Source organism: Diadema antillarum, unplaced genomic scaffold (assembly GCF_040938485.1).
Source record: "Diadema antillarum isolate AM-2024a unplaced genomic scaffold, OU_Dant_1.0 scf00000071, whole genome shotgun sequence".
In the NCBI taxonomy this organism is placed as follows: Eukaryota; Metazoa; Echinodermata; class Echinoidea; order Diadematoida; family Diadematidae; genus Diadema; species Diadema antillarum.
In genome coordinates, this window is record NW_027270960.1 from 10,425,934 (window position 1) to 10,570,112 (window position 144,179).

The following is a 144,179-nucleotide window of genomic DNA, read 5'->3' on the forward strand; positions in this document are numbered from 1 at the left end:
CATAACACGTGGATGTTAATGAGTCTGCAAATTAGCAGGCTTGCACTGTGAAGGTCAATGAAGAGAGATAGATAGACAGGCAGACAAACAGACAGACAGACAGACAGACAGGCAGATAGATAGATAGATAGATAGGGTGGGTTAGAGAGAGAGAGGCAGACGGAGACATACTATATGCATACCAACTGATATAGGTATGATTTATAATATAAGATTTTACGAGTGCATTTTTTGTTGCCGATTTACTAGTCCTATGAACGTTACAATGATTTATCCCTCCTGAAAACACCTAAACTACAAATCTTCACCACTGAGTTAAAGAGTCAAGTCCCTTCATCTTGTAACATACTCTTCTCATTCTGTCATGTTCTAATACTGTTGGATGGAACCTAAATGACAGTGGCTACACTTGCCTTATACACGTACATACGAAATTTGCAACGTTGCCGCCCAAACTGACAATAGAAATGCCATGTGACACAAAATCAAATGAAGCGATAATCCAAACGTGGCAATATACTTGTACAACCCAATAGATTCAAATGTGTAGATAAGACTGACATATGGGGGTTCGGTTTGGTTTTAAATCACATTTGTTTTATTAGTTCGCTCTATAACTTGCAATATCTCAGGAATTTCGCACATAAAACGGGTCGGCATAATTACAAGTTTTGAAAAAGCATAATTGCAATAAGCATGATAAGGGTGATCCTCTTCAAAGGGCTCTTTATAATACACCTGCACGATCGTACATCATTCACAAGAGATACTTCAGTGGCCATCAAACTTGAATATATGTTTTCTTCCTTTCTTTTTAATGAATATATGACATTATTACTCCCTTAAATATTAATATCTGGAAGAGAGCAAATGTCAATGTAACCTAATCTAAAGCTCACAATGGTAAAAAACTTTTCAGAAAGTTTTTAGCAGTGCTAAATGTTCAACGCAATTTCGACTTTCAGGGACAAATGCATTAGAAGACATAATTATAGCATCCCTATGCGTGTATTATGACTTGATATCTGCACAGTGACTTTATACTTCAGGACATGATTTACAACCTCCCTTATCATTGTACACATTGCTATTGTCGCCTTATCGTGTCTTTCACTTCGTACGACTGTTTGTTCGTGGTTAACATCACATTAATCGTTCCGCGTTAATGTCAGCATGTGTAAATACAGATTACATTATCAAGTACATTGGTTACGATAAGGATGTTGCACGTGCCAAGTAGTGTGTGCTAGGTGACTCCAGATAAAAATGATTTCCCGCGTGTTTGAGAATGGGTAAGAAAAAGCTCAAATTATTGAAGGGTAGTTTGCGAATACTTACAAGTAATGCGACCGATACGGCTGTTACCAATGTGTTGGGGCATCATTTTACTGTCATAATTTGACAATTACATTTCAGTGGTCACAACTTCCTTACTAATCGTCTGTGTTAAGTTCAGGTTTTCAGATTCTTGCATGTTCTCTATATTCGCCTCCTTCAACTTTGTTATTGGGAGCAAATTCTGTGTTATGGTCAAAAGCACCATACTCTGTTTACTTTGTCATTTTCTGCTGAGAATATAGCAAGCCTAATGGGCATACAAATCCGATCATGAAAATCACTGAAAACACCAACTCAGAAGAAATCATTCAAATTCATCATTTTTTTTTCCGTCGAGATGTTTTCATTGCAACTGATTGACAAATTGCCCTACATCGACGTAAATAAGAATGAATTTGAATTCATTCATTCATTCATTCATTCTATTTAACCACGGTACTAACATCAGCCACGGCTGATCACGCAGTACCCGCTGCATGCTAAAGGATTAGAACCAACGCTTGCTGTCGGGCGGAAGTTCGGTGGTATAGTGGACGCCTGTCCGGTGATCAGGAGGTCGTAGGTTCGAATCATGCTCGAGTATGTACGCCCATGATTTGTTATCATGGCTACTACTAAAACAACGATCAATTCAATGCTTATTTACGTCAGAAGAAATCATTAAAAAAAACCACCAACTCATTTACACAGAATCCGATCTAAAACCTAATGGTCTAAACTTTTGCGTTTACCACGAACTTTCTTCATTACTAGTGACGCCTCGTTTATATACAATGACAATGTAATTCAGTGATAGTGCGATAAATTAAAGCGACCTTTTTTCGTCGATGAGTATCTTCACTTCAGATATGGAAAAAAATGTGTTGAGGAGTTCAGCGGATACTGATGTCTACATTGCCTCTTGGTAACAAATTGGATTCAAAGCCAGTTGTAATAACGACTTCCATTAGCCATTTGCTGTTGTATAATAAAGGAATGAAATGGCACGAAACGTTACATTATAACATGAAATGTATGCGATTTCAACAACGCGAGCCAAACATCGTTCATTTCAGGGACGCCGTCTTAATATAAACACGAGAAATTCAGTTGGAAGCATTTTTACACGCTCCAGTTGCTTTCTGTGAACTTTTCTGGTTGTAGTCTGTTAGCCAATAGCCATAATATATTTCCGCTAAATTTGGACTTCAATTGCCTTTATGCATTGCTTGTCCGTGTGCATACCATGTCAAATGTCATATTCACTCGGTAATTTAATAATGTAACTGCCATGTCTTCCACCATTTATGATTTTATTATGGTAACCACAGACTGCTATATGTGAATTTCTTTCATATTCAGTGTGATGTCTATTTCTTGGATGGAATTTCCTTTTTTGATTTACTTGTTGAATTTCTCACCCTAACATTTATCACCAGTATGTGTGTTGTCATTCTTCTGGAATTGCTTGAGCTATCTTGTGAAATAAGTTAGGAATTCTAAGGCAGTTTTGTAGTCTTTATCAATGTTTTCCGTGAACTGAAAAAAAAAATGATGAAACGATGTGAAAATGGAAGCAAACCAAGTGACATGAATACATGCATCTTGTGCATCTCTTACCGTGTCTCCTAAAAAAAAATTAAAAAAAAACTCTCATTGTCGACGTGAGTATAGAAACAGTGAGGGATGAAATAACATTAGGACTTTCGACTCTTCAGAATTCAATGAATCATACTTTTTCATACATGTATCCTCATATTTTTTGTCACAGATTTACAGCTATGTGATAAAGCAGTTGTTTATTTTCTTGATATACATTATGTACAAGTATTTCATAAGTGTTCTTTCTTTGATATCTTACTGTTTTACAGGGGCATGACGTCATTCCTTCGAAAGAAACAACGTGATCAAATTCCATCTCTTCGTTCATCCTCGATTGAAAACTAATCGGACTAGATAGACACCAATGACCCAGTCGACATCCTGATCATCGAGGACGACGCAGGCTCTCGTCGAAGTCTCAATTTTCTGTTTTCCATTTCGTTCTGACCCGCCCTCCTTGGTGAGGTGAATAAACAATCAGAAGCATGGATATCCAGTGACCAAATATAAAACAATCAAGGCACCCAGTGTAGTTATACACCCAACCCAAACCTGTGATGGTTACCAAGGAAACCTCATGTGACATGCTTGCTATACCTCGCTATTCTCGCGTTCTTATGTGATTACGAATCGTCTGCGCAAAAACCATCTGATCGATTGTTCCATCAAGGAAATTAATTAATTCAAACTCTCTGGGCTAGAGATTAAATATTACATTATAACCCCCATTATCTGATTAAAGAAGCGAAAGTGTGGGATGTTGTTAGCAACATGGCTGCCTAGTAGTCTACACTTTGAGCTGGAACTTTCTGTCATCTGCGTCGAAAACATTCCTCTGTGTCTTGTTGCGTGGTCGATGGTGCGTGTCCTGGGAACAATAGCTACCTGCTTGGCGGTGACCTTTGCGCGCTCGGAGGGCTGTCCAACACACGATCCGCTAACGACGTGAATGGATGTGGCTGTATAGTGGCTCGATGATTCAACAAGTACATTCCATTCGGAACAGTGCCGAAAGCAAGTTCTTTCGATTCTTCATCATCATCATTATCAGTTCTCCTTCCACGTGATAGACGTCTAGAATGATTTCTTGGACGTGACCGTATCCCACCAGAATGTGATAACCCGAAAACTTATTACTTACAGACAAAATGAAATATCAATTTTCGATTCAAATATCACGTTATAGTTCAGTGATCACTTTGACCGATTTGAATGCATTGAGAATCATTCTCTAAGTCACCATGGAGAGAAAAAAGCCGGCGTCAACGTCCCGAACTCAGTCGCTGGGCAACAGCATCACGATGAAGAACCAGCAGAAGCGATCGCTCCATATCGTGTGGAAGAGCCTCGACCAGGAGAGGGAGCATTTCCTCAAACTCATGTCTCTCAACGAGAAGTTCCTCCGATCTCGCCAGGAAAAGCGCGAGGAGCGCATGTCGCACTTGAAGTCGCACCTGACGATGCCCCAGATCGTCGAGATCGAGAAGAACGAGAGGAGGAGTCGGACGAGGCAGCAAACGCAGAGCTGCGATGTCCAGGTCATCTACAGAGAGTCCGCCAGTGAGGATGATGATGATGATGATGACGAGGACGATGACGGTGATGAGGACAGTAGTCGTCCTAGCTCCCTCTCTATCGAGTCCTCGATAAACGGGGTGGAGAGGTCGACATCGTTCTATGGTCATAACCGCTCTCGCAATTCTGCCGGAACTGAAACCGAGAAACATCGATCCAGTCCCCCGATGAAACAGGTTAACATGGGAGCAGAGCCGGAGAGAAACTCTCGAAGCGCACCAAAGTCAAGAATAAATTGGAGTGATAGGGCACCTGGTCTGAGTCTCAGCAAAACGTATCCATTAGCGAAAGATGAAATGAAACAAAATGGTGATATGTTCGTATCTAGGATTTCGAGTGGTAACACTGGATCAGAGCGGAAAAGGACGTTATCCAGAACGTCGAAATCCGTTTCTGGTGGTGATCATCGTCATCGGTCGTCTTCTTCTTTGTCGATGCGCTCGTCATTTTCTTGCCATGAGGAACGTAAGCAAGAAGCAATGCGCAGTCGATCGCATAGTGTGGATATCCAGTCTTTCTCACCGAACTCGACCACCAACACCACGTCATCGAAAGGCAGCAATGATAACGTCTTTCACGACGCCATTGACGCGCTGAAGCGAGAGAAGACTCGAGTCGATCTGCGCAGGATGATGGTTGTTGAAAACGACATGCATTTCTTGCATCTTCAACGCCGCAAAGAAGCGCTGCTCCGTGACATTGGCGAGATGGTGAAGCGCGATCGCGAACTCGCCCAGAAACAACTCCTCTTTCCCGCAGTGACTGAGTCCACGAGTGTGTCTTTGAACACCATGTCGCAGGAGGAGCTAATCGAGACCGTCTCCAAAGGCACAGCTGACTTACCCGAGCTCCGCAAGGAGATCCGACGTCGGAAAATGGAGCGCATGGGAGAACGAATGAGGAAGGCGATACCGAAAGATGAGCTTCAGAGGCTGGAAGGTGAGACGGATGACGAGTACTCCACACGCCTGGAAAAATGGCGGCGAGACATCAAGAAAGTCCGATACTTGAGACGTGTGTCAAGCAAGAACGACTTCACTGACGTAGTCACGCTGGCAATGGAGCAGCAGAAAAACAACCGAATATGGACGCAAAGCCTTAGGAACAATCTATTCTAGCATAATGTATTCATGTTTCGTACAAGACTTTATATTAAACACTGTATTGATAACCGCCAGGCCATAATTTCCTGTATTAATAAACCAATATCTCACGGAATGTTGCATATCTCATCAAGATAGTATCGAAAAAAAGAGTAATTTGCGCCCCAGTATCATTGCTCCACAGACCGCAGCTCTCTATATAAAAGAAAATAAAATCCCTTCTTTACTTTGAATGGCTGTTTAATTTTCACCCTAAACCTCCAAAAGTACTTCAAGACAAACAACCAGTATGCAATGACTTTACATATGATTAATCTTACAGCATTGAAGATAATACTATACAAAGAATATCTTTAGTGAAAGAGCAATTAGCCAAATTATGATATCGCAAGATTATCAACTACATGTAGTCTAGTACATAATGCTATACTTGATATCATGCCTGTTGAATGTCGGTGGTTTTATAATCATATTCACACCTCTAATCAAAATTTAGTTTCCTATGTCGTGATGTTTACCCCAAAATCTACTCGAACCAACTTTAAAAGCGGCGAAAGTGATAACATGTATTTCACTGGAATGATTTAAACTTTCGATTTCATCTTTCCGAGGTCCAGCCAGTACGCGCTGATGGTAACTCTTTAGCAACAGGGAATTGTAGATTTAGTTCCTTTTGAAATGAAGCTTACATAAATATTTCTGTACAGTTGAAACACCCTGCATCTATGGTCAGTGACAAGCAAAACTTATGTCGTTGTTGATGTTGCTATTGCTGTTGCTGTTGCTGTTGCTGTTGCTGTTGCTGTTGCTGTTGCTGTTGCTGTTGCTGTTGCTGTTTTTCTGGAATATCATTATTCTTTCAAACGAATCCCATTAATTTACCCAATATTCATTCGGTCAATAGGCACTGATAATTGAATGTCACTTTGTCAAGTTTACTTGACACTGGGACATATCACTATGCACTATAGAATGGACACAGATTTGAAAGTAGTGACGGTATATACTCATGTCTCCAAAGTCTGTTGTTATTTTTGCAACTGCTGCTGTGTTTCACTGTCATGGTAGTCATTTTTTTAATTGTTATTGTGGTTGGGTTGAGTATTCCAATCATTATAGATATCCGAAGCAGACATACAGTAGCCATGTTTCTGTGGTCATCGTTGTGTTGTTTTCCATTCCATTCAATTAATTTATTTCATTCTCATTCTTTTCCAACAAAACATAATACAAAGTAAATCAGGAATTCTATTATAAACATGTATACATTACAAAGTACGACAAATAAACGATAGTCAACAAAGTGAACAAACTATTATGCATACATATCGGAAAATACTAAGTTATGTTTAGAGGGGGAAAAGAGAACTGAGAGGTCCACTAAAAAGCAATGCTTGTAGATTGTGGACCACTCAAAAATTTCTTCAAAAATACTTACTGTAATTACAAATACATAACACAAAAATAATTAAGAGAGTTTTTACCGAGATTACACAAGATATAGGCATTAAAATCGTTGATCGTTTTTCTTTGGTATTTTGCTTAATGATGTCCCCTCGTGAAATGCAACGATACAGTCACTGAGCTTTGTAGTTCTGACAAAAAAAAATACTATGTGTATTGTAAGGATCTCCCATTCTAAGTTTAGTACAATTGAGAAATTCAAATAGCATGGCATTGGAACAATCGATTCCTGTTGGAGAAGCGAATTCATAGATAAATGCCAAAGGCAGTTTAATTCATAGCTAAATGCCAAAGGCAGTTCCATTAAAACTCCGCAACGTCGAAAATAATCGCTAGCCTGCGTGAACAATGGGACCCAAATAGGAAGGCCTATAACTAAACAAAGATGTTTTCTTGTTGATTTGGAGGTTCTGTGAAGAGCGCCATCAGGTGTACGTGCTGGGGTATTTTTTGTTTTTGTTTTTGTTTTTGTTTTTGTTTTTGTTTTAACAAGTTCGTTATGACTATTGACAAAATACATGCCAGAAGAGTTACAGGTGCATGGAAAATATGTGTTTACGTCAGATACGACAGCAGTAGGACATATTTCTCTTCCTAACCACAACATGCACCTGATATAAGTTTACGATGAAGTACAGGATCAAAAACTATTACAGCGATTTTTTACATGCATTGAGACCCAATTCCTTCTGGATTCCTCGCATGATTATAGTAATTGCGTTATATATGAAATGCAAGTATTTTCCAAGGCATACTTTACAATTAGCTATCAAATTGTATATCTTTTCTGATGTGTGCTATCTTTTTGATACTAGATATAACCCTGAGGACTTTTTTTTACCCAGAGAAAATGGCTCGTGCTCATCAACTTTTGCCGTCGTTATTTCAGTCGTTAGCATGAAACCTCCCTGCATGAAATGAGTCTTTACACAATTAACATTATGATCATGGCTAATTCTGTTTGATGAACCAAGGCTTTGTTCTGTGCATGGAAATAATAGGTCCCTTCTCGTTCTTCCAAGTCCCCCCAAATTTGCTAGCATGAGAAAAATGAAGATTCATTTGCCTTCCTCCTTCGTAACAATGTGAAATCTATGCAAACTTGTAATTGAAAGCTTAGGACTTTTTTTTCAGGTGCCAAAAGGAAGTTTGTTTGCACGTTTCGTTTGAAGTTCACTTAGTGATCATGGATCTTACGTAAGCAAATGTTTACCGGTGAAATCCTCGTTTTAAGCCAAAGTTTCTGGTTAGATTCCATTATTCTGTTTGGAAAACTCGTCAAATCGATTAGGAATGGATGTTCCTATGCGTTTGATTATTGTGATTTCAAAGTTGTAAAATGTTTGCTAGGTTTACATATTGTGGACTCGCTATCAATCGTTGAAATAAAAGCTTGAATAAGTGCACATTATAGGGAACTTATTCATTTCCCATGAATTTAAGCTGAAATGAATATTGGCAAAGAATCTCTTTGCTTTCGTTATAAACATAATATTACTGGTTGGATTATAAGCGTTTCAATAGTGTCCGACTTCGAAGTATATAAAGATATATGCAGATTATGATGATATTTGATTTTGCTATGATAATATGCAATACATGATAATCTTATCGCATTCAGAGAAGTGTAAAAGTATAATGAGTAGATTGAATCATCTGCCTATTGACCGATTCGGGTTCGTTGAGGGCAGCAGACATTTTACGGCACAGGGCGCAGCCATGGTGTGTATCAGCCGACCCCCCCCCCCCCCCCTGCTCTCCCCCACCCCGGGGCAACATGTTTATCACGCACTTGTAACAAAGGTTCGCGCACTAAGCAAGCATTCGCGCACTCAGTACGAGACGCCCATTGGCTAAAGCAGTTTTTCATTCTGCGCGCGTGCTAATGTAGGGAGAGGGGTGGGGGAGTGCGGAGGGGGGGGGGGGGGGTCTGCTGATACACCCAGTATGGCTGCGCCTATGCTAAAAATACACATAGCGCGTCACAGAATCGGTCAATATCTTTCTGATGACTTTGTCGCAAATTTGTGATTTTTGTTTATGCGATTGAGAATTATAAGCATATATGCTTGAAATAAAATCACACATCCTGGAAAACCCCCTATTTGATTTTTGACTGTTGCGATGTTTGTGACGTATGAATCAACATGTCTATGAAGATGAGGTGATATGAAATTTCGCTTAACCTGCTCACTCTTTTCTGATGCTCTGAAAATATCAATATATAAGTAATTTGACCATAGATATTGCCGTTGATGGTGAATTTACTTTCGGATAGGACCTATTATGACTGTGCTACATTTGCATACACGATGTTACACATCTTTTGTTATCAATTGAAATTCATGTTATACTTTCTGTAACAAGCATTACAATGACCAACAAATACAATACTCAAAATAAAGAAAAACAAACAAATCTTCCTGACTATTAAAAGAACGATGAGTCGGCGAAAAGACATTCAACCTCAGCTGAGAGTCTCATTTGTACTTGATAAGGGAGGGAAGGATATTGATAGAATCATTGATATATTGATTTGTATCAGGCTCAAATCGGTTGATTAAAAGATAATCACTTCATCAATTTGATAGTTTGATGGATTTTCAATGAAGACTGAAAATCAATCAACTGACCGACTAACTAATATTGATTCATACAATGATAAAAGCAAGTGGACACAATACAATCGGCCCAGTAAAACTGAGATTTCACAGTAAACACTGAAGACAATTCTATGTTTCCTCCTTAGTAGTCCTAATTCTATCATAGTAGTCAATTCCAATCAATTACATGAAATATATCGAAGGTAAAACTGTATTCTATAATTCGCAGACAAATAGCTGTAAAAACATCCTTAGAGTTTCTTAATACAGATGTACATTATAATTATGTACTATGATATTTTTAAAATACGTGTCTACGACGACGCCACACTTCCCATTCCCAGTAATACCAAGGAGCTTCAAACACATCAAGCTCCTTGGTAATGTTATACAATTGGACTTACAGCTGAACGACGAGACATTTCTCGATTGTAGCAGAGCACAGAGAGCACGGTAGCGCCCTCTCTAGTTATCTGCTGGGTCATGCAAATTGGACATACACTGAGACTACCAACGGATACTAGGTAACTTGTTGAGAGTAGCGATTTCATCGTAGCTCCTTTTTAGTCAAGAGATATCAAACTGTAAAGCCACAAGGATAAACCAAGGAGGTTCGAGAGATGGAGTTACAACTGACTATAATTATTCAATCAGCTGTCAGTTTTCTATGGATGGACAAAAGAATTCCACAGGTGCATTTGTGCCTTTGATGTTCGATGCTTGAAGCCGCCATCTTTCTGAGCAATCTAAAGATTCATTTTTAACGCTAACATAATGTCGGGTATATGCTGCTCGTTTGTATATCAAATGCAATGAAATTTCAACTTATGATAAAGCATATAAAACAAAAGTCAATTCCGTTCGAAAATACGTGCAAAAGTGTAAATCTGAGCTGTATTTTGTGAAAGTGTTTGAAATTTTACCCTCATGGAAAGCCGGTTTTATCACTTTTCTCCTTATTTCCGCCAAATGAATCTAATATGGTATCATCTTCACGTATAGTTCTTTATAAATTAATATGTCAGATTAGTGTACAGACACGTACAGTCGAGTAATTTTGAAATCTATTTCAGCAATAGGCCCTATTTGAGCAATTTCTATTTGCGCATCCCCGTGCCTTTACCATTGTCTACCGCCCACCGTTTGTAAGTATAGGGATAGCGAAAAGTAATTACCACCACAAAGACATATATATTATCTTCCTTGGAAAGTGGCTGGTGATTATGCAATGAGATACGAGTCAATTGTCTTCCCATCTGAGCGGCAGATCCAGTTTGACACATACTTCAAATATTTTTGAGTGGCGGCTTCGAGCAAAGTGAATAAGACTGTTGTGACTCCATTTCTCGAACCTCCTTGGACAAACCAAGCACTGATATTCCAAGAAACCTCAATCTAAGGTGTTAAAAGTAAACATGTTCAGCTGTAGGCCTGTTTTCTATTTTCACAGTCTGAGTTTCCTTCGCCCAGTGTCTGTGGTTTTTTTTTTTGTTTGTTTGTTTGTTTGTTTGTTTGTTTGTTTGTTTTTACTTTTGGGAGTGTGTCATTGTTGGTGGGTTTGCTCTTTTGATTATTATTCTCTGTCTAAATTTATCCTCCTTACCTGCTCAAAAGGACAAAAACAAAGACATAGACACAAATGCAGAACGATAAGGAAGACGTTAATGATACTCAAAACAATGCTTTAAAAAACCCAGAAGAACGATCAAACTGTAATGATGCTATCATAATCAATGTTATCGTCAGTTGCAATATATCATTACATGTACCACAGCAGCAATAACAACTCTTACCTTTACTGCTACCAAAATCACTAGGAGTGTTTGCATGAAAGATAATATTCTATTATCATTATGATTTGATTTATCAAGAATTTAGTCAAATTCTGTTTACAACTTTGATGCTGAGTTTCATTGTGAGTCAGAATTTCAGCCCTACAACTACAAAAACAAATAGTAGATGTACCTAACGGTGAATAAGCATCGTGGACTACGGTTTTGAAAAGTTCAAAAGCTTGCATGACGCGAATGATGGTCACACTGCGTTTTGCCGCCACTAGACGCTGCGCGTCGGTGGATGTAACAAAAGGATCGCAGGACCGGTGAATGTAAGAAAAACGCCATCTTCGGCAGCATCTATAATATTCCCGAACGAAGCATACGATAGGAGGAATATGGAAGACGAAAGAGTAGATACCAAAGGAATGCAAGATTGCCCCGGTTTACCGGCAGGCTGGAAGAGAGAAGAAGTCATAAGAAAATCAGGGTTATCAGCTGGGAAAACTGATGTCTACTATTACAGGTAATCTGTTCGTGGTTTTTCGTTAAATACGATACGTTCTCATGCGGTAGTAAAATGCTTACGCGAACGTGCGGTAATGCATTGTTTGGTCCCACCTGTCTATATCGATGTAGGGTAATGTTTTCATATTTGTAACTCTCTTTGTGACTGTAACGTTTTGATACTTCAGAAGATAAGCCCTTGTTAGCTCTCAATGATCGCTATACTATGATGAGTTCAAATGTCTTAAAGGAGTACCATGAATTAATTTATGGTAGAATTAAGCAAAATTTTATAATAAAGTTGGCGTGGGTGTAACTTTCTGCAGATGCCGTAGTAAAAGCAACTCAAGTTTGTGTTAATTTGGTTTAATAAAATACATTAAAGTTTAACTGTTACCAGGTACTAGTGTTAGTGTTAGCAAATATCCCAAAGTTAGACATAGAAATAGAAATCTACTGAGCTCCGTAGTGTAGACATCTAATCTAGATCTAGCTTTAGTAACTCCTTCAGGACATTGAGCGCTTATGCAGTTTTGTGCTCCCTTTATTACCTCCGCCAAGGGAGGAGGTTATGTTTTCGTTACCGTTGGTTTGTTGGTTTGTTCGTTAGTTTGTCCGTGTGCACAATAATTCAAAAGTAGTCAACAGATTTGGATGGAACTTGCAGGAGAGGTTAAGAATGACACAAGTAATAAACGATTAACTTTTGATAGTTAAGGCCAAGTAAAAAAAGAAACCAGTTTCTCGTCCTCGCGCGCATCAATTTTGGCCGCCGCATCGATTTTTTTACTATTTACTATTTTCAAAATGGCGCTGAAAATACCAAGAAATTCATAATTCTCGTCCCAGCCCGCTCCCCGCCCGCATCGATTTTCAGTTGCCGCATCGACTTTTTTGATATTTACTATTTTTTCGGCCGCCGAAAAAAAAAAGATTGACAATTCACCTACCAATCGTGACGTCTCATTTCTAATTTTTACGCCTTGCGTCCTCTACTTAGCTGTAGACTGTAGTACAGCTGTAGCTTCTGTGTGTAGTGCGTATGTAATAACGCATGCATTTCACACTGCGAGCTCGGCCGATCGGCAAGAAGGAATGACCCACAAAGCAGTCGAACTGCACTGTAGTTGGATGGGCGGCGCGGCGGGCCGGCCTACTGGGCTGTGATGTACAGCGCACTCGGTACGTCGTGAACGCGATAGCGGCAACATTTTTGCGAACAATCGCTGTTATTCCACGCATATTTCGCGCGTTGTTCGTATTTTTCCCCGTTTCTGATATTTTAAGCGGATGAATTGTACTGTACAAATGCTTGTGAGGATTGTACGGTATCGAGTTTGTATACATTTTCATGTCATTGTGACTATGTGTATGTGTGTGCAGTGTCGGAAGGTACGGTGCCAGCAGGGAGGTCCACACCTCCCTGGTGCCAGTGCAGTGGCCGTGCCGCACCGTATATCGGCAAAGTGTGCGTGTTTTGTAGCTGTCCAGGGTCCCCATCCCCTGGTCTGTCACGGCGATACATTCTATTTTGCAGAGAAAATGAATGCGCTTTTCCAGCAAATGTAGAATTATTAAATGGGTGTATCTACAAAATAAATAACTTTTCCACGGATTCTGGTTTGTCTCGTATTTCTGCGGGATACTTTTCTTCACGATGTAAATTTACGGACACAGCCGTGAGTGGTATCATCTGTAGTGTGTACTGTTATACAATCATTCATCATCCAAATAATGAGTGATTATTTTTTAGAACATGAAGAAACATCTTTAAACGTTTAATGCTAGAATGCCATATCAGTATCATTTTGACATCCATCTGCAATTGTACAAGCCAGTTTCCAGTTGAATGTGCTACAATTGTACTGTGAAGAACTGCAGATATACATACCAGCTGTGTGGACACAAAAAGTCACAAACACCAATAAATAAAGCTAGTGTTTTGAATATCATGGAATTTATTTCAGTCGTACATTTGTTGAAAGACATGTTTTATACCTGTTTCAATTAGTAGCACAATACATCAGAATTGCAAGTACACTGGTATCAGAAAAGCCATTACAACACTAAATACCAGTATTAAGATGGTCATTTTCCCTTGACATCTGTAGTGGAAAGAAAAAGCAAATGTATTTCTGCATGCATGAAGTTTCATTTCAAGTATGGCACATATATCTATTTGTTTGAAAATGCACAGAGTGCAGGCAAGACGTACATTTGGGACCTGGTCTCATAACACAGCTACCAGAGTGATGTTTCATTTCATAAATTGAATATAGGAAATTGTAAAGCCCTCTCTCGTTACCTTTCTCAGAATTACCGGACGAGAAACACATATTACTTTCATTTTGACGATCCTTGAAAAAATAGTAAGATATCAAATAGTAAGGACCTCCCTCATCGCCTTGCTCAAAAAACCCGGACGAGAAACTACTTTCTTTTTTTACTTGGCCTAAGTGATCCAAGAATTTTGGGGGAATTTATGAAGGATTTTGGTATTTGGCAGGTAGGGTCAATGAACTTGGGAGTTCAGGCTGCGCGTATTTGAGGTTTGCATGTGCGCACTAAAGTGCGTGCTCTAGTTTCTGCTAGGGCGAGGCGCGCCATGCAGCTGAGGGTTTATGACGTAACAAAGGCTTCTATATTGGAAAATTGGGCAACTTTCAGCACACAATGCTGCAGTATAAGTACGTATGGGTTTGAAATCACTGATATCTCTATGGAAGAACAAGATCAGTGGTGGAAATGAGCTGCATGCTTGGCGGAGGTCTGCGCTCTCAGAGTGCTTTTCTAGTTTTCATATTATCTCATAAAATTTATATTGACTGTGACAAGCCAAATACAAAGCAAAACAAACCTGCACCAAGGTTTGACCTTCCTTGCCAAAATTCAACCACACACAAAGCATACATTTTACACGTTGCCAGCGGTCAAATTTTGGACGGTGCTATGGTCAAATTATGGGGGGCTTGCTTAGTTAGAGCATTATACATCAATGCTGAATCCCCTTTTTCACCTTTTTGGGCTTCCTGGTTTCAAAAGAAAAGTATTTTGGCCAGAAAGGTGCAAAAGCTGAAGAAACTGTTGACTCATAGACAGAAAGAGTTTACAAGTAATATGTAGCAAAGGCTGCACCGCACCGTGGCAGATGGAGGCCAACCAATTTTAGCTATCACAGTGGCAATGAGAAAAAAAAAAGAAACCACAAAAAGCCACCACATACCTTGGTAAACCTGGCACTGCAATTGCAAACTTTATCTAATATCTTACCATATCCCGTCAGTGTATGCTGAGAGAGAGTGAATTTTCCAATGCACAGCTCATTGCGAGCACAAAACAGAAGTGTTCTTGAGTTATCTGGTTGCCATTTTTCTGCCAAAATACCTCATAAAAGGGAGCCCAATAAGGTAAAAAAGAAAAAAAAAAAGAGAGGAGTAAAAAATAGATCGAGTAGCATGTACATTGGGTTAAAGGCATAATTTACCATTTGCAGATTAAACAAGAACCCAGAATTTGTGCTTTAATATAGTTCTGAAATGTGAATTAGGGATAGAGATAACCACTGTAAAAAGTTGAATCTATACACACGTAGGTAAAATCAATGTTAAATATTGTTAAATATACAAAAGGTGAACAATAGTTATAAGAAAAATGTTTCCAGACTAAACCGTCTATAGTTAAGGTTTATTGAGAAATATATATACATATATCTCCATATAGTTTTATCGGCTTTATCGTGAAAATTTTATGTGATAGGATGTCTTGTGGTACAACAGACGTACACATATTATGCATTATATGTCATATCTTGATTTTTTTTTTTTTTTTATCACTGTTCCCAAAGATAAACAGGACGTTTGAGGTTAAGATTTGCTGCGGCATCAAGTACATGTATGACAACGCTGGAGAAGTACACTGTATGAAATTGCATTTAACATAGTGCCCCATGAAAGTGCATTCAGGGCCTTCGGGGGGGGGGGGGGGGGGGGGAGGAATCATGGTCAATGGTTTGTCTGAGCCAATTGTTAAAACAGCTGATGATCTGATTCTGTTAATACTGCCCACGTATACCCTTTATGGGTTATTGCCAGGTAGTTCAGTGTCATTTGTTTAGCCATAACTGCGGTGTCCTGTTTTATAACAAGGCAAGGGAGTCTTCAGAAGAGAAAACTGCTGAAGAAAAAAAAACAGATGGCGAATAACAGTGGTACAAATAACACAAAGCAAAACTTTTCCCTGCATATTTTCAGTGCCATAATTGTTTTTATTATTGTTATTATTACTATTATCATTACCATCATCATCCTCATTATTATCATCATTCAGATTTGCTTGTTTTGTGGTTTGTTTTGTTTATTAGCATTTTGCCTCGTATGTAAATGCCACGTGATTATCACTAACATAATTTCCCCACAGCCCATGTGGGAAGAAGATACGCAGCAAGCCTCAACTGGCAAGGTTCATAGGAGATGCCATTGACCTGAGCTCCTTCGACTTCCGCACGGGAAAGCTGCTCTCGTCCGGGGTGAGGAAGAGCAAGAGGCTAAAGAACATCCACTTTGACTACAGCCGAGGCACCAAGCACGATGCCAGCCTCGTGCTCCCTATCAGACAGACGGCCTCCATTTTCAAGCAGCCCGTCACGCTCAAGACCAACCATCTCAAGAACCGGACCAAGGCTGACCCCAAGCAAGACACGAAGGAAACCCCCAAACAGGTATGAGGGGATAGATGTATGACAAGGATTACACAGGAGTTGGAGTCTAGGTGTTGAAAAAATAATAATGATAATTAAAAAAAAGACACAGATTCACAGCCTGTCAAAATGAGTAGTATAGGTGGTACAGCAATGCTTGATAGTAGATTGTGATTGTGTACATGAAAACCTCTATGTCACATCAGATCAGACCTTAGAGTACAAGTGCGCACCATGCATGTGTTGATTTTAATAGATAAATTAAGATCAGGCAAAAGAGAAAGGTTAATACTTAACATGATAAGAGGAAGTTCTGGAAATTTTAAAGTTTAATAAGAAGTTTGATAAGTTGTTACCAAAGAGTGATACTGATTGCAACCAGACATCCAAATGAAAGTGAAATTATAATTTCTTTAGTCAATAATTTAGCAACTACACCGTACTTCTCTGTTTCCTCTCAAAGTCATTGTTTCTTGATTGCAACAAAAGTATGATGATGTGATGGGCAGCTGTACAAGTTATTCATATCATGTCAAAAACAAAGAAATTTTAGGGAGCATGTAAATTATTTTTATACTGGTCAATGTGAGGTTTGTGAGGTGGTGACAACATCAACATCTCCAAATCTTATTCATGGTTGAGATGAGTATCACTGTTTTAGGGGGAAAAAATGTGAAACTTCAGCATTGTATAACATCACTTAAGTTGGGTGTGATTTTCATGAGACCATTACCATTCCGTTCATCTGATTTTACTCGGTGTAGTAAAGTCAACCTGCCCCTGAGAGGAGTTGGGTTTTGTGTAGTAGAGTCATATCCACTTGATACAAAAGAGGAAAGATGGTACACATAATACTATGCATATTAAATTCACAGGAGAGTTGGCCATGTCATCAAAGCTAAAGACATGTGTTTGATCGTGTGTCAATGACGTAATGACAACATTTTCCATAGACCCAATTATACTTATTGAAAGGAGAAAATAGTGGGGAAAAAAAGAAAAAGTGCTGATAGCCCCCCAAAATAGATAACTCTTTTCCCTCTCCTTCCCCTGAAATACAAAATAGTGCCATTATGCTCAGAGGTAAGCAGTGTATTTTTCTGCTATTCTGCAATGAAAAGTTGGCATGGCTAGTTTTATTACTCTCCTCTTTGAACCCCTGAGTGATCTCAACATAATTGATGTATTCCATTGTGATCGCATTTATAGTTATGACAGTGATGTAAAAGGATGAGCCAGCGTTTGCCCTGTGTAGAAAATGTGCTTCAAACACATCTCAGAGTAGATAATGTGCCACAGTGACACTCGAGTATGAATTTCATATTTTCTCTTTAGAAAAGAAGCATGACACAAAAAGCATGTCATGATGAGGTTATACTTAAGGTCGAGTGTGACTGCTATTTTCCACTCAAAATTGGCAAAGTCATTCATCCTTGCGTGTCCCTATCTGACAACTCATTCAACTTTATCCGAGTTTAGAAGTGCAGATTCAGTTATGACTACAAGAGAACAAGTGAGAGAGACAGGCTGTTGATCATTTTAATTTTGGTGTTTTCTGTTTCCTTCTTCCTGACTGCAGCTATTCTGGGAGAAAAGGTTACAAGGCCTGAATGCCTGCGACATGACCAAAGAGATCCTGAAATCCATGGAGCTACCAGATGGATTAATAAGTATGTTGGGTGGTATGTATGTATCTATGTGTGCTCGTGTACAATCAGCTGCTTAATGTCGCAAAATTCTCTGCCTATAATGCCCATCATACCTGCTAGCTTGATAAAGCAATGATAAAGGATCTCCGATCACAGTAATCTTGGATGGTCCATTCTAGACTAGTCCAAGTTTCATTGAGAAATCACATCTATCTTCCATTTTTTTTTTTTTTTTTAGTGTGTGTGTATGTTTTTTTTTTAAATTGAAGTGGTTTATTGTTAAAAAGGTACACAGTATAACATAGCAGTCACCAGTCTAAATTGCTGTATATACTTTACAATGATTCAAAATTACACTGAATTACACACTGAAAATTCTTAGGTATAAATACAAAACATTTGATAGATATGGACTTAAAGGGATCGTATAGTTTTGGTTGAGACCTAATTTCAGGTTTCTAACATTTTTTGTGAGATAATGAGAAACCTCTTATGAAATATGAAAGAGCATGTAATTCCATGAGGAATTCAACGTTTATTTGATGAAAATTGGTTTTGAAATGGCTTAGATATCCAAAACAGAGCGCTCTAACAAAGTGTGGGACCCACATTTTATTACGGTTGCTTAGTTTTACTTTGTTTTCGATGTTTCAGTCATTCCAAACCCGATTTTCATCAAATGAATTTTGAATTTCTCTTAAAATGGTATGCTCTGTACTATTTCATAAGTGTTTTCTTGGTATCTCACAAAAAGTTAAAAGCCAAATTCTCATCTCCACCAATACTGTACCATCCCTTTAACTGTATGTACAAGCTAAAATTTAATTAATATGTAAAAACATTAAGATGTACAAAAAAATGAAACATGAATCAAATTTCTGACTTCCTTTTGATGGTTTACAACAGCAAAAAAGAACATTCATTCTCATTGTTATATGGATCAAAAGTTTAAAAAAAAAATCTTGTTAACTTCATCCTGATACTTCCTATTCTGCATTAGTTGTGTAAAAACAAAGAAATATCAGATAACATGAGAATGCTTCAAGGGAGAGTGGGTTAATAGAAAATGGAAGTGTGAGAGGAGTAGACAGAAGAGAGAAGTTGGAAAGAATAGAAAAATGATTGACAGATATAGGAGTAATGAATGAAAGCACAAGAAGACAAAAAGAGGGATAAAAAATGAAAAATGACCTGAAATCAGTCTGTTCCATGGTCCTTGTTGTGGCTAAATATACGATGTCCTCTCTTGTACAAAATGCCTTCCAGCCAGAATTTCTACCAACCTGCTGTTGGCTCCTGTTTGGCTATAAACACCTGTTGTTTTTCACTTTAACACCTGTTCATTGCTCTGAAATTTCATACCCACATAGCAGTGCCAATTCCTTTTAGTTGCCATAGATATTCATCTTTCCAAAAAAAGAAAGGGTAAAGTGCTGCCAGGAGATACAATTCCTCATGATGGAGCTCTTGTTGTCAATGAGATGTATACAAGGTCATAGGTCGCAGCAAAGTTGTAATATCACCGGGAGCAGACAGATCCATTTATGTGACCGTGCACCACAAAACGAACAAAAAGTCGCACACAGTGATCTTGTGTGAGGACTGAAAATAGGTGAAATGGGTCAACTTATCCAATCTTGAGTTTTTCATATTTTCTGAAAGAGCAAGTCTTTATGTATATTGTATTAAAGTTTGGGATCATAAAACAAAAAGGAACTTGTGTTTTCAGCAGTTTTTCTCGAAAACTTTTTGGTGGAATAGTGTGATTAGTTGTTTCTCATAGAACCCTCTTCCCATTTCTCAAAACCCTGTCCAATCACTTCACTTTCAACCCCAATAACTTTGGAGAGAATAAAACAATTGCATTGAAAGTTGGTATTAATCATGTACAGAATGTGCTAATAAAGTATGCTCAATTTCAGCTTAATTGATAATCCCTTCTTTGTTGTTGCTCCTGTGGTCAACAATTCATCCCACAGCTAGCATAGCTTGGTAAAGATTAAGCGCTTGAATGCACCCTGTACTTCAGAGCCTGTTTTTTCAGTTCACACTTTTCAGAGTGTGTCCTTTCTTTCCAATATCTAGATAGGTTAGAAGAGTCCATTTAAATTGAGTTATATATCATGTTAAAGCTTAGAATCTGCTCTTTTAGAGTCTACTCTTAACTAAAAATCCATTTCTGGCAACTTTTTGCTTGTTTTGTGATGCAGGGTCACATATGCAGTGGACACTGCCTGTGAATGATGTGCAGACTAAAAATGGTGTGATTGTATAGGGCTTGACATAATTCCTTTATTATAAAAAAAAAAATCTTAATTGTGCAAGTTGATATCAAAACAACTGCTACATGTGGAGCGATTTGAAATTTGGTTTTGAAGGTGTTTGCAGGGAATATTGGATGTGCACTCACTCCAAAATGATGTTACACTGGATAGATTTCTCTGTTGCACCGGAATTGCTTTCTTCACATTTCTTCTAAAAGTGATGGCAGTTATGCATGTGTCTGTCATAAATGCATTAAATACATGTATATACTCACAGAAACTGAATAGCAGTTCCTAAATGGGACCCAAAGACATGATAATAGGACCTTCAGACTGGTAAGGAGAAGTTTTGTGTTTTACTTCTAACTTTATCTTACATCAATGGACATTAGTTGGACATGGCAAGGAATTATGGGAATGCACAGGAATGGACAAGGAATTATCCCTGTAAGGTTACTTCAAAGTAGTGTGTGTCTGGGACTACTTTGAAATTTTTGTACAATGAAAGTTATTAATGTCAAACCAATATCAGCACTTCTTCCCAACTTTCACGGAGTACTTGATCCCCAGAGGCCATTTGTAAAGTTATCACAAATGTCAGCGGGACCTCAGCTTGTTAGTGAAAGTATGGTAACTCACATGAGGCGTATCAGTATACATGTACAACCAATCAAGTGGTACAAAGACATTTGACCATTCGATAGCAGGACTTTTGAAACCAAATTAAAAAATCTGTACAGCTATACTGTGCACCTGCGAGGTTCATGAGAAAGTATGCCTAGTGTGTTTTGTGAAGAGTAGCAAAGTTTGAACATAATTAACAAAGTGATTTGGAATGGTGTTGTATCGATGGCAGAAAGATAAATGAAGAAAATATCCCCTTCCATGGTAGAGAAACCACATTGTTCCTAAGAAGAAAAATGAATCTTATTTGGACATTTAGGTAAAGGGTGGGGGAAGTTGAATATTGCACCTGTCTTATCGAAGATGCAGGTATAAAGTATACCTAATAGACTTCAAAGTCTGAGATACCTTTGTCTGCTTGATCATGTTTTCAACTGAAATAAGACTTTCCGTTTCACTGATTTAAAGACTGACAATCGCGAATATTTCTTGCACAGCCATACTTGTCCACACTTAGTAGGACACGGAGTTTGCATCCGTACAAAGCCAGTGGGGTACAACAATTAATTTACCGTCAGTTTCCGAGTGCCCAAACCTGATGTGAAGCTTACTCGGTTGGATCACAAACATTGTACAAGTACATCTTGAGTGCTTGTCTCATAATTCCCAAAACAAATAGTATACAGCTTATACGCAGCACACACACAGCAGAAGAATCGTGCTTGACTGGAGTTGATCATTACAGCTTTGAAGCGTACACTTTATTGCATATTTGCTGACAGCAATTTTATTCTAGCAGGTCTACCTTAGTTGTATTTTTTTAATGTACCGTAGTGGGCAGCGAACCAAGATCGATTGAATCTAAGAACCAGTATCTGACAACCAACTCCCTTTGAATTCAGATCCATAGGGGATGGGCTTAAACCTACTTCCTCTACCCCTTTCTCGCTCTCTTTCCAACCTATCTACCCATCTCTGTTTTGCAACTTCATGTTTTCACTCTTCTTTTTCCACTTTCTCCTTCATTTCTTATTTTACTTGTGTGTAGACTAATGTTATTAAAGATGCTCAGTGTTTATAACATTTTTGTATGGAATATTTAGAAGTATGCATATTTTAATTTAGATTTTTTTTTTCTCAAAATTCCTCCTTGAGTCATTAAAGGTAATGCTATTGTCTGTTTATGATGAGAGATTTTGGCATTGTTTTGGATGCTATTTCAATATGCTCCTAAATTCAGACAATTTTCCATTTTTTTTTCTTTTCCTTTAATAGCAGCATGAGAAACCTAAGGAGTTATCATTCCCCTTTTATTGTTGTTGAAGTGAATACCAAAATATGAATAATTAAGTTTGTTAGAAGGTTTAAGCATTTATGTCATAGTTTTGAAATAATTGTAATGTATATGACTATATCTATCAACTTTATGTTTATACATTATTTGGTGGTTTTTATTGTTTTTGTTTTTTCTGGGATTGTTTGCAGGTGTCGGGCCAGGCCTTACCAAGGACAGTTTAATCCAGAGTCTTGCATCAAGCCTACACCTGAGTTCACAGCCAATTCTCGGCCAGACTGGATCCCAGGTGAGTCCATATCAGCATCAGATTTCAGGAGGCGTATCTCTCGACAGCTGAGCGGAATTCTTTGCCTCTGTGATAACAGCATCCGTAATTAATCAGGATGGTGTGGGTGCGTGGAAGTGTGTCGATTCTATTCAGTTCCCAGGAAAATGATGTACACCTGTTGTTAACAAGTGATTCTCACTTGTTTTTACCAGTCAAACAGAGAAACACAACATCAGCTATTAAAGTGTATACATCATCTAGCAGAAATATATCAGATATTCTGATCCTTTTGAATAGAATTGTTTCAATTAATGCTAAAATTATGATTTCTCATCTTGGTTTACCCTTAAAGGGATTGTATAGTTTGGGTGAGACCTAATTTCAGGTTTCTAACATTCTTTGGTGAGATAACGAGAAACCTCTTATGAAATATGAAAGAGCATGTGATTCACCGTTTATTTGATGGAAATTGGTTTGGAAATGGCTGAGATATCCAAATCAGAGTGATCCTTCAAAAAAGGTGGGACCCTTCTTTTATTACTGTCTCTGTTTTATTTTGTTTTTGGATGTCTCAGCCATTCCAAAACCGATTTTCATCAAATAAACTTTGAATTCCTCTTAGAATGATAATTATGCTCTGTACTATTTTATGAGTGATTTCTTGTCATCTAGCAAAAAGTTAAAAGCCCAATCCTCATCTCCACAAATATTATACCATCCCTTTAAAGTGACTATGTTCTCAGTTGTAACATGCCAAGCTGTTTCAAGAACATTCTGTTACCCCTTCTCCCCCCCCCCCAAAAAAAAGAAGAAAAAAAAAATCCCACAACAACAACAACAACAAAAAGACCGTCATGCAGTTGAACAACCCACTCAAGCACAACACGGTCTTAGTCCCTCTCAGAAAACCATGATGATACCACCGGGCTGGGGGGGTGGGGGTGGGGGGTGTAATCCCTTGTTAGTGGCAGCTAGTTTTAAAGGCATTTTTTACCTTTTGGAGCAGTGATTTTAAAAATGTTTGAGTTCGGAAGTAGTGCTTTGCAAATGGTGTGGTCTTCTACACCTTGCTCAATATCCCATGGATGGATGGATTGTTTTGTTGAAATTTTGGAATTCATGTGTGAATGTTGATGGACAAATGTACATTGGGGCAATCTTTAAATTCATCGCCCCTCCTTAGATACGCAGCACTTAGTCGCAAGGTCTTGTGCACAAGTTTCAAGCTTGGTAGGTTTGCACTTTAGAACACTTTCTGATTGTGTATGAAAATAGTGAGGCCACCTTCCCTCATCTGGTTTCCAGGCTGCTACTTTGCAATCCCCAATAGAATGCAATGAAATGACATGCAGTATGATTAATTTATTTACCAAACAAAAGCATTGTTGAAAGAAATTGTGATTATTCAGAGGGGTGAAGTTTCAGGTGTGAGTTTCTTCAATTTGTCACACCTGACTAACATTCTTAACAAACATAATACAAATCACAAAATAGCCAAAGGAAAAAGAAAACCAGTCACATTGGGCAACTCAGATGGTACAGTGCATGTAGAACATGCCACAATCATGCAATTCCCAGCCCCAGAGGATGTGGGACACCAAGGCGGACTTTATACTGTAAACACCATATATTTAGCGAGTCTAAATTTTCGCTAATCGGGACTTTCCGACGATTTCGCGAGTGGTTAAATTCGCGATCGTGGCGTACTGAACTGAATGGAGAAATTGGCATACCAATTGGTAATACTTCACATTCATATCGAGATCAAAGTCAATTTTTTCGCGTTTCTTTAATTTTGTGAATAGCACCCGACTCGCAAAATTCGCGACAATAAAAACCTCGCGAAATATTCAGCGTATACAGTAGTCTAAATGTGCGAGGATGTGTGATGTGACCCGCATCGACCCGCTGGACAGGGTCACATGGAAGGTGGGTGTTAGACATTCTAGCTCCTTGCTGCCTACCGCAGAAGCTGGGACACCCGCAGCAGAAAACTATAATCGGGATAAAGTCAAGTCAAGTCGAGCAAAAGCAAGCAGGCTAGTCAAGGCCAGTCCTTTCACAATGCAAATCATAATACGAATTTCACTATTCTGAAGCACATTGGTAATATTTGCTGAAGTAGTGTGTCAACATTTACATGTATTTATGTGAATTGTTCAAATGTCATTCTCGTAGAGGATTTTTTGTAACGATTTGCGGAAAGTGTTATGTGAGTTTGTATCTATCAGATCATTAGGGAATCCTTTCCAAATTATACCATCCGCATATCACATTTATTGTTTTAATACCAATTTCAGTGAAAGTCTAAAGAGACCAGTGCACCAAGATGTACCATAGGCTTGTGCCATAACCAACCTTCAGTCTGTCAAACCTACTAGAATACAAAAATGGACTGCTTTGGGGGGACATTGTTGATGATTACTGCCCTGCCTGCGGGATGTCAACTCCATGCCGTGACACATGGAGCTTGCTCTTAGAGTCGTAGCATAGAGTTGAGATCCGGAGGGCCACTGTTCTCAACATTGCCCCAAACAAAAGCAGTCTACAAACCACGTACATCTGTTTTATAAACCAAATAGAATTAAATAAGATTTTACTCATGATATCAGTTGCCCTAACCAGTTCACACATCAGGTGCTGCCATAGGCATTTCCATTGCAATTGTAGTTAACAAGTGTCACCTCTTGTACTGAGGAAGCTAAGCATTTACAGTACATACATAAATGCACCACCTCCATACTATGTACATGCTAAAAGAGGACTGTATAGTACTATGGGGCATTTTGGTGCTATGAGGCTACAGGCAATTATTAAATGCCTCCAATTTCAACTAATCAGAATCAAGGACTCGTCATATGAGGCACGGGTATATGACAGACATTTATTGCAAATGCACGCAGGAGAATACCCAACAAAGAATACCCACAGACACACAAACGTGATCTTCATTTCTATTTCTTCCTGGACCATGATGGCTCCTGTACAACATGTGTCGATATTAGAAAGTCTTGTAGGGAACAGGTTAACTCACTGGTATCAGAAATATTCCCTGGATGTATACAGATTGCCCCACAAGAACCAAGATTTATGAAGATGGGGTGCTGGATGACAATGCTGTCATTTCAATTAAAGGACAAGTCCACCTTCATATACATAAGGATTGAGAGAATGCAGCAATATTAGTAGAACACATCAGTGAAAGTTTGAGGAAAATTGGACAATCCGTTCAAAAGTTACAAATATTTTAAGTATCTGCGCAGTCACTGCTGGAAGAGAAGACTACTACAGTATATGATGTCACATGCGTACAACTATATAAGGAAAATAAAAAGAGAATTTCACAAAACTTTACTTTTTGAATAAAGTGCACAGTTCTTCGACTTGCTACTGACGTATTTTAAGGGTAATATTTTTCCCCCTGCCTTCTGAAAGAGAGAAGTTGAGTGTCTTTTGTTATGGGAGGAAAATGGAAATATGTTGAATTTTCTTTATTCTTTCTTTATATCGTTGTCCTCATGTGACATCACAAACTGTAGTAGTCTTTTCATCCAGCCATGATTGAGCAGAAACTTAAAAAATTCATAACTTTTTAACGGATTGTCCAATTTTGCTCAAACTCTCATTGATGTGTTCTACTAATATTGCTGCATTCACTCAACCCCCATGTCTATGAAGGTGAACTTGTCCTTTAACATAATTTTGACAAATGTTTGGCTTTTTGGTCAAACTGTCCCAGATTTGTTGCTTTGATTGAAATATTTTCCTTCTGAGCAATTGTCTGGGTGAAATTAATTTCTCCCTTTTGATGTACTTGCCCTCATTTGCTACATCACCTTATTTAGTGACAACTCAGTTGATAGATAATTTATGTCACACCATTATATTCTCTGCGTCATTATCAATCGCTTGAAAATTCTTGTAGATTCTCAGTCACATGTGACTGAAAAGAGTAAGCATTCCAAGAGTATGATATCAAATCTGAGATACTACATTTTTCTTCACTTCATTTCCTCACCACAGCAATGTTGTTTTGTGCCAAAAGTTTACAGTTACATCTTCAGTGATAATTCTGTGGGAATTTGTAGGGTGTGCCAATGTATGTAGGCTAGTTTCTGCAGAGTCTGGATTTTGTAAGTTCATAGCAAGAATGTGACACAGCTATACTTCACAGGCAAGTATCCAAATGATCCATAACAAGCCATAATGCAGGTGTCTCTCTGTACCCAGTGCACATTTTAGGGCTTTTTACACTTGCAAATTTTTGCTTAGTCCTGTACCAACGGTTGGTACCGAACTTTCCTTTAATAGCCCACTTTCTGTTTACACTTGCTTTTGCGAAAGTGGACTAGCCCCACCGATAATCCCGTACTATCTGGCCCTGCAAAATAGTAGGGTTAGCACCGCAATTGCGGTGCCAAGCAAACGAGTGTAAACAGAATGAAAAAATAATCAGGGGCTAAGCGACGGAGACGAAGTCCGACCCCCACTGACCAATCAGAAACAAGGTAATCAAGTGCTGCCGGTGCGTGCGTGTACTTGTACAGTGCACAGCGTAATCATGAATATTCATGTGGTTTGGAAAGTACGGGGCTAAGAAATACGAGTGTAAAAAGGTCAGTTTTCTCCTTAGCCCAGGACAAGATCTTAGTACGGGATTTATTGGCGAGAGTAAAAAGCTGAAAAAATTGGTACGGGACTAACGATAGTCCTGGGTCAGAGAAAGTACGGGGTTAAGAAACACAAGTGTAAAATGGGCTTTTAGAAGCTTGGGCTGTTATGATGAAAGGTCATGGCTTAATGGATAAGACCACATACTACAAATGTATCATGCACAAGATCCCTGGTTCAAGTCCCTGGTTCAAGTCCCTGGGCTGCAGCCATTGTATCCCAAGGCTAGGCACTCTATCCTCACTACCTAGTCCTTCAGCAGGTACTTAGAGCTGTCGGTTGCGTGCTTACTTGCCGTTTTGTGTATACATACAGTGTATTATTTTGTGCTGTAAATATGGGACCCTGTGGAAGGGTAGTCATATTTCGCAAATATCGCTGAATGGGCAATCCCCCGTTTCTTCATACTGCACTGATGTGTATTTTTCGTGCAGACTGTATATATTTAATCTGAAGACAGAAATTGAATGACAACAACAGCAAGCATTCCTCAATGGTCATGTTAAGCAAATCCAGTTCAGCAAGAGTCCACATACATGTAGATGTGACATTTCTTGAGAATATTATGAAAGTGTCAATGTCTTTTTTATGTGTGTCTTTTCTCTTATCATAGTAAATGCATATCCAGTATATGAACAATAATAATAATGAAACAAAAATAGGAAGCATGAAAACATGTTTAAGCAGTAAAGTAGGAGCACAGAGTATATTGGATGAGGCTCTTCATTCATGAATAGGTGATTTGTGGATCTGTTTCCTACCCTTTGGAGGACAGTTTTTGCCAGGAAGTTTTAATGTTCAAGTCCCTCATGTCTCAAGTGTACAGAGTAGGAACCAAGCAATGCTGCAGGGTAATAGTAATCAGGCCTCTTCTAAAGAGCAGTGGTAATACTGAAGAGGCTACTATGAGTAAAAGGACCATAACAACCTCTTCTTCTTATCTGTTTCCTCTCCTCTCTCCCTCCCCCTCATCCTTCTCTCTTCTAATCATCTTCTTTTTACAAAGAAAAAAATACCTGGATTGTAAAGATTTAGGCTGAATTCAAAATTTACTCAGACTATATTTATTTATGATGAAAATGTTCATCATAGGGTGGAAGAAATGTATGGTTTTCTTGAAAGATTGTGTCAGGAGAAAGAGCTAGAGCTAAGCAAACTCTGTAATAATATAATCGAATCGTTCACAAGAGAGCCACCACACTCCTGTCACTCTCTTGCCTTAAATTTTTGGGGAATAGCGCCATCTCTTGTCCAAGTCTGTTTATTCTTTTTCTTCCTCCTTCTCCATGGGGAGGGTCAGCCAGCTTGGAAAGGCAGGTTTAAGTACAAGAATGATTGAACATATTATAGGGTACGCTGTGAAATTTGAGATGGCTATTACCAGGTTTCTGGACAGTGCCTGACAATAACAATTCCTCAGAGTTTGGAAAGGGCAAGGACTTCGTTCTTTCTTTCTTTCTTTAAAATATTTTGTAGAGACCTTGATATGGAAAGTACTGATCATTAAGTGCCACTTTTGTGTTGATTCCCCTTGCAAGTCTGATTGTCTTATTCTTTATACTGAACGCTTCCCAATTTAACTATCCATATCTTATATTTTTGTCTTGCTGAATGTGTATGAAATAACCATTATCTCTCGGCCAATCCTCAAGATGTCCTTTAATGGTGAAGGGGAAAAATATTTGTCATGCAGAAGCTATCTGTCAAATAGGATATATTCAATTCAGCTTCTACTTGCCTCTGGTGAATTTATCGTGCCCGGTGGTTAATATCATTTGTTATTGTTGTTCATAAAGGAGTATATGAGTTCTAGTCCTAACCTTGTTATATTGGATGTTCCCTAGCCAGACACTTGATTAATGCAATTGCAATCCTCCTGTAGCTACGATTAGTAACCAGACTATGATTGGTAATTGCATTCAATTTAAAGGGCCCCCATGCCATTGTGACCACCTCACAGTTCATTGGCTAATGCCTAGTTGTTGCCATGGTTACAGTCATTATTATAATTTTTTTGCAGTTGTTGTAGAGTGCTTTTATTAAATGGGGCCCCATTAGAGTTGTGTGTAGTAAAAATTGTACAGCTATATGCTATACATATTTGGCCAGAGACAAATGAAAGCTTAAATAATTATTTTTATCCATTTCCATACTTGCTACATGCCTGTAGTCATGTATGTTTCCAACCATCTCAGCCATTTGTGCTTGTTATTGCTTGCTTTCAATAAACTGCCATCACATACAGTCCAGGGAATTACTTTTAGGCTGGATAGAGTCCATTGATATTAAAATAAAATCAAGTAATATAAAAACAATAGGAAATATATCATCTTTTGAAGTGTAGGCGACTGCAGAACTTATTTTGTTTGCCCATTGTATCTCATGAAAATAATCATTGTATCAAGTTCAATGCCACTGTGACATTTGATGTGTTTTGATTTTGTCATGTTGTTATTTCAGACATGATTGCTTTGGTTTCCTCTCATCTAGAATGTATTTACATTGTATGTGCATTCCCCCCCCCCCCCCCTCGCTGCCCTTTTCACTATCAATAAATCATGTAGAAAGCTACACATACTCTGTTCACCACGGTGGGTTTGTAACGTAACAAGATTCAAAGAGTAAGCCAAGGTCGCGTACATGTATAGTAACTAAATTTTAATGATTTGATGTAGATTTGATGTACTCCAATAGCTGTTGGTTCTCTATGAACTGCTCCTATCTTGCAGTTTTGAAATCCCAATTTAAAAATAACCAAAGCTACATGTATGAATTTTTCTGTGGGCCTTTTCTGGCCTTCTCTGAATTTTAATCCTATAAGTCTATTTAGTATTTACTTTTCCTTGTTTTTGTTGTTGCTTTTTTTTTGGAGTGGTGATGCAAAAAGTTGCAAATAGACACACAGAGAAATAAACAAACAAACAAACAAACCCAGTGCCCGCAAAGAGTATTCTCCTTGCTTAATAGAGTAGAATAAGTATGTTAGCAACCAACATACAGATTGTATTCAGGCTTCACAAGCCCCACCCTTATCATCAAATGTGGGCCTTTGAATTTGTGTGGGAAGCAAGTAGTTTCACAGTTTCATGGCTTCAGATGAGTGTTTTGCCAAATGCACTTTCCTCCAATTGCTGAGGAGTCATGACTCTGGAATGTTACTCCGGAAAAGGGATAGTTTACATTTGGTGCTGAATTGAAGGAATAAAAAGAGAGCTGTCTGGATGTGTGGGAAAGGGGAAGGAGAGATCATAGGGACAAGAAAAGAAAAAAAGTAAGAGTAGGATGATGATGATGATGATGTTGATGAGAGAGAAGAGCCAGAAATTCTACCAGCGGTAGACACCATGAGGGCACAGAGGGGTGAGAGTGGGGGACGAAATCAGGAACAAGATGGAGCAGAGAACAGTTGCGTTCACACTACAGTGTTACTAAACTTAAAGATTAGCTCAGAGTTTCAATCTGTGATGATTGGCTTGTAATTTAGCCCCGTGCAGACACAATCTCAAGATGAGTTTGTGATTAGAACCACAAGACGTGTCAGGGTATGCGCTCTATCCACGAACTGCGGGGGGTTCCACACTTGTAGTTTAGTGTCACGTAGACACAGTAATCAACATATTCGAAAGTTAGCATGACCTCTGTGTGAACCCTGTTCCCCCTCAGCTTCTGGGTCAACTGCCAGTGCATGTTGGACGCTTCTCATGTGTATCATCGCACATTATCGCATTTAATGGCTTGCGCCATGTGTATGTATTTCTTCCGGTTCTATGGTTTAATCATTGAGTGGGACTCTCCCTTGAAAATTCAGTCTTTTAAATTAGATGTCGTAATTTAAACCTACAAGCTAATCACTGAAGTTTTAAACATCCAAGATTATGAATGTCGTGTGAACATGACTAAAGAGAGGAAGGGAGGGGAGAGAAAGAGAGAGGGTGAGATTCCCTGTTATTACAGCTGGAATTTTTTGCACATTTCCGCAGACAAGCCCTTATAATAAACACAACTATGAGGACTCCACACAAATTGGATTCCTATGTGAGGTGACAGTATAGATACAGATAGAGAAAGAGAGAGAGAGGGAGAAAAGGAGAACATGGTAAGCTACCCTGATGAAGTAGCAACGTACAGTACACTCTGTAAGAGGGGAGAGATAGATGAGATGGAGACTGGGCCAGACAGACCCAGACTTAGTCTTTTTCAGAGACCCTTCTAATGTTTGCAGGTAAAGTGAGGGAAGCCAAGCATTAAAGACTCGGTAGTGTTGGAATTCACTGAGTGGGAAGCTTGGTCCAGTTCAGATGTATTTGAGAATCCCCGCAATGAATTACACTTGTTGTATGTACAGCGTTATCACTGATCTCTTACAGGTGTATGTACGTACACACAATGCCAAATAATCTTGACTGAGGTTGACCGTTACCTGATGAGCACAGATTACACTTCGTTACACATATTTGCTGGTACGTGCCTGACAGGCCCAATTCACCGTTTAGAATATACCCTGGTGAGCAGCGAATGAAGACCGAAATTTAGTCAAGACCACCCATGCTTTACCACTCTGCCAGGTCTTTAAGCTAAAGCATTTTGGCATTCAAATCTTTTAAGATAATGCAAATTTGTGATGATTATTCATGAGCCACAAGAAAGCCTAAACCAGCACACCGCATTCTGTAGACAATTCAGTCATTGCTTCGACCAGCAGAACTACTAAATTTTCCTATTGGCCTTCAGTGCAAAACGTATAAGCCCTACACCATGCATGAGTTTCTTTGAACAGACCTGCATTGATTGCTTTTGTTTGATAACGGCTAACAACCCCCAACAACAAAAATTTGGTACGTCAAGGGCATAAATTGAGGAATCTGGAATGAATTTCAAATACCTTCTTACTTGGGATTCCCTCTCACTATTTCAAATACCTTCTTACTTGGGATTCCCTCTCACTAATATCTGTTTCATGTGTAGCAAATTGCACCCAAGATCTTCCGGGAACTTGCGGGAGATGCTGTAGCATGGAAGGCATCGCGGGTAACTCGCGGGAAAAATGCCGGGTGACTGTTCAGAAATCTTACCCTGGAACTGTCCCTGGTAATCGTAGGGGTGTCCCCTGTAGTCCCAGATGATGCTGTAACATGAAAGGCATTAAGGGTTAAGGATGAAAAGCGAAGGTCAGTATATCACCGACGTCTTGAAGGCCATAATTTGTGAATGTGCCATAACGTGTACTTGCACTGTAGAAGAGTGGGTTAAAAGAAATTCAACCGGGAGCACATTCACCTGTATGAAAGAAATTTCTCGCAGGTGTTCCCTGTTTGATTCCCTGATGAATCTCTCAGGCGATCACCGGAGTGACTAGCATGAAAGGGGTATAAAGGCTTGACCCTGTCTCTCGTGATATGATCCTGTCCAAACTTCTTGTGCAACTACTTACAGCGAGAGGGTCTTTGATGAAGACTAGCCCAGACAGAAACCAGGGGGAAGACTCGGAAGATATGTGGAAGCTGGGATGAGAGACACATGCACAGACAGACTGATAGACATGCAGCCCAGATGATAGACAGAAAATGTGCTTCGCGACACCATTTCCTGTCGTAACCGTCTTCTCTTGGGTTACGGAGAAGTGGAAGGAGCCCCTTGTATAAAACTTAAAGACCACATTCAGCATTTTGTACTTTCTAGTACATGTTCTGCCTTCAGAAACCAGACGAAAATGTATTGCAGCATTCATCCTTTTTCTTCTTCATTTTTTTAAAGGCCTTGTACAATAATGAAAATGTTTAAAGGTGTAGGCCTATAGTTTAAGGATATTTTGCCAAGATAAGTAAGACTCTTCATTTAGGGCTGATTATATTTGCTTAATGGGCTACTTTGTGAAAGGAATGAGTCTGTTTGGGGGTTTGGAAATTGTTTTGAGGGAACTGGACTGAATTCGTCCAGAATTGTTAGAAATAATGGATAGTGCAACAAAAGTGTTTAACTGAATGGAGGTTTGAGAGTTGAACATTTCTCTGCTGGGTTAATTTGATATTTAGGGGTATATGGCATTTGTAATTTTTCAGCAAATGAGTAATGTTCATTCTTATGAAGGTATAATTTTCAGTATTTCTTTAGGGGTTTATTTCGTGAGCAGTTCTGGGCAAGACGAATGCTGTGGTAGTTTTCAGTCGTACTGCTGTCCCACTTTCATATTAGCTCTTGAAAAAAAAAAATGACTCTGGTGTTCAATTTAACCCTTGGCAGTCAATTTGTCATTAGATAGTCCTGAAAAAGAAAAACAGGTATTAGATTTCAAATGAAGTTTCTAACCTCGTTGCTCAGAATATCTCATGAAATTATGGCCTTCATTTGTAAATTTTTTGTATGTGTGTATGAGATAGATTGTTATTTGTTCAAGACTTTTTTTTAGCAAATGGCTGCTAACTTTCATTGAAATGTGGCTTCATGTGTGTAGGATTGTTTACGAATATTTCCAGAGACATCGCTCTGAAAAGATAAAATGTGTGTTGCAATGCTTCGCTCACATTGAATTAAGGGGGGGGGGGGGGGTTCAGGAGAATCATTTGTCATTTCATCTTAATTAGAGTGGACAGTTAGATTACGCTTTTTTTATTGAAACCGCAGTCGCCTGTCGCAATGTGTATTACGGGCAATAAAGCTGGAATCGAAGCCAGGCACAATCATGGTGTCGAAATCATGCCTCGGGCGCCGCTTCTGCTTGCGCGAGGCAGATGCTTTCATTCGATGAGCATTTATGAAAAGTAACCATGTTTATTTGCACACTAGCTGTTGTAGAAGTAGTAGATATTGAAGAAGTATGTAGTCCCTGTAGTGGCATTTGGAGTCGGAGCATTAGTTTGACAGATGAGCGATAGTGGTGGTGGTGGTAGTAGTAGTTGTAGTAGTAGTAGTATTAGTAGTACTAGTAGTAGTAGATAGTAGTAGTGGTAGTAGTAGTAGTATTAGTAGTACTAGTAGTAGTATAGTAGTAGTAAAAGGAAGTGGTAGCAGTAGTAGTAGTAGTAGTAGTAGCAGTTGTAGTACGTAGTATTAGTGGTAGTAGTAGTACTGTAAAAGTGGACATTTTCATGGTGTTGAAATTTTCGCGCATTTCATGCAACCAGAAACTAGCGCGAAAATAAAAGCATGCGAATATTTTTTGCTTGCCATAGGTTTTAGTAGTTGATATTTTCATTCCGCGGAATTAAAAACATGCGAAACTCTTCTTACCACGCCGAGCGCGAAAAATTAATCGCGCGAAAATATCCACTTTTATAGTAATAGTAGTAGAAGTAGTAGTAGCAGAAGTAGTCATGTATGCCTTACATGTATGCTTAAGTACTTTCATGTACATATTAATTTCATACATGTGTGTGGCAGTATTGGTAATGCAGAAATTTTGCGAGGAGTCAAGATGCGCGATAGTAAATTGCACGTGAAATTTAACTTGTGTACGCAAGGCATTGAATGCCAGTGGCATTCATCGCAAGTTTTATGCAACAACAAAAAAAAGTTGTCGTCAGCTCCAATTCATGAAAGTTTCATGTCACAAATGTTTTTGGTTTCACAGTATTCAAGGACCGTGGCATACCACATTACACAGTAAAGTGAATATAAACTCGTTTCCAGATGTACGGTTTAGGTTGGATGAGACACACAACCATTTCCTGGGTGTGTGGGGGAGAGAGGAAAGGGGGGGGGGTGGTTGAAACTGTTGCTCTCAGTAGACCTGGGTTTACTGTTGACTTATAAACATGATTGCATTGCATCTCTGTTTACTGCATCGGGCAAGCTAACCCGGACGATCGATCCCGCCCAATTGTCACTGCACCGCTCTGGAGGCACAAGGCCCTCATACACAGATAGCGCTCGCTGTCTTGTTTGCCCTGAGCCTGCATTCCAAATGCGGCTGCCGCGATGCAGACATCCCCTATCTGAAGGAGGAGGGGGTTGTCATCAGCTAGGCGTTATGGAGCAGTGTACATCCCTGCTCCATGTCCGTGGCTTAGTGCTGGTTTTTAGAAAGAGTAGTAGGCAAATGACAGCAGTGCATCGTCAAATTCACCTTGCACGGCACAGAGTATCAAAGAATCTTGCATGTAGACCGATTTGGTTTGGGTGCTGATTTTTATGGTCATTTCTAACTGGGGGCTTCAAGTATGCCTAGCAAAGGATGATGTATGCACTGACATAGCAGTGCACCTGGCTCATTGCATTTATAACCAATTGAAAATGTTTTAAATTTTCTTTGGAAGCCCCCAGTTATACATTTGTAGCTGCCATTAGTCATAGTGCTCTAAAGTTGGATTCATCTAAGTAGAGAAATTGTGAATCTTCTTAACAGAATAGGAATGTACAGGGAGGGAGAGAGAGAAAAAGAGAGAGAAAATGACAAAACAATATTAGGGGATGTAGCTAAAAGAAGGTTAAAAAAATCTTATTAAAAATGAAGCGTTTCCTGCCTTTAAAGTGAACAAATTATGCGTTATGTCCAAGCAGGGACGTGAGAGGCTCACCTCCCTGGTCCGAGGTAGGGTAGGATATTAGATAGACGGATGAATAAAGAGAGGAATATGATGTATATATAATACATGTGCTTCCGGCTCCCGAGTGGTATTAATTGAGACAATTGAGATATAGTGTGATATTTACTGATGTGCCTCACTACATTGTTTGCACTGTGTGCGGATGGGCCTCCTGTCTCCCATGCATTTAAAATGAGCTTCTCTATGCATGTATACATGTGTGCTATTGTATAGGCCATATACCTGTGATAAAGATACACCTGCAACCTGTTCGAAAACACTCATGCATAATTTACAAACTGGATGGTCTGCATCACATGTAAGTAATGCACAATCGTTGACAGAGCCTAGAATAGTGTTTGTTACGATGCCTATGACTGCTTTTCTCACATCAAATGACCTCATCAACATTATTTTCTATGCCTATGTCATTATTATCATAATTTCTGAGCGTGTTATTTTAATCATCATTGATTTTATTACTTGTGGATAAGTTGGTAGAAGTAGTAGTAGTAGTAGCAGCATTGGTGTTATTACATGTGGATAAGGTGGTGGTGGTGGTAGTAGTAGTAGTAGTAGTAGTAGTAGTAGTAGTAGTAGTAGTAGTAGTAGTAGTAGTAACAGTGGTGTTACTTAGCTACTACTACTTCCTGTGACAACTATACTTTTAGTTTTATTAGAAGTTGTGGGAATAGTATAATTCCTGATATGATTTAGTAACATCCTCATTACTACCATTCTGGTTTTTGTTTATTTGGGGACATTTTGCTTAGTTTAATCAGAATTGGGATTATCATTTGAATTACAGGAGGAATGTCTTGCAATGCACTGAGTTATAAGATAAATATTACAAGGGCACAGGTGCCCTCAGAAAAGAAAAGGTGGATTTGAAAATTTAAGTCACTTGATTTGCTTGTATTCTGCCCCACCTGATGAAAAGCTCCACTATCAAAGTAATTTGATGAATCATAATGAAATTATAGAATTTGAGAGACTTGTGCAAAGGAAGAAGACGAGATAGACAAACAGAAAGAATACATGTGTTTGTGTGTGTGTGTGTGTGTGTGTGTGTGTGTGTGTGTGTGTGTGTTAAATGAAGTGAAATAAGCCTTCAGAAGCTTCAGTTGAATGGTTCAAATTAAACAAAAAGTGCGTATATCATTGTCCTGCTTCATGGCTAAAACAAGCATAAATGCCAATGTGAAATGCGGAGATTAAATTCTTGATGAACGTTTCCTGTGTGCGCTTTTACGTTCTACGTTTGTCCAGTTCACGCATCGCAAGGTGTAATTTTGGTTGAGAATGTGAAGATGGATGCGTTGGACAAAAGATGTCATTTCCCAAAGTGTTTTTGGATTAACGTATGGATGATGATGCTTGGGCCCACAAAGTGGCACAGCCCTCTCCAGGGCTTCGCTGGTGTTACACACCCAATACTGGAAGGGTATTAACGCTGACTGGATTTAGAGCCAATCGTATCCCAGCGATCACTGAAAGTGTCATGGCCAATGGCAGCCCTCGATAATTACAGCGCAGAGAGCAGTGAACTGTGCTGTGATCGCGTAGTTTTTCGACTCCAGACAAAGTAATTGCAGATGTTTACCGAGACGCCCGCTCCATATATATTGATTCATTTCTCATTGTCCAGTCGGCTGCAAGGCTCCCCTTATTTGTTAGAGTGTCTCTCTCTCTCTTTCCATCGGCCAACATTTTTCGTACCGTGCATTTCTCATGTGGTCGTCGAGAAATGCAATTACTCTAGACCATCCTATGGAGGGAAAAGCTAACTGCCATGGTGCCGCCTCGTAATCGGTTCCTCAATGCTCTGTGGTTGTTTCACCATCGACTGACTATGTTTTCAACATATCATTGGCTACTTTAATGTTATCTCATTTTGTCGATGGTAGAATCTCATGTACATTCTCAATTCGGTATCATTTCATGTTTCAACAGAGTCTGTTCGTCTTGACTCTTTGAAGTTATAATTTGAGAAAATTTAGCCTTAGAAATTGTAGAAAATTTGATTTCAAAAAAAGAAATTATATTGATTTATTTTCCTTTTTAAGTGTCTAGCTGCAGCAGTCTTCGTTTATAGAAATATGTAAATGCACTCACTCCAAAAAAGGGAAAAGAAAAAGATCAGTAAGATACAATATGCACTTGTAGAATCCTTTCTTGTTTTGAACGCTCAGTTTGCCCCCGAAATAGTCATTACTTAAAATTTTGCAAAGAACTGTGACTTTCTCCTTTGCTTGTATAATATATTAGGGTGTTTATCCACAAAGACGGGAAGTACAAGTCAATTTAGGAATACACAGATTACTACAGAGAATGTTATATATTACCGTCTGGTGTATTACATTTAAAGATTCAAGTATAGCTTTTTTTTTCAATCTTTGCTTTCAAATGCATATAATGTAACCTTCTCTTCATCTGACTTTATGTCTTTTCTCCCTGCTTGGAATATTGTCTTTGTCTAGTTTTTACTCCTCACAAGCTTGAGTCAGCCGTCCACTATTGTCCTCTTTCTCTGACGGCCATATGTCCCCTTCTTCCAGCTTCTCGCAATCTGGGAAGCCATGCGTAATTTTCCTAATAGCATGCCTTATAAGGTGTGACGTGATCGAATCGCGCGATCGTCCCCATGACTCATGCTCCGTCACCTCATGTATACCGTCGTCGGTCGGCGCTGCACTATTTGCCCGGCAAAAAAATACACACGCGCCGCTCCCCCGGCCTGTGTCTATTTTTGTCCTCCGCTCCCCTCTTATTTTCCCCAAGCACCACCGATGCGAGCTCCGAGAAATGCCAGCCCCTTTATTTGCCTTGTATGCATCAATGAATGAGTGTTTTACATTACTATCTTCTTTTCCTTCTCCTCTCTTTCCCTCTCCTTGCCTCCTCATTCTCTCTCTCTCCATCTCTCCCACGCTCTCTCAATCTCTCCATCTCAATCTCTTCTCCTTTCTATCTTTCCCATTGCTTGATGGCGAGGGGGGGGGGATTCTGGCGTAATTACTTTGTGCACACACACTTCTGGTACTATGTGCCTCGACTCGCACAGCGAATCCGCTCGCTTGGGCAGACGCATAAATATGGCGTGCCTGGGAAAATTGATGCAATCATCTGATGGTTTGACAAGATGTCTTTGTTCCCGCTGGCTGACTCCCCATTTCCAATTCACTTTGTTTGTTTTGATTTTTATCGTGACTGACTGAAAGCCGTATTCATCAAGGTGAAAGGTGCGAAATATTATTGGGATGGAGATTTGGTGTCTTAGTGGGTAATATCATCGCTTTGTGCAAAGCAAGATCAGATTTCATGTGTGGTACACAGAGGACGCTGCTTTGCATACAAGTTTTTATCTGTGGCTGCAATAGTGTCTCATGAGTGGACACATTTCTAGGCAATCAAATATTAAAATGATTATATTCATGTACATATATATATATATATATATATATATATACTCACACATACACACACTCAATTTCATAGGGACTGGGCCTGTCTGTGTCTGCAGGTTAGATATGTGTCTATATATATATATATATATATATATATATATATATATATACTTACACACACACTCTCAATTTCATAGGGACTGGGCCTGTCTGTGTCTGCAGGTTAGATATGCGTCTTTGGACCGAATGTTAGTCCCAAATGAAAGGCCAAACGTATTTCATAAGACCATTGATCATATATGCACCCACACCCAACTTTGTGTAGATACAATACATATCACATATACTTGCACAATGCATTGAAACTATATTTTGATGCATTTATATGTGATTCCCAGATATACAAGTTATGTGCCTATATATTACATTGGAAGCATTGATACATTGTGTGAATGGGCCACAGTTGGCAGAACACACATGCACACACACACAAGCTCTCTACAATCAAAGAGGATGACAACCACTGAGTTAAGAGCGGCACTTGTGCGTGCCAAATTTTCATCTCTGTTGCTCCTTCTCGGCGCGAATTTCAAATGGGATGGAAATTTGAATTGGTTCAGGCATGATTTCATTCCTGAGTGACAGCCACTGGAAGTGGTTGTCCCCCATGTCACCCGAGAGAAAGAGGTCGATTGCTTTCCGCGCTCTCACGTGTTGCAAGACCCTCTTGGAGAACAGCCACAAGTCCTCTGCAACAACTGGCTGGAGTTATGGCGTGAGCCCCGGCACCCTTTAACCCTCCTGACACCGTCCCCTCAAAGCAGCCACTGTCCCTGCCTGCAGACTGATTTCAGGTGGTGGTAAGAGAGTTAAGTGTCCATCAGAGCCTGGATACTTCATGATAGTGTGAATGGGTTGGGCAGATTGACAGGTAAGGAGAAAGAGGGAGTGAACAATTCATTGCAAGAATGAACACAGAAATATTGAGAGGGGTTGATAAAGAAAAAGATATACATAAGCATGGTTTCATGTCTTAATGTCTACACTGATTTTACATAAAATAGAGAAGGAATAGGAGTCAGGTTAAAAGCCATTTTGCTACATTCATAGTCTTGAATGCTGTAAAGTATACTTTAAATGAGAAAAAAAATGAAACATCATTATAAAATATAAAGGAAGAGTTAGAGAAAGAGAGTTGAGTTGCATTACATTCAGATGGATGGGCAGATGTAGCCAAGCATAAAAGGAAGGAAAGATAGTTAAGGGTTTTAGGAATAATAACGGGAAAAAGCTTGAATAGTCAATGAGAGAGAGAGAGGGGGGGGGGAGGAAAGAAAGACAGAAAGAGAGAGAAACTCTGAGACAGATGGAGAGGAGGGCTTAGAAAGGTGATAGCGCCTTTGAGTGACTGTACACAAGTGTGGCAGTAAGCGCACATATTAGTCATCCAGCTGGCCACGCCCACTTTTTCTTCCAGTAATTGACAGCTCCAGCATCACGCATTGATCACTTACCAAGAGATGCTAAGTGCACCGATGTATGGATCTGCACAAAGAAAGAGTGTATCTGAAATGAAAAAAATGGGAAAGATGGAGATGTATGGAGGGGGGGGGGGGAAGAAAGATATGCGGAGTGTTGAAGTGAAATTTCGTTAGCTGTTATGAAGGGATGAATGGAGCATTGTTCAAGTTGTACAGTTGAAGAAAAAATATGAGTTCTCTGCTCTTAAAAATGTGAAATTGACTAGTAGAAGCAGTTTACCCAATGCCTTGCTTCTGCTAGTAAAACTTGCAGAGTACCTTTATGAATTTCCAGCAATTCTCTAGTTTCATCATTATTTTTATGCTTTTTTTTTCCATTCATTTGACTACGTAGACTTTTATGCAAGATTATGGCAACAAGAGTGTCTTTATTCCTGCGTGCAAGATTGTCTGTCAAATAGAAGAGAAAATGCTTTGATCTGAACTACTTTTGACTGATACACAAACAAACTCAGCAAATGTACTTGAGCAAAGAAATCTATGTGCACCACCCAATGCGTGTGGGAGGAGAAGCCAAACAAAAGATGTGGATAATAATGCAGTTATCCATGCAAAACTATCACATAACCTTGATAAAGTTGCAGCCATTTCTCTCTCCATCTCTCCTCCTCTCTCTCTCTCTCTCTCTCTCTCTCTCTCTCTCTTTGTCAATCTTTCACTCATACTATCTCTCCCCCTTTCTCTTTCTATCAATGATTTCTCTCTCTCATGCATATGCTGGATCTGTTTCTCTCCCTCTCTTGTCTCTTTCTCTCCCACTCTCTCTCCCTCTCTCTCTCTCTCTCTCTTTCTATCCCTTTTACTGCCTATATGTCTCCCTCTCTCTATACATCTATATATCCCTCTATTAACATCTATATATCCCTCTCTGTATATCACCTCACCCCTTGTTGTCAGTCCTCTTTCTAACTTTCTCTCTCTCCATCTCTCCCCATCTCTCTCCATCTCTCCCCATCTCTCTCCATCTCTCACACTCTTGCTGTCTTTGTATCTCCCATTTCTTGGGAACAGTATGTGTTTTATTCATGCATTGTGCTGACTTATTATTTTTCTGTACCTATCTATAAAAACCATACTTATATATATGCAGGGAGAGTGGCACAATAATCTCACATCTTATGAAGATGTTAACATACCAGTATACTCCTTTTCTGTTATATTGTCAAAAATCTGACTTTTCTGGTCACATTTTTTGTGTGTTTTCACATTGTGTCATCTTCTGCATTAGAAGGATTGAATTTTAATACAGTCCTTTTCCCTTCTCTTTTTCTTCATCTTCGTTCTTTCTCTGTCCATTGTCCATTGCATGACATGTTTGCAAGTGATCACTAGTTGGTAGGAGGGAATTAATTGTTATATGAAGTTGGAAATAAAGCTCCTCTGTATTTCAAATGATTCACATTTTGATAATGATGATGTTCAATCAATCTCTTTGTCGTATATCTGTATGATTTTATTTGTCAGATATTGTTGAAAATGTATTTGCTTTATATACGTGTATGGGGAAGAAGTGCACGTAAAATCAAAGTCACACCTCATGAGTGGATGAAGAGGTAGCTTTATGGTGTAGAAATGTAATCGTCTGTAATATAGGGGTTGCACACTGCCTGATGCAGGTCTCTTCCACTCTTTTCCTGGTAAGATGCATGAGAAGTCAGACGGATAATACACCTTGCTGCCTTACTGTGATAAACACCTGTCAGCATCAGACTCTGGGTTATGTGAGACTTGTTGTTTATTGCAGATTACACTCTATTCCAGGAGTCCACGATTCTCCCCTGTAACCTAATTACATTTCATGGGCTGCCTGGATAATTGGGTGGCCTTGATTCCGGGTGTGCTGGTGTGTTGCCAGAAACTCCAGGGTTGTTGAAAGTACCTTTGAGGCATTCCGCAGACTATTTGTGCTTGCCTTGGCAAGACGGTCTATTTTAGGTCCTCACCGCAAGAGAAGGAAGTTTAGTAATTATTCACACCTCTGCAGAAGAACCCATAGCTCAAGCAGTCCGATACTTCAGGCGAGGTAGATCTTATCTGCATAGAAGGTTTTCTTCATACGGCACACATCCTTTTGGCATGGGATTTCCGTGTTTAGTACATTTTTGTGCTATTCACTAATTGCAGAAAATGCATATTACAGAGGGCATTAGATCGAATATTCCACAGGTTAGTAACTTTGGAACAGTCGGAGTATATGAGGTGAAGCCGTGTGTGTTTAGGACTGTTCAAAAGTGATGAAAAGTGGATGATTTTACCTATGCTGGACCAAGTAATGTGCATTATTTGTTTTATATAAAGGTGACATTATTTAAAAGTTTGTGGCAGCCATTTTTGCAAGATTCCCAGGCCAGCACCAGTTCTGAGCTAGCTGAACCGCATGCACAAATAATCTCAATGCATTGTAATAGACTGGAAATGCAACTAAGCACAGACGAGCAATCGTTAGTTCCGGTCATTAATATGCTAATGCGCGGTAAAAAGTAAAGTTGGCCCTTGAGGCAAAATAAGAGGCTGGTCATGTGATAGCTCTCAGCCAATCATTTGACAAAGGAGCCATATCACCATTTTATAACATCCTCAGCGTATGAGACAGGAAGGCGGAACCCATTTGAGAATTGAGTGTATTAACTCCACTATTACCATTGACAACCTGCATGTACATTATGATATGGTATTTTAAGACGGTGGTACTGAGTGGGGTTAAGCTTTGTATACTTTTACACTGTAAACTGGATCTTCAAAAAGGGGAGGGAGGTTGTTGCAGAGGAGGGGGATCTGAGTGGGAATTCTCGCTGTGCCTGTAGCTAGTAACAGGACCGCTCTGCCGGCTTCCACCGCGATGCTGGGATCCTCACAGACAATCCCTTGTAGCCAGCCGCACACACCTTTTCAGCTCAATAATTCATGCTGTCAGGAGAGATAAAGAGGTAGAAACGATTGTGGGGGGGGGGGGGGGAGGGGGGAGAAAGAGAAGGAGGGGGGAATGGGACTGTGATTCTTTGTTTGCAGTCCGACCTGTTCAACAGATCCTGGGCGAGATTGACCCAGGAGGAGAGCGTCTGATGACAACCCTCTGCATTATTCATGCGAGATGGGGAACGGACGGAAACCGGAGGAGACGCGTGAGCAAGGTAAAAACCCAGCGTGATTCATATACCGGGAAACGTGAGCCCCTTTATCACACAGGTGGCCACACCGTCGGCATGAATAATGGATGAGATGTAAAAGAGATGTTAGGACGGGAAGCGGGGGATTTAATGGAAGATGTTAGGCAGAAATCCAGGGAAATACGGTTTGATGAATGTCTACAAGGAGACAAAGAAAGAGAGAGAGAGAAAGAGAAAAGTACTGGTGACAAAGGGGGGGGGGGCGGGGGGGGGGGGGGGGGGGGACATGGAAGTGATAAGGAACTTAGAGTTAATGAAGCTGGAACAACGGTGAAATTTGTCCCCGTACCTACATTCAGGTCAATCATGTTACCTGCTCTAATCTTTAAAGGTAGTGTTTGACGCAGGATAAGTGGAAGAAAACAACATTGATTTCCGAGATTCATGCATAGAATATGATGGCAGGTCCATGTGTTGTAAAGTCGTTCACCTTCTCACGTATTGGTTGTTTACCAGAAAGGACAAATCTAAGGCTGTTTTTACACTGGTCGAGAAATGTAAATGTTGCAAAGCTAGATTACAATTACCATCACACATTAAGATTAGAATTATCGTCCATACATACTACCCAGGGAGGCTTCGTGGGTTCTGCAGTTTTGAATATCAGAGCAAGAAGAAGAGGTGTGGCTTCTTTCCTAGTCCCAGTAATCGCTCTTGGAAGCATTGGAAGGGCATGTTTTTTTTCTGCAGAAGTGATTGAAAGGTCACAATAAGCTCCGCCCCATAAACACAATAAGGAGATAAATCCGTACATTTGACTGAGTTCATTCTGTAATTCTGGAGAGTTGTGATTAGAAAACTCCTCCGGATCGTCATTTGAATCCCGATTGAAATTACGATTCAAATCACCCTCCACAATTCCAGTTAGCATTTATACAGATGGCCAAAATGGGTCATTTGAATTATAATGCTAGTGATGTATCAGAACCGTGATTTAAATTAACGCCCTCTCCGTATCTGTGAAAACAGCTTAAGATCTGTCATTGTGTATTAGTACCAGAAGCCAATCTTCTCGGGTGCTGTCTCATTCTATCATAATATCTTTATTATTCATTATTGGTATTTCATAAGAGAGAATGAAAACTCAATTTCATTTGATCCTTATTTTGATAAGGAACTACTGTTTAATTTGGTTTCAGAATTATCAAAAACTCCGAAATAATTGCTCAATTTATAACTGATCTGTAGGTGGGTAGTATATTTTATAGGATTAAAGTTATGTTCCTGTCAGGAATTGCAAATTCTTCTTGTTGCTTTTTCTGCTGAAATTGTCTTAATTGCATTTGCTATCTTTTGAATAAATGCCTTCATTGAAATAATTTAATATTGAACTTATATTTCCGTTCTAATTTACTGTGCTGATAAAGTCTGCGTAATCTCTAAAACTTGTAATGTCTTTGAAATCGGAAAGGTGTCAAAGCAAGCCCAGTGGAAAGGTTCTATTAAAGTCCAGTCCAGAGAGAATAAGAGATAGATGGAGAATAGATAGATAGATAGATGGATAGATAGACAGATAGATAGATGGATAGCTAGATGGATAGATAGATGGATAGATAGATAGATAGATAGATGGATAGATAGATGGATAGATAGATAGATAGATAGATGGATAGATAGATAGATAGATAGATGGATAGATAGATAGATAGATAGATAGATAGATAGATAAAGATAAATAGATAGATAGATAGATAAATAGATAGATAGATAGATAGATAAATAGATAGATAGATAGATAGATAGATAGATAGATGGAGGGAGAGAAAGGGCAAACAAGATCCAGGGAGGTTGGAGAGAGAGAGAGAAAAAAGAGAGAGAGATGAGAGTTTTAGGTCAGAACAGTAATGCCCCAGAATTATTTGGTTCCCCAAAGGGATACTTTTAACATGTAAGCCGTAATATCTCTCTGAGCAAGGCTGACCAAATTTTCAGAATAAATGCGGGCAACAACTCGGTAGTTTGCTAGAGGGAATACTTCACGGTTTGTCATCGCGGATTATCCCAGTTAGCAGTGTATCAACACTGCAGCCAGAGTCTCTACATTCAAGCTGAAAAGAAAAGAAAAAAAAACGATTGAAATGGAAATTATGGAAACTATGGAAATATTCCGAGGGAGGAAAGCAGAGAATATGCTTCAGTGACAAAGACTTGCACAAACCATTGTATGAGTCAAAACAATGAAACATTTGTTCAAAAACTCACCTTGAAGATAGAGGGTACTTTGATATCTGTATGCCCTATCATATTCTGCAAGTTTCGAGCAAAATATAAAAAAATGATACGAAATCTCTGCTACTTTACATTAATTCCATTTACTTTTTAATATGTTTCATAACCATAATGACATCCATTGTCTTCTTCTGCCAACATCATTGTGCAACTGTAATTCTGTTGTTTTGTTCTGCGAATTAGCCCCCCTCCCCCTAAAAAAAAGGAGAAAAGTTGTTGGAGGACTTGGACTTCCTTTCCGTTCAGTGTTAGTTACTGTATACGCCGAATTTTTCGTGAGGTATATATTTTCGTGAATTTCGCGAGTCAGGTGCTATTCACGAATTAAAAACATGCGAAAATATTGACTCAGATCGCCGATGTGAATGTGACATACGCGTGTACTCCTCTCACTCCATGATCGCGAATTTTACGACTCGCGATATCGTCGGGAATTCCCGATTCGCAAAAATTTAGACTCGCGAAATATATGGCCTATACAGCAGTCAACTTTTGTTAGTACAGTAAAATTAGTGGACAGAGAAGAAAATCTACAATGTATACATTGACCATAGTGGCCAATGGTAAGATTGTAATAGCATTGCCTGACACAGAATGTTGCTCCCCCCCCCCCCCCCACCAAAAAAAAATAAAACAAAACAAAACCAAACCAAACAACAAAAAGAGTTTGGAAAGTTAGGTCCATACTGTAAAACCAGAAATGTTCGTGTGCATTTTAATTTTGCAAATTTTGCAAAAGCCAAGATTCACACAATTAAAAAGCACGCAAAAGTTCTTGTCTAGACTGTGTGCATTGGATGCCAGTGGCAATTCGCGAAAATTTCATGCTGCAAAAAAATCTTGCTTTATAGTAACCACTGAGTTTTTTTTTTCTGTCTCTTTCCTTGGAGGGATGAAAGAGCAGATGAAGAAGATGATTGGGGGGAGGGGGGGAATCAGAGAGGTGGGTGTCCCACACTGGTATTAAAAAAACAACACTATTTTTGAAGATATGAGAGGTGTATTACTACTTCATGCAACCCCCCAGGCCATGAGTTCACAAATATGGCAGATCCAGGATCTAGGAAACCATTGCTTCCATTCTTTGTCCCTACCATTGATGGATGTTACCAGAGTTTTAAGATTTTATCCTCACCTCCACCTCTTCTGGCATCTGTCAAATATATTGTTGTTATAACTTTTCCCAATCTTTCTCCACAAAGCAAATAATCTAAGCCTCCAGTGAAGAGGGCAATCCCCCCTGTTTTTCTTCTGTCTTTTTTTAAGACCCTTTGGAGTCCACACCTCAAACTCGTCCAAGCACCCGCCATGAGAGTCACTCACCTCCAATGTCATGGTCGCCGGTCTAGAAAGGCGCATGATATGCCAGTTTTTTAAATGAAGCGTAGCGCCTGGCTCCTCTCTTTAATTGGCACTAGTCTTTGTGCAAGCTGATTGCCCAGGTCTTTAAGATGCAGTGCTTTCTTTTACAGGCATTGCCTAACTTTCTAAATATTTAAAGAATATAACCACATTTATGAATGAAGATAATACCCATCTCAGGATTTTATACACACACACATATATATATTATGCCAAAGTAAGCTGAAATTTGTCTCATATGAGTAGAAAAGGTTTGTTAATTGCCAAGGTTTTTAGTGCTTTCATGGCAATTTCATTGCTGTATGATAGGCCTTTTGGATCAGGCAAATGATTTCAACTTGATTTCACTGTACTCTCATCCATTTCAGTATTGATTGGTTAATGTATTAAAAATGAAGAATTAAATCAATTAGATTAAATTTGATTAGTAGAATGAAATCTAGAAAGGTCTTTTTCTGATCAAGATACAATCTACATACATACATTGCATGTATGGGCTCGTGCTTAGCGGCTTTGAGTCATATTAATTTTCTGTCCATAGGAATGTGTGTGAAATATGATTTATTGGCACAGAAAGGGTTAACATAGGGAAAGGAAAGTGAAATCCTCACTCCTTTGGGAACTGTCAGGGAAGTTGAAGGAGCAAAAGTGTTGATCCAAAACAGGTTGAGGTCAGTGTACCTGGACACTGATTAAGTTTTTTTGTTGTTGCAGTTGTTTTTGTTTTTGTTTTTGTTTTTGTTTTTGTTTTTTTTGGGGGGGGGGGTTATCAAACCACCTATGTGGAGTGGGATATTTTTGTAATACCCATTGAGAAATCACATATTACCGTTTGTAACTGTGAAACTTGACATCATTTTAGGTATGTGGGACTAAATTTGATGCAAAGTGTCTTGCATTCAGGTCACAGTGGAGAAGGTTCTTTCTTCATGAACAGCACTAGTAGAAAAACAAAATGGTTGTTAGTCTGCAGAAAGGAGAGAATGGATTCCTGAGCTTGGTGTCGTCCCTATTAGCAGACAAAAACAGCAGTGATATACAGTTTCTGTAGCACTTACTTAAAAATGCATTGGAGCATTGTTCCAGATCATGCAGTTTCTGACTAAGTTTTAGTTTTATTCTGTGCCTCATTTAACCTGATTTTCCAATTACTCTGTTCCTGCTAAACACTTTCATAGATCATACCAAGTATAGAGTTTAGATAGCAGAGCAATATTTACCAACAGCCTCTCAGAAACTGAACCTTTTATAACACAGTCAATTTAGGATTCTGGTAGTAAAAACCATGAAACCAAGAGTCTGAATCAACTGAGTATCAACAATGATAAGAATGTTCACCACTGGTCATGAACACACCAAAAGATTTCAATACATTCAATAACATGATATGAGTCCAGGAGGATGCATTTGTGAATGAATGCTTTCAGAATCATTTGATCAAAAGTTTTTGTCTCACAGCTGTCAAATTCTTCCAAATCTCGAGTTCTCTGAATGCTTTCTACCCTGCCCCCTCTCGTCTAAACTGGATGTGACCTTTAATAGGAAGAAAGTGTCAATGGCAATAGATGGTAGGGGCTGGTCTTGCTGTGCCCATGTGGGAAGCAGTCGCTAATCTCGCACCAAGCCGAGTGCAGCGAGCTGGGGCGGTCGGACGGGCACAAATGAAGTCAGCTGTGATAGTTGGAGCGTTATTGCCTCTACTGGTGGCGCCATGATTCGGCCACACGTAACGCACTCTGTCACAATCTGTAACAATGGCATTAACTGCAAGTTTTCGTGGTCAAACGTACATGCACACTTAAACACAAGTCGGCCATAACAGCTAGGTGATAAGTAGATTTGTTGAGCAAATGCCCAAATGTTACTTCAAGGCCCCAATTCATAAAAACTTGAGATGATAGCAACTCTTGCTGGAATGGCAATTGTCATGGTAACGACAAGAATCCAGCTTCCTGATTGGCTGTTGCTATTGGAAGTTGTCATTCCAGCAAGAGTTGCCATCCTAACATCTTTTACGAAATGGGGCCCTGGTGTTAGTTGAACTGCATCCACATAAATACGGCTTTCGTGTGTAGTCCCACCTACAGTCATTTGTGTTATTAGAGCATTATTTGTCAACCATGTGATTAATGTGTTGGCTGTGCTGAATTATTCAAGGTGCATAAGATATAGCCTACTTCACTGGCTGATGCAAATTGTTATCACCAAGTTTGAATCATTGATGGCCCTTATCCAAGGTTTTTCTAGTTTGTGACATCTTGATAAGTGGCGGAGCATAATACCAGGCATTTATTCTGAGTCATAGCAGTGAATTGTTCTGTCACAGTTTAGAATTTTACAATTTTTAAAGCAGTTTAATAGTCAGTTGTAATTTAATTATAGCAACAAACTGCAAAATTTCGGCCCTGAGACTGACCTTTGACCCACACCATTGAAATGGTTGGCTTAAATTTCACTTTGTGAGGTGTGATTGCACTGCATCAAATACTTCCTTGTATCATTGCTTGAAATGTGAAATAACACCCATTGACCTCAACCTTTGCCCTATGACCTCAGCAAAAATCTCTCAATTGAACTTTATGTGGTCTTGTAAATACAGACAGTCTCAACACTGTGTGATGTTATTGTTATCTTACACACACACACACAAAATAGATAAAGAGAACAAAGTAAAAGTACTCATTAGTCAACAGACAGATAATCTGAATAAATAATGCCTCAGGCATACTTTCAGAGTAGAAAGCCCTATTAGAGTCCATGCAGCTAACAGCCCTCTAGAATAATATTGATGCAGGCTGGGTCATCCTCATTGGTTTCAGTAGGGTTTCATAAGTAATGTACTTGTATTGTCGCAATTCCAAAACTTTGTATCTAAGCACGTGTGTTATGGAGTGGAGTATTCAGACTCTCAAATGCATCTCCTTACTGGATGCAAACTGCATATGACATCCCTACAACAGCACTGAGCAGTGTCACAAACTTCCTGGTCTGTCGATAAAGCATCCCACTCTTGATTTGTAAATATGCAAGAGTGCATCATATTGCAAACATGTTACATGCATGTACCATGGCTGAAGTAAAGATAGGGCCATCTAAAGCTTCACCTCCTTAACCCATTGAGGATGAATCCCAAGTATACTCGCGCAAGCATCTATGGGAAATGCGTGTTGTAGCAAAATCAAACCACCCTCAATGGGTTAATCTTGTTTGAGAGGTGAAACGGTTCAGACTGCAAACGCAGGTAAACACAAAATCTAGAAACTCGATTGGAAAAAACTCTTTGATGACTGTTTACAAAATGAGACTCGAGAATTAAGTTTTGAAGAATAAGGTTCTAGAGTTTACCTTTGATTTAACAGCCCTCCCCCTATAAAAACGTTCATGAACATGTTGTTTTATAAGTCTGAAACCCCTCCTTGTGTTACAACCCCTCCCCCCACATATGAACTTTCAGCCAGTGTCATGCTCACTCCACGATGGCCCCATGATATCTTGCAGATGGCAACAAGCTATCTATCTGTCTGTCGTCCACCTTTTTTATTTCCAGTTCCATTTCATTTGCCCCCGTGGTGTGCTATCGCTCTGCTGCTGTCATAGCAGGATGGTAATCAGTTTCTATCGCGCAAAGGGTTGAGGTGGGGCTGTGACAGCTCGCTTGAGTGATGAAGATCGCTGGGAACGAGAGAAAATATTCCATACAATCAGACAGTGATGCATTACTAGGGGATGATTTCATGGGCTTGCCAGGTATAAAAGCACTTCGCTCGTTTTACCTGAGCAGGTATAGGTTTGTCTCAAAAGCCATTAAAGCCCCTTGCTACATTTGCAGATGGAAAAAACTGCTTTACTGCTTCAAAATAGTTCTAAATGTGACTTTATAGGGATAAAAATAATCAACATGAAAATGTTAATCAGTATGATTAATGTTAAGTATTGTTAAATATACAAAATGTAAACAGTGGTTTTATTTAAAAAAACATTTCTACAATGTAGAATACTATAAACTCTCACCATGACATTTTTTAAAAAGAAAATTAATGGTATCTCCTTTTTATATATTTGTGACTTTATTTCAAAATTTTTGTACTGTTGGTTGTTTTGTGATACAACTGGACCATACATATATTTGTGTGCATCAAATGTGATAATTGAAAAATTAAATTAATCACTGCTCCCACTGTTAAAGGCATAATTTACTATTTGCAGATGAAACAAAAACCCAGCGTTAGTGCTTCAAAATTGTTCTAAAATGTGAGTTAGGGATAGAAACAACCAATGTAAAAGTTTGAACCAGTATAGTCGATGTTAAGTATTGTTAAATATACAAATTGTGAACAATAGTTATAATAAAAATGATAAAAAATGATATCTCCTTATATTTTCAGCTTTATTGCAAAAATTTTATATGATAGGATGTTTTGTGATACAACTGACCTACACATATGCATCAAAAGTGATAACTGGAACATTTTTGAAGTCACTGCTCCCAGAGGTTAACAGGACCTTTAAATAGTGGCTTTAAATAGACAAAATGACAACATTAAAAGTCTCATACAATGGAAGCAGGGAAGATGTGTTTTAAATGTTTGCTAAGTTTAATGCACATGGTGAATCATACAAATTTTCATAACTTGTTCATCTCTTAGATGGTGGAGAGGAGGTATTTCCAGAATATAATGATACTTTCTAGCATGAATAGTGGAACAAAATTAGAGTCCTTATTGTGCATTCTTCTACAAAAGTTTTGATGAAAAGTAAAAAAAATAGAACAAACAGCTTGGGACTCACTTAGTAGATAATAAGAAATAAAACACAGTTGATATGTAATACTTATCACACATCATGTATAAAACATTAAAAAGGAAAATAACCCTCATCAATTAAAAGTTATGGGGAAACAAATGCCTCCTCAGCAAACATACCTGCAGAATTCTTGGAGGTGTTAGTAATGACATTACGTGATCTGCATAAAATGTTTTATAGAAGCTCAAATGGAAGACATGCATCGAAAGCTACTGGCAGGGTCTGCAATTAGCAAGTTGTGATAGATCTTCTTAATGTTGATGAGGTGAGAATAATACTTGAAGGACACCAGAATAAATGCATTTTAGGGGCTTACTGGCATGAAAACAAGTGATTCTTGGGATTCTATTAGCTCTGGTGTTAAATAGTTCATTGTGTAGTACCCTGAATATGAAGAGGTAGCATTTTTTTGTTTCATTAAAAACAAGAATGTGTATTGCCTTTCAATGCTCAACAATTTTGTAATTGCCATATCATCAGTAGCTTTTAGGAAGTCATCATTCGCAGTGATGTAATTTGTGGCATTTATGAATGTAGGAAATGAACAAATATGTAAGCTGTCCTTGAATCTGGCATTTTTTCTCCCTCCCACCCCCACCCCACACACATGGAACATATGTGACCCGCTGCAACAAAAGGATCCGAAAGTCGGGGGAGGACAATTTTCTGAAAGTGACATGACATGATTCCCTTACTCTTCCACTTTAATGTCATATATAAGATGACTCATAAAAGTGCACTGACCAATGAGATCACTCCCTTGTTGCTAGGGGCGGAGTCTAGCTGCGGCGCTAAATCCAAATCTTCGGACACGTTTCTGTTCCGTTGAAAGTGGGAAAATCATGGCCCAGAAAAATGCTATTTTCTAGCCTTTCCTTGATCATTTAGCTTCGAAATTTCGGCAGATGATAGAAGATACATTAGACTACAGAATTATGTCAAAAACAGAAATCTGAACGTTTGGACGGATTTTGATGATCTGACTTCAAACTCGATTTTCTCGGCTCACCCATCAGCGACTTTAGGATCCTTTTGTTGAAGCGGGTCACATTGTACAGTACACTTGTATGCAATTGCAATCTCATACCAGTACACACAATCTCTGACACAAGTTTAACCATTCTGATAACATCACCTTACAGAAATCCATCAACTGTATATGATTCGCTAGCAGAAAGGTCACATTGATATGAATAAACTTGAGAGGTAAACATACCCTGATTAATCAATAATCAATAATTCTGTTTCTTTGTGTGTTTGTTATATATATGCTTTGTTGCTGTTGAACTCATTCAACGTTTTCTTGACTGTTTATAGCAAACTGAAATATGCATTGCCCCATTGTCAACAGTCGCAATTGTAGTCAGTGAGAGCCAAAACTGTGATACAGATAGATTGTAAAGTCAAAGAAATGTGAATTGCAATTGAGGGACAAACGGAGTGAGGGCAAGCAATGGGTGCCCAAGAGTTACTAGATTTTAATGCAGAAATTATGAACTTTTAGTGATTGTGCACGAAGCCAGTGACCAAACCCAGTCACAAATTCTTGTGTGGCATACAGTATGTTTACTCCTGCGTCAAATTTATTTTGACTTTGTGACCTTACTTCCTGCTAAAAGTCATCTAAAGTTCCTTTTTTTTTTTACGTGGATACTTGAAGGAAAAAAGAGATTCAATTTTTTTTTTTATGTGGATACTTGAAGAAAAAAAGATATTCATTTTTATTCTAATTCTGGCAATTCAAATTGATATCATTGAATCTGCCAATCAAACTGACAATTCTCCCGCTGTAGCTTCAGGAAGTACTTTGTTCCAGAGGTGTCAGCCAAATTCTAGGAGTATACATGGGGAGATCTCAATGCCTAGTCCAAATTGCACATTGGGTATTGCCACCAACAATCTGTAATGTGCTGTACGGTATTGGTTTGGACATGGAATCAGTGATATTGTCACTTTAGTTTTTAGAATGTCTCAAATGCACGTAAGTGTACTTGACCGAAATTGCACACAAGTGGGGTAGCACAATGTTCCTTGACCCGTGTGTGTAATATATTATATGACCTTGTTCTATAAAGTGTTTTAAATATTTTATGGTGAGATTTGTGTGATTTTTCTAAAATTCTATAGATTTAAATTTTTATTGTGACTGTATACTTCAGTGTTGCTGGCAGCCGAGTCCGTGAAATCTATGATATGATCATAAAACTATTCCTCCTCATATTCCGCCAATCCCTCATGGCTGACAGAATGATATTAGCAACCTTACCCTTTATGGAATTATTACCATCTTATTCCGTTCTTACCCCATTTGATATGTACAGGTACACCGTGAACCTGGTGGAAAGGTAAACACGCTGTGACATAAAAGAATACAGACCTTTTTGGAGCAGAGCTTACAACTAGAGCCTATACACGTACAGTAAACTTGACTAATATGATAATTTAATGCATTCCATACAGAAATGTGTTCAGTAAAGTCAATATTTCTGTGCTTCGTTTGTCCAGCCTCACTTAGACAAGAACCCAGGGGTGTACCTCAACGCTGACCAGCCTCCCTGTCTCAAGTTTGTCGTGACCGAAGCAGACATCAGGAGGCAGGAGGAGCGAGTGAAGGAGGTCCGAGAACGTCTCCAGAGAGTCATGGAGGGCGACCCAGATGCAATACAAGGTGAGCAGGTCATAGGTCAAAGGTGACATACAATTGAAAAGAAGAAAATAAAGCGATGAAATAAAAAATAGGCTCATCATTGATTGTAGGTCAGTGAACAGGGCAGTTAACGTTTCAACGTGCATTGCAATGCAACAGAGTCTTTGATATTTTGGTATTCAAAGCTTGGCAGGATTTAAAAGTAATTGTTACTCAGTCATGGTCAAAGTAAAAAAGTCCCAATAAGCACACACAAAAAAAAAAACCAAACAAACAAAACAAAACAAAACAGTAATGCGATTTCCAAGTAGCAGTAACTTTGAAAGTGCCTCCAGTGGAAATAAAACAGAGCATAATTATAAACTTTTATATACAGGTTAAAGCCATTATGATTTGTTGGAGTTTACTAACACTACTCACCGAGTACAGTATACTGTGTAGACTGATATACATTGCAGACAAGTACTTTTGTGTATGAAACTGAAAGGATCTGTGTAATAAATGACTCAACTTCTCATGTAAAAACATGATCACACTTTGAGACCTTTCAGAGGTTGATGTACTTTAGGAAGAAAGAAAACAGAAACCAAGCAAAACATGGATTTATTCAAACTACAAATCGAAATGTAATGATTCTTGGGTTGAGTTATTTTGATTGCAACTGGTTGACAAATTGCCCTTCATCGATGTGAATAAATAATTATTATTCAGTGTTTTAGTCGTAGTCATGATGAAAACTCAAGGGCATACATACCTGGTTTGTGGGATATAATGGCTGTCTAGCAATCAGGAGGTCATCGGTTTGAGTCCAGTCCAAGTATGTATGCCCTTGATTTTTATCATGGCTAGTATTAAAACACCTGATAATCACTGTTTATTTTTGCTGATGAAGGGCAATTTGTCAATTAGTTGCAATGATAGTAATTCTTTGTCTACTTTTGATGTGAAAGTACAATAAAGTCTCTTCCAAACACATTTTTTTTTCTGTAAAGCATTTGTGCTGTTTGTGTACTGAGGTGTGCTATTTGACACTATTTACAAAAACTGATATGCATGCTGTAGTGATTAGTGGTTATTCATGCATGCTATTTCTGATGAGAAAGAAAAAAGAAAAATGCATTTATTCACAGAAAGTAATTTTTTTCTCACTTTGTCTTTAATCTGGCAGGGTCAAGTGAAACTGATCTATTTTCAAAATGAATCAAACATGCATGGGTCATTTAAATTTGTATCTTGCAGGAATTTAGTCTAGCTAAGTGTTTTGGATTTGAAGATCATATTGTGCGCTATAGGATGTTTTTTGTAATGTTTTAGTTTACTTTTTTTTCACTTAGATTTCATGTTCTATGGATGGTAAACACATACAAAGCACCGCTGATGATGTTTTATGGATAGGATTTTTGAGCTTCTTGAGTCATATGACCCCATCAGTTATTTTTTGGTGTGTGTGTGTGGTGGGGGGGGGGGGAATTAAAGATGCTATGCTACTATGTAATTGAATTTTCCTTGTATTGTCATTATTGACTTAAATATTGTGCTCATACTGTGTGGGTGGTAATCAATGCTGAATGTAGCACAGGCAATGTGGGGAGTTCATACTGTAATGATTTATGCTGAATGCAGTGTCTCTTGATAATTTCCTTTCATAAACCAAGAACGCTCTTCCTATAGAGAATGTGAAAAAAAAAAAAAACATGCTTTGAGATTCTCTTTCGTTTGTGCCAATGTATTAGTTGTAGACAGCATGCTAGTATATAGATAAATGCAGTGTTCCATGCAAAGTTTATGATCCATTAAATGTTTGTAGTGCTTGTAGTAACTGCATACTTATGATGTATTAGGGCATTGTGCATGACTGTAGCACTAAATGTGCTTTGACAAATAAAAAAGATACCAGTTTAGAAAATGATGACTCTTAGCATGATTTTTATGATATGTAATAATAGACATTTATGGTTCCTGTAAGCCTCTATGACGTCAGCATAACAGAGTTACTGTGCGCAATGACCCATTTTGTTAAGGCACATTCCAAGTTCCCATGAAGGAACAATACAAGTATGACGGCATCATGCAAGCAGTGTCTTTTTATGATAAAATTAAGAAGCCGACTAATGGAGAATTGGAAAAGGAATTTTTTCCTGCAAATGAGTTCAACTCTGCTGTTGTCTTCCAAGTGCCCATTGACAAACCAGATTCTGATTGTTTGCTGTTTTGCTTTTTTTCTCTTCCGGGATATTCCTGGGTTTTTTTCCCCTTCTCCCTGGAATTCCATCCTTGTATTTTCTCCCTCCACATCTCCAGGCTTGATGCTGTAGCAGTCACCTCCGGTTCCCAATGTCCTCCCCCTTAAATAAAGGTAGTACAAGCCAGCCAACAAACCAACAAATAAACGAACTAAACTATAAAACTCATTCTCCTACCTTCACTCTCTGTTGTATCATTATCCCAAACTCACTATCTTCTTTCCACTATTTTCGATGCACTCCTGAATAGATTATTCACCCTGGGATTACTAATGGTATGAGGGTAATGAACTTTGGGTAAAAAAATAATGTCATTTTATGCACCGCTAGGACATATTTGATGAGAATAAAAAAAGAAAGAAAACTTATGGTTCCTTTGCATTCAATGAGTGAATTTTCATTTACCATCAATACTGCACTGTGCACATCATCTGACATTTAACAATGGATATTAAACATGAAATGTTCCCACACAGAATGCAGTAAGATTTAAATCAGTCAATTTGTATGAAAGTCAGTCTGGGTGAAGCCTAATCCTGTGGAAAGCTGTGATTTATATTAACAGATCATCTTTTTGTTAGATTGTTCATTTTTCTAACTTTTCAAAGAACCAGAATCATTTTTCTTCGAAAGTTAATGCATATATCAAGTCATTGGATTAAAAAATATAAAGATATATTTCAAACTATGATAAAAATTCAATCCAGCAGTCACTCTGAACTCTTTTTTTTTTTCATTTTGAAATGGAAAAAAAAAAAAATCAGCTTTTTGCAGTAATAGTTTGTTATTGCAATGACTTACTTGTTTTAGACTTGATAGCTGCACTTTTTTTTACGTTTTGCTTCCCATTATTTGTTACCTACAATCCTACATGTACTACATTATCAGTTTCAGTCAAAGTGATGCACAGATATAAAGCTAAATGGCAAGCAAGTTATTCCACGTTGCTTTTATTGCTTTTTTCCCTTCAAATTCCTGTTTCAGATCATTATATGGGCACTGAAACCTAACCCCTCCTACGCAGTTCTAGGAACCATAACTAGAAACGTAAAACCAATAACAAAAATCATGTTTCCTTCTTTCAGAGGTTGATGGACTTTGTCTTTTTTATCTATTGCACTCTTAACTTTGACCCCTGTGAATGGGACTGCTGGATTGGTATTGGTATATTAATTGTCTATTCATTGAAATTATTTGATTTCGATATGTTCATGGTAAACAAAGTATCATTCATTATTGTAGAGATGATGTCTGTACCTTTCTATTTATGAATTTGCAATTGTCTGCAGTACAAGTTTTTTTTTTCTGTTCATCAGTCATCAATGAATAAATAATGCACAAATAGTATTCATTACCATAATAATCTGTGAATAATTTCAAGTATGTGAATGTCACGTACCAGTGCACATTTTTATGCTGTTGAACTGAGATGAACAATGTGGACTTGTGGTCATAAGGGAAAATGCCAGAGTATGCTTGGTCCAAGGAAAAGGTCAAACTTCAAATTTGATGATAAGTCTAACCTCTTATTCTGCCTGAAAGAAGAAAAAAAAAGAAGAAAGAAATAGTTTTCATAACATGTTATAATCAGTCAAAATCAGTAAAAACTTCACTTCACTAATGACAAAAAAAAAATGACAACAGTCAAATATTGAAAGGATCTGCATATGTTTTCTACTATACACCAAATGCAGAAAGGAATTTACATTTGTGTTGCTAGATGGCCTGAACTTGCTTTAAATTTGGCATCGTATGTAAATATCTATACGGGTAACATTTGGGCAAAATCAGCAGTGAATAGACGGTGCTGACTGCAAGACTTTCTAGCTGTGGTATTTCATCAACATTCAGGAGACTACAGTCTACCTCCCATCATTATATTCTTCTTCTTTTGCACTGTTCTAATTTTTCTGCATTTCATTTGATGCATGTATGTGTACTAACAAATCTACACTCTTAAAGAGATGGTACAGTTTCAGTTGAGATGGGGCTTCACAGTTTTCCAACATTTTTGATGATGATTTTTTAGATAATGAATAACATCTTTATATGAAATATGAAAGAGCATTTAATTCTAAGAGAAATTCAGAGTTTATTTGGTGAAAATTGGTTTTGAAATGGCTGAGATATCTAAAACAAAGCACTCCTAATAAAAGGTAGGACCCATTTATTCGTAGGATCGCTTTGTTTTACTTTATTTTTGGATATATCAGCCATTTCAAAACCAATTTTCATCCAGTAGCCTTTGAATTCCTCTTAGAATTTTATGTTCTTAACCCATTGAAGATGGACTGATTTTGCTGCAACATGCATTTCCCATAGACCCCTGCCCGAGTATACTCGGGACTTGTCCTCAGAGGGTTAAACATTTCATGAAGTGGTTTCTAACAGGATCTCGCAAAAAAGTTAAAAGCTGAATCCTCACTACAACCAATACTATACCATCCCTTTAAAGGGTGTGTGCATTTCCCACCTGCAGAGTAACATTGATAATTGAGTTCATAGAGTCATATTTGCCGGTGTTTTGAAGTGATTCTACAAGTAGGAAGGGATAGGAGAAGCATTTGTACCTAGAGCCGATCATTGCTATGGCTTTTAGTCTGATAAATTGATAAGCTTCCCCCATGTCAACCGTCAAAAGTGGTGTCATAACAACTCTTTGCTGCTTGTAGAATGTGTAATCAGCTTATGTAGTGAATGCCGCATCTGCAAATGAGTAATTCTGCTGTACTAAAATCATGTGTGGATTCATTCATTCAGGCTCTAACACGCACCGACACACATTAAAAATAATTAACAAATCTCTCGCCTTATCCTTGTGTGGATCCACTTGTCTTTGTGCCGTCTTTCATGTCGTGTGCTGCCTTTCATGTTGTGTGTTGTTGCTGTGCCTTCCACGTGCAAAAATAACAAATTAAAGTCGGCCTTCAGGGCGTTAAAGTAAAGCTGCAGTGCATGTTTAAAGGGCGTAATACAATGTATGTATTTCCCACCTGCCCAATTGCTCATTTGGGCAAGAGCCCTGTTCATGTTACCAACAAATACATTGTACCTGTTCATATCACTCACCTGACAACAAATTCTAGTTGGTCTAGAGGGCAAGCAGCTGAGTGGGTTTGAACTTGTATTTAAACCCATAGTTCACGCACTTGTGAATATATGTCCATAGACACATATGTTTGTTTGTTTTTAAGACATTTTGTGTTTAATATATAATGTTTACACCACCTTTCTTTATTTGAGTCCCAATATTTGCAAGGAGGGTTTATCTGCTCAAACACCACTCAAAGGTCCTTACAGGAAGAATATGGTTTCCTCATTTGAAAATTTTCATGAGGTCTCTGAATATATGCCTAAACAAGTGTCATCCCCCTAAATCTGAAAGACAGCATGTACTGCCTACAAGTGATGTGCATTTTGTAGAAGAATTCATCCTTATCAACTAGACCTAATTAGTTTCTGACTTGCTTGTAAGGCTCATTTAATATAATTTTCTCCCCCCCCCCCCTCCAACAAAAAAAAAAAAGATTTACCTAGTATATTTTCACTAAAAAGTGATGGGGCTGGTCCACTGTAGTTATAGGTTTGAGACCTGTAGTGACAGTAATTGCCAAGTTGATGTTAGTTGTCATCTGCAATATAACAACTATTTTGGGACAAATTTGAAACATTGGGAATAGAGAATTATTACCTTTCTGCAGAAAAAGATTATCGGCATCAAATTATTGTTGCATCTCGGCTGGCCGGCTTTTAAGAAGCCACACTGGAGGCACAGTTTTGAGAGCTTCAGTTGAAAAATCTGTCCAGTCTGACAAGTTAACAAATCACAACCTCCTGACCTAACTTTGACAGAAGAAAAATTAGGCATGTTTATGGCACATATATATATATAGACTGACTTTAATCTTCAAGTCCATGACCCCTACCCCCCCCCCCCCCCAAATGATATAGGATTATAGTTTTGAGGATGAAGATAATGGTGGTGGTGGTGGTGGTGGTGGGGCTAAGGAGGAGGAAGATTGTTATTGTTTTTATCATCATCATCACTATTGATGATGTCATCCTCATGTTATTGTTTTTGTTAGTAGTGCAGTAGTAGTATTAGTAGAAGTAGGAGTAGTCATGGTAACAGATGTAGTGACATTATCATCATCACTATCATCATTGTCATCTTTACCATCATCATCATCATGAGCAGAAATGGTCATAAGTGAGATTGGTTAGAGTTTACAACAGCAGCATTCTTTAAGATGCTCTTAGTGCTATCTGCTGAAATGTAGGTCGGCAGTCATGGTGCAGCAGTGTATACAGCATATATATAGTGAGTATGAGAAGCTACCAACAACGACAAAAGTGATCATTTTTTACATCATGTTCCTCATGATTTTTAGGTCTGGCGTGCTGTGCGGGGGATGAGCCATTCATAAATCACTGTTCATACTCTCCAGGGTGTATCATGTAGGAGCTCAGAAAGCCTTTAATTTACAGATTGTTTGTATGAAGTGTAAACACATCTTCTCTCACTGTCTCCTTCTTTCTCTCTTATCCATCTGTCTTCTATCTATCTATCTATCTATCTATCTATCTATCTATCTATTTATCCCTCTGTCTCTTCTTCATCTATGCCAGTCTGATCTTGTTTTTTTCTCAAGTGGTGGAGACAGTTTGGTGGTATGCACATATGATATAAATATTTCTAAATTCCTTTCGCTTGACTGCATATCTCCTCTTTGCTGCCTTGTCTTGCTGATGACTTCAAGGTGGAAAAATTATATCATATTAAAGTTCAAGTGTGAATGGTGATGGGGGCAACGTGATAACCTTAAGTAGCCCAAGTATGCCATATTTATGCCCTGCAATTAATCTTCCTGGCGACTTTTCCTTCTCGAAGGTCGTTAGGGTCAGGGCCCCCGTGTTTAGCCCATTCCTGTCACAGTGTATGGGTGTTAGAAGGTATCTCTCTAGACTGGTGAAAGGTTTGGGTGGGGTGATGTGTGTCGCCGGGCAGGGTATAAAGCACACTAGTAAAATGCATATGAAATGTGATATTTATTCTTTTAAGTGTCTGTCGGAATCTTTTTTTCTGACCTTATTTATTTCTGCCATATTTGTGAACTCCATAGATCTCTGTAAAGGTACAAAATTAAATCAATTTATCTAGACTTCCTGTTTTGATTCGAGAGTGGTTTCACAGCAAGTCCAGATGAATTGATTTAATTCTGTACCTATATTGAACGTTGCCTGGATGGATCAGAACGTACATCTATAGATCTCTGAAGCTTTATAATCAGCTCTCGTGAAAAATTCTATTCTCATGTAACATGTCCATGTCCAAAAGCTAAATGCATTTTTTCAACTGTGTCGTTTTAACTATTTGATGTTTTAGCCCTTGATAGCCATTCATAGAAGGATTTCCCATGAGAGCAATGGACTTGAATGAATGCTGGGCACCCATTTTCAGCACCACGAATATTCTCATTCTACAATTTTGTTTTGCTTTGATTGTTTAGAAGTATTTGTGAGGATGATTAGCTATGGATGTGGAGTTATGCTGCACAGCCATTTCAACTCAACACCTTCCCTGCTTTAGCCAAACGTGATGGATGACATTGTAGCACGTTGAAGAAATTGCGCTGTCAGAACTTTTGGTTTCTTTGCTGACTGATGACGTAAAACTAGTCTCGACATTTCTGGGTCTCTCACCCTGTACTGATGACCTTGGGCTGTGCAGAGTCACTGTAGCAGTCATTTATCTCAGCCAGTCTTGGAGAAATTTTGGTGCAGAAACTTTTCCTCTCTTCATCACTTAGGGGCCTACAGGGTGTTCAGACACACAAAAAAAAAAATGGTATACCAAAACAGTATAGCTGTATGATGAATTTATACATCTGAACGCTGACTAACAAAATGATGTGTAACAAAACGAAATATAATGAAACAATGGTCAGAGCATCGTTTTGAACTAGAACTCGATAACAAACCACCATTCTGTGATGACATGGCAGGTTCCATTAGAATGCATGACTTGGGGCTCTTGGAAGCAGAACAAAAGAAGAAGGCATGCATAGATTATACACAGGTGAACTCGCAAGCAAGCGGTATTGTAATGGAATTACACTGCTACATTTCTGGCATATGTGAACCTCCTTTGTCATCACCCTTGTTCAGTGTAATTCGTTTAAGGTTTTTCAAAGTATTGTTTCTCTGCTCAAGAACCACAATAAGTTCCACAAATCTATACATGGAGCTGTTGATTTATGTACTACATGATGTGAAATTATGAAAATCGCCTGGAATGCCCCTTTAATATGAGCACGCGCTAGAGGTGAAGGGCAGGCAGGGGCTAGCGGCGACATCAGGACCATAACAACATGCGCAGCGGGAAACTGCGTATCTATACCATGCTTTCCAAAATGGTCTAAAGATCATGTGTTGGAATGGTCTGTCAGCTATAGGAAAATTATTTATACGTTGTTTCTGTATTGACTTTTGGTGTAAACTGGTTTGTGTCTGAACAGGGGGAATATTGGCACCTGTCAATTTCACTGTATATATCATATTGGAGAATGATTAGATTGAACTAGTGAAATATATTTAATCTACTCAGAATGAAAAAGAAAAAAGTCCTTTTAATTTTACTGCATATCATATGATGAATTGAAATTAGATTGAACTAGTTGATACATTTCATCTGCACAAAATTAGAAATTACTGAGGTATGCATTTTGACAGGATCTGTAATTTTCTGAACTGTTTTGCATATTGGAAAATCATTAATGAATTTAAGAGTTACATAACTTTTGACAATTTTGCAACCAGAACTATTACTTATGGATAACTGAAAGCTCTAGTGAAATATATTTTTTTAATTCTTCCTAATGAAACAAAGCCAATTATGATAGCAAGAGTTATGATAACAAAGAACAACATCAAAAGAATAAGATATGTTGGACTTGAAGGAATACTGTTTCATTTCGACTGGAGAGTAGTCAAATGGTAAAAATAAAGAATGGATTTATTACATTTCGTTCCACGTCTATTTGTCCAAATACTCAAATATATTGGTATGTTATATGAATACATGTACAGCAAATTGATACAAAAGTTTTCTTGCATCATTTCTTGCCATATTAAAGATATGTTAATCACTTCCTACTTGTCTTAATGGTCGCATATTCTTACTCATAATTCGGCAGGGCTATATTTGCAATAGGTCCTATACGAAGAGGTAACCCAACCTTTACTTCAAAACTGGCGCCGATGTGCAGATAACCCACCGTTGGGGAGTATCAACTTGGTGTGCAAAGCTCTCAACAATGTCTGGACTGTGGAACAGTCAGATTCATGCATATTCACAAGTCTGGACTGTGAATGAGTGAGACTCATGCATATTCATGAGCTTTGCAATCATCTGATTATAGCTTTAATAGTCATGTGTTTGAATACTGACATATATTCATACATTGTATACCCCCCTGCATTGCAGGAAAATATAAATGCTCCACTCACATGAAAGTAACAGTGGTCCTCAGACAAACCTGAAATTCATCTTCTCCTTCCTCCCACCCCCACTTTAACGCAGTCCAGGGTTCAAAGGTCGTGCCTGTAGTATGAAGACCTCATGTTCCACATGTTTATTATCCCATCAGATTGTTGAGGATCCTGTTGGGGTGCAAGAGAGTGCCTTTTGAGTGATGCCAGCTCACTCTTGGCCGACATCTAAATGGGAATGGTCCCATCATCCCGCACCCATCGAAATGCCAGCAGAGATTCCAAGCGATCCAATAACAATCTGTAGCGTAGAGATTTAGTGCCCCTGTTTGAATTTTGACACACGAGCACTAATCTGGAAGAATAACAGGGGCTGAATCAATTCTTAAATCATCAATTAAGCAGTTGTAATCCCAGTTATATTAATGCTGAAGATAGGTATTTCCTGTCATTTCCTGTTGTTGCTGGGCTAGTTAACTCTAATCACAGGACTACAACATAATAGAAGAAACTATTTTACTGAGTGACAATATGGATCTAAATAAGTCCCCCTCCCCCCCCCCCCCCCCTAAAGTTACTTCTCCCTTTCTAACAATTTTGGTGTCCAAAAGCATTTTGTGTGAAACTTTAGTCTCTTTAAATTGAGTGATATTTATCATCAGTTTCTCTTTCTTGGTAGGGCTATAACTGTAAAGTGATATCTTTTTTAACAGCAGAAAAGCAAAAACCATAATCAGGTTGAAATAACTTACCCTTATGTCTGTCTTAAAGGCATAATTTACCATTTGCAGATGAAGCAAAAAACCCAGCTTTAATGCTCCAAAATAGTTCTAAAATATGACTTAGGAATAGAAACAACCAATGTAGAAATTTGAATCAGTATAATTCATGTTAAGTATTGTTACATATAGCTACAAAATGTGAACGATAGTTATAATAAAAATGGTCCAAATCTTAACCATCTACAGTTATGATTTGTAGATAAAAAATATTGATATCTCCTTATATTTTAGGCTTTATTGCAAAATTTTTACATTGTAGAATGTTTAGTAATACAAATGACTTACACATATGCATCAAATGTGATATCTCGAACATTTTTTAATTCATTGCTCCTAATGGTAAACATTACCTTTAAGAATTTGAAGCCCACAATGATCGTGCTGTGTTTGATTTCCATATGACAACAATGTGGCTGAGCTCTTCCAACAGTCATGAAGAGATTGGGGTGGTTTTTTTTTTTTTCTTTCTTTTAATGTGTGTGTACTTGTGACATGAGAATTGTGTCACATAGACTTTATTCATTAAAAAAAAAAAGATGCAACGACACAAATCTTGGCAGCGTGAATTTACAGTCTTAAAGGTCTAGTTTACCTTTTGGAGTAGTGATTTTAAAAAAATATCAAGACATCACATTTGATGTGTAATAAAGCCTAAAATATAAGGAGATATCAGTATTTTTCTCAATAAACCATAACTGTAGACGGTTTAGTCTGGAAACATTTTTATTGTAACTATTGTTCACATTTTGTGTATTGAACAATACTTAACATCGATAATACAGATTCAAATTTTTACAGTGCTTGTTTCTATTCCTAACTCACATTTTAGAACTATTCTACAGCACTAATGCTGGGTTTTTGTTTCATCTGCGAATGGTAAATTATGCCTTTACCAGAATACTCAAATTAATTGCTCTGCACCCTAGCTAGTCACCTTGAAAAGAATGTTATATTCAATGATTTGACTGATTCGTTATGACCGTGAGATTACGACAATGCAATCACCATACATGTCATCTATCACCATGTACATACATCAATTGGATGCGGTACCAGTGTTTCTTGTTTAGTGCCTCGATAATGCTCTGCAAGTGTTAGCTACCAGTGCATTTCTGCTGGTAAGGCACCAGGTTAATCCTCTCTCTGATAATCACTCTCAAATAGAAAAGGGGTGGAAGAAAGAAAGAAAAAATTCAGGGTGATTCGTAGTTGGGATGAGAAGGGAATTGGGTAGCTCAGTGTGACTCCAAACCCAGTCGTGAATTTGATAAATTTTACATCAGCGATTTTGAATGCATGCATTAAAATCCATTCAGCGACAATGTTATTTTAAAGTTATTATTGGAATGCATATGATGATATTCACACTTTTAATGATGAAATGATAGTAGTGATTATGATAGTAGTAGTAGTAGTAGTCGTAGTAGTAGTAGTAGTAATAGTAGTAGTATAGTAGTAGTAGTAGTCGTAGTAGTAGTAGTAGTAGTAGTAATGATTATGCTAAAAAAAATGAGAACTGCAAATAAATGATAGTTGCAACAAGAGCTCTAATGGTAATATTAATAATGGTGATAATATTGATGATAATTGTTATTTAATATACACATGATTACAATACATTGATAATAATTCTGAAAATAAACGAATAGTAAAAAGATGTTAATATTTATCATCCTTATTACCATGGTATAATGTTTTATCATTAATATCTTCACCATCATGTTTACCTGTGTTCAGGCGAGGCTGAGTAGCAACTGGTTTTAGAACTGATGATTGGTAATATTGCTTCAGCCACAATGGTGGCGATAAGTGCATAGGTCACTCTCTTTTAATGTGCTATATGTTTTATCAGTGCTAAAGGTGACAATTGTGATTTCATCCCATGTCAAGGCATGCTGTACTAGTTCATGGACACAGAGTTGCAGCTTTACGTGTAGTTTATATAGCAGGCTCACATTAACACAGTTAACAAAGCACTTGCGGTGAGATGTGATCCCTGTAGGCACTGAATTACGTCCAGTAAATGAAACACCTGCATGCAAATGTTGAGTATGCTTGAAATTGGGGGTCACTGCATGCAGCGCACTGCACTAGAGGATTTATCGTTGAGTTCAGCGCATTGCTAGCAAAGGAGTCCTGTCATCTGTGATAGGCACCAAGTTAATGTAACTCATAGTTTGCAGCTAATTTGCCTGTTGTTGATGATAAAGCGACCGTGTATTAAAGCATGGCTGTTGTAACAGTTTGTAATGAAAACAGAAAGTCAAAATTTACCCTGATATTGGCATCACTATCCTGTATGTAAGGTGAATGACCTTTGCTTCCTGCTTCCCTTACCGATTGCCACATCATGCCTCTTTAGTGGGATTCACAGGTACTCGAATTAGCAGGATACAAATCTCGAGATTTGCATCATAATCAAAATCTCGAGATTTTTGCCTGTGTGGGCACAAAATTCCCACTAATTATTGTGATTAGCGTCACGATGCAAGTCCCAAGAAACCTTGTGCTTATTTTTGAATTATCCCGATAATTTGTCCCGCGGTGACGGTGTGAACACTGGACCGAATAATCTCGAGATTTTATATCCCATCATTCACAGCGCACATCACAACAGTGTGCGCACCACCCCACTGTGATGCGCAAGATATTTCTGTCCTTGTGAACACTTACAAAAAATCTCAAGATATGGATCTTGATCGTTATCCTGCTATTTCTGTCCATGCAAAAGCTTGCGAAAAAACTCAAGATATGGATTGCGATCATTATCCCGCTATTTGTATTTTTATGTGTGAATGTGGCTTTTGTTTCTCATATAAGTCCTAAATGTTTGTATGAAATTTATAGCCAGCTGAACTCAAACAGGAAAATATTACAAGAATGAACATAAAGGATATTAAAAAAACATGCTTCTAAATTTCAGTTGTCTTTATGCAAGGTTCAGAGTTGTATTTTTGATTGGCTGGCCTCATTTTTCTTCTAGTTAGCATTGATCGCTATTTTTGAGAGTGCTTAACAAGGCAGCTATTTCAGTAGCGCATGTGCAAATAAGTAGATAAGAATTTTCGTCTGCACTTATTCCATGAAGAAGAATACAGTAAGTCATCTAATATGTCGGAGGCATCAGTGTACCAGAATATTTTGACGTCTGCCATTTATCGTGGATGCGACGTGACGTTTTGGAGCGGAGAAGTGCGTTTAGCAATATCATGGTTAAATATAGCTGGTAATCAATTCCTGTGAGACGGTGGAACGAGTTTTCCCCCAGGAACATCCAACAATTTATGGCCCCAATTACGTTTCCCTCGTCGGAAGGCATCTGCCTGGATGTTTGGCGGTGGCAGCAACTCCTCATATTGTACATGTGGGACTAAGTGACGAGACGTGTGGAGTCCACCGACTTGCGACGCGCCCCTGAGATATGAAATTAATGAGGCAATTTTGTCGGCCCGTGATTTATCGCAGGAGGGGTCTCCCCTGCGAAGAATTGACTTTTCCACCGAGCACAATGTGATCGCTTGCTGGCTGGAGAGAGAGAGAAAACACCTCAGAAAACCAAGAACCTGTTCAACTTGTATGAGTGAACCTCCCAAAAGTGGAAACTGTCCTGGACCCCAAAGAAGAGAGTTAGAATCCTGTTTTCATTCTTCAACTTGTATGTGCCGAATCTGGAGTGCAAGGGGGGTTGGGGGGGGGGGGGTGCCCTAATGGCAAGATCAATTTATGAGAGGGTGACTTTTCTCTTGCTAGTAATGAATGATAACAGCATGTATCTTTAATTCCCCTATTCAAGCCAATTAAATACAACTTTTATGTTTAACATCTCATGTATTGATGTATAGTTCTCTGTCTTTGACAGAATTCATAATTTCAGCATATTTTGAATCCGAAGTTGTGCATAGTATTTTTATTGACCTGATCAACAGACAGATGCAGACATGTGTTAATACTGACATATAAATTGACTGTATCAGGGGGGTGTTTCATCAACCCTTGTCAGCGCCGACAGTTGTCGGCGCTGACCAATTTCAGCAAAATCCTTGGTTTTGATTGGCTGAGATGCTCTGGTCACTGACTGTTACTATGGTGATTCAAGTTGTCAGCGCTGACAAACGTTGATGAAACACCCCCCAGATCTCAAGGGGCAAGTGTACCCAGTGTACCTAAAATTCTGGATATTTTATTGTCTTTTCTAGGCATTCCCAACGTTAAGCTGTTTAATCATGTGTTCTTCAAAAGCATGATAATTCATGGAATACTGTAAAACATATGTTCGCGGCATGAATTTTTCATGAATTGCATGAATTGTCACTGGTGTTCAATGTATATAGTGTAGACAAGAACTTTCGTGTGCATTTTAATTTCGCGAATCTCGGCGCTCGCGAAATTAAAATGCACACGAACATTCCTCCTTTTACAGTACTGTCTAGTAATACCCCTGTTCTTAGAGTTGTTTGTATTATTTTTTTTGGGGGGGGGGCACTCATCATAAGCAAAGTTTGTCGCTTCTTGCCACTGAGTGAAGTGTAGCCAATTGCGTCTGATGAATCCGACTTGTGTTGGACAACTATCAGGTCAGTGTCAGACATGGTGGGCGTGATCAGATAAGGCAAGATCTTCCAATGAAGGAACTAAGCTCAGAGCTTCGTTCGCCATTGTACGCCATTTCCAGTCGCAAGCCTAGTCAGTGTCGGTTAAGTGTCGAGTCAGTCCAATAAGTGTCAAGTCAATCCGATGTGTATTAGAAGACTTGTGTTGTGCGACTATCAGGCATGTCCAGCTGACATCCTATGATTATGAAACTCTGTTGAGTTTTCGACGATTAAACAGGTTAACTTGAGTCTTGGTTCTGGGGCTCATTTGGCATCAGTATCACCCTCAAGCCCTTTTTACACTTGTGTTTTTTAGCCCCGGACTTTCTCTGACCCAGGACTATCGTTAGTCCCGTACCAATTTTTTCAGCTTTTTACACTCACCAATTAGTCCCGTACTATCTCTTGTCCGGGGCTAAGGAGAAAAATGACCTTTTTACACTCGTATTTCTTAGCCCCGGACTTTCCAAACCACATGAATATCCATGATTACGCTGTGTACTGTGCACGTACATGCACGCACCGGCAGCACTTGATTACCTCGTTTCTGATTGGTCAGTGAGGGTCGGACTTCGTCTCCGTCGCTTAGCCCAAGATTATTTTTTCGTTCTGTTTACACTCACTTGCTTGGCACCGCAATTGCGGTGCTAACCCTGCTATTTTGCAGGGCCAGATAGTACCGGACTATCGGTGGGGCTAGCCCACTTTGACAAAAACGAGTGTAAACAGAAAGTGGGCTAAGGATAGTCCCGTACCGATGGTGGGGCTAAGCCCCCCCCCCCCCCCCCCCCCCCTTAGCCCCACCGTTGTACGGGACTAAGCAAAAATTTACAAGTGTAAAAAGCCCTTCAGTGAGCCTTGGTGCAAGTCTCTTGAGCTTGTTAGATCATATTTCATTGGAACTCATGGAACGCCTAAATTTTTGCATTTGGGGGATTAGATGAGCCTCAGATGGTCAGTGGAATAAGGCTGTGAGCATTCATTGGTGTTATTTCATGTGGTTCTTTAAAAACCCAGCTTTCTGGTAGTTTGGGGAAATCTCTGTTCTCAAGGTGTTCGTAAAGTGTAAATGTATCAGTAAAGCACTATGTTCATGAATACATCTTTCATCATATCTCATCAAGTTTATAGACCCAGAATGTGGAAAAGCCCACATTGTTGTACACAAGTTAATGTAGAAAAAGAGATTGATTGCCAAATCAAAAAAAAAAAAAAAATGGGAAGTAAGCATGGAGAAGTGTGGATGACAGACTAGCCTTAACCAGATCATTGGTAATGTGTGTGTCCCCCCATCCCCCCCCCCCCCCATGTAAAAACGGGTTGGGTAACCGTTGTGGGAATGCTGTCCGTTCATGTTCCTCCTGTTGAGCAAACGCTGCACAAATCAGCCGCTTCTGCTTAATTGCACGTTCCGCAGCATCGCAAGAAGCAGCCCCGTTTACAGAACTGATCCCGCCGTCTGAAGATTAATGTCATGAAAAATTATCTCCGTGCAGACTAAATTTCTCTTCTCATGGATGCACCTTCCGTCTTCACACAGCACAAATGTTTTAGACGTGCGAACCTCGTTTTGAATAGAGGCAGGCATAAATTGATGGAGAGTCTTAGATCAACAATAAACCAGAAATACTTATTATGAAGCAGAAATGGGAGAGAAATTTCTATGGACATGAAATATCCTGAAGGGATAAAAGAAAAAGGATTTCTTGGAAAAGAAGATTCCTAGGGTTTTATGAAAGTTTAAGGAAATCACTCAGTAGTTAGTATGTGGTCTTTGTTTGCCATCACTCTGTATAAAATTTTGAAGTACAAGCAGATCTTAGAAAGGTTGTATGTGGAAACCTTACAATTGAGTTTCAAAGGCAAACTTTGCCCTCTTTTACTTTAATGGGAGGAAAACCTTTAACAAAAATCCCCTCTCTGCATTCATATCATTGCAAAGGTTTCTTTCCGAGTAAAGGCAGAGTTGACTTTCTAAGCAGTCTTCCATGTTCTGAGGCCACTACTAACTCTCTACAAAGGAGCAACATTTTGTGTGTTAAAATCCTTGCATATAGTGGTCACCTGTCTAATGTGTCCAGTGACTGACTAATTTACCTCCTGTAGTCAATATTTCACTATATTTCAAAAGTTGCCTCAGACTGCAGATTCAGTTAAACTGTTACGATTGTTGAGTTAAATTGTTACAACTGATCTATGACAACCCTGGTACCTTTAAATCTGAACTAAAGACCTATCTGTCCAGCAACTTTATGAATGATATGTGGCATATTGTTGGAGCTGGATGCTTTTCAATGTTCTACAGATAAACATATAAATGCAGTTTTTCATCTTAATCATCATCTTCATCATCATCACCATCACCATCATCACCATCATCACCATCACCATCATCACCATCATCATCATCATCACCATCATCATCACCATCATCGCCATCACCGCCATCACCACCATCACCACCATCACCACCATCATCATCATCAGTTTCAGCCCTATACCTCAGCACAGCAATTAGTCACTGGTCTTACACCCAAAAGTTTTAACACTTCACGAAACACCCTGTTAACCACAGCAGAATAAAACTGAGAATGATATACTGCCAGGGTTTTTTGCACTTTCAGAGATATTAAGACATTATAGTAGTGACATGTTATGACTTTTGACATTCATAGATATGTGTATTGTGAACATGCGTGTTATGTATTTTATTGATGATTTGTGATAGCGAGAAATTGACCACCAGACTGTCTACAGTGTTCACCTGTGTGTAATGACCGCCTACTTTGTTTCTCATGAGTGATCACTGAAGGTATGTTTGACCACAGTTTTGCACATGGCCATGATTTTTAGCCAACTGAAGTCAGGTAGAACTGTGGTGAAGAATCCAGTGGATACAACATCATTCTCAAACACTTATGTCTGCGTGTGGGGTATAAATCGAAGGGCTTCAAATGGTGCATGGATCAGAGAAGGAATGGCTTCGTGCCACAAGCAAACCTGGAGCGTTGAAGAGCCCCATTTTACACGAAGTCGACTCTGTGCGAGATGGATGGTACATTTTCAGTCCCCTGGTTCTCTGATCTCATGTGTATGGTAACCAGTCTGGTGAATTAAGAAACCAAAAAGGAGACATCTTTGAAGAAACATTGTTGTTTGGGTTTTTGTTGTTTTTTGTCCATAATGCACAAGTTCTTTGAATCTGATAATTTGATGCACTTGGTTTTTCATCCTTTCTCTTCCTCCTCCAATCCTCTGTTTTTTTCCTTGCTTGCTCTCTCTCTCTCTCCCTCGCTCTCTCTCTCATCTATCTCCCTCTCTCTCTTCTCTATCTCTGCCTCTCTTACTCTTCTCTCTCGTCCTCCTTTTTCTTTCTTCTCTCTCTCCTTTCTCTCTCTCTCATCTATCTCCCTCTCTCTCTTCTCTATCTCTGCCTCTCTTACTCTTCTCTCTCGTCCTCCTTTTTCTTTCTTCTCTCTCTCCTTTCTCCCTCTCTCATCTATCTCCCTCTCTCTCTTCTCTATCTCTGCCTCTCTTACTCTTCTCTCTCGTCCTCCTTTTTCTTTCTTCTCTCTCTCCTTTCTCTCTCTCTCATCTATCTCCCTCTCTCTCTTCTCTATCTCTGCCTCTCTTACTCTTCTCTCTCGTCCTCCTTTTTCTTTCTTCTCTCTCTCTCATCTATCTCCCTCTCTCTCTTCTCTATCTCTGCCTCTCTTACTCTTCTCTCTCGTCCTCCTTTTTCTTTCTTCTCTCTCTCCTTTCTCTCTCTCTCTCTCTCTCTCTCTTTCTCATTCTGTGTCCCTGCCTTCCTTGCATTTAGGCTTGACTTGAGTTTTAGAGAACGGCAAAATTTGCCAATCTTGCTTTGTGCTGAAGTCCATCGCGTCGTCCACCGTTGAGACGAGGAGGGGAGGCTTGCATGCTCAGCAGGGAGCATTTCAGCTGATGTATTTATCTCCTCATAGGTAGTTTTAGAAGGAGTGTTTTTATGCAGCCTCGAAGTCATCGTACAAAGATTGAGAACCACTGTGGGGTTTTTTTCCCTTTCTTTCTTTTTCTTTCTTTTTCCACCCCTCCCTCTCCCCTTTATGAAGAGGGATCTTTGCTCTCTAATGCCCCATCTGTTGCCATGGTAACTGTCGGATACACTCTGCATCCCTCGCTGACTAATGCACAATCGTGTGGGCATGAATGGGGAATTCTACTTCATATATTACTTTGATTGTGCAGATAATTTTTGTTCTCCCCTCTCCTGATCTCCCCATTCCCCCCCCCCCCCCCCAATATTCCATCCCTCTTATTGGTTGAGGTGCGGTTTTGTGTGAACGAATGAAGGATTACATTCAAGGTTTCTTCTCTCTCCTTAGAATCCCCCCTTCTTCTTCATGATGTTGAGTTTTCTAAAGATAGCATTGTGGTCTTGTGGTATAAGACTCCTCTTGCACTTTAGCATACAGGTGTATACCCCAGGGTCTCGTGCTGGTCGCAAAGGACTTAAAGAGGATTGCGGCGTATTGACTACATGTGTACTTGCAAGTGTGTGAACTACAAAGCTTTTTTTCATCCTATACCCTATGAGATTCTGTATGGAATGTGGCCCTCTCTAAACTACTGGCTTAAGAATGTCATTAGGTGCGTTCAAATTGGTGGTGAAATACCGTGGCATGTTGTAATGTGAGCACAAACACTCTGCAAATTACAGCATAAACTACATGTACATCGCAAAATGTTGTATTTAGGGTGGTATTCAAATTTTGCACAAAATATGCGTGATTTGAGGGTGAATCGTGTCATGAAATACCATGGATCATACAGTGGTGTACAAAACTGTATCTCTCATATGACCTGACACACCTTGTGTCTTTTCCCATTGGAGTTATGTTCATGCACAGTGCTTTAATGCCAGAAATACCGTATGTCCCCCCCCCCCAAAAAAAAACAAAAACAAAAACAAAAACAAAAACAAAATAACCAACAACAACAACAACAACAACAACAACAACAACAACAACAACAGGGCCCTCCGGAACAATAACTTTAAAAACACTGAATTAATCCAAATGCAGTTTCAGAATACAATGTATGAAACTATAACTTATAACCCACATCTTACAGAAAACTTCATCTGATTTGCTTCAGTGATCAAAGAGAAATTAGGATCTTTGTAGAGCATGTCAGGAATCCCTTCCCTCCAAGTTCTGTCTATTGTGTTCACACATTAATATGCAGTTCTAAGGGCATGCATGTGCTTAACTTGGAAGAAACAGACCATGACATGCTTTACAACGATCCACATTTCTCTGTGACCACTCAACCAAATTAAATGGGGTTTTTTGCAAACTATAGGTAACATGTTATATTTTTATACCCTGTAATAGCATTCAGACAGTTTAATCACATTGAAAGTTATCAATGTGGAAATCTGATTGTAATTTTTTTTTTTTTTTTTTTTTTTGGGGGGGGGGCGTACTGTACAACAGTATTACGTGAATGATAATGTTACCGAGTGAGTTACCGAGTGAGTTACCACCATATCTTTTACCTTGTTATTTCGCCAAAGAGAACAGTACCAACAAATTACTGTGTTATTTAATACCAGGTATAGTTCCAATGTGAAAGCACCTATGAATTGTGTACAGTATGTGATGGATTTGCCAGTGGGTTTGAAAGGGTTAAAGGGCTTTTAGTTCATGTAGAAACTTGATCTGCATGAAATCAAGGCATATTAGCAAAAGACTTGTGAGAAGTTGAAACATTGTCAAAGTTAACAGGTCAGATGCCACTAAAAATGATCAAACATGACCATTCAATATGGACTTGTTGAACATATTAAAAAACAAATGGTATGGTTTGTTGTATGCATCTGTGGAGATGAGTGTAGAAAAAAAAATGTGTTATTCATTAAAGATATTTAGATTTTAAGTGAATTTCACAGGTAAACTATATTAAAGGTATAATGATCACATGACTGCACAGTCACATGACCTAGATGACTTTATTTCTCTACCGATTATATACTACGCAGGATGATGACTCACCATTAGTAGCCAACTATGGAACTCATTTTCCTTTTTTCCCCCGTTTTTTTTTTTTACATTCACTAGATCTGATTTTTCTGTCAGATTTTCACAACATATCGCATTTGCGTTTGCTGCTTTCATAGCACATGAAGAAATTGAATCGCACATGATGCATTCTTCGTTAATCCCCATGATGTTTTTTCATAGGTCAGCACATCTGCCAGCTTGCTTTCTTGGGCATTCCCCACCAGATTTAAGATGATACCTGAGTGTCCATGAGAAGGGATTATGTAATCCTCCCAATGCTGTGGCATCACTTAAACCTTAGTCTTTGGCTGTTGCTAGGTCATGCCTGAGTGGGTCGTCAAATTTAATTCGGGATCAATTGTCAGGATTAATTAATGGAATGTTAATGAAGTAGCCTGGGAGATAGTAGATGGGTATGTGAGTGTAATGAAAGGGGCAGTGGTTAAATGGATGATGATAGTTTTGGTTGAGATGGGCTTCAGGTTTCCATCTCTTTATTTGTGAGATAACAAGAAACCGTAAATGAAAAATATTAAAAAGCTTACAATTCTAAGAGAAATTCAAAGCTTATTTTTTTTTTAAATGGCTGAGATATCTAAAAACAAAGAAGTCCTAATAAAAGATAATAATGATCAAACAAATAATTTATCATTGCTAAGCATCAGCATCCAGATAGGTTTGCTCTTGAAGGTCCTGTTTACCTTTGGGGGCAGTGATTTAAAAAATGTTCAAGATATCACTTTTGATGCATGTGTGTAGGTCAGTTGTATCACAAAACATCCTACCACACAAAATTTTTTCCAATAAAGCCTAAAATATAATGAAATATCATTATTTTTCTCACTAAACTATAACTGTAGACAGTTTAGTCTGGAAATATTTTTATTATAACTATTGTTCACATTTTGTATATTTAGCAATACTTAACATCGATTATACTGGTTCAAATTTTTACATTGGTTGTTTCTATCCAACTCACATTTTAGAACTATCTTGAAGCACTAATGCTGGGTTCTTGTTTTATCTGCAAAAGGTAAATTATGCCTTTGATTATGAAGCCAAAAGGTTAAAAAGCAGCAAGTAATGTATTGCCTTTTTTTTTTTTTTTGCGCAGTAGAGAGATGCTCGCTGAGACATCTGCTGTGGGAATCGTTAAAATCCCTCTGTCAGCACGGCACAAACAGAGTGCCTGTCACACATCAGCTGCAATAGATGTGCTTCATTTGGTGAGAGAGAGTGTGAATCAATTTTTGTTGATTAGTTTCCACAATGACGGGCGACACCGGTCCACGATGCGGCGGCACGGCACCTTTTGATCTATTGTACTCCTAAGTAGTGTAGCCCGTCTATATGTCAAAAATTCGACCTTGATTTTTCCGAGAAAATGGGAAAAAATGAGAGTAATAAATATAAAAATAGTATCGCTATGTATTTTGTTGAAAATCAGGTCACGTACTTTGGAGAGGTCAGAGAGCTTATAGTAATAATGTAGCCTTGAAAATAGGGAGGAGCGGGCAAATCAGACAGTGAGAAAAAGAAAATTATGAATGTATCGATAAATCTATAGTATTGATGCTGAGTTGATAAAAATTTGTTTTGACGGGATAAAGCCCGTAGAGCTGCTGGAGGAACGAGAGCAATGTGAGGAAGAAATGTGCGGGTACGAAGTGTACACTGATGAGCGCCGGACATATCAGACAGTGACCGACGGTCAGAGCAGACAGCCAGTGAAACAGTATATCATGAATGGACGAAGTCTAAGCGAGTGAAACAGTATCGTCTGCTGGAGGAACGAGAGCAATGTGATGAAGAAATGTGCGGGTACGAAGTGTGCACTGATGAGCGCCGGACATATCAGACAGTGACCGACGGTCATAGCAGACAGCCAGTGAAACAGTATATCATATGACTGGACGAAGTCTAAGCGAGTGAAACAGTATCGTCTACTGTAAAATGTGAGGGTAAGAGGTGTACTCTGATGACCGACGGGCATATGAGACAGTGACTGAATATAGAATATGACTGTCACGATAAATACGTAGTATTGAGACAGAGTTGATAAACATTTGTTTTTGTGGGAGTATATAGGTATTGTGGACGTGCTCGCACTGACACGTTAAGAGTGACACGAGAGAACATGAATCGATATCTGAATGACATTTATTTCAATCCAGAACACGAAGCCAGTTTTGGCGGGGTAGAAAAATTGTACAAGTTCGTGCGAGAAGATAGTCGATATCGCTTAAGTAGGAAACAAATACGAGAATGGTTAGAGGGTATTGACACCTACACGTTGCACAAACCGGCCAGACGTCGGTTTAGTAGAAGCAGAATCATTGTTGGTGGTATGGATGATCAGTGGCAAATGGATTTGGTAGATATGTCTGCGCTCTCCCGTTACAATTCGGGGTATAGGTATCTCCTTACATGTATAGACATTTTGTCTAAATTTGCCTGGGTAGTGCCCATCAAAGACAAACGTGGCAAAAGCTTGGTCAGTGCTCTGAAAATTATCTTCAAAACGCAGAGGTCTCCGCTAAAGATTCAAACGGACAAAGGCACTGAATTTACCAACAGAATATTTCAAGCCTTCTTGAAAGAGAAAGACATTGAGTTTTTTACAACTGAAAACGAAACCAAGGCTAGTGTCGTCGAACGTTTTAACAGAACGTTGAAAGAAAAGATGTGGAAATATTTTACTCACTCCAACACGTTGAAGTATACCCGCATACTCCCGAAACTCCTCCGAGCCTACAATAATGCCCAGCACCGTTCGATCAAAACAAAACCCGTGCTCGTCACCAAGAAAAATGAAGGTATCATCTGGCAGCGATTGTATGGTGATCAATCATGGGCATTACGTAAACAAAACAGACCTCGCTACGAAAAAGGTGAAAGAGTACGCATCAGTAAGATGAAACGAACTTTTGAAAAGGGGTACCTCCCCAACTGGACAGAGGAAGTGTACACAGTGTCTGGTCGTAAACATCGTGATTTACCCGTCTATCATTTAACCGATGATAATAACGAACAATTGAAAGGTACATTTTACGAACCTGAATTGCAGAGGGTGCGTAAGGACAAGGCAGACATGTATAGGGTGGAAAAGATACTGAGACGGCGAAAGCGAGGGGGTAAAACCGAATATTTCGTGAAATTTCTAGGCTATCCAGACACGTTTAATGCTTGGGTAGATAACATCGATAAAACCTATCGCAATTGAGGGAGGGCATCATTTTGACGAAAGAATCAGTATGGAAGGCGAGGAACAATTTTACGTGACTCTACCCAGTAATAGTTCGTTCGATTATTTTCCGGATAATACAGTCACCAGTTTTAAGACTAAATTGGCCGCGCCGCTCATATTTCACGCGCAGTGGGAGGTGGCATTGGTGGAAATAATTTATCCCTATTCTTGGTATAACGTGAATATTACGAACAACACATTTCAATTTCTACTGTCCGAAGAGGTGGTCAGTCATTGCGTTATACCTGAAGGACATTACAAAGATATAGGTAGTATATGCGAGGCACTGACAGCTGCTCTACCTGAACGATTTCGTAACAACTTCACTGTACAACGCGATTCGAGCTCGGGCAAAGTTATTTTTGATTTCGATCAAGTCAGCGCCATACAGTTAAGCGAGGGATTAGGTTACCTGTTGGGATTTCCCCGTGGCATCATTCGCGGTCACGCACAGGCGCCTTTTTCTCCGAACGTGAATGGAGGGATCAATACACTTTATCTGTATACGGACGTGATTTGCAATCAGCCCGTGGGTGACATCAGTGCCCCTCTCCTGAGAATTGTTCCCGTTCCCCACAGAAGGGCCGGTGAGATCGTTACGTTTACTTATCAAACCCCTCACTATCTGCCCGTAAAATCAAAATACATAGACACTATACAAGTTGATATAAGAAGTGACTTTGGGGAAAAAGTGCCATTTCAGTCCGGAAAGTTGGTAATTAAACTCCATTTTAGAGCTTGTCGTTATCTACATTAACGGTGTAATGCCGCGCCATCGAGAACAAGTGTGGTCTCATCCCCAGTATGGGAGTGGATCTCTGCCCTATTTTCGAGGGGCGAGAGTGCAACGGGGATATGGGCTGGGAAGTATGCTTAAAGGTATCTGGAAATCGGCCGTACCACTCCTGAAAGCTGGTACAAAGTACTTGGGGAAAAGAGCGTTGCAAACAGGTGTTAATGTAGCTCAAGATGTCATGGCGGGAAAAAGTTTGAAAACTGCTTCGGCCGCACAAGCGAAAAAAATTAAACGTCGATTGGTCGAGAGTATGGACGCACCTCCTGTGAAAAGAAAGACGAAGAAGAAGAATGACAAGAAAGTGAATAAAAAGACCAGACGTAAGAAGAAGGCATTCATTTACACTGGCTCTCGACCGGTGAAAAGAAGCAACGATATTTTTGATCGGTCCTGATCACTCTATTACTATTTTTAACCGAAGACAGAGAGTGAAAGCTAAAGTTGAGGGCATAATGGAAAAGCTACACAAGTTATCGTGCGACTGTTCTAAATCGGAAATTGACCTGTTCAGCATCCCCCCGACTCAGACGACCATAGAGCAAGGAAAATGGGTCGAGTTCTTCCCCGTGACGAGCATAGCCGATGCCACGCCCATACAATTTCATCTGCAAAGTTCGCCGGAAGAGTATACCGATCTTTCTCAAACGCTGCTACATCTCAAGGCGAAAGTTGTTAATGCGGATGGTACCGCCCTCACCGATGAATCTTCTGTAGCACCAGTCAATCTTTTTCTACATTCGCTCTTCAGCGAGGTAGATGTGATGTTCAACGATACACTCATCACCCCTTCCACGAACACCTATCCTTATAGAGCTATGTTCGAAAATCTTCTCACCTACGGTCGTGATGCAAAATTGTCGCAGCTAACTTCGTCCTTGTTTTACAAAGACACGGCGGGATATATGGAAATCAATGACCCTCTGGCCTCGAGTAATACCAACGAAGGGCTGAATAAACGCCACGAGTTTACCAAATTGTCTAAAACGGTAGACATGGTAGGAAGGCTACACGTGGATGCATCGTTCCAAGATCGGTTGATTATGGGAGGGGTGGACATTAAATTCAAACTTCATCGCAGCAAGAACGCATTTAGTCTCATGTCGTCTACCCCTGAAGCAAGCTACAAAGTCAAAATCACCGAAGCCAGTCTCTTGGTGAGACGCGTGAAATTGAGCCCGACCACATCGCTACTGCACGCTAAAACATTGGAAACGGAAACGGCCAAGTATCCTATCAGACGAGTCGTGACAACCTCTTTTTCAATTCCCAAAGGACAGTTGTCTTTTACCCGAGAGAGCCTGATTATAGGACAGATTCCCAAGCGAATGGTGATTGGTTGTGTCAGTAACACGGCTTACAATGGATCTTACGCCAGAAATCCCTTCAATTTTCATCATTATGACCTGAATTACATAGCGTTGTATGCTAATTCAGAACAAGTTCCGTGGAAACCGCTCCGTCCTCAGTTTACTGGATCTTCCCCCAATTACATCTTGGCCTATCAGACTCTGTTTTCTGGTACCAATAGTATGTTTCACGACAAGGGAAATCATATCACTAGAGACGACTACGGAAAGGGATACGCCCTCTACGCCTTTGATTTGACCCCAGATCTGTCGACCGACGATTACTTTCAACCCAAGACTTCCGGATCAGTTCGACTGGAATTGACTTTTGCTTCTCCCCTGTCCGAAACTGTGAATGTCGTCGTTTATTCCGAATTTGAATCTATCTTAGAAGTTGATCGTAATCGTAATGTCACTCTCGACTATGGTAATTAGATATCTGTCGAGATGAACACGCGTGAACTCTTGGGAGTTGTTCAGAAAGAACCCAAACTAAACGGGACTTTTGTTGGTGTATTTCCCGCCGATAAATTACCAGTTTTAGCAACGAGAAGAAGAAGGAATGGAAGAAAAAGAAGAAGAGAGACTGAGAAAAAAACCGTGTCATTGATTGCGAATGTAGATGGTCACAGAGAAATAGGTTCTCATTGGATTGCTATTTACATCGACAGTAGAGGGCGTGGTGAATTTTTTGATTCATATGGTAGACACCCTACTTTATGTTCGCCCTACTTTACCAAGTTTTTGAATGCCAATGCCGATGTGTGGACGTACAATAGAAAATCGCTACAATCCAGCTGGTCTACAGTGTGCGGGCAGTACTGTCTTTATTATCTTATACGTAGAGCCAGAGGTGATTCGATGAGTAGCATTTTGTCTGAATTTAATTCTCGCACACGGGGGCAGAATGATCAGAGAGTGTACCATTACATCAACAATTATTTACACTCTCCGCCACCACTAGTAGATGCGAATTTTCTGTACAATCAAATAGCAAAGTCGTGGATGTTGAAATAGATGCTATGCTATGAAAGATATGCTGGTTCTAACGTGGTACGTCAAAGCATGCCGTAGTAATTAGATGTCTGACTGTACTGTTACATAATAACCTAACGAAGCGTGTTGTCTTTGGTACCCTCATAAGTACCGCGAAGCTGTTCATATATGTTCGTAGTTTGTACGTATAAGATATAGCTCCCCCCCCCCTCTCTCTCTCTCTCTCTCTCCCTCTCTCTCTCTCTCTCTCTCCCTGTGTCGTCTTGTACACTGTAATGATTATGTCGTGACGTGACTTGATCCTATTTAACTGACCGCGATATAGTAACTTGCATTCTGTTAGCAATGTCACACGCGTGCAGAATAATGTCATTGTCTGATATGATGGTATCAGTAAGAAGTATATTCGTAGAATATAAATCGTACTGTCTTGTCAAGAAAATAAAATCTCAAATACACACACACACACACACACACACACACACGTAGGTATATTACGCTATGTATCTTCTGATTATATTGCTAAGATTTTTATGTACATAGGTGCCATAAAGTCAGGCGTAGATATTGTATGCTCAAAATGTATGATGTATAGCTCTGTCTCTGTGATAGTTGATATTATTAAGAATTACGGCGTGAATGTTATAACCTGAAGACTATTTGTATAGTTATTTTTTATCTTATAGAGTTTATGGTGTTGCATGTTAACAATATATATATATATATATATATATATATATATAGTAAATGTACATTTTTGTACGCTATAATGTATTAACCTAACCACATCAGCACACACACACACACACACACACATACACGCACACACAACTTCACATAAGCTACACGTTTATAATGTATTAGTCTAACCGTATTAATCAACACACACTAACACACACACACACACGCAAACATGCAAAACCTCGGTTGTGGGAATTATTGCAGCTTAGTCTATAAGATTATAGAATGTGTAGCATAGACTCGGACAAGAGTGATACAGTTGCAAAGTTTTATACGCTGTACATGGTAGATTTATTGTCTGTACATGTTTGACTATAATACACGATTGTGGTCTCAATAAATAAATAAAGCGTTTACAATTCATATTCATTTGTCTTCATCTTGCTTGAATTCACGTGTACACGTCTTACGTAGAGGTTCGTTATGTATTGTAACATTCAGTGAATGCATAAAATATGATTATGATAATCATTACCAACGTCATTTCACAATACCATCGGGTAGGCTGAAAAAAAAAATCAGTCGTCTTCACATAAAACTTGACGATCGTACACAAGTGTCATAAAAGTCAATAGGTACCGTTGTACTCTCGTTAAATCGTTTCGATGCATGTAAGGCATCAATTGTAATCTATCCTATAACAAAACATTACACCAAACAATACACGGCGAAGGAGCATAAAAACGTTGCGATACATGTATGGTATCAATATGTGTGACCTATCATGGCCATTCGTTTCCTCTTATTCTACCGAGACGCGGTAGGGTTAAGACGAGAAAGATAATATAAAAATGATATAACACAATACACATTCAACAATTGTCTTGATGTATCAACGTATTCAGTAACATTAGCTTAGACATTTATCGTCAAGAAAATACTATACTATTCATTATCATAAACACATTTCTCTCAAATCTCAATGCATTAGGTCACAATAATTCAGAGACTTTCCCACTTGAAAGGTAGAGTTCTCTTCTTTTTTTTCTTTGCACGTGTAGTCATCATCATCATTGAGCTTGCGCTCTTAGACCCTTTCTTAGTAACCCTCTTGTCTACAGACGTAGGTATGAACCCTTTAATTTTCATGTCTTGCATTGCGTTGCGTCGTGCCGTATTGACAATAAGTGATTCGGGCGTATTGCTATTGATCAGAATTTTAAGAAATTCTTTCCAACCCGCTGGTTCGTGCGTATTGCGTACCCTCATGACATCGTATATTAGATCTACTACATTTGAGCCTGGTACAATGGAATCACCAACGATCAACTCTCTATTTTCATTCAGCCAGTCGGTGCTGTCTTTCTTTTGCAGTAAATGATCTAATAACAAACTCCCTCGATGTTTTACCGAGGGGGGTAAAATCTTTAACACATCCTCCTTCAAGGTAGCGTATTGATGGTCAGACAATTCGTCGGACTGTGCTTTTGTAGATGTCGGATCATGGGTATCTGCGTGTCGCTCTCCTAAGAGCACTTCGATCGGCTTCTTCCGACTGTTTTGCTTTTGCAATTGCAAGTATCTATACAAGATGTCATTGTATCTTTGCAATTTTTCTCTATCCGATAAGGCGTGATTTTCTAGCACATCACGAATAGACTCGTCCAATATAGACAGAGCTTTACCCGTAGGTGTTTCACGCTGTGGAGATACTTTTTGCAAAGAACTAGCAAAATCGTGAGGCACCAATATCATTTTCTTGGTGTTTTGCATACTACTACTACTATTAGCCATGACAAGTACCAACAAGTTTAACAAAGAGAATCGATTCTGACAATCATACACTCGTTCGACACCTTAAACTTAATCTATTAGTATCACTTTGATTAGAAAATACATCATTTTAATAACATTGACAAAATAGGTCCCAGCAGAGATGTGAGAAAACCTCCTCTCTGGACTAACATTGATTTTCGAGCTTTATAATCATTGCGTTTGTTACCTACGAAGCGCAGCTCTTTCTTGTGCCGCGATAATGCCTTCTTCTGACTCTTAGTTAATTGAACGTTACCTTTTAAGCAGTTTGCGCAACATTCGGATAGACATAAAATGAGATCTTTGTTGGCGTATTCTAAAAGAGCCTTTCTCTGTTTAGAATTACATTTATTCAAGACTTGCAGCTCCGGCAAGTGGTTCTTTAATCTACGAGACATATTGAAAGAGTGACGCAAAAATGCTACAAACGTCTATTTTATGGCTACCTGCCAGTCACAATCAACCACCACGTATTATCGTGATGCACAAAAGAGAGTAATTCTCTGATCTTACGTTTTACAAACGTACACAACGGTCAAATCGGGAGGAAATATCTTACTACGTAATCTATACTCTTCCTGCGTTTCGGGCTTTAGATCAATCAACAAATATCCATAAGGATAACGAGTGGCATCTTGGTACGCTTCTTGCAAGTATTTGCCACGCCCCGGGTATAGTTGTTTACCTAGATGAGCAATTTGCAATTTATCTCTGGGGTTCTTAAACACAATCAGATAATGACTGTTTAAACTGATGGTTCTGAGTTCTTTGGCCTGGTGAAAAAGATTTTGTACTATGAATATGACGGAGAGGTTGCGATGATGAGAACCGCGAGTGAACAAATTGGTGATTCGCGCGTCATTACCGCATTCCGACATTAAATCATCTATGATAATAAGATTACAAAATGTAGGATCTATCAGCTCGTCCAGATTGCCCGGTATGCCTTCTATTAACTGTACAAAAGGCATTTCTCGCATCATCTCTTCGTAAGCTTTTTGATAAACCCCGTAACACCATATTATCTTTTCTGGAGGCGGATCGATCATCTCGCGGTGAGAGTTTAGAATTTTCCGGACAAATACTGTCTTACCACTCCCCGTGGGTCCTGCCACTATGCAGGTAAATGGATGAATGAATTTTAACGACATGACGATGACAGTGTTTTTTCCCCTCTTCTTTCGAGAAATCGCGTCTGAACTAACGCGGTTTAGTGTCATCGCAGTCTATTATATACTCTGATGAGATGGACATTATTTAGTGTTGCGTCTTAATAGCTAAACCAGGATGTTGGATGCGTTGAAAAAGAATGAACGTAAAGGCTTAAAGAGGTCAGTATCTGGAATTACACCATTTTGGAGGAGTTTTAAGATTTTTTCTTCCGAATGATAAGTTAAACTAAAGGTGACTACAAAAAGAAGGGTTAGGAAAGCAGATAGAAAAACTGATTTCCAAGGCATATTTCGCTTAACTGTCAAAATGTCACGTTCCGTGAGTTCTACCGGATACTCCACTTCCCCTATTACCTCCTCCTCCCCCTCGTTCACCCGTGCGCGAGAATCAGACACGTTCATCATTCTTGAGAGGCATACGCCGAAATGGCCTTTCTTGTTGTTAAGAGGTATGATTTATATTATTATTCGTGGGGAACCCATCCGTATGGCACGGTAAACAGGTTATCTTGAATGACTCTCTTGTCGTAAACAATGCGGTAGTCTTTGCTGAGTGGTTTAGACAAAATGCGCTGTCTTTTGATATCTCTCGTGATGTGATGATTATCGGTGACCGTTACTTTGTAAGTTTCTTTGGTATTCAATTTTTTCACCATGCGATTCAAGACATTGTAATTCAGGACTTGGGAATTTTTGTAATTTAGAGTGATCCCTCTGATTTTGCACACAGTACTACCATCGTTCAATTGATAAGCGTAAGATTTTGGCCCCCCTGCCACAAAAGTCACAATATAACGACCATCCAATTCATCAGTAAGATCACCGAGGTAATCTCCCAAGGGAGGCGACCATTCGTCGGGAATATGTCCTCTTTCGACATAAATGATGCTATCCGTGTCATAATAGAGCACCCTATCTCCTAGACGATCTAACATATGAAACAACTTAAGCCTGGCCTGAGCGGTAGTGAAGGCAGCTATGACCACGTTAGATTGTTTAGATAGTTCCTCAAATTCCTCCGCCACTTGCCATCTTATTTCTACCAATTCGTCAGAAACGAAGTTTAAATCTAATATTTGCTTGTCATCCGCTGTGAGAAACTCGTATAATACTGCAGGATCCTGAGTTATCTCTATTTTGGTCAAGTTATTTCTCATACCCCACCTACCCCAAAATGAACATAATTGTAATTTCGCCAGCGCGCGCATGCCTTCATTTCTCTTGATGTTTTCTTTATCTAACGCTATACCTTCGTGACGAAGATAATCCGCGATATATTTATCTCGATCGGCTTCTGACTTACACCAATCTGGCCACCCCGAGGACTCCTGTTTAATTTTCAAAAATTGATCTACGTAATACCGGAATAAACCAGTTTTTGATTCGTCGCGTGGCTTCCCAACCCAGACCTCTCTTTCTTCTTCTACCTCCTCCTCCTCCTCCTCTTCCGCGCATTTCTGATATTGCGTTCTACGGGGGAAATGCCAGACAGATTCGATCGAGCTAACTTCATAACCTTTTCTTATGGCTTCATTCAGTTCGATAGAAACCCAAGTACCGTGTAACATCCTCTCTTCGTCAGAATGTTGGCAGGTTTGCTGATTGTAATCTCCAGCGCACGTTCTACACAATGGAAACATTAATTTACCATTGATCTTACTAGGTAGAACAGGATGAAAGAGGTCAGTTGGAGGTAGTATTTTACATCGGATAAGACCAAAATAGTTGGAAACAGGTTTGAAATTGCTCGTAATTACCTCGGGATGTCCTAAGGGGTATACACCATACTTATTCACCCATGGATATAGAGAGGTGAAGTCCACATACTTGATTTTTTCGTGTTCGTTGCAATCGTACAAAAGACAAGTAGCATTGGTTCTACCTCCCGTGAAAGCCTCTCTTGGGTCAAGTGGTACATAGTCATCGATACCGGGCAGTGTTTTGATGTGGGGCGGTACCTGATTTTCGTCTTTCATTCTCTGCCAATCGCATTCCCACATAGTGACCACTTGATACTCCTTCATAATTTGTACAATGTACGCTTCTCTAGCCAGAGTGTCTAGAAATAATTCACCCATAATCCTATCTTCATAATCTGGACTAGGCGTATCAAATTGGTAACACTTGGGACATCCATGATATTTACACCCGTAGAATTCATAGATAGTTTTGTTGCTTTCGCAAAAACCATCTACCCTGTATCTACCCACCGTTACCTCCCCTTCATTCCTCGCATGACGTATGTACGCATTCTCTTTCTCACTCATGTAAGTTAGCCATTCTATTGAGACTTTAGAGTGCTTGTAACGGAGATTGTAGCCTTTAGGGGGAAGAACAGCAATGGTATTCTCGTTGAGAAAATTTCTCCTGTACACATAGTGGCAGGCCGAGGAAATGGTGATGCTTTTCTCAAAGGGGATGACGCCGTTGGTAGCTTGAAAAAATAGGTCCTGAAAGCGCATACAACATTTGCGCAGGATGTCGACATCGCTGACGCAATATGCGTGTAATTGTTCTGCCATGATAAATTCCTTGTTCTTGGATTTCTCGCTCTCGTACCATTTCAAAAATTCTTGCCTTTTGGCGCAAGACATACTATCGGGACCATAATATTTGACATCGGGTAGGGGACCCGTGTACGCCTGGTTTTTGGTCGTGTTAAAAAAGTGAGGAAAGTATCCCTTTTGCAGTTCTTCAATACCGAAAGTTTTGGGCATGTTCGCCAGAGGCATTGGTAAGAAATTGAGGGAGTCGATGATCTTGATGTCATTCAAGGAGATATCAATGCTCATGATCTTTGCACCGTTCAAAATCATCTTGGGAATGATGCAATTGCGATAGAGATAATCAAGAACAAACATCCCATCATACCCTTTCATATTGTGGGCCACTGCTATGACGTTGGAATGCTCGTCTATCAACCATTTACAAAAATCATCGCCAGTCGTGGGTCCTTTGAAAATGAATTGTCTCTTTTCTCCACAATGCGTACAAGGAGTGTCGATAGCTTGGTCACGACATTCAAAACAGGTAATTTGGGCCACGCAGTAATTGGGCACGTGTATCCCACTCTCTTGAGTGCACTCGAAATCAAAAAATATATAACTTTTTTGTTTATTTTTCTCGAGGGGTTCGGGTGAGACATAACACTGATGATTGAACGGAAAAAAGCCCTGACAGTGTTTGCAAAATTTCTTGCTACAGTCATGCTCGCGCTTGTGTTTTTTTAAGAGTTCCACGCTGACATTTCTGTCACACGTCACGCACCTGTACATGGTCTCGCACACTTTATTTTCGACATGATTTTTCAAACAAGTAGCGTTCTTAAATCTACGATTACATTTGTGACATTCTACATATTCGTCCGCTCGGCTGACTGCGGGACAAGTCGAACCGTAACACAATTTGCAAATGCGTTGGCAAGAGTGTTCGCGCCTGTGATCGTAGCCTTTCATACACTTCTCGCAATAGTAGCTTTTGTTCAAAAAGGCTTTCATGGAGGTGATTAAATCATAGTGATCGTCTGTCTGCAGAAGATAAATCGTATGATCTCTATCTTCGGGACCAATATAGGTGATGTAGTTACAGGCTCTTCTGGAAACAACCACTACTCTGTAATTGGTCATCATGGGAGTTTGTTCGAAACGTTTAATTTCCGGAATACCACACAACTGCTCGATGGGTATACCAGCAGCTTCGTGCAACTGTCTAGCCATTTGTCTCTGTAATCTAGTACCGAGTTGAATAGATCGCTTTTGGGGGTGATTTTCAATTTTGGCTATCATGGTCACGATCGCTCTTGCACAACACATTCTGTCATTGTCAGTATTATTATTAATGCGCAACACACATCGCATGGTTTTCAGTAATTCATCGTAATCCGAACATTTTCTCCTATTCCTCTTACCACCTACTGGCATTTCCATATGTATCACGTTGAAAGCTACCGTTTCGTCCAAGGTTATTTCTTCGTGGGACTGTAAGGTTGCCTCTAACTTTTGCATGAACACATCGTGACTTAGCTGATCTTTTCTCACAAAAGGAAGACTTACGGGCTTGTCTAACTTGGGAGTATTAAAAACGAGTCGAATCATGTCGTGATCACGAGCATCTCTTATCATATCATCTACTATACGTTGAAACAAACTACTGGCACGCGGCAAGGCATCTATCAGTGGCGTCAGTTCGTTATGAGTAGGAAAAGAGACGGTGTAATCAACAACATTGGCTTTAAATTTCTTATTGGTTCTTTGACTCACTCGTCGAAGAAAGTATGAGGGAGATGGCGACTCGTGAGAAGTGCTGGGTGTATCTGCTTCCTCCTCCTCCTCCTCCTTCTCCTCCTGCTGCTCCTCCTGCTCCTCCTCCTCCTTTTCCTCCTCCTCCGCGGTGGTGTTGGTGCCGCCTTGCTGGGCAGGAGCAGCAGAGATGTCAGGTAGTGGTGGTTCGGTGGAAAGCGGTGGAAAATGTGTTTGGCTGGTCCGGGGGCCGGCTTCGGTCGCTAGGGGTGATGTGAGTTGTGATGGTGATGGTGGTGGTGGTGTTGGTGGCAGACGTTGGTCTATATGTGAAGGTAAAAAAGAAGGAAAAAACAAAGATAAAAAAGAAAATAGAGAATGACTGGCAAAACACAAAGACACAGACACAAACACGCAAGAAACCATACATTTCTTGTAGGGATGAATGAACGTATGACACTTACCCTGGTACTGTTCATATTCCATTAACAATGCATTCAAATCGTCAAGCGAATTGCATATTGTCAGTCTCTCGTTAAATGTATTGGAATCCATGCTGCTAGAATGATAATGATGATACGTCAGAACACGGACTGTCAATTTATATTCGAGTGAACATGCAAGGTACAAAAATAGTGCACGGTTCTAGGAAAAAAAAAACACAGGTAAGGGTATACTCACGTGGTGTGTGATGAAGAAGAAGAGTTACCAAATGTAATCTTCTTCATCTGGCGTTTGAACTGACATTAGCAGCTCTAAGGGGATGATGATGTCACCATCCCCATTGCGGGGCAGTCCTTGGAACATTGGTATTTGGACTCCCGGGGGTAAGGAAAAAGCCATAGTCCCCGCGGGGATATGGTCTGGCTTCAGCCAGCAACAGCTCCGTCACTGCTTTGACTGTCCATTTTTTTTTCGAACGGTTGTACTCCAGTTCTCGCAAGTTATATTTATACTGGTCAGAGCAAGGGGCTTTATGTACAGTGATTATGGTACTAGCTTCTTACATCATATTGCGTAAACTTTTTTTTTTTAAGGACTGTTTTAAAAAAGGAAAAGGAACGTCCACCGATCATCTTACTATAGTACACTTATTTTTAAAACTTGTTTGTTCAATCTGAGACGTATGAACTCTGTATTTCGACGAAGAAACAAAGGACGCTATCCATGGGCTAATGTACTTTAGATTTTTTTTTTTTCAAGAAAAACATAAAGACATCCGCCGGTCACCTTACTGTAGTACCCTTATTTTTAAAACTTGTTTGTTCACTCTGAGACGATTGAATTTCGTATTTCGAAGAAGCAAAGGACGATGTCCATGGGCTATCGTACTTTATAATTTTTTTTTTTTTTTAGGGCTGTGTTTTTCAAGAAAGACAAAGAGACATCCGCCGGTCACCTTACTGTAATACCCTTATTTTTAAAACTTGTTTGTGCACTCTGAGACGTTTGAACTTTGTATTTTCGAAGGAGCAAAGGGCGATGTCCCTGGGCTATCGTACTTTATAATTTTTCAGGGTTGCGTGTATGTGTGTGTGTGTGTGTGTGTGTAATGGGATGGCATGTCCACAAGATCCCTTTTGGATAATTAATTAAACAAATCACACTGAACACTCGTACATGCAAGTAATATATATATATATATATATATATATATATATATATATAATATACAGTGTAATTTCTAACGTACCACGAAAACTCATCTCTGTTCCTCCCCTCCTATCTCTCTCTCTCTCTCTCTCTCTATCAATCATTATTTGTGTGTGTGTGTGTGTGTGTGTGTGTGTGTGTAATAGGTTCTCACACAAGATCCCGTTTGGATAATTAGTTGAACGTATCACACCGAACACTCGTACAGGCAAACAATACATATATATATATATATATGTGCAATTTTTAACGAAAGACAAAATATCATTCTCTACTTCCCCTCCTCTCTCTCTTTCTTTCAACCTTTCATGTGACGAGAAAATACCAACAGTATGACACGTCGAAACTGTAGTTCTTCTTCATATTCGATCCCAATTGGATTGCTCGGCTTCAATTTTTAATGCGTTATTGACAGATCAGATAGGCAATTGAATTATTGTTGTTATTCAATGCATAGTGCATCGCGATAATGTAACATTATCATACACTCGTGCCAAAAGTGACTAGCAGTGTAACTTTATGTATTGCGATAGTTCTTCCACCACCTCTGGTGTACGCAAGTAAAAGTGATAAAACTCCACAGCCTCGCACAGGACTATCAAACGTTCATCCTCCCACAAATTGTCCATGTCGTACACGGCGTCCAAGTTCTCTATGAACTCCGACTCCGTCAGTTGCGATATTGCTGAATCCATGTATGTGTCTATCTTCGCTTCCCAGTCTAACCACAGACACTCGTGGTGTTTCTGACTAGGATGATTCGTTTGACAACCGTAGCATTTCTCCAGTACAAGTTCGTTGATCTTTTTCATGATCACTTTGGTGGCTGTGATGAACGGTCCGGCATAGGTCGTACGGGTGATGCAGTGGATATCATTGGGAATATCAATCAGGTTTGATCTCTCCCTCCTTTTCTCGCCGTCCTGATCTGCTTCCATCTCCTTCTCGTCCTTTCCGCTCGTCTCACTGGCCCTCTTCGATGTCACCATCTCCCGAATCTCATCTACCGACACGTGTTTGGCAGCGGGCAATGGTTTTATGCTTCTCATTTCCTTGTGGTGGGTAAGTTCAGCTTTGACCTATCGAAAAAATTATTATTATTATTATTATTATTATTAGCAGTAGAAGTAGTCATAGTGGATATTCATCTATAGGGGGTGGGTAAAAAATAGAAGCGCGAGTTCTGTTAGACCATTAATGATAATAATCGGGACCTTGCCAAGAAGTGCTGCGAGAATATGAATGGGAGTTGCTGTTCTCCCTCTTCCTTTTCTGCTGTTGTTGTAGTTGTTGCTTTTTGGCCTCTTTTTGCAACTGGTTAATCGCACGCGAAATTGGAAACATCGCATCACGCATCTTTTCCCACTGCTCCACAGTAAGGTTTATACCCCTCAAAGCTGCGCACATCTTGCCAAGATGATTTTGATAATAATCGCGAATGTTCACGTAGACAGTGCCTTGATAAATTTTCACTACAACAAAGCGTTTTGAACCCAAGTGAAAGGGAATGGCTCCTTCCTCGAAAGTAAATGGTGACGTCACTGACTTTCCAGCATATCCACTCGTGGAGGAATTCTACAAAAAAATAAACCATAATCAAAAATAACAATGAAACGAATAGAAATAACTAAAACGTAGGATCGTTTGAAACGTAGACTCATAATAATGCAGTATGTCCCTACGGCACTGTAATTAAGTGATAGACGTGATAAACTATACTTAATTTGTATTTTAATTTTGTGGCAATCAACTTTTCTAAAATCATCTGTGTTAAACATATCCATCGAAAAAACGATAATGTACTCACCATTGATGCCGAACTGTCACCGTCCTCATTTCGTCCCTTGGAAACACCAACAACATCCCCCTCATCATTCACATAGGCACTGGCATCAGAATAACTGTAAGATGCCATTTTCTCAGTTAACTCAAACTGCTACACGTTCAAGACAAAGATCGCAATACTGATTTTACCTGTAGAATGATCGATGTTGTTCATGTTCACTCTTTATAAATGTATCAGAGCTCATCACAATCGGCTTATTTTGCATTGTTTTCCTCTATTTTTAACAGCTTCAAGGTTATATTTTTACCATAAGTTTTCTGACCTCAGCAGTGCACTTTTCGCTCACTCTTGCATATTAGCCCTCTTCTATCAGACAACTCCTTCCTCTTCGAGGACATATTTTTACTATCGGTTTTCTGACCTCATCAGAGTATTTTTCGCTCACTCTTGCATAATTATCCCTCTTCTATCAAACATCTCCTTCCTCTCCTATTGTACAACTACGTCCTCTTCAATGTCATATTTTTACTGTAAGTTTTCTGACCTTATCAGAGTACACTTCGTACCCTCACATGTCTTAATTACCCTAGTACCTCTCACAGTTATGGCTTTATCCCGTCAAAACAAATGTTCATCGACACAGCCTCCATACTACATGTCATATTCTGTTTCACTCCCTGTCTGATATGCAAATCGATCATCAGAGTACACTTCGTACCCTCGCATTTCACAGTAGACGTCGTCCATTCATGATATACTGTTTCACTCGCTGTCTGCTCTGACCGTCGGTCATCAGAGTACACTTCGTACCCTCGCATTTCACAGTAGACTTCGTCCAGTCATGATATACTGTTTCACTCACTGTCTGCTCTGACCGCCGGTCACTGTCTGATATGTCCGGCGCTCATCAGTGTACACTTCGTACCCGCACATTTCTTCCTCACATTGCTCTCGTTCCTCCAGCAGCTCAACGGGCTTTATCCCGTCAAAACAAATTTTTATCAACTCAGCATCAATACTATAAATTTATCGATACATTCATAATTTTCTTTTTCTCACTGTCTGATTTGCCCGCTCCTCCCTATTTTCAAGGCTACATTATTACTATAAGCTCTCTGACCTCTCCAAAGTACGTGACCTGATTTTCAACAAAATACATAGCGATACTATTTTTATATTTATTACTCTCATTTTTTCCCATTTTCTCGGAAAAATCAAGGTCGAATTTTTGACATATAGACGGGCTACACTACTCTCCTACCTTTAGCTGTGACCTTGAGCATGTAGGTAGTCATATGAAGCATAACACCCATCGAGTAGTTTTGGCTACAAACATTTTATTTCTGATGGAATTGGCTTCATTTTGTTCAATATAGTTGAAAGTAAAAAATCCTAAGTATGTTTCTTTTTTGTGTGGACCAGCAGAAGTATAACAAAATAACAGAAATATGCTATAGAGCATGTCATCAAACCAGTTTTGGGTACATTGGACTTAATGATCATACACGTATGTCTCTCAATCAACACTGAATACATCAGGTGTCGAAAATTTGATCTTGAAGCGACCTTGGCTTGACCTTGATTGGCATTAAAAGACTGCTTATTGAAATTGAAAAACTATTTCATTGGCTATTTATGAGTTGTCTTTATAGTTTGCTGGTAATGCAATATCAAATATTAGGATGACAATATGTTTGTCTCAAGCACCAACCAAATCCAAAGTGCCATGCTCTTATTGAAAGCTAACTGCACGTGTGTGATTTTTTTTTTCTCTCTCTCTACTTCATCAAAGTAAATGTCATTGAACAAACAAATGAACAAATCATATGGAACCATTTGTCATAAGCTGTACGATGCAGGTGGGATGTTACTCACTGGTGTGAAATTGTAACTTCAGTGGTTTCTGGTATTGTTGTTTTAAATCAACAGCAAGATATTTTCACATCATGAAATTTTCACAAATTGTTACTTGCTATGGATATGGAAGCATTCAGACATGAATATACATCGTATGTATGTTGTATATCAGAACAATGCTCAAACCATTGTTTCGATATGTGGTATGTATCCATATGACACATTATATGGCCTTTCAGACACATAAAACGTCCCATTTCCAAACATCATTATATAGCCATATGAGAATTTTCTAGGCTGAAAGGGGGTATTTGGATCATTTTCAGAGTATGATTTGCCCCTATAAAATGATATTCTGTAGTCCATTCTCTGCATATTTCTCCAAGCGTTGACTGGCATTGATTCAAATGAACAGCAAACAAGTAGCAAGAGTTACTGAATGAAGGAGGAGGAGAATTATTAATAGTTGTCTAAATGTTAAGATAGAAATGTTGATGACAGCTGAGAGATGAAGTACAGACTCATCAAGTCTTTTCGTTCATGATTACCTCGTCCTTGGTGATTGTGCAAAGTAGATTGGCGACCACGCAAAGTGCTATCAATGTGTTTTCGCAAAGTTTCTTGGCCCCGTGTCACAGAGGATGGTTTGTTTTCCCTTCCAGTCCACAGTGAACGTTGGAGCACACACGTGTTGGAAATATTGGCACATGCGTGTCGGAATGCTGTCTGTCGTATCTATGGCAGTCAGTCTTGTCTTCAGCTGTTTTTAACTCAGAGATGCTAACTGTAGCTTTCTTGTAGTATTTTGTATTTTTTTCACAAAAATACCGGAGGTTCGATGGAAATTCCTTCTTTCTCAAAATTGTATTACTACACATGGCTGTCGCAGGAAAGGTGAAAGTACTGTTTTTCTCCCCAAAATTATGCCTTTTCAGCCCTCAGAATATTGCACTGCTAATAAACTGGGGCTCATAAGTGTAGGTTGGAAGTATTTTCACTCTGTACTCCAATACAGCCTATGGTTCTAAAATGAGAATCTATCGGACCATGTTGTTGTGCTGCATCAAGAAAATGAATGTCAGAGCTGTGAAGACAAATGAAGGCAATAATAACATGTTTCCGGTATCTTTTATTATTCTATTCTTTTATATCCTGTGGACTATATATGTGGGAGTGTGGGAAACGTGCTGATTTAATATCATCACTTCATGCTACTATACTTCCTTTTTAATGACATTCTGAAACCAGAAACTAAAAGTTTTGCTTTGTTTTTGTTGGTATGTTGGTGTGTGTATGTCTGTGTGTTTTGACAGCTGATATATATGCAGCAGATTTCAATGAAACAGTAATGTCACAAGGCCCTTGGGAAGATTGGCAATTTGCTACAAGTTAACAGCCATACAGCACTTGAAATATGATAGCATCATACCCGTGTAGACTTACATCTGATTTTCTTCATTTCTCTTGAATGCGTCACAGAGTATATGTCCATAGAAGCAACTAGCAATCATGTTTTTGTACATGCTACAACCAGCTTTCACTTGGTTGGTATACAGTACGTAAACTCCACTACATACAGACAATGAAAGCAACAGCTTTCTTCAAATCTGTAAAGTCATATGTCATATATTTGAAAGATGTGAGACATGTTTACAAAGTCACACATGTTTGCCAAATGTGATTTTGTTTTACTGCTGTTATAATGCCCTTGTCTCTTCAAGGAGCTCAAGCTCATTGGCAGTCCTTGAGTGATGTGTTTGTATCAGTGTTGTTATCACTTTTACCTTCTGCATGTCTTTTCTTCTCCTTCCTCTATCGATTTTCTCCGTGCAGATGAATTAGAGTCGGATGAAGACTGAGATCGATGACGTCGGGTCTTCCCTCTCCCCTCTCTTTCCTCCCGACGATGGCGATGCGGATGACAGCAGCACCATTCGGCACCGCCACAACCGCACCCAACTCTCCCAGTCGTGAAAGCCACATCCCCTTCCAGCTACATCCCGTTGCCACGACGACATGTCATCACTTCGCCCTTCCCTCCTCCTCCTCCCCCTTTCCCCCCTCTGCCATCCATCCCACATGCCCCTCCAGTCTCCATGGGAGGAGACAGGATGAGGATGTGGAAAGATAGACAGTGAGAGACAAGACGAGAGGAAGCGAGCCAGAGATGGAATCAGTTGATAGCATCCCACAATGCACCGGGAGCTGTCCGTATCACGGCAGACGGTGTAAAGGAGAGATTGGTATGTGGGTTCTCTGCTATCTTTAAAGAGCTTGCCTTCCTCTCATCCCATTCCTTACCTGCCCAAGCAGGCAGACGGCATGCCAATTCTCTTCTCCTCCACATCATCGTCTTTTGACTCCTATCGCTTCAGTTTTGACGGCATCGTTTTCGTTGTTACTGTTGATTTTTGTGTTGTCATTGACGATTCACGCTTTATCGATATTAAATTGTGAGCAACTCTATGAAATGTATATTTGGATATTTGTATGTTAATGATGTAAAGTGAAAGTTTTTTCCATTGTTGTTTAAACTTGGTTGATAATTGAGATTATGTTGAACTGGTAAAGAATATTACCTGGTGTTGTGAGGAAAGTGTAAAGTCTGAATTAGACTGACATCATGCACCTTTCCATACCTCTATACTATCCTAGATATGTCACGTAAAGATACGCAGTATCTCTTCCACTATGCTGATAGTATAGAAAAGAGTTCCAGCTACAGTCCATAGATTGAGCATTGTGGCATATCAAAACCCCAGCGCGATTTTGGTAATGCAAAGTCAACTGCGTTTGTTAATTCGGGCCCAGTGGCTGTTCGTACGCTCATATCAAATATTTAAATCAATTATGCTTTTGGTTCAACTTGGCCACCCTTAACCATGTCCCAACTCTGTGTAACCTCTGAGAAGTTTAGCTATATTCTTTGGATGTAGGATTGTTCTTTATTCTACTTTGTATGTATTTTTTAGTACTGTTTTACCAAATGTCAACAGTGAAACAAATAATAATACACACATGTTCAGTCAAGATAGATGTTTATACTCTGGGTATTGCTGACAAGTAATGCACTTTACTGCACGGATGTCAAACAATATCAACAAAGCTGCTGTGATAAAGTTGTAATGGTTTGATATAGAAATGGATTATATAGCAAGTTGAGTAATGATTTAAGTTTCAGAAAGAGTGTTTATAAAAGAGTAGATTTGTTCTAAATCTCTCACAATAGTAGAGACACACATTGTCACTGTCCCAGGCATGTCAGACGAATGATGTCACCTGGAAATTGAGAATTATATTCAGTGTTTATCTGATGTTGTGCGTCATCAATTTCCTTTTTTTTATCTCTTATTCAAATAATCTCATCACTGAAAGCTTTGGAAAGTTAGCAAGCAGAGGAATTTCCCCCCTGCCATCAACATCTGTGCAATATTACGCGATCACGGCTTCCATCCCGACGCGATGTGCAGATGTTTTCGGGATTAACATTCGTGCGTGATCTTTTACCCTTCCTCTAGGGTTAGCACTGTTAAACCCACATGAGCAAAGTGTTAATTGAAATCCCAGAATAAACTCTGCATAACTTTTTTTCGTTTTTGTCTGCGTCCTTCCCTCCCCACCCCCACTTTTTTCTAAAAATCTGTTGGCCAGACTTGCGCACCATATGCTGTTCTGATACATTTTTTCTTGAATGTTATCGCATTTTCTGATGACAACCACTCAACAACAAAAAAAAAGAGGAAAAGAAAAAAGAACCCAAAGAAAAATGAAATGAAATGCCTTTCATCCATGTTTCTGGTGGCATGACGTGTGCGTGTGAGGAAAAACGTTTTCATGAGTCCCGAACAGAGCTGGCACGTCAAAGGTTGAATTGAGCATGTTGTGACTTGAAGAGCAGCTCGACACATGATTTATCCATCGCGGTGGTAGTTCCCCCGTCTACAGGCACTCTGAAAATTTTCCCCGCACATTCCGTCTGGCGATGAGAAATGTGGCTGCAAAAATTCTGTGTCTGATTCGATATGAAGCGGCCGCTCATCTTGATTACTGATTGGTTCTCTCAGTCCCAGTGAAACAAAACAAGTAGAAATGGACAGAAATATGTATTATCTCAATGCAACCGAATTGAATCAGATTTTCTGCGTAGGTTTCAACGAGATGGTTCGCCATGTTTTAAACTACATCGCTCATCCAGTAATATGTAAATGAAGAATCTCATTTTGCTATCATTCTGCTGACTTCAATAAAGAGAAAATGTCTGAAAATGTGCCAACCTTTTTTAATGAATTACATGGCGGTGCTTATCTGCTGTGTATGGGCACTTCATTGAGCCTATGACTGATATGGATCAGCCAGTACTCCTGAATCAATCTCTAGAAACTTGATCGAAATTTGCCAGCCCTTCACAGAGATACTGAGCACCACCCCGGTCCCTTCATCCCTACCACGCATTTACAACACACAGAACTGTGCCGCATGCTAATCTCTAGGTCCTTGAACAAGTGTTTCAAGTTGGTGAAACCACAGACCACATTATTTCTCATGTAAGTCTCCAACGTTACAGGTGGCTGTGCATAAAAGATGCTGCGTCTGCCAGCGCAGCGTGTGAACTCGATTGGCGTGACGTGACGTTCGTTTCAAAAGTTGCAGACCACGCTCGAAAAGTTGCGAACTTGTCATCATCGCAGACACGTTGTCTAGTATCCGTCTCCAGTACATCAAACTGTAGCCTGTGATAAGTACCAGAATGTTCCAGTCCATCCCTGCAATCACAATTTCCAGCTTAGAGCAGGACATATTTCAGTTGTTTTGTTTGTATGGATTTGGATATACCTTTAAAAAGTTTTTGACAGAAGTAAACACTTACTGATGTAAACACTCATCTCATTTTTTCCCCAAAGAAGTTTCTAGTATTGATATACTGTACGAGCTGAAATTTTCGTGTACAGATATTTTCGTGAATTGCTACTTGGAGGACATTTTCGCGTGTTGTTAATTTCGCTGTTGCGAGGGTCTAACTGAACATACTTATTCGCGCGTTGTTATTTTCGCGGTTCAAAGGCGATTCGCGAAATTCGCGGAAATAAAACCTCCGCGAAAATTTCAGCTCGTACAGTACAGTATTCCTTATAAACATGAGAAAGTAATAAAGGACCAAACAAGAATTGAGTTGGACATTGCTTTACGTAGTTTGGAATGGATTATTTAGGATGCCTTTACAAGGACAGTGTTCACAAAACCCACAGAATCAGCAACCAGCTAAAGATGGAATTTTCAGCCACTCACATGGCATGCCATTGCTTTCTTCTCTTTCAAAGAAAGACTTTTCACCATCCTTCAACTCCTTTCCAACTACATCGAATAATCTGTTTATAAAGCTATGTGGCTACTAGTATCTGATCTGAATTTGCCCTGCATTTTCTGCTTTGTTTTGGTTTGTTTGTTTTTTTCTGGATGAGATAATGCACAGGTACATGAAATTATTAAAAAGGAAAAAAAAAGATGTTTTCTGAATTTATTGTGGCATTCCTCTGAGGCTGGCAGGGATGAAGTATTGTGTCAGGTCAAGGCAAGTTTGATCCACCAAAAGAAGTTGTGCGTCATTACATGCCAAAATATTGATGTTTTTTGTAGACACACACGTCATCGTGGATAGTGTTGTACATCCAGATTCATTCTCCTGTTGTTGTCATTGGAGTAGAACGTACATGCTTGAATAGAACCCAGCTGGCTATAAATACATGTTACAACATTCATTTTATAAACATATTTGTCTGGTTTGGAATGTGACTAGTTGCACATTTTTCTCTCCCCACCCAACCCTCTGTCATAGAAGTCATCATTTACCAAAGCACTCAAATGAAAGAAAAACGGTAAAAACAAACCATTTTGGGTCTTACCACAGGGAGGGGCGGGATAGGACGCAGTTCATGAGTAGTAAATGTCAATGTGAACATGCAATCACTTTCAGCGTCTGATCGATGGGGACAGTCAAACAGACCATAAGTTTCGGGAACATTTCGATGTGTGTTGTTTGAAAATCAATGTGGGTCATGCCATTACGAGTCTGCCTGTGTTCCTCTTTCTGTTAGCACTTTCACCTTGGAGTTTCCTTCTCTAGTTACGAAAGAAAATAGGGAGAAAAAAGGATCATCTCAATCAGAAAGGAGGAGAAAATAGTAGTACATGAGAGAAAGAAGGTGAAAATGATGAAAATTGGATTCAGCTGAGATGTGAATGTCTTAAGGCATCTACAACCTAATCCTTTGTTATGAATCAACTTAAAGATGATACTGAAAAGGTCACTCTTTTCTTGGGCTCTGAATGCACGCATCGCTTCAATTATCCAGTCATGGAAAATGAGTGGGTGCTGAATTCTTTACATGCACAATTCGCTTTGTGACTTCTGCGAATACCTGTACAGACTGCGTAAGTCAAAGTGGACTTTGTTTTTGTGTTTCGTCACGTGATATTGCAAATGGCGGTCGGCAGAAGCCGTGCTCACGCGGACAGCTGTGTTGCCGCGATAACAAAGAGTGGAGATAAATAATGGGTCACCATAAAATAGGGTTAAGAAGGATGGTTTGCATTGTGCGCGAGTTCTTGCCACATGTTATGAAATGTGCAGCAGCATGTCATGAAGAGCCCATGAGGTTGGTAAGAAAACGAAACCATGGCTAGCATGTGATGAGGTGTGTTAGTTCACACGATTAGCAGTCAACCTGAATGGCTTTGTTTTTTTAACGAAGGTTCACGCGTAGCACATGTGACTGTTTGGTATAGCAGTGTATTGTAAGCCAGTGCATTTCTTTGGATCCTGGAGGGCTGCATTCAGCGTGTGACCTTAATCTTTTTACGTCCTTCTTTCAACAAGGCAAAGAGGTTTTATTATCATATACGACCAAATTAGCTTACTTTACTAATAAAAGGCTGTTTTCTTTCATATGACAACTTTATTTCAAGGACTCTTGTGTCATGCTCCATTTTCTCACCAGATCTTTTAATAGTATTAGCGTGAAACTTGCTGTAACTTTCCTTTCTTCACCATTTTGCCCTATTTCACATTTATTGATGCTGTCATTCTATCTATTTACTTTCTAACATGTAGTACATGCAGTGCTTCTTGTAGTTTGCCTACTTTACATGCCAGTGCCATTGTACAATCAAATTTGGCAGAACTTTGCAACCAGTATTGTGGGTAGAGACAGTGAATGACATGTGGGCCGGAAGGGGGAAGAATAAGAAAATTAAATGATATTCAGTGATATTCAATGATGATGAAGCTTATTGTGGTGATGATAACAGACAATAATGATTACTCCCGAGTAAGGTAAGGAGCTGACGTGAATTATGAAAGAAATCAGTGTATTTATGGATGAATGACATAGAGTGAGAGACTGTAAACAATCAGATAACTGTAAACCAGAAATTTTTCATGTGCATGAAACTTTCGCAAATTTCGCAACAAGCCAAGGTTCACGAAAGTAGAATTGCTCTCAAAGTGTTTGTCTCCACAATGTATTGAATGTCAATGGCAATCCACGGAAGTTTTGTGCCTCGAATGCATTTCTGGATTTTCTGTGCACTCAGCAAAATTAGCCAGTGCCAAACTCCAAATGTTTTTTATAGATATGTACAGAGGTTGTGTATTTCATAATTATTATCCTCAAGCTGTGGTATAACAGTTTGTTCCTGATCATCCTCCGTGACGTGAGATAGACGTTAACAGCTGCTATCGCCAAGTCTGTACCGGCATACTTTGAGTCTTCGCAGCCTTGGTTGTGGGTCACGCGTGTGAACCACAGATTGTTCCCATCGCGGTGGGGTGTTTTAATATGAGATGCAATTGTCATCTTGTTTCCTTGTGCTCAAAACACATCCTCCTGACATCATCAATGTGAAAAATCAAAACAGATGATGCCTTGCAGCATATCCTCTCTCTCTCTTGCTTTATCTTTCTGTTTCTTTTTCTTTGTCAGTCTTGTTTGTTGCATAAGATCATATTTAGATGTCTGCACTTGATCCCAGATTTCCTGGAAAATGTCTCCAAAGATAATCATGCACATTACTTCCAGTCCAATAAATGCTATATATAGTGAATGCGTATGATGCTATAACTCTTGCGACTGTGACCTTTGCGGAACTCTTTTTCTCTCCCTGTGTAGCAGATATTGCAGATACATGGTTAGTTTCCAGGGCACCAAAGACAGAAAACCTGAACTATTGCAATCTTTGTATGCATGCACCACTATGGGTTCAAGTTTGGTTGACATTAATTTGGTATGGGTATTGGATGCTTGCATGCTGCCTTTGTGTAATGCACCTGGTTTAATGGTCCTTCAGGTCTGTTATGAGAATGAATTAATGATGATTGACTAATAATGCCAGGATTTTCGTGATCATTTTTATACCCCCGCCAAACGAAGTTTGAAGGGGGTATATAGGAATCAGCGGACGGTCGGGCGGTCGGGCGGTCGGGCGGTCGGTCGGGCGGTCGGTCGGGCGGTCGGTCCGTTGCAAATCTTGCGTCGCGAACTACTTCCTCAGTTTCCAACCGATTCCCATAAAACTTGGCACAGATGTGTGCCTTGGGTTGTAGATGTGCAAGACGTATTTTTTGACAGTACCCAAAAGTATGTTGCCATGGTAACGGCATATTATGGGCAAAAATGGGTACAAATCTTGCGTCGCGAACTCCTCCCACAGTTTTTGATCAATTTTTATGAAATTAGGTACAGATGTTCATCTGAATATGTTAATGTGCAAGACACATATTTCCGCAGTGGCAAAAAGTGCGTTGCCATGGTAACGGCATGTTATTGGTAAAATAGAGGGCAAAATGCTTCATGGCAAAACTGCTTCATCAGTGTTCTTCCAATTCTCATGGAATTCATATTGAATGTTTGTCTTAGGATATAGGTCAGCATGACACATTTCTTGACAGTGACAAAAAGTATGTTGCCATGGTAACAGCTCACATATTATGAGCCAAAATGATGGAAAATTTTGTGTTGCAAACTACTTCCTCAGTTTTTGCCCAATTTCCATGAAACTTGGTACAGATGTGTGCCTTTGGTTGTAGATGTGCAAGACGCATTTTTCGACAGTACCCGAAAGTACGTTGCCATGGTAACGGCATATTAATGGCAGAAGATCAAGGAAAGATCTTGCGGATTTAACTACTTCCTCAGTTTTTTGACCAAAGCTTATGAAATGTTGTTTTGACCAAAGCTTATGAAATGTTGTTTGGCGAGGGTATAACCAGTCGCTGTAGCGACATTTCTAGTTTTTTCTTCATTTTTCCAAAGGGGGGGGGGGGGGGGGGGGTGGGAGTGGGAGGGGAGATTCCACCCCTAAACAATTTTGTACCATGTGCGAGTGAAAAAAAAAAAAATCGAAAGGAGGAGATGATCTCATACTCTGTGTAGAGCGGAAAGTGTAACTCCATTAAAACTTTTTAGGTTGTTTGAGAGTTAATTTTACGTTTTCTTCATGTTGATCAATTTGTTTGTTGTGAAACTCACCTGGATCATTGAGACAAGTTACAAAGCAATGAATGCAAAAGGGAGAAAAATAAGGGGAAAATAAGTTGGTCTGTCGTAGGTACATGTTTGCCAGACTTGGCTCGTGATGGTGGTGAGCCCTCGTCCGTCCGTCGATGAACTAAACAATCCCTCCAGTTTGTTCAGCTCTCGATCATCCCCGAGCCTGAAACGGGCTTTCTCTTCGCAGCCAATCAGTGGAGGAGTTTCCACGGCGATGTCTAAACAAGATAACTGGAGGGATTAACAAGAGGGCAAACGGAGAGTGCCTCTCTCGGGTGCAAAACCCATTTGTAGGCAATCACATCAATTATGTAATTTGTCTGACTGCCGGGGTTTTATCCATTTTTTTTTTCAGTCTGTCTGTCTGTCCCTTTTTTTTTCTCTCTCTCTGTCAAATTGAGTATTCTAGTCATGGTGTGGTGTAGATTCTACTAGCTTCAGAGTCTCCCCATTCCAGCATGCCATCATCAGTGCACTCAGTGACTTGGCAATATACATGGTAGTGTCAAGAGTCGTTAAAGGGGGTTATCAACATGAGAGTCAAGGTCGCTGGGCAGACCTTAATAAAGTATGTAGCTCCGCTGTGGATGATGATCCGGAGGTAGCAGCGTGCGTTTGGGAAGTTCAAAGAAGATGGGATGTGGTTAAGGTATGCAGGGGAATGGCATGCTTTGTGAAACATATTCCATTCAAATGTACAAGTATTTGTATGTTATAGTCGTTGTTTTTTTCAATGTCAACATCCAATATTAATTATTAGGAACCGACATGCGGTTTGTTTTATCCTCTCTTTCTTTGTTTGGCTCATCCCTCTCATGTTTGGCTCTGTTGATTCCACAAGACAAATGTGGGAGAAGTTTCATAAACACACACGCACACACACACACATTATGTGTGTGTGTATGTGTGTGTGTGTAAAGCAGTGTGTGTTCTGATATACATTACCCTTACTTTGTCATACCAGATCTGGCTCAGTCAAAATGGGTCGCCTGGAATTGATATAAATTCTCAGGCACTCAGCAACAATTCATGGCTTCTTTTTCTTTCAAGGTCAAAAATCATTGCAGACTTTTGTGCCGTTGCCCTGGGAACCAGAACCGTGCAACATATCAGTCGTCTCGATTTAGTATGGAGTTCAAAAGTGTATGATACACACTTGATTGAAAAAAAAAAAGAGTCAGTTTTGCCGCTTGTAAAAGTGGATATTTTCTTTCATGTTACTTCAATTTGTGCTGAGCAAGATGAATTTTGTGTTCACAATATCGCTCAGTAATGACACGTTAAAATGAATAATTTGTGCCTATGTTCATGATATTGCTCACTGGCAGCATGTAAGGCAAAAATGGTATGAAGGAATTGTGGACAAAACTTTAAAAGATCTTCACAATTTCACAAAAAAAAAACATACATGCATACACACACACCAAAAAAAAAAAATCCATTTTGACAGTTTTGTAAAGTTACTTCTGCTGCAAAATTGGCACATCATGGTTAAAATTGATGTTCTTTTCTTCATACAAGCAGGATGCAAAAATCAGATACAATCCTATAGAATGTTAGAAAAATAACAAGGAACCACTATATATCGTCGCTGGGGCGACAAGACCTCACATCTACGAAATGTCAAATTTTCAGGAGAGCCAAAAAACATGGCCGCTAAAGCATTGTGGTGAAAGGGATAGTCTTTCCTTTGACATGCTGTGGTGGCTTCATTTTTGGAGTAAGACAGTTGGGATTTGGACAGGACATCACTTAATCCAAAAAAGTCATTTTCACCAAATTTGCAGATGCAAGGTCTTGTCACCCCAGCGACGATATGTTTACTGTAAATCTCATGTGAGATTTTTTCAGAGAGAATAACATCATGATTTATCAATGTTCCTATAGGTAGTCCAAAGATGCCGGCTGTTTCTTTTTTGCAGTATTTTAACTGTTTTTTGCCAAAAATACTGCAAGTTTCATGGAAAATACTGTTTTCCTAAATTTGATTTCTGCACATGTCTATTGCAGAAAAGGTAAAAACACTGTTTTTTCCATGAGAAATATGCCTTTGTAGCCCCCAGAATACTACAGGGCTGTGTACAAGGCTGGTATCCCTGGTAATCCATTATGTCACTTCATTAAGTTAGCATTGGTATAATGTTAACGTAGTTCAATCTAAACTTGTTGTAAATTGTACATACATTTTTTTCCATTGTCTTTTTTTTTCACACTGTAAAGTTAATGTAATGTTATGTCACATAAAATGCCTGTAAATTTTGCAGATTTCAGTCACTCATGAGGTGACTGATACCTTGTTTTGTAGAAAATGAAATGTGGAAATAAATGCAAGAAGTAAATCAAACATGTATTTTCCCTACCAGAAGGTGTTTCAGTGCTTCTGTTGTGTCAATATGTTTGTTTGGGGTTTTTTTTCTTTTGCCTGTTTTTTGATTAAAATAATTCAATTCTGTTCATTGTCCTCTGAGCATTCATCCAACATTATGGTAGACTCTCTGATGTACATCAGAGGTACAACAGTAGGCCAAAGTGATTGCTAAGGATTTTACATGTTTTGACTCTCTCACCAACAGTTCCGTTTTGTCTCCCAACTTTAAAAACCTAACTTTCTGTATCTAAAACTTCACTTTGACTAATTCTTGATTATGAATTGTTCTACGGTGGCGTTTCTTTCAAACAAGATGAATTTTAACAGATATCACATTTCTTACCCTGTCAGTCAAATTGCATTATTACTCTATCACAGTAACATGATAACAGACAGAGACTCCAACTCTCCCGTTTTCGACGGGAGATCTCCCGCCGAAAACCCATTTTTTGCAAAATCTCCCGTTCTCCCGTTTGAGATTTAATTTCTCCCGCCCTGGCTCTTTGTCTCCCGTTGGAAAGGATTTCTTACATATTTCTATCGTATGTTGAAAAAATAAGCCTTAGATAGCACCAGAGAGCATCTAGAACCCTGGGAATTTCGCGCTTCGCACAAATCAACTTTGAGTCTCCCGTGTGCTAGGGGTTTTAGGCGGGAGAATCTCCAGATCAGAAGGTACTTTGGTTTGGAGTCTCTGTAACAGATCACATATAAACTGTCAAATGCACACACAAAATAGCCTTGCACACATAACATGTGCGCACAAGTAAAAAAACACATGGTGACATATAACCACACACACACACTACACACAGGCATGTGTGCGTAAGTGTGTACTTACTGGTAGTAGAACATTCTTGGCTGTTTTTTTAGCACTTCTCTCTGTCAAATTGGGACACTGGAATTGGTTTCACAGATTTCTCGTACGGTTTCCTGTTTGTTGGTGGGTTGTTTCCAGTCTAGTAAACAGGAATTATTTTTACAATAGGAAATAAAAAGGAAAATATGTCACCTTTTGGCTTCTGTTCCCGGATATTTCTTGACCCAGCTGGATTAAGTGGAGAGACAGAAAAAAAAAAAGAGAGAGAGAGAGAAAGAAAGAAAGAGAGAGAGAGGGAGAGGACAATACAAGAAAAGGATTTAAGGTTCTAAGTCTACACTTTGATGCAATACCATGCATCGTTAAACTCAAGTTTTTAGATTAATTTGGAAAATATACCCTTGTGCCAACTTTTTGCTGCCAGTATCAATATCAGATTTCATTTTTTCTTTCTCTCTCTTTCTTGCTGCTTCCATAATTACTATCCGTCATTTTTTCTTTATTTCCCTACAATTCCCCCCCCCCAAAAAAAAGAAAGGAAAATATGTTTTATACCCAGAAGGTTCGTTCTGTGTGGTTGTGATCAAAATTATGTCCCCCCAGAGCCAAAATTGTGCTGTTTGACTGAAAAGCTGTTTGGTCTGATTTTTGTCACTCATTTTCTTTTTCTGTCATTCATTTTTTTCTTGTTCTTCTTTCTTATTTGGAAGTAACACCCCATTCTGCTATCCCAGTAATCATGATTGAAAAATAGTGAAACCTGAGAGCCATTTCTCTTTGGACAAATTTGCACAGTGGTTTAGGGGCGAGGGATTTAGCGAAGAGGGAGGAGTTTGGAGTGTAACTCAGATGTGACGACCATCAGGGGCATGGTTTTATCGTGTCGCTAGGGACCAATGGAGGGAACTATGGTTAGTAAGGTGAATTATAAGAATGCAGGTTGGGGGTGGAAGGGGTTTGTCCTGGAAGCGTTCAAAAGAAAATACCCCCTTCTGCCATGTTCGGTCACATTCAGCAGAATGTATGTTTTCATGCAAGATACAGTAATATGGGGTTGTCAAAGTGTTTTATGTCATAATCAATATGGGTAGTTTTTTTTTCTTTATCCGAGATAAGAATTTTATAGTTTGACATCAGAAATATGTTTTGGGTGTTTGTTTGTTTGTTTGTTTGTTTGTTTGTTTTTTGTCAGTTCTTAAAATTTGATTTTATAGCATGCCAGATATGTGTAGTTATCCCATTCTAAACTAAATGTTGTTTTTTCCTGCCTTCAAGGAATTTTTATTCTCACTGCATCTGTATGTTATATGATCAGTGTAGAGATTAGCAGCCCAGAATATTAAGTTAATACCCCTCCCCCCTCCTTTATTGAATTGTTCCTAAAATGTTAAACACTTACATGATCCTCTGTAACAGGAACACACTGCAGATTTAGTCTAGTACATGAAATTAAGTTTTCTTTCAGAAAGAGGATGTGGAGTATCATATCCTGCTACAGAACCACAAAAAATGAAGAGAACTTTCTAGTGAAATTGTAGTTTCCTCTCATGATATGCCTGTGGCATTTGTTATTTTCAGCAGTTTGTTTCAGGAAACTTTCAGAGGTTTATACACATTGATGAATTCTTCTGTCAAGTTTTGTTTCACTGGCTGTAGGGTGGAAGCTCAGTGGTTCAGTGAATATGATGCTTGACCGGTAGTAAAGGACAAATCCACCTTCATATACATGTGGATTGAGTGAATGCAGCAATATTATTGGAACACATCAGTGAAAGTTTGGGGGAAATGGGACAATCTGTTTAAAAGTTATAAATTTTCAAAGTATCTGCACAGTCACTGCTGGATGAGAAGACTACTAGAGTGTAGATGTCACATGCGTACAACGATACAAGGAAAATATAAAGAGAATTTCACAAAATTTTACTTTTTTGAAAAAAACGCACACTTCCTCGACTCGTCATTGACATATGTTAAGGGTAGTATTATTCCTCTTGCCTTCTGAAAGAGAGAAGTCAAGTGTTCTTTTATTATGAGAGAAAAGTGAAAATATCTTGAATTGTCCTTATATTTTCTTTATATCGTTGTACTCATGTGACATCACAAGCTGTAGTAGTCTTCTCATCCAGCAGTGACTAAGCAGAAACTTCAAAAATTCATAACTTTTAAACGGATTGTCTGATTTTCCTCAAACTCTTGCTGATGTGTACTACTAATATTGCTACATTCACTCAATCCACATGTCTATGAAGGTGAACTTGTCCTTTAAAAGCAGAAGAGCATTGGTTTGAATCGAGCCCAGTATGTATACCCATGGTTTTCTTATCATGACTACTACTGAAACACTGAGTAGTTGGTGCTTAGGCCTATATAATATGTCGATGCAGAGCAGTTTGTCATTCAGTTGCAGTATCAGACGTGTGTCTGATGTTCCTAGAAATTAATGAAATAAAGAGGGTAGACTGCTGCGTGCTGATGCTGCCTCGTGGTCGTGAGACATATCTGACCGGGAAACGATATAATGTTCGTTTGTGGGATGTGAAACAAGCCTCCAGCTAGAGGTTTCCAAACTATAGCTGCAAGTTCACTGGGAGGGGTAAAAGGTTAGGGTCAAGTAATCAAATGAATAAATCAGTACCATTAAACTTGTCAGCCTGGGAATAAACAAAAGCAGTAACTGTCAAATTGCTAGAAAAAAATTGCCAAAATTACCCCCACCAGAGCTGTTGTCCTCTTGGTTTACAAGAGGTGAGGGCATACTGAGTTTAGCAGGGAAAAAGTGGTCTGGACCCTTTTATGCATTCCAGTTCCTCTGTAAGTCAGATTCACATAATCATACAGCTGAGAAATTAGGGGATATTTCTTTGACATTCTGCTGATGAGGGTAACTCGTTTTGTTGTTGTTGTTGTTGTTGTTGATGTCGTCGTCGTCGTCGTCGTCGTCGTCGTCGTCGTCGTCGTCGTCGTCGTCGTTGTTGCAAACTGAGGGTATAAGAGATATTCTGCCCACGAGTTGGAAAGGGTTATTTCCACATTTTTCATGTTTCTGATTCTTCCATGTTAGCAGTAATGACACAATCCTATGCTGCCTACTCGCATAAAATTGTCTAAGCAGGCAATGGGAATTGTTTGTTCTGCAATATCAGTACCGGTACCAATGCTAGGGTACGAGATTGTTCAGCTGCCAGCCAAAGTTTGGGACTGAACGTCGTGATTTATGAGCTGTAGGCCAACACAGAGATAGTGACCTATAAGTTTCACCCAGGTTGACAAATTTTCTCTCTACAATTTCATCTCCATTCACACTTTTTTCACAATTTTTTTTTTAATGTTATGTCATGATTAATGACCAGAAAACTTGACCTGACCTTTACCTTTCTGTGATCCATGAATTCCTGACAACCACTCCAACACCCCCCCCCCCCCCTCCTCTGAGCCAATGATCTCAACATATTTCTCTGCTAATTCATCCTTTAGCCTTGCTTCAAGGCTGTGGGTTGTACTTTCTTCCTTCAACTTGAACTTAAATTGATGTTTTTTTTTGCACCCTGCAACTATAATAGAAAATATAAGTAATGTTAATCATGCGTGAATGTACAATGCACATGGATAAAAAGGAAGCAAACGACTGCATGAATGTCAGTCATGTCTGACACTGATATCAAACTATTGCTTCATTCATGAATACATCTCTGTAATAATATAGGCCTGTTAGTGTATAAGGAGATACCTATACCAATTAATAGACTATACACAGTGAATGATTATAGTAGCAAACTCATTTAATACTTACACATAATGAACAAGGACTCAGTAGGCATAATGTAGTCAGATAGCAATATCTGAATATAAATTCCATTTGGAATTTGCTTGCATCATATTGAAAGGGTCTACCAAGAAACTTGTCTGGCTGACACAATTTGCCATGATAGTGAGTTGCTTTGGGATATTTTGAGATAAAAAATTGAAGTCGGTGTAGCTGAGTCTTAGTTTCTACTGCTCATTGTTAGTATTTCACATAGTAGAGTTAAAGAAAAAAGAAGGGAATTTCCCGTGAGCCCTTTGTTGTTCACATATGATTATTTATTTTGCTAGCAGAATTTTCAAGAACCTCTTAATTGCAAAAGTTATAATTGATTCTTAAATTGGCACCATACTTTGTTAAATTAAAGTTATGTTTCTCCCTGATATTGGTAATTAAACATTTTTTTCTGATTTTTCTGCAGATTTAATGAATTTTACCAGTTCCATTTAACTTTCTATGAATTTGTGCCACATTTTAGTAGATGAAAGTTCCTTTTTACCCTCAAAATGACAAATCTAAGTAAATTTCTTTCTGATTTTGTGGAAAGTTAATCAATTTAACTAATTTCAAGTAACTTTCTATAATATAGCCCCTAATGTACACATTCAAATTCACAGATGCTGATTTACTGATGAAAATATGATAATTTATTTTCTGCAGCAAATTCTCCTTCGGCTTGATGGATTAAAAATCTAGCACCTGCCATATTTCCATTTTCACACCCTGTTGCCACCATGCATGTATGTAATGCCCATCATATCTATCCACCATGTAGCCACACCAGTAAGCTTTTAATCCGTCAGTACAGCAGGGAATGATGTATGAAGCTGTTCGTCCATGGTGAGCCCCATGAAGAGATGTTTGCCGACAGCCGAACACAGCTCGTAAACTTCCTCCCGGGTATGCCTGCACTTTGCGCTCAAACACGCAAGATGTTCCCGTTTCACACATATTTCCAATTCATGGCGAGGAAACATGGTTAGCAGTCCTCTTGAGGGGAGGTCAGCAGATTTTTGTGTCAGGACAAATTGGAGAAAAAAGGAAAAAGGCCAGAAAGGAATAAAAGGAGAATCCCCACAGGCTGCATAAAAAATCTTCATAGAAATTGTCAGCAGTCGAATTTTGTTGGCCGATAATGAAGCGATGTTGACACAGGATTTGATACTGGTCTGTCATGAGGGGTTTGCACTGTTTATGTCCATCACAAACATCAGTATGTAGGTCACAGCTATGTTTAGACCCAGGGCTGTGGACATTGCGGGCATTCCCTCTTCCCAGCGGCAAATTGGCAATACAGTGGAGCTTAGCAGAACTGACTGATACTGCGGGAGGCGGGAGGGGGGATACTTGGGTGGTGGGTGCCTTTATGAATGAAAGGTTACAGGAATTTAGTTAAGTTCAGAATTTATTTTGCTAACAGAAATAATAAACATAAAAGAACACTGACTGGATTATGATAAGTGAGCTTCATGAATACTGAAAGGTATATTTGCTGGTATTGTTGCCTGTTTCACTGTTGGTTGTTTGTTTTTGTTTGTTGGTTGGTTTTTGTGCGATGTCAAAGATTTCAGACTGAAGAAGATTGTGTGTTCTTGCTGACTTTTAGACTCTTTGAAAGGAAAAATGAAACAACGGTGCCTGGTACTGTTTTCATCCGTCATTTGTAAACTCACTAGCCCCAAGAAAGCTTTCCAACTCCAACAAAAATGCTTGAATGTTGAAGTAAGTATTCTGCAGTAATATCTTGATGTTCATTAAGAAAATTGACGTTCTCCCATGCTTGTTCCACTGGAAAATCCTCATTGTTTTGGTTATGATGAGCAGTTATTTTAAAATCATGTTTTACTTCTGGAGTCTCCAATAGAGACTACATTGAGGGAGACCCGCTTTGTGCTCGTGCAGTCATATTGTAAAAGTGGATATTTTCTCGCAAGGCTGGGCAAGATGAGTTTCGCTTGTTTTTAATTCCGCAACATTAAACATCCACTACTGGAACTTATGGCAAGCAGAAATATTCATGTGCTCCTATTTTTGTGCTAGTTTCTGGTTGCGCGAAATGCATGAAAACTTCACCCCCGTGGAAAACTTCCCACTTTTACAGTATCGCTATTCTATACACATGTATTAGGAAGTAACTTCCTTAATGCAGTGCTTATATCTCTGGGAGGTATACTTTTGGCCCACCAATATCATTGTATTTTCCCAATGAAAATGGTGAGAACATATTACCTGTGGTACTCAAAGGGAAAAATCCAGTCCAAATATAAGTTAGTCTTATAAGAAAGAGTAAAATATTATGAGTTCAATGGTATAATTTTGATCGAAATCAGATGAAAAATTAGGAAGTTATGACATTTTGAAGTTTCACTATTTTGGGGGGAAACAGTTCTTGAACAGTCAATATGAATATGCAAATGGCAAAATGAGCATGTCATTCCCTCACAACTTACCATATAGTTTGTACATAGAATTTTGAAATTTCCAGTTTTTCATTCAAAGGCAATTATGCCCGAGGCTCAAATCCTCGTATATCTATTAAACTGATCACTATTCTGAAGTTGTTCAACCAGGAATAACGTCATGTTTTAGACTTCAATGACAGCAAATTTGAATTTTCGTCACTTTTTTGTGTACAATCAATGGAAAATTGTGAGGGTACGACATGGTTAGCTCACTCATTTGCATATTCATACCCAGTGTACAAGAACTGTTTTGGAGAAATTATCAAAAGTTCAAAATTTCATAACTTCCTTATTTTTCATCTAATTTCAGTCAAAGTTTTACTGTTGAACTTGTAAAATTTTACTCTTTTTTATCAGACTAACATATTTTTGGACTGGATTTCCTCTTTAAAGGGAAAAAAATCCAGTCCAAAAATAAGTTAGTCTGATAAGGAAGAGTAAGATATTACGAGTTCAACGATATAATTTTGATCGAAATCAGATGAAAAATAAGGAAGTTATGACATTTTGAATTTTCGCTTATTTTTGAGGAAACAGTTCTTGAATAGTCAATATTAATATGGAAACGGCAAGGTGGGCATGTCATTCCCTCACAACTTGCCATATAGTTTTTACATAAAATTTTGACACTTCCAATTTTCATTCAAACGCAATTATGCCCGAGGCTCAAATCCTGATATATCTAACTGATCAATATTCATAAGGTATTCAACCAGGAATAACATCATGTTTCAGACTTCAATGAGAGAAACATTGAATTTTCATCACTTTTTTTTGTACATGATCAATGGAAAATTGTGAGGTTATGACATGGTCAGCTCACTCATGTGCATATTCATACCCAGTGTAAAAGAACTGTTTTGGAGAAATTATCAAAAGTTCAAAATTTCATAACTTCCTTATTTTTCATCTAATTTCAGTCAAATTTTTACTGTTGAAGTCGTAAAATTTTACTCTTTTTTATCAGACTAGCATATATTTGGGCTGGATTTCCTCTTTATAGTTAGTGATGTCATATATCAAAACATATCAAATCATATAGGCAACAGAGCGATAGAGTGGAAATGCACTATAAATAATTGGAACACGTGGAAAGACTCTCATGCCACTAACCGTAACTGTTCACCTAAAACCAACATTCATCTTGACCTGTGGTTTTACTACATGGGTGACATATTATTTCTCTATAACTGACTAGTCATTGTCTCTCTTCCCCCCCCCCCCTCCCCTTCAAGAATAACCCCTACCCTAGGTCACAGGTAGAGTTCATTTACCTGTAGCCATTTTGTTTGGTTGTTGCATGGCAGGGCATCATAAAATAATGTTGATGAGTGCTGCATCTCCCTAGTGTAGACAGGAATATCTCCCTCGGGTGGCGTTTCTCCCCAAATTGTTGCAGTTCATGTCCAAATGAATGTTTTGCTTCTTGGTTGGGTCAGTGGTGATATCTTTGGAATTTCAATTGAATGTGTCATTTATGAAATCAAAAAAATTTTACAGGTAGGGTGAAAAGAAATGTGGAAGAGGGTATTTTTGATGTGGTTGTGATTATCTGTTGTTGAAATTGTAACTTTGTTGTTGTGTTGTTGTTGTTGTTGCTGTTGTTGTTGTTGTTGTTGCTGCTGCTGCTGCTGCTGCTGCTGCTGCTGCTACTGCTGTTGTTGTTTTATATCGCATGATAATGGCAAATATGGCAGTGAGCCCGAGTTAGTAGAAGCTTTGCTAGTCGTAGAAGGGATACATTTGGCTGACTTATGCACTTGAACTGAACTTAAGTGGCTGGTGCAGATTTTGTATGCATGCACATGCATATTTCCAAATGATTGACAAAGTGTCCTACATCAATGCAAATAAGCTCAGATTATTAAGAATTTTAGGGGTAGTCATTTTTTTAAAAAAAATTATGGCATACATACTCCGCTTGGACTAGAACCAACGATCTCCTGGTTACTAGACAGGCATCATATCCACTTGACTACTGAGAATCTGCCTGAAAGCAAATAGGTGGTTCTGATCCATTATAGCAGTATTACTGCGTATTTGTTGCTTTGTTTTCATTGCAACTGATCACTAGCAATCAGGAGGTTGTTGGTTCATGACTATGCCCATGATTCTTTATAATTGCTACTACTAAAATCCTAGATAACTAGTGTTTATTTACATCTGTGTAGGGCAATTTGTCAAACAGTTACAAGAAGAACAATATCACAAAACAAGAACAATTCAGTAAGAGTACAGTTCTTGCGGTTCTGTCCCTCATCTACCCATTCTCATTCACATTACCCTACCCCACCCCATCCCCTATCCTCCCCCCCCCCCCCATTAATTTTTTACCAGCAGTGATTTGAAATTGATAGATACGGCCTAAACAAATACATGAAAGATAAAAACAGTTTCTCAATTGGTAGTCGTCTAGACACGTTTCTCACCTTATGGCCAGACGAAGTCCAAAAATAGAAAAGATCAATATTGACCCTGCTCATCTAAGCACAATAACCAGACAAATATATTGTTTGAGTGGAAACAGCAAGGGGATGGTCCAGACAATGAAAAAATTGTTGAAAAAAATGCAAAGGAAAGAAACAGGCTACAGATAGGTCAGAAAGGCAAGTGAAGAGTTGAAGAAAAGGAGGATTTTGATATGCGTGTGTTTTGTTCTCCCTGGTTTCATATACCTATCCAGTACCTTCAAATTGAAGAGGCTACCCTGGATGAAATAGACTGTGTATATGATGGTGACTATGATGATGATCAAACGATGTGTTTATCAACTCACTTCTGATGCGGAATGAAGGTTTCCAAACAACTTTCAGGCAGTTATGGGCAGTTGATAAACGCAAACCTGTTTTAATTATGGGGTTAGAAACGCTTCTGAAATGCTGAAGAAAAAATGCCATTGCAAATTATACGCATTGGAGACAGAAACTTGTTTCTGTAAAGTTGATAAATGCAAAGTCATTTTGAAACACGTTTATAGCTCGGACCTGTCCCCGCCAACCACTGCTAACTACACATCTCTGCTCCTTGGGTCAAACTACCCAAATAGAAATGTGCAGTGACAAGGCCTCCCAGTCAACTCGCAAGAGAGTTGATAAATGCAACAACTCAAATAACACGATCCGAAAGGCATTTGCAAACGCGTTTTGATGATGGGTATTGAAACATGTTTCAAACATGGGAAAGTTGATAAATGCAGCCAAAGTCTGTTATAATTTTCTGTATATGATCATCATTATCATACTTACCATTACCAGTATCATTGGTAGTATCGTTATTGCTAATATAATTATAACCATATACGTTTATGATGATGATATCAATAATAATCATAATGCTTATTGGCATTGTCATCTAGAGGAAATAGTAGTAGTAGTAGTAGTAGTAGTAGTAGTAGTAGTAGTAGTAGTAATAGTAGTATAGTAGTAGTAGTGGCAGTAGTAGTAGTAGTAGAAGTAGTTGCAGTAGTAGTAGTTGCAGTAGGAGTGGTAGTAGTAGTAATAGTAGTAGTAGTGGTAGTAATAGTAGTAGTATAGTAGTAGTAGTAGTAGTAGCAGTAGTAGTAATAGTAGTAGTAGTAGTAGTTGCAGTAGTAGTAGTAGTAGTAGTAGTAATAGTATAGTAGTAGTAGTGGCAGTAGTAGTAGCAGTAGTAGTAGTAGTTGTTGTAGTAGTAGTAGAAATAGTAGCAGTAGTAGGAGTAGAAGTAGATGTAGCAGCAATAGTCATGTCATCAGCATCCTTTATATGATTGTATTTGTTAATCATATTTTATTATTATTGCCACTTGCTGCCACTTTCTCCCTTTATTGCCATTATTATGATTACTTCAAAGCTTCTCATTGTATTTGTCATTGATATTTATCTGCACACATTCATTTAAATTCAAAAGCTACTGTACAACCTCTGAACAAGATCCCACCGGAAAGGTGTCAGTGGAACGGTTTGCCAAGGAAGTATGAATAAAGATTTTTTTTTTTTTCTAGCAGTGTTCATCACAGAATCTGTCCATCTTGCAAAAAGTGTATTTGTACAGGCCGAAGCTTTGTCGCCACGACCGATTGAGTGTCATCAGCAAGATTCAGCGCAGGGTGCACGGGCTGGGGAGAGACGGGGTGCGGTGGGGCACCTGTCTTACACCTGTCTTCATTACCTGGTATCAACCATCTCGGTACAGAGACAGAGATAGAGACGTAGGCAAAGATAGGGACAAAAATAGAAAGATAGAGAGAGAAACAGATTGACAGACAAACTGACAGAGACAGACAGACAGACAGACATACATACATACATACATACATAGAGAGAAAAAGGGAGGGGGAGAAAGAGGTGGATATAGAAAGAGGCAAAGAAAGAGAGAAGAGGAAAGATAGATAGGAGATAGATTGTAGATAGAGAGAAGAGAGAGAGTCAAGCAAGGGGATGGACAGAAGACTAGAGCAAACAGAACAAGAAAAACATGGTAGGTGTATAAAAGATGAGCGACAAGAAGAAGGAAATTAGAAAGAAAAGAAGATTCATGCAGTTTTCTTGTGATAATGCAATATTTTTAGGCATACAAGTCTTCGGTAAATTATGTTACTTTTGAGTTTGCTGAACCATGCAATCAAGGATACCATATACACCTGCACTGTCCGAACAGTTGGATTCAAATGCCAGTGTTTTGCAAAATGGTTGATTCAGGAACAAATCTTCATTGATTTTTTTTTTGATAAGAAAATGGAAGTGCATAGAAAAATAAAATGTTCTGTGCCCTCCCCCCCCCCCCCCCCGGCAGTCTCTTTTTGTATTGTCTCTTCAATATATACTGAAGCAAGCATGGTAAATATCCTTTTCACGCAATTATTACATGATCGAAATATCCTGGTAGCAGTAAACTATGCATTTCTTATTATTACCCTAGTGCTATTCCAGGATGCGATGAACGTGTTATTTGCCAGTCATAAAATAAACGAGACTGTAAAAAAAAAAGAAAAATATATTTATAAAGTTGAGATGATGTGAGTACAGTCTGTATTTGTGTAAGTGAACAATGCAGGGAGGGTTTTGATGGCTTTTTTTTTTGGATGGCTTTTTTTTTGTGGGTATCCCATCAACATCAGTAAGAAAAAAAATATAAATAGATAACAAATACTGTATACGGCAAATATTTCACGAGGTTTTTATTTTCAGGACAGGTGCTATTCGCGATATTAAAGTCACGTGAAAATAATGATCCTGATGTGAATGTGACATACGTGTGTACACTTCTCCGTTCAGTCCAAGACTCCACGATCGCGAATTTAACCACTCGCGAAATTTTCGGGAATTCCCGATTCGCGAAAATTTAGACTCGCAAAATATAATTATGGTGTATACAGTATATGTTGCATCTTTGTATCTTTACAGGCAGTACCCTCACATGTGACTATTTTCAAGACGTGTGAAGTGTGTGCAACTATTTGGTACAAAATCTATTTGATACAAAATCACATTTGCAGATTACAAGGACAGTATAAAATAGTACATACTGTAAAACACGATATATTCGCAGCATGAAATTTTAGTGAATTGGAGCCGACGGCTTTTTTCGCGGCATGAAATTTTTGCAAATTGCCACTGGCATTCAATGCATATAGTGTAGATAAGAACTTTCGCGTGCATTTTGATTTCATGAATCTTGGCTCGTGCAAAATTCGCGAAATTAAAATGCATGCAAACATTCCTCGTTTTACAGTATATATACATTTTTTTTGGGGGGGGGGCACTGTGATTTAAGCCTAACATGAAGGGTGTACACTTTATAAAAACTACTCATGATGTGGATGACTTTTCATTTGTATGTATCCATGGTGTGTGTGTCTGTGTGTGTGTGTGTGTATTCTGTGTTTGTGTGTTTTATGTGTCTGTGCACCAGTGTGTGCAAGTTGCAGGGAAATGGATGACAGTGTGCTGTATGTCTGTAAGTGGTGTGAATTGCCGCATGTGTTATTTGTGTCTCTCTGTGGTTGCGTGTGTGTGTGTGTTAGTGTGTGTATGTATGTATGTTTGTTGTGTGTCTGTGCTTGTGCTATTTGCAGGAATATGTGTGAATATGTGGGTATTCATGTATATTGAAAGTCTTTGTGTGCATTTGTGGCTGTCTGAGCACGGTGGGTCTGTGCTCGTGTTGTGTACTTAAAATCGAATGGGGAATCAAGTAACAAGGGACCTACTAGGTATATGTGAATATTCATTCCCATGCCTTTAACCCGCATGTGTGCCCTGGTATAGAGCTGCAATACACCAAGCTTTTTCATAAGCATTCTAATAATCCCTTCCACACATGACTTGCTTGTGCAAACCCATACAATCATTGTGACATATCTCAGCCCAACAGGAAGGCCATGGGATTAGGGATTAGGGGGATTAGGTAATCTCTGTTCATTGGTAATTAGCTTAAAGACATCTTTGCCAATTTTAGTAAAGAAAGCACTCCATTGGACATGCTCATTGGTGAACAACAGAAGGTGAAGGTTGAAAAAAAGTCTACATCTTGATTAGATATGAAGACACTGATTTTTTTTTTTATAACGTTGGCTGAGAGCCAGAAGGGCACTATTACATTCTACAATTTGAGTGTAAATAAAAATGACACGATCAATTTTCAAGAAATACAAAGTTTATTTAGGCAAAAGTAGGTAAATTTATAAGCATACACCAAATGAGAAGAGTTATGAAAGATATAATAGAAGAGAGAAATAAAGATAGAACATGTAGTGAAGAAGTAAACTGATATAGATGATTAAGTTAAAGCTACAGAGAGAAGTAGAGAGCAAAAAAAAAAGGAGCAAGAGGGAAAAAAAAGAGACGAACAGAAGATTAAGTGTAAGGGTGAATAGAAATAAATGGGAAAGCTAAAGTAAGAGAAATGAAAAAGAGAGGAGCAAAGAGAGATAGAGAAGAATACGGAGAAATAGAGAAGTATATAGAGAAATAGAGAAGTATATAGAGAAATAGAGAAGTATATAGAGAAATAGAGAATTATATAGAGAAATAGAGAAGTATATAGAGAAATAGAGAAGTATATAGAGAAATAGAGAAATAGAGAAGTATATAGAGAAATAGAGAAGTATATAGAGAAATAGAGAAGTATATAGAGAAATAGGGAAGTATATAGAGAAATAGAAAAGTATATAGAGATATAGAGAAGTATATAGAGAAATAGAGAAGTATATAGAGAAATAGAGAAGTATATAGAGAAATAGAGAAGTATATAGAGAAATAGAGAAGTATATAAAGAAATAGAGAAGTATATAGAATAAGAAAGCAAAGCTGCAGAAAGAGAGAGAGGGAGAGATGAAGAGAGAAAGTGAGAAAAAGTGACTCATAAAGTCTGCCGAGGAAATGCATTAGCATCTCACTTCTTCAGCAGATATGAAATTAGCTTTGCCCGAGTTGAAGTCGACTTCCCTCTCAACAGCTTTTCTCTCCCTCCTTCTCTCTCTTTCTCTTTTTCCATCTCTCTTTATATCCAAGAGGCATCTGATTATTCAAGCTTCATAAATAAACCTCTCCTATTTCCAAGATCTTTCATTTTTTTTCTCTCTCCCTGTTTTCCCCCTTCTCCCTCTTAATCATTCCCGGGATTTTAGTGAGGAGTTCTTCCACCGAAGGACCTGAATTTTCTCATTACACTTTTCTTCCTCCCTTTACTCTACTCTTTCTCTCTCTCCATCTCTCTCCTGGTCTCTTGCCCTCTTTCCATTTTTAGCCCCTCTGCTGTATATTCCGGAGATTTATTCTAGTAGAAAAGGTGTACATTTCCAGAAAAGCACATTTGCATATTTGCTGCCAGCTCTTGACTAGAATTCCAAGTAGCACGCTTTTTGTTTGTGCTCAGCAAACAAGAGGCAGCCCGTGTGTAGGAGAACTCCACATAGCTAGTTGGGAGCTGTATGAAATTTCTTTGTGAGTGTGTCTTGTGTATGTATTATGTGTGATGTGTGTGTGTGTGTGTGTAGAGAGAGAGAGAGAGAGAGAGAGAGAGAGAGAAAGTTGTCAGGAGATAAAGCTTAGAGCAGCATCTATATCTTTGAGTATTGATGAGAAGCACAGCTTCATTTGTGTGTGTGTGTGTGTGTGTGTGTGTGTGTGTGTAGAGAGAAAGACAGAGAGAACGAGATTGTTAAGTTTATGTTAGTCTTTGATGTATACTAATAAGAGCATTGCTTATTTCTGTGTGTGTGCACATGTGTGTGTGTGTGCACAGAGAGAGAGAGAGAGAGAGAGATAAATTGGTAGCTTCTTTCAAGTGTATGTTACTCAGTAGGGAGCATTGCTTTCTTTGTGTGCATGTGTGTGTGTGTGTGCATGTCAATGTGTGGTGCCAGCATGACCACCCATCTCGTTACGCTCCACTGACTCCACACTCAGCCACAGTCGCCGGGACAACAAAGGCCCCCTGCCTGGGATGCAGGCAGGCAGGCATCCAGGGAGGAGGAGGAGGATGCCTTGGTAGGTAAGACAAGGATCAGAAAGACCTGGAGATGGGAGATGGATTTTGACTGGATGCTGGCATCACTAAATGCTTTTCTTCCGTCGCTAGCTGCCTCCCGACTAAGCCATGCAATCCAATCACATCGTTGCCTAACCTCCCCTTTCTCTTCTTTCTCCCCATCCTCCCTACCGCCACCATGGCAGACATATGCCTATTGACCATCTGCCGTGTGTGACTCGCTTGTTAGTCACACTCTCAGACAAACAAAGAGAGCGGCGAGCAGCGTAGAGAGAGGAGGGGGGATGGAGAGGGGAGGTATTCACCGTGGCATCATGCTGGGTTCTCCGGCACGTGCGGGAGGGACACGTTTTGGACTCTCCCTTTCTCCCAACGGTTTTGGTGTCATTAGGAAGAGTGGTGATAATGTGGGGCCATTCTCCCCTTTTCTTCTCTCCATCTCTCCTCCTTCCTTACCATCTCTCTCTCTCTCTCTCTCTCTCTCTCTTGTCTCTTTCTCTCACTGTCTATCTTTATCTTTTCTCTCCAGTTTGTTTGGCTCAAGGCCAAAACTGTATCTGGCGGTAGAACCCCCCACGACACTCGCTCGGAAAAGGCGAGTGTTTGTTCTGAAACAGGCACGTGTACAAGTCTCATCCCATGTCAGTAGGTCCGCTTTCCGCCTTTGGTGCGACGCTAAACCTCGCACGCATCGCATTCATTAATCTGGGCTGCGTACCCAGGAATAGTTTCCTGAGCCTTAACAAAGTTCCATGCAAATAACTTATTGATTGCTGCGTTTTGTGGTGTTTTTGTTTTTTAAAATTCGTAGTAGGAGAGCGTGTCCAAGGCTGTCTTTCCTATTCCAGCCCCGGGACAGATTTTAATTGTGTGTATGGTAATGAGTGTGCAGTGTGGTGTTTACATCTTATTTATTATGTTCAGGGTTCTTCAAGCTTGTAGTCTCCTTTATTAGCAAGCAGTATACATTTGTTGTTGTTTTTTTCTTTTGCATGTCTTTCTTGGTTGCTTTATCCCTCTACAAGAGCCTTAATGATCATCAGTCATTAAGTTGCTGCAAGGTTTTCAAGGAAAGACAAATCTTTCTCATGTCCTTAATTTTCTCTCTGAGATTTAGGAGCGATTTGCTGGACTTAGAATAGGACATTACAGAATGCTTTTTCATGGACATCACATATTTAGAATTGACGGTTTTAGTGATTTAAAAAAAGAAATCATTTTAAAGTTGTGTAGATGACTGATAATGCAAGTGATATAAGCCACATTTTAGCATTGGAACTGATGGACCATCCTTCACAAACAAAACTACTGAAACTGGATATTTTGACAGATAGTGACAGATGTCCATATATGGGACTGTTACTAATAGTGATGTAATTTTCAATAAATGACATGTGAGATTTTAGAATGTATATTTCCTTTGTCATTCTACTGAAAGTATATGTTTTTAAATGTCCATCTTTAGGTCCCCACTAAGTTTGGTGAGCTGTTTTGCATAGCAAAATCTATTTTAGGTCATATAGAATGTGACCGAATGAGGTTATTGCAGAGTTTGACTTTAAAGAGTCACTTATGACTGGATGTCAAATGGGAGACGGTCTATTTTTCTTCTTTCTTTTTTTTTTGCATTTTTAACACTCTTTTTTCTTGAGCAGTAAGATTGAGTTTATCTAAGAGGTCCATTCATTTTCAGTTCTTAAAAACACATATCACATTCCACATTTTGAACTTTAATTGGTGAAAGGATAATGCTACTGAATTGAAGGCTGGTATTACTAATAAATAGAAAATACTCATTAAGTTTGCAAAATTTAATCATAATTTCATTATCCCTTCATACTGCTTTGCTATTTATTTTCATATTCCATTTTCTCTTTGTCCCATTCATTGCACTGTTACAAAAGTCAATTTGAGTACAAAGACAGAAAAATCCCTCTCAGACCTGTAGTTTTGGTATTTTTAAATATAGCAGTAGCCTGTCATACACTGTAGATTCCAATGACAATATCAATGATTAAATCCTTATTTCAGTAGAACATTAGTCCTATTTTTCCTGGTTTATGTATGTACCACATACGTGTCTTTTTGTTCTGTTCTTACAAAATTCACTATGCCTAGAATTAAGGAATTATACGACTTCAAACTGCTTCTCTGATTAGACGTATCACCCACTAATCACTGTTTTTTATACATCACATTTCCTCTTCGATGTAGAGTTGTGTGGCTTTAACCCTTTTTTGTCCTCAGCCAGTTTCTATCTTTAAACAGCTCCCTCTATGCTGAGTATGTGGTGAGCTGCATTTGTGAGATACATAAATACTACCTTTCACCCCATAAACTGTGTAAGCGTTCAGTGGACTTCCGTAATGATTTTTAAAAAAAAGAATTGATTTGAAGACAATTGCCTTCCTTAATACTTTCACTCACTGTCATCTAGAAGTGGTACAACATAGTTCTAGAATATCCTGCACCAAAGATTAATCTGTAGACTGCACTACCATACTTTACTTTACTTTTCTGAAATGATGGTGTATAGGTAAGTGCCTGTTCATTGATCAAGATTGCATCCTCAGCTGTACTATGATTTAGAAAGGAAAAAATAATTGGGGGGAACAAAACAGTTGAATATATTCCTTGTAAGCCCTCATATTCTGTTTTAATGTTATCTGGTGATTGTGTAAACCTGATGAGGATTATAAGCTTTTAACCATATTATATCCAGCTTGATTTTTATTTTCTTTTAACATATTTTTTGAGGTGGGAATTTTCTTCAATTTGTCTCCCTCTCAATTTGTTTGACCCCACTACAGATTGTAGAGGGAGACAAATTGTAGAGGGAGAAAAATTGAAGAAAATTCACCCCTCAGCCTTCCCCCCTCTGATCAATATTCTCTTGTTAATTTTTTTTTTTCTATTGCAGAATTTAACCATTAAATGTACAGGGGAAACTCGGTATAACGAACACTGCTATAACGAGATATCGGTTATAACGAGGAAATTTTCTCGGTCCCAAATTTCCTTCCACACAAGTCTATGTAAAATGCTACTCTTATAGCGAGATCGGCTATAACGAAATAACTGCTATAACGAGATAAATTTTGTGACTTCCAAACATAGAAAAACATAGTAAATCAAACCTGCTATAGCGAGGTAAAGCAAAATACCTTCGGTAAAGCTTTACTTCGCCTGTGCTATCATCTTCCGAGATTGTAAAGCTTGATGCGCCAAAAACTGTCTTGTACACACATAATCATTTTCTTCAGCGCACTCCAGCTAGCACTGCATGTTGTACGTGTGAAGTGTGTGTGTGCACGCACACTGATACATGCAGAAAAATAACCAATGTGGTGGGACGGCCATATGTATACATGACATTATCATGACGTTTAGCAGGTGTGAGGCAATCTGATGCTGTGATTGGCCTTCTAATTAGGGAATTCCCCGTCTTCACACACACGCAGTCATAATGTACATACAGAATGTGTCACATACACACAGCATTGTGCAGACCATATTATTCAAGCTTTCCACACAACACACACCCATACGACGGTACCACATACCAATCCACAGACGATCTTGATACAATCGCAAGCTATATAAATTTACAAATTCAAACATCTACAATTAATAAGAAATACATTCTTGATATTGGATTTCCTTGGCGAAAAACATCTTCTTACCCATAAAGGTGAGTAATTCCCTCACACACAATATCAAGTTATCAGTATTGATTGACATATGATGGGTAGTCCCACATGTGCAAATTAATGTCTTTATTTTATGCCTTCTTTTATGCCTACTGATATAACGAGATATCGGCTATAACGAGGAAAATGACTCGGTCCCGACCATCTCGTTATATCGAGTTTCCACTGTATATGATTTAGTGCCATTGCCCCTGAACAGTAATATTTCAACTGTGCCTGTAATGGAAACTATGCTGTACAAGCATCAAGTCATGTATATTAATGCATATATATCTTGGTAATCTCAGTAATCCCGGGTAATCTTCTGAGACGTCTCCTGAGTGTATGAGCAATTATTTTTTGGCTTATGAGCAGAGCAGTCTAGCTTGTCAGTTGTCTGCATTTTCCATTGCACCAAAAGTTCTAGGCTACCTCCCTCATGACACATTAACTCATCCTCACCAGACCACATGTAGGTTAGGGCATGGATTTTGTACAGGTAGGACTATTCTGTGATGCTGGCGATGGAGTTTCATTTTATTTATTTGTCAGGCCTACATAATGAATTAACAAATGAAATTAGTTAGAGGGTCTTGTTTTAGATTGGGCACCTACCAAAGGGATGTGAAAGTAATTCATCTTCATTCTGTAGTCATTTTAAGTAAAATATTGAAAGGTTTTTCAGGTAATGTTGTAACAAGATGCCTGGAAGACCAATTTTGCACAGTACGGTAATGTTGTGATTTCATATTACCGTAACTAGGTGAACAGACAGTAGTTCCCGATGTAAGAATTTAAAGGTAGGGAATCCCATTTGCATGCCTTAAATGAAGAGTTGTATAAATACAGTGGTATGTTGAAGAGAGTATCATTTTAGAAACTCCCATGAAGTATTGAAAGTGGAAGGTAACATTTAGTACATTATATTGACCGTTAGATTTTGAATTGAATTTTTTTCGGGGCTCACCGTAAATTCCAGTACATTGCTAGGCTACCTTTGCAGACCCATGCACTGCATGTGTGTCCATCATGTATATTTTGTGAAGAAAGTTCATCAAAACTTACAAACATTTCTATATATACATTCTTGCCACACACTCTATATGTTATTACATCAGCTCTTAAACTTTTAGATTTGTGTTTATAGATAAAAAATACAGAAGACTGCAACAAAAAGGCTTAAGTGTGGCTGACACACAGAACTACTGGGTAGTTGAGTTGTGTGCATTATTCAAATTGTAGATGACTGTTGACTTTCAAATTTCTCAGCAGTGGCCTAAACAAGTCCCCTGAGGTTCATATTTAATGTTTTGCTGTATTTTGGGAGGTCTGTAAAAGGTATCCCCTACCTTTAAGGCACATTCTGTAAGAGGGTGTTTGTCCTCTGTTTGTTTGTTTGTTTGTTTGTTTGTTTGTTTGTTTGTTTGTTTGTTCCTCTTAAACCTGTCAAGTGGTTTTCTTTGGGAATCCCATTCCTCAAGTATAGATTTGAACATGCAGATATGATTCAAGTCTTCGAGATATTGCATGATAATGGAGAATTTTGATCCAGCTGTTCTCTTTGTTGTTACTGACCAAGTTACATGCAGTCATAAGTTTCAGTTGTATTCAGAGACTCCAACTCTCCCGTTTTCGACGGGAGATCTCCCGCCGAAAGCCCATTTTTGCAAAATCTCCCGTTCTCCCGTTTGAGATTTGATTTCTCCCGCCCTGGCTCTGTGTCTCCCGGTGGAAAGGATTTCTTACTTATTGCTATCATATGTTGAAAAAAATAAGCCTTAGATAGCACCAGAGAACATCTAGAACCCTAGGAACTTCGCGTTTCGCACACATCAACTTGGAGTCTCCCGTTTGCTAGGGGTTTTGGGCGGGAGAATCTCCAGATCAGGAGGTGCTTGGGGTTGGAGTCTCTGTGTATTACGGAAGATATCGTACTAGTAAGAGGTTACACTCTTTAAGCCAGAGATCTGTGAATTATTTGAACAGTTTTTTGTGCTGATACTGTTGAGGCATCATCAGTTAATGCCTTCAAGTCTAAACTCGATGACCACCAAGAACCAGAAGTATAAGTGATTTTATTTTAATCCAAACTGTGTCGCTGCATTGCTGGCCCCTGCAAACACATCTAGTTGCAACCACAACACGTGATTGAATGACAATAGAACTATAGTCTATGCCTATTTACATGCTTACATTCGTTTGATGGGGTCTAGGGCAATTACTCCCTGGGCAATAACCCCATACCCTTTCCCTGACTCTAACCCTAATCCTAAATCCTGAACCTACACCTAACCCTAACCCAAACTCTAACCCTAAACTTAACTTTAAGAAATTGTTGGATAATGTCAGTTAAAGCACTCAGTCAGCAAAATGGTAATGTTAAGGGCTTTTTACACTTGCAAATTTTTGCTTAGTCCCGAACCAACGGTGGGGCTAAGGGGGGGCCTTAGCCCCACCGTTGGTACCGGACTTTCCTTAGCCCACTTTCTGTTTACACTTGTTTTTGCCAAAGTGGGCTAGCCCCACCGATAATCCCGTACTATCTGGCCCTGCAAAATAGCAGGGTTAGCACCGCAATTGCAGTGCTAACCCCGCAATTGCAGTGCCAAGCAAGTGAGTGTAAACAGAACGAAAAAATAATCCGGGGCTAAGCGACGGAGACGAAGTCCGACCCCCACTGACCAATCAGAAACGAGGTAATGAAGTGCTGCCGGTGCGTGCGTGTACTTGTACAGTGCATAGCGTAATCATGAATATTCATGTGGTTTGGAAAGTACGGGACTAAGAAATACAAGTGTAAAAAGGTCAGTTTTCTCCTTAGCCCAGGACAACAGCTTAGTACGGGACTTATTGGCCAGTGTAAAAAGCTGAAAAAATTGGTACGGGACTAACGATAGTCCTGGGTCAGAGAAAGTACGGGGTTAAGAAACACAAGTGTAAAAAGGGCTTTAGATACAGAGGAAAAGAAAAGGAGACATGATCATGATTAGGAGTGCTGTCTCTTACTGACTGAATTAATGATAATGATAATAATAAAGGACATTTATATTGCGCAGCTACTATAATAATATAGTCTACTGTGCATTCCTCGTTATGGTGCAGTCAACGGTTACGATTTAGGGCATGGAGTTTGATGCATATTTATGAGCATGGAGTTCGATGCGTCTTTATGCGCGTGGGCCATCATGAGGATCGGTACAATTACACGTGCACTTGCATGTTTTGCTCTGGGGCTGATGAGAAATGAATCGGATTTGGAAGAGTGCTTCGCATTTGTATTGCCATCATAAATGTTTAGAATGTACTCAGCAAGCTTATAGAGATTATAGAGATACAATTATTGTAGTCATGCAATGTGCCTGTACAAAAGAAAAAAAGGTACTCCTATTTCAAAGCAGATGAACTGCTCCTATAGTTGAACATTCTTTGAAAAAAAAAGGGGGGTAGGGGAGGTACATGCTCTAAAATGTCTTGTCTATATTGTTGCCATCGAGGGCAGCCTTTACAATAAAAGAGATTGGGAACACTAAGGGCGACAGGTGCAGCAATGTTCAACATGAATGAGCAAGTTGGTATTTTTTTTTAAAGAAGATAAAGACAGTCAAGACAGGTTAGAGATATCTGTACATCTGAACCAAAATTGGTAGAGATTTCACCCAATTTGCTCCAGAGAACTATTTTAGATATTTTTTTTTCAGACTTGTCAAAAAAAAGGGAAATCTATAGTTTTTGTTTCTGTACAGAACTTTGACCCATGAATTACAATCCTTTTAGCTGCTACCGTAAAAGTGGAAGCTCTTTTGAAATTGAATTTTTACATGAGCCAATGTCAACAAGCTTTACGTAAGTTCGGTTTCACCCATGAGTGTTTTTGTGCAAAGTTTGATATCTGAAAAAGAAAATGTTTGCATGTTATTTTGCAGTAGTTTGGTGTGGTGTGAAATAGTCCATATTTGCAGCATGTCACAAGTTTCATGGCACATGAATCAAGCATGGAGAAAACATATGCATGATCAAAGAGTGTGTGGCTTTTTTGTGGAATGGAATGAAGATAAAGTTACACTGTTTCCTCGAATGTGTCTTAGATGTAAATTGCTTAGACCACCATGCACACCATGAAATGAGCCAAACTCACCTGGAAGATACCATTGCATCGTAATGGGCCTATCGGTGTTTGAAACAGGTTTGAGAGATTGACAATACAAGGTTGCTTTCAGACTAAAACAAAAAATAATATAGCAAGCATGATATTTTTTTTTGGTATAAAATGTCTTTTAGACTGTTCACAAACAAGTTCTGTGTGCAGTCTGAAAGAGCTTGTGGAGATTTGCTTCTTGTTGCCGTGGTTTCTGCGAGTGTTGTTCACTGGGAATTGTTTATGATTATAAAGTACTTCATGAAATGGGGCCAGGTGCGTGTGGGCGCATACTATCATTACACGTGCGATGTTCGCTGGAGGATAACACTCCATCTGTCGGCATGTGCTTTTGTGTTTACTGAGTAACCTGTAACTTTCAAGAGTTCATGGAACAAGTGATTTTGAGAATACTGTTTTGAATTGTGAAGTAGTCAGCCTGAGGACAAAAATAGCACTTGTCTTTATGTCATGCATGTGGCAGTGAAAAACAAATCAATCTTTGAGATACTGAGTATCTGGATTCCAAGATAAATTTCACACCCCAAAGCAGACTTATCAAAAGAGTCAAAGGGGAGATACATGTCATCCGATCTGTGTTAAAGAACTGTAGGACTTTTGTGTCTTACATTCAATTTTGGTATCCCAGTACGATGAGAAACCAGTTTCTCACCAGCAAAACAGTTGATGTAAAGCTATGAGTATGACACACACCATCGCAATGTAGTGCGAGGGAAAACGGCACAGTACAAGAAGTGAAGACGTCCCTTTAACGAGGGAACTTGATTCCCGACATTTGAGAGCATGACATAGCTGCGTTCCGTTCCATATCTCATGAACCCCTGCACCCAAACTGGGTCAAGAGAAGCAACTGCCTGTCTTATCTCCTCCTATGTACTCCTCCACCATGGAAAATGGTGAGGCTTCACTGTATCCTCATCTTTTAAATTCAGTAGGCGTGTCTTCATCAGACCAAGGTTTAAACTAGTGGGCTATTTTGCGGTTTAGGAAAATAGCCTGATATTAACTAATGTGCGTCTTCATGAGCTCTAAACTAGCCCGTTTGGGAAATTTGTCCGGAGCTTACACATACATAGGCCTACTTTGCATCATCGTTCGGCTTGCTCACTCAGTCACAGAACTCTACAGAGAGATCTGTGTAGTCAGCCAACATTATCTGAGCTGTTTGTGCTCTAACATGGTTTGATCAGAAACAGAGGATCAAGAAAATTTTGGATTTGATGAAGATGCAACTGAGATAACGTGCTTGTTCACGAATTAATCACAAACTAGACCAAGACTTTTGGAGAAATTTTTGCAATCAAAAGGTGCACTATTTTGCACAAATAGTGGGTTATTTTGACATCGGGCTAATTTTCTCACCACAAAATAGTGCACTATTTTGAAACTTCGGTCTGAAGAAGACAATTCAATTCAATTCAATTCAATTCAATCATAGTTTATTTCCAATCAACGAAAATCAAAAACATAGTACAATGTATACATGTCATTAAATGATATTGTTCAAACGCTTGCAAAAGATTCATGTAATATACGAGACAAATTATAGAACAACATATATGTACAATAATAAAGAGGAAAACTGTACAAATACTACGTGGGCGAGCGGAAAATAAATTCGATCATGGAAAATAGTGATCCACTAAAAAGCAAAGCTTGTCGGACGTGGATCGCTAGATAAATAATGAGTGAATGATATACTATTCTATAACAATATACATGTAGTTATTTTGAGATACACAGGTCGGGAAAAAATATAGAATACCAATGCTATAGTGCCCGGACACTGTTCATTGAACCACGTGTACCGGGAAAATATGACAAGGACAATACATTCGTACACACATTCAATTACCCACACGCATATACACTGTTGGACGCGAGACAGTACCGAGAGGAGAGAAGACGGTAACAATACAAGTCTACGAAGAACAATAGACAGGAAAGGAAAAGGAGAGAAGAAAGAAGAGAGGTCTGCACACAGAACACGCCAAGTGCTGCGATATCAGGACAGGTGAAAGCTCAAGCATAAATTATAACAATTTAAATTATCTAAGATTATAAGTAGAAAGTAAATGTTTTCTGAGTTTATATTTAAATGTGACAAATTTGGGGGAATCTTTTAAACTATTATCTAATTTATTCCAAAGTCTGGGTCCGGTATAAAGAAATGTATTTTGGGCATGTGCGGTTCTCATTAACGGAAGATGGAATTCGTCGGATCGTCGCGTGGGATAGTTATGAACATGACTATTTCGATGAAATAAATCGTGGAATATTTTAGGTAAAAAGGTACTGTTGTAATTAAACATAAACTGACCAAGTTGAAACACATACAAATCAGACAGGCCTATCGCCTCAAATACCAAACCTCTCTCACCACCTCACCATCATCTTGGGGTAGATTTTAGTCTAACTACCCAGTTCAAGAAAAAATAAATAAACACTCAGTTATCCATGAATCCATGTATCATCAAATATCACATACTCCAACTAAGAAGTAAAAAAGAAAAAACTTTAAAAAAAAATCTAATTTGTTCATTGAGGTACTAAAAAAAAAAGTCAACGTTGAGCCTTTTTTATATACATATATACAAAATATTCTCTGTCAGGTTGTTGGGATTTTCCTATGCAGTGTTGGATTGACTGCAATAAAACTTTTTGATGCAGCAGAAGCTTGCTCTGTATCACATCACTCTTGATGCCTTCCTCCACCGACTCATATGGCCCATAGGAAGAACATTATTTAAAGGACAAGTTCACCTTAATAAACATAAGGTTTGAGAGAATGTAGCAATATTAGTAGAACACATCAGTGAAAGTTTGAGGAAAATTGGACAATCGATGCAAAAGTTATGAATTTTTAAAATTTTTGTGTTTGAACCGCTGGATGAGGAGACTACTACAGCTTGTGAGTCATTTGCGTACAACAGTATAAAGAACATGTATAAGAAAATTCAACATATTTTCACTTTTTTCGCATAATAAAAGAGCACTTGACTTGCCTGTTTCTAAAGGCAGGGGGAATAATATTACCCATAACATTTGTCGGTAACGAGTCAGGGGAATGTGTACTTTTTTCAAAAGATGGAATTTTGTGAAATTCTCTTTATATTTTCCTTATATTGTTGTACGCATGTGACATCGTACACTGCAGTAGTCTTCTCATCCAGCGGTTACTGCACAAAAACTTCAAAAATTCATAACTTTTGAACGGATTGTCTGATTTTCCTCAAACTTTCAATGATGTGTTCTACTAATATTGCTACTTTCTCTCAAACCTTATGTTTATTAAGGTGAACTTGTCCTTTAAGAATCAAGCGACCTTCAGTCGTCTGAAATGCTTGCTCCACTCTTCTTGTCTCAGTGATCATTGTTACTCCCTCTAGAGTCCATGGAATGTTTTTTCTTTGGTTGTTCATTTATATTTTTCTTTCACTTTTTCTTCTTTCAAATGGGAGAGGGAGTAACATTTTTTTGTAGTAATCCAGTCTATCATAAGTTCCTTTCTCTTCTATGGATTAATAAAATGTTAAAAGATAGACATACTTAAATATCACAAATAATCTAAATGAATGATATTGAGAAAGCTGGAGAGCTCATTGACGATAGCATTCTACCCTACCATCCCTTTAGTAGAAAGAAAAAAAAAGTGTTGTTGAAATTTACTAATGTAAATTCCTAGCTGGTATGAGCTGTTTTGTGGTAGTGAAGCAGCCAGAACATTTCAAGGTTTGGTTTCCTGTGTCACTGATGGGGGGTGTTGGTGGGGGTGGAGGAAGACACTATGATTTCATGTGTCTACCAAGGTGTTGATCAGTTAATATGTTTTCTACTTATTGTTTTAACCCAAATGTATTTGAATTTGACAGCAGAGGATGATGTGAGCAAATCCCTGCATTTCCTGACTTTCGTCTGTAATGGGGCAGATTTAATCCCAATGCTCTTAGAAATGGTCAACCTCTTAGAATGCCTCCAAGTGGGATTCTAGTGGCACGTAATTGCGTAGATTATGAAATTGTTCAGACAGGAAAAAAGTTACAAGAGAGAAAAGGAATTGGGATAGAATTTGTGAAGATTTTCTTGGAGACGCATATGTCAAGTTGAGTATGGGGGGGGGGGTATTCCGAACAATTCACTTTCAATGGTTGCTGTGGTAACAGTATCTCCTAAAAGAAGAGGAGTTGATGTAAGTGCTAAGTCTTTGGATTGGGGTCAGGAGCATGTAGTTGGGTAAAAGGTAAATGTTGATCGAGATCTGACATGCTGAAAAACCCAATGCCAGCATCCTGTAATGAGAGAATCTTTGATATTTTTATGTAGTTACCAGAAGAAAGTGGTCTTGAACATGTTCTCACATTTTTTTCACCCAGATCCCACAGTTTGTTCTCCACATCCAAGATGAATGGGACTTATTGTCAAGCAACCATGTAACCAAAGATAAGAAATAATGATAACACCTTGATGATATCTGCACAGAACAAATATATGACTTAAGTTCTGCCTCTCTCTCTCATATGTGTAGTGTCATGACATCAAAGCATTTTGAGGAACAGCAGTTCACTTTCTAGCTGTCTTTCCCAGGTGAAAACACTGAACTGACTTGGTTTAAAGTGAGCTCAGCTTGGAAACGCTCACTGAGAAGTAAGCTGGATGCTGTGAAAGAGCGCCCTCAAAGAAACCTTGATGAATGGTAAGATTAACAGTGAATCGGCTCCAATTTTGTGAGGTTCTGTAACCAGAGATGTAGCCATAGAATAAATTTCTCTACCAACAACTCCAGAAGACATTGCAGTTTCTTCTTCCACCGCGCCAAGCCAAGCGAGTGGGGGGGGGGGGGGGGGGGGGGGGAGGGAGTAGAAGAGCTGGAAACCTAACTCTCACCCGTCTGAGCCCAGAGTTCTGATTGGCTGCTGCCACCTGTCAATCAACAAAGCCACGCGGGTGACTCATACCGATAGGTATGTACGAACCCTTGAGTTCATTTCCATCATTGCCAGTCATACGCCGCACATCACATGGAATGGCACTCTTCTTCAAGGCTTGCCTGCCAAGAAAAAAGAGAGAGCAGAGACAGAAACGTGCAATTTAAGCTTGGAAACTGTGAATTTAAATTGTCCTATTTAATCAATCGTCCATATTAGATACATGACTGGAGATATTTGATATGTTTGTTTGCTGCCAATCATGCCCTTTCTCATTTAGTTCTTTTTTTCTCAGTCAATTCTTCTCTTTTTTTTTCTCTCTTTTTTTTTTTTTTTTGGGGGGGGGGGGCTAGCTGTGAATCCGATAAAGAGTCATTTTGAGTCATTCTTTCTTGCTAAATTCTTTCATCAATCCAAGATGTCTTCTTTTCACATTAAGCTTATAAAATATGATATGTTTGCATTTGATAATAGAAACACGTTTTCATAATCATTGTTATAATCATCAAGAAAAATTTATGAAGAATATTAGGAGTAATTATTTGTTTATAATAGTCTCTCAGCTTTATCTCACTGTTACCTAGGGATTATTTTATCAATAACCTCCTTCAAGATTTATACTATTTGTTTTAGCAAATTGAAATCTATGATAAATATTTACGTTACCAAAGCTCATTTAGAAATTTGTACATAATATAATCTGAATTGGAGAAAAGTGTTTCTTAATCTATTCTATAACCAAATCAACATGTAAGGTTCAGTAGATCATGTTATAGTTGCTGCCATCTTTTGAATTTCACAGAGAATCCAACCTTTGTATTGAAAAACATCAGATTTATTATTATGATGAAAATGGACACAATCTTTTTCGTGTGCATGAGCATACACATCACCATCACTGATCAACAACAAAAGCTTTCATCTTCAAGAAAAGACATCAATTAAAAAAAATAACAACAACCTTGGAAATTGATATTTGGCAGCATAAACCAATTGAAAGGCATCAAAGCCCCAAACACTGTGAATATGTCACAAATAACTGCACACAAAAGGCAGTTATAGCAGGATTTTAGCCTGGTCTCAGACGGGAATTGAAGCGGTCACTGCTCCACCAGCTGTACAATAATTCAATTTTTTAAAAATGATAGCACATGAAATGGGCAAAAAATTTTCATAAAAGCCGAACAAATTTGATTTGCCATTGGTCTGCAAAACTGCAACCTAAAAGTTTAACAGATAGGCAACTACAAGCAGTACATGTACAGTATGTGTAGGGCGTTAGCATGAATATGAATAAAATCATTTGAAAAAAATTGATAGCAAAATAAGATAACTCCATTCTTGTTGATTTGAGATAATTTGTGATAAAAGCTGTTAAAAAGCAACTAAATAATCAGAAAATATGGGATATTTCTAATTATAACTACATGAATATTCCTTGTTCTGGTAGCAAGTGATGTATCACTGGAAAGATTTTATTTGCTCTATCTGATGATGGACTTACTTTGAAATATCTAAACTTTGTTCTTATCCCGTTCTGCGATCCATCTCTTTATTCAATCTCATGTTCTCTTGCAGCCATTAACAATTCAGTCCTTCAATGGCCCGCAGCCACCCCTCCCCAAGTATACTGAATCTTGTCTGCAATCATTCTAATGTGTACTTGTAAGTGTGTATATTTGTGGATTTTTGTGTGTGAAAATGTGTGTCATGCTGCCCAAATCCAGTTTTACCCACATTTCCCAATTTAGGGTTCATGCTTATTTCTTTAGTTTGGCAATAATCTGCTTTTAAATGCCATTAGTTCAAAACATGGTTGTGTCCGACTCACTGTGATACAATGTCATTTCAAAACACCTATTCAAACACACTTAATGGTGCATTTGTGATAGGTGATTCTCTCTGATTATGTTCAAAGGGGAATAATCTATGCAAATCACGTTTATGATCAGCAATTCTCTCTAAACACATTTAACAGGGAAGCATAAACCAACATAAAGGCAAAATCACATGAAAAAACATTTATTCTGATGTCATTTCAACCACACACTTTCCAGTTCATGTGAAGTAGACATGTATGCTGAACAACTAGCTACAACAGGGGTTTATAGTTTTTCAGCAATGCGCAGTGTATGTTCACAACAAAAATTAACATAAATGATACTACCGTGAATGGCATTTTGAATCAGCATTACGATCAGTGTTTCAAAACCTTGATTCTGCCTTGAGCAAACTGAGTACCGTACAAACACACCCTTAATTTGTATGAATATACAATTGCTGTAATATTGTCTTCAGCCATGCAATATCGTTTGAAATTTAGTGTGTAGAAGCTGACATTACAAGAAGCCTCTGGTTGCTGCGGGATTAATGTTCAAGCAATTTTACTGTGCCAGAGTTTGAATGCAAATGAGGGCCATTGGGCCAGAGAAAAGAAGCAATTACAAGTTACAATTGGGACATTTAAGGGGACTGAAATTTTCAATTGGTAAATGTTTAGTGTTTTCAGTAATCCTGCTACAGTCATTATAAGAGGAAAGAAAAAGAGAAAGAGTACTATATTTCTTTGATATGAAAAGATAACAACAACCATGCATGTGATATGTTATTGACATGTATGGCAATTTTGTTATAAAAAAAGAGAACGCATGCCCTTTGGTGATGGGCCTTTTTATCCTAATTTGATTTCGTGAATACCTGTTGTCAAAGATTTATATCAAGCAATGGCTGCTCAAATGAGGAGAGGTTCAGTGAACTATGGGGGTAATCACGTTGCCTACAAAGGGTTCATTCATTCACCATTTTGCCCCCTTCAGTCTGGTCTTTAAAACCCATTTAGGATTTGAAAACCCCAGAGGGACGGACGTGTCACCCCAACAGGCTGGCCCTCTGTGATGGCAGAGTAACTGTTTACTTGGGGTCTGTTTGATCGCTCAAGGAAAGTTCTCTCCAAAATGGACCGTCCAGAGGGAATTGTGATAACAACAAAAGAAAAAGTGCATGAAATTTTTGTCTCTGAAAGAATTTGAACCTCCTCCATTGCCTTTTAAATCCCTGGTTCATTTCAAATGTTAAACATCAAATACACCCCCCCCCCCCCTCCAATTTACATAAAAAGAAATGAGCCATAACTTGATAGTATTGATAATCATTAATGAAGACCAGTTTATACAGAATGATAACACATCAATAGAAATTGAAAATTCATCCACCACAAGATAGGCACCTCAGTCATAACTTCGCATTAGAAGGTGATTAATCCTGTTTTTCAAGCTTCCCTGACATTACTAAATTATTCATTCTTCAATAGCTTTTAGCAAAGATATTTTTTTGTCATATCAATTACTGTCATCTCCCAAAGAGCTTTAAAGGGATCGTATAGTTTTAGTTGAGACCTAATTTCAGGTTTCTAACACTTTTTGGTGAGATAATGAGAAACCTCTTATGAAATATGAAAGAGCATGTAATTCCATAAGGAATTTAACATTTGATGAAAATTGGTTTTGAAGTGGCCGAGTATATCCAAAACAGAGCGATTCTAATAAAGTGTGGGACCCACCTTTTATCACGATTGCTTTCTTTTACTTTGTTTTTGGATGTTTCAGTCATTCCAAACCCGATTTTCATCAAATAAACTTTGAATTCCTCTTAAAATGGTATACTCTTTACTATTTCGTAAGTGTTTTCTTGGTATCTCGCAAAAAGTTAAAAGCCCGATTCTCATCTCCACCAATACTGTACCATCCCTTTTAAAGCTTTTCTAATACAGTTTTGATTATGAAAGAGCACCTCGGGTTGTTAAATCTATCTTGATGCTGTTTTGAGTCGATGCTGATGACATTCTCAAATTGGTCTTTACATGAGAACAAAAATGATATAAGATATCGAAATTTTGATAAGGCTACGATTGCTGAGAAGTGACAAGAAGTCTTCATGACCATTGCAAGTTGTTTTTTTTTAAATCATGGATATTAGACATCATTCAATCTCCACTCAAAATAACCAAACCATATATTCTTTTTTATTTCTCTAAAACTGTATAAAGTGCTATGCTTTCTTTCAATCAACCCGTTGAGGACAGGCTGATTTTGCTACAACTCGCATTTCCCATTGACCTCTGCCCATGTGTACTCGGGACTCGTCCTCAACGGGTTAAGAGATGTTGTCCCAGGTCAGTGTATCTTGAGTAGAATTATAACCAACTCTTTTTTTTCAGAATAGAGAAATCAACATATTTCATGTTCAAACTAAGATAGAAGAACAATGAATGTAATACTATAAATCCATAAAACCAGAAAGATTTGTTGCATGAAACTTTCAAGAATTGGCGCCAACTGCCATTTTTCTTTTTTCTTTTCTTTTTTTTTTTTGCGACATGAAACTTTTGCAAATTGGCAACTGGCATTCAATGCATTGTGAAGTCAAAAATTTTCACACTCACATTTACTTTTTTGAATCTTTACTCATCTTGAAATTTGTGAAAGTTCCATGCACATGAAAATTTCTGGTTTTAAAAACTATGTATGGTCATCCAGAAAATGACCATGATGTACCCACGTCCGGGAATAGTGGGGTGGGACTTTACATTGACAAGTTTTCGGTATTTTTTTTTTCACTGAAGTATCATAGGTTGTAGATGACATGGGAGGGAATAGTAGTCGACTGTAATCTTATTTCAGTCACTAAACTTCTTAGTATTTTACTTATTTGGCTCAAATCATCTCTGAGCTTTCATTATTCTGTTCTTTGCCTTTTCCCATAGAGCTCTATCCCATTAGGGGTAATTATTCCTTTCATTTACAGCGTTGTTACCCCGTAATTGTAGCAACCTTGAAACATGTTGAAATTGTCTCAGTCTGCTTTCAGAGCAGAGGGAAGAGAGAAAACTCTGGATACTATAATTTTATTCTCTTCCCCATTTCAGGCGATCAGTCCAGTTTGTCATTGTTTGGCAATAATGGATATCAATTGAGGTGTGAAACAACCTGTTTTTCCAATATTGAATCTATTTGTTTTTGTTGTTGGTAGTGTGTATAACACTCTGCCAGCTCTTATTGGGCATATATATGTGCTATTTTTACCTTCTCTGCAGTGTGATGGGGTAAAAAGTTTTTTTTTTAATGCAACTTTAAAAAAATAGTAAATATAACTGAACTAGTAAACATAAGAATCAGCAGTAAACATGACGGCTTAACAGCTCAGTTAGTGGAAAACTATCTATGTCTGCATTAATGTACAGAGTATGCTTTTTTTCAAGTATAGTCTGGTGTGCTGAGATGATGTACCATCTCCAACTCTGTACTTGGCTTCACTGTTACATAAAGGGACTCTTATCCCTCTTTCAGGAACTCTTTGGCCAGCTCCTGGCCCGAGCTAATTTGGCTTACGCCAAGCAGTGAAAATTGCGTTCAATAACTAGGCCTATAGGAGAGCCGCACTATTTTTATGATGACCCATTCACGAACTCAGCCACATAAGGGATAACTACCATGGTAACTGAAGGAGCGCTCCGGCAGAGGGTACGGCCAGGTAATTGTGAGCTTTGACCATGCAAGGAATTTGGGCCTGAGCCTGGCGCTGCTATCGTTCATAAACTCTTCGATCGGCACCAAGCCCGAGCCTGGCCCGTGCCTGGTGCTAGCTTCAGCAGCGCCAAAATAGCCCGCTCCTGGCACGGGCCACTTTGGCCCGACCCATTCATAAACTCCAAATTTTACAACTTAGCCCGGGCCTGGCCCGAGCCAGAGGAGTTACTGAAAGGGGTAGGCCCACTAGATCATGTGGACACGACAGCGTTCTGGCCACCAGAAAGTTCGAACACAACATTCTTGTCAACTCCTGTCTCCGCCAGAGTAAAACCATTTAAAATTTCAGTCAACGACAGTGAGCATGAGTCCACAGACGTGGTGACGTCATAATCGTTGTGCTAAATACAAGCTGCACATGCTGTCTGTCCTCAGTCTGGGAGGATGTGAAATCCTTCGAGGATGCATTTTCGATTCTGGCAGTGGATGTGCCACATTCTGGATGCAAAATCTATTAGTCTCTATTATTACATTCAGAAGGCAGTGTACCAGTACAAGATTTATGGCCACAATATGTACCCCCTCCAACAACAACAACAACAACAACAGCAACAAAAAATGAGCAGGAAAAATAAGTACAGTAATGGTTTCTTATGTGTGATTGCAGTACAGTGAAAATAACCCTCAAATAGAAGGTAAATGTCCTTGGAATGACAGGCAGCCCAGCAAAGAATGATGTTTTGCCATACCTCCAATGCACTGGAGATATCATTATCACACCTGTGTTATTGATGCTGAGAAATCGTGATGGCAGCAATGCCCAGCATTCCAGTTTGGGGGCAACGTCCTCTTGATTGCATAAACCTCCTTTGTCTGGCTCTTACCTCAGATGACTCCACGGACCCATTCACACTTATCCCAAATTATTGCTTTTCTAATGTAAAAATAACCAGATGTAACCAGATGCCAAAACGTATGATATTTGTGTGTGGATATATAAAAAACAACAACAATAACAACGACAACAAAAGCAAGAAATCACTAACTATTGCAATCAAGATTCCAAATCAAATGTCTGTCCATTTTTATTTTGCTTGGAAAACCTCGGCGATGATTTGCCCAATGCAGTGTGTGTGAATGGCACATGGAAAAAGCTTTTTAAATCCCAGATGTGACTCATTGCACAGGTCCAAGCACTGATCATGTAGAGATCAGTGAGTCCACAGTGAGGGTGCAGGGGGTCACATTCTGGTCATTGTTTAGGCATGCCCAGTTTGGACATTTAACCCGTTGAGAACGGACTGATTTTGCTACAGCACACGTTTCCCATAGACACCTTGCCCAAGTATACTCGGGACTCATCCTCAATGGGTTAAAGTGTTTTACTTGCAGCTGAATGAGCTTATTTAGCCTAATGTGAACAGCAGCAACTAAAATCATTTTTCACGTCGCAATGCAAAAACTCAATAACTTTTGTATGTGAATGGGCCTCACATGTTGTCTGGAATAGGTATGCTTAGAGTTACACCCCCCCCCCCCCCAATCGTTTCTGCTCCCCACCCCACTCCCTTGATGAAATTTATCCCATAGCTACTCTGGATATGGTACATTATGCACAGATTGATGAAAGTAGAAATATGCAGGCAGGTAAGCCCACGAAAGTGTTGGGCCACTATTTACCCAGCCTTCTCCTGAGGTCAGAGGAGGTCAGGGCTGGCTGTGTAAGCTGATCACTCATGAAGAAATATGCAGAGGACTTATTATTGGTCTGAATTTTTCCTCTACCAACCTCTCCCCACCCCACCCCTCTCTTCTCACCCCCCCCCCCCCCACACACACACACACAAACTCCTAGCTATTTCCTTTGAGAGCTGTGAAGGTACAGAAAACCCGAACATAATTTTGTATGATATAAGGAAAGGACTATTTTTAACAAAACCAGATGGATGTATATCTCCCCCACCCCCTTGTTAGTCCCATGGGGAATTACTAAGGGGGGGGGGGGAGGGGGAGACGAGGTCACATAAGGTTAATAGGAGACTGCATGCATTCATGAGTGGGCTGTCACCACCCTTTACCTCTCAAGATATCCTGCTATTTTTGCAGGTTTCTTCTGATTTCAGAAACTTGCCTGATATTAGAGAATGACCAAACCCCCCCCCCCAAAAAAAAAAAAAAAAAAAAGCGGAAAAAAAAGTTGTGTACCTGATTTGCCGTGGAACACTTCCTTAGTTTTATAGGATGGTGTGACAGAAAAAAAAAGCAACAAAAGGGAGAAGTCATCTATTCCATTCAGTATCATCTGCATGATACATATTTTTTTAATGATTTTAATGATACAGCAAAGAAGTATGAATTTTATACCATGACAGAGTGTCAGATATAACTTGGTACAGACTGCCTAGAAAAGTATAAAATTTGACTACTTTGGTCAATCTTGGCCTCTTGAGAAGAGAGAGGGGGGATCTTTAATAATTCTGTAGAAAAGGGGGAGAGAATTACCTTTCTATCGAGTTATATGAAAGTGCTTTATTCTGATAAATATGATGATATAAATTATTGAGGAGAGCATCTTTATTT

The 144,179-nt window shown here is 39.0% G+C and overlaps 2 protein-coding genes across 5 annotated transcripts; both read left to right on the forward strand.

Annotated features, from left to right (window-relative positions):
• The first annotated feature begins 4,160 nt into the window (after positions 1-4,160).
• On the forward strand, positions 4,161-5,612 carry LOC139717079 (uncharacterized). The gene has a single exon (XM_071628587.1). It carries the CDS (start codon positions 4,161-4,163, stop codon positions 5,610-5,612), a length of 1,452 nt encoding a protein of 483 aa, XP_071484688.1.
• Positions 5,613-11,835: 6,223 nt separating this feature from the next.
• LOC139716926 (methyl-CpG-binding domain protein 2-like) lies at positions 11,836-100,724 on the forward strand. Of its 4 annotated transcripts, XM_071628452.1 has the most exons (7): positions 11,836-11,965; positions 16,363-16,663; positions 18,222-18,324; positions 22,665-22,762; positions 54,952-55,114; positions 57,395-57,449; positions 97,669-97,710. In XM_071628452.1, the coding sequence occupies exons 1-6, from the start codon at positions 11,838-11,840 to the stop codon at positions 57,406-57,408; spliced, it is 807 nt and encodes a 268-aa protein (XP_071484553.1). In that variant the 5' UTR covers positions 11,836-11,837; the 3' UTR covers positions 57,409-57,449; positions 97,669-97,710. The 4 variants fall into 4 exon arrangements, with proteins under 4 accessions (XP_071484553.1, XP_071484550.1, XP_071484551.1 ...); XM_071628449.1 differs by lacking the exon at positions 57,395-57,449 and having other exon boundaries at positions 97,669-100,724; XM_071628450.1 differs by lacking the exon at positions 57,395-57,449 and having other exon boundaries at positions 18,222-18,312; positions 97,669-100,724.
• Positions 100,725-144,179: the final 43,455 nt, after the last annotated feature.

What these genes read in the sequence shown, in the direction of transcription:
- LOC139717079 (XM_071628587.1), top strand. Translation starts at nt 4,161, where the DNA reads ATGGAGAGAAAAAAGCCGGCGTCAACGTCCCGAACTCAGTCGCTGGGC.
- LOC139716926 (XM_071628449.1), top strand. Translation starts at nt 11,838, where the DNA reads ATGGAAGACGAAAGAGTAGATACCAAAGGAATGCAAGATTGCCCCGGT. An exon ending in CGAAGGAAACCCCCAAACAG is followed by an intron (nt 16,664 to 18,221) that starts GTATGAGGGGAT and finishes TCCTGACTGCAG; the next exon opens with CTATTCTGGGAGAAAAGGTT. An exon ending in ATTAATAAGTATGTTGGGTG is followed by an intron (nt 18,325 to 22,664) that starts GTATGTATGTAT and finishes GATTGTTTGCAG; the next exon opens with GTGTCGGGCCAGGCCTTACC.